Consider the following 101,512-nt stretch of genomic DNA (forward strand, 5'->3'; position numbering starts at 1 on the left):
GCTACGATTCGTGCTTTTCGAGTTCTGACGGGGGCCAAAAAGGCCCCCGCCCGATTCAGAGTCTTTCAGAGCCCGCCCGGAATACGGTTAAGCGCTTGAACGATATATGATAATACACCAAGTGTTAGGTACTCTGACCGTCATCCAGTATCCATCCATTCCTCGCAGATCCTCCCCCCCCCCCCCCTCCTGCTGCAGTCCGGCCGCCGCCGCCGCCGCCGCCGGCGCCCGAGTTTTTTTTTTGCTACCATGCAACTGGGAGACTTGTGATATGCGTATGTTTCTTACCGCGACAGCGGTAAGAATAAAGAAACATACCAGTGCGCTGGCCATATGAAAGCTGAACAAAAGTCTGCATTATGTTGTATATGTAATTATGTAGGCATGAGACCCTCTGTAGAAAGGAGGCCCCTTTAGGGAGGAGGCCCTCTGTAGAAAGGAGGCCCCCGGGATTCCTCCGCCCCTCCCTTGGCCAAATCCTAGCTACGTGCCTGCCAGTTGCAACGCCGTGGAATGCACCGTTTTCCCGGAAAAAGTCATTTTTGAGGGTTTTTTACTTTTTTAACCCACGCCCCGTAGAGCTATCGGTGGTCCCTGCCACCGGGGGAGGGGGGAGGGCGTGTTGGCCCCCCCCCCCATGACTAAGATCTCGGATATTTACTGGCTGATTTTCAAAATTCAAACGGCGGTGCGGGTTATTAAAATTAATTATTACCTATATTTATATAATTAATAATTACAAAATTTATTAAATTTTAAGATCAAATTTCGACATTTTCGACAAACTAGTGCATATCTCATGCCTAAATGATTAGAGTTACAGCGCCGCAGTAAAGCGCTTTGAGTAACGTTCTTTCTGAATGTTTCAGATTTGACCTAAGCTCAACGCTTTTATAGTCTGCGGGGGAAAACCGACAAAATATACGGAATTGCGGAAACGTTTTTTTTTTTGCATTAATTTTTACTCAAAGCTTACATGAGCTTACTTTTACCGGCATCGTGTTCCTCTGGTTGAGACACGTTGAATGAACTATAGGTAGGTACTTGAAAGAAAGGTTATCTTAAAAAAATTACCTCAGACCGGAAAAGGTTGTGTTCGATCCGTATCGTTTAGCTGAACTCCTCTATGGTGTTTTCATCGGTCTAGCGTACCTGTACCAAAAGTTATTAGCGAAAAATTGTTGGAGAAGTTTCGTGATCTGAGATGACCTCAGGGACTTAGGAGTCGGTCACGAGTGCCAACTCCTGAGTCCTGGTTCAGTGTGTCTTGCTTAGGTGCTTGTAACTCTGTGTTTTAGTGTTTAGGATGATCTTCGTCCAAAAGAGGCGTCTTTCAATTTTTATTGGTATAATTGGTGCAGTAAAATTTAATAAACGTTTCAAGTCTAAACGGTGAGCGGTTTAGAAGAAATTGCAGAAAGACGAGAATGGGGTTTGTAGAGCCCCCAACCCTAAGAAATTTATAGCTTCATGGCCTGAAAATGCAGAACTTTCAGTCTTCGCTCACGTCTCCAAAAAAGGAGCCAAAAAAGGACCCTTAGGCCATACGTCTCAAATCGACGTTGGCTGCAGTTTCCACGAGCTGTCGTTCACCGTCGAACCCCGCCGGTCAGGTGACCGCCGTCCGTCGTCGGTCGCCGCCCGCGCCGGCGCGCATCGATTCGACGGCGGCGCGTGCGCGTGTCGTCGGCGTCGGCGGGCGGCGGCGGTCGGCCGCCCAGTTCCCGGACGGGCCTGACGTCAGCCCGGGCGGCGGCGGCGGCGGGGGCGGCGGCTGTGGTGGTGATGTGTGTCGCCGGCGGCGAGTGGCCCGCAGCAGTGTGACCGGTGCCCGGCGCGCGACAGCACCATGGGGAACGTGCCCGGCTCGGAGGCCGCCGAACACGAGTTCGAGGAGGTGAGTGGGGAGCCGAGCGGCCCGCTGCGGCGGCGCTCAGGTGACGTGCCTGCCCTCCCCTCCCCCCGGTCCCCTGCCAGGTCAGTCGTCGGCGCCTCGCACACCGCCAGGAAAGGCCCCTGACTCGGCACGCCGTGGGCTGTGGGCTGATCCGATAATCAATGGCTGAAACGCCGCTGCCGTTCAAAGACAAAGAAGCAACATTTCAAACGCCTCCTGCGGGGTTTGTCCTTTCTGGGCAATCTCCAATTAGCACATGTGTGCGCGATCGTGCTAGGCTAGTACAGATCGTATTCGGAGGTAATGGCCACCGAAACCCGGGAAACTGCGCTGGAGCGGGAAAGATGACCGCATACGAAATAATGAGCTATTGGTAAGGGTTGTACAAATTTAATACACTTATTTGCGCTTCGGCAAGGGTTATTACTTGGAAAATCCACATGCTATTGCTAACTACTGTAAACATGTGACCAACACTTATAATGTGGTGGGAATGCCTATTTCGACATATACCTACGTAGGAATGACGTTTCATTCCACTTTCCGCGGTTCAGGCGCAATAACGAAAAGTTGCGATACAAGTAAATTTCAGTGCGATGACTGAACTGATGACGATGCCTATCACACTGCAAGTTTGCTAACGATGCAAATTTGTACTTCGGCATGGCAGGTTGAGTATTTATTCTTGATTGCTAAGGTGTAGGTACAAATTCAGCTTAGGTGTGCGGCCTTGTTGTTGCGTTATTTAGATGCTATGTATGTAGTGCCATTTGTGTCAACATGCTGGGTGGCTCAAATTTCGAGAAGAAAAGTTGCGAATTTCAAAGTCGTATACCTATACCCATTTCGAAAAAGTTGTCCAAGAAATTAATTATGGGCAATAGGTACAGGTCTCGCGGGTTTTAGCGGTAGGTCGCTCGGCGAGCGGGAGGGCAACCAGTTCCGCCTCTGTATCGGTGACCATTTGCTCCGCCCAGTTACTCGCGAGTGCGTACTACGACACATAGTAAAGTGGGGAGGGAAGGGTCAGAGTGGCAGCCTGCGTAGAGGCTAGAACCGGTTTCTATCGTCTGGGCCGGCGACACGGCATGCGGTCAGGGGACGGGGAAAGGTCAGAGGTCACTCACAATGTGCAGTACCGCGTTCCGTCCTCTCTGCGTGCTGACCAGCGCACGACCTCGGCCGTTGGCCAATCGGCATTGAACGGTCAAGGCCACCCGTAGCCAGCGGGCGGAGTGAGCCGGCAGCGTGCCGATCCATAGGTAGTCGTTCAAAGTTTTAGTCGCTTACCATTGAGGCCGGGAGACGACTGTAATGTTATTTCTTGGGACCAGTTCTGTCATTAACCCGCGCCCCGTTAGGGTCTTCCAAGTATCGGTCCCATTGGGGGGAGTATTTTGCCCCCCCCTTAAGATCTCGAGAACCACGCAAAATAGCGACAAGCAGCAAACGGTGTTGGATGGCCCCAACGAGGAAATACACTTTGGCTCAGTTTCATTGACCTCAGTCAAACCGATGACGTCACAGGTCAGGTCAAATGTCGAATTTTCACCGTTTACAGGCATTTCAAGAAATGTGTTGTAAAATCAAGTAAAATGTATAATGTCATTCATCGATAAGGAATTGATGAATGACAATTTTTGATGGGGAAATGTTCGTCAAACACATGTATTTTGCTATTTGGGGTCACTGATACCAGGTCAGGTCACAGAGGTCAGGTCACTGAGGGTCACAATATGAAAATAACTACATATTATGTGATGCATGTTTTCTGGTTCATTTTACATGACAAATGCGATTATGTGGGTCAGGCAGCCTTTGGGGCTGCAGTTTAGGTTATGTTCTGGTGAAGGTCAGGTAAAGGTCAGGTAAAATTTGGTCAAATTTCTAATTTGATATTTTTGCATAAAATGGGCATCGATTCGATGTAGCTCGTCACGGGAAGGCTAATGGTGGTCTTTGTCAGAGGCGGATCCAGCTCCGAGTTTTTTTTTGGGGGGGGGGGGCAAACCATAACAATTTATCGATTCTTTCCATGCATCGTCCATAGGCATAATGTTAAAATTATGCCGTTTGGGGGGGGCAAATGCCCATTTTGCCCCCCACCTGGATCCGCCACTGGTACTTGTTTTGCGCTACGTGGTCTAGAATTGCTAAAAATTGAGTTAAAAATTGACGTTATCAATTTTGAACGTTTTTTTTCGCTAAAACTTGGCCAAAAAAGGAGGTATCGATCTACAATTTGTGATGTAGATCGAAGAAAGCAGGGACTATTATAAATGTTTTCCGTTTTTTTAATTCGATTTTTTTTGCTATTTTATAACAGAACAATTTTTTTATTTGTGGGGTCAAAATCTCAAAAGTTTGAAAATCCCAGATTGCAGTTTTGTAGCGCCTTCTTTCCTCTACACGACAAGATAGAGCTTTGAAATTGCTTGTTAATTGTAGCTTTAATGAGCGTTTCAAGATTTCATGTTTTTTGCTCATTTTTGCTCGAACATGACCTCAGTTTGACCTCAATAACTCCTGACCTAAGGTAACCTAAGACTTGAGATTTTGTGTGAATGTGTCAAATTGATTTCCGGCAAGCTACTGAAAATTTGGCGGGGCTGCGCGCTGCCGTTTTCTTGCTATTCAGGAAAATACACAGGGGGGCTTTATTGCCCCCCCCCCCAACGGGGTGATCGGGTAAACCGTGACCTGCTGAGGCTGGAGGTCGTTTCACAACAAAGTTTTGTTTTCTGCTGCACTATATTTCCACAATTTTTTTTTCACAAAACTGACCAATAGATATGTTGCATGAATGAAATTGCTGTATCATTAAAAGGAAACCAGGCGTAAAAGTTTAGTAACATCACTGTATGCTGATTTTTTTGTGTTATTTTCAGAACAAAATCGAAGTGAGCCGCTAAAAAAGCAAAACATATCATTGTTTATATAGGAATATGCCATAACTCGCACCCATATCGGCGTTTTCGCAGGCGCTAACGTTTGTGCGGGGATGGATCAGACCCCACAGTTGATCGGCTTTTGATCAAAGTAGAGCTTCTTGAAAAGAAGGAGCATGTTGCACGTGACGAGAGGAAGCCGATGATACCCAATTTATAGATCATAGGTCATTCGTTGACCATAGGTCATACGTTGACCTTCCAAGTCAGTTTAATGACCCAATAGTCGGAAGGGTCTAGACCTGTCTTGAAGTTTTTGTCGTTAGCTTTTATGGAGCTTTCGGTATAAGAGAGAGAGAGAGAGAGAGAGAGAGAGAGAGAGAGAGAGAGAGAGAGAGAGAGAGAGAGAGAGAGAGAGAGAGAGAGAGAGAGAGAGAGAGAGCGAGAGAGAGCGAGAGAGAGCGAGAGAGAGCGAGAGAGAGCGAGAGAGAGCAGAGAGAGCAGAGAGAGAGCAGAGAGAGAGCAGAGAGAGAGAGCAGAGAGAGCAGAGAGAGAGCAGAGAGAGAGCAGAGAGAGAGCAGAGAGAGAGCAGAGAGAGAGCAAGAGAGAGCAAGAGAGAGCAAGAGAGAGAGAGAGAGAGAGAGAGAGAGAGAGAGAGAGAGAGAGAGAGAGAGAGAGAGAGAGAGAGAGAGAGAGAGAGAGAGAGAGAGAGAGAGAGAGAGAGAGAATTAGCCTCTTTTGAAAATGGTCGGTATAGGTATTAAACTATTAAGCGACAATGCACAGATTTAATATGAACGTGAATCCTTCTCACTAGCCTGTTCAGCGTGTTTCCATAATCCATTTCCATTGCTAGTGACCTCGCCATGTGACCGGAAACCGGCAGCTATTCTAGCAGATATTCTAGGGGCGCGGAAACCTTGAAGATTAGCTGTGCCGCAATGTCATTCCTAGTGGTTTTCAACCTGGCTAGATCGGCTCCATGCGCTCCGCAGATCGGCAAATTTGTAGTTAAGCAGCCCTGAAGGCACCGGCCAAGTTCCTGCGCTGGTCCCGGCCAGATAAGATACAAGGGACCAAACACAATTTCACATGTTGGGACGTTTCTAATCACAAGTCTAGAAACGAACGGTTAATGAGACCTGACACGCCGAATGCACATTCTGGCCTGTAATGGGCTCTCAAAACTGGTCACAGACCAAACGTCATTTTGGTCAGGGTCATGCAATTTTCAGGGTAGGTGTAAACTTTTAATTGCAGATGGCCTGAACTTATCCCGACTCCTGGCCGCATGGGTATTTATTTACTTATGGTGAGAAAAATAACTTACGGCACTGAAAGCTTCGCTGCTATCCGCCACTATTTACGCGAGTTATTCAGAAAAAAAAAAACTGAGGAGAGGGGCTCATTTTATCACCCCTAATAAGAAGTAGGGTTTCCATTAAAAGTAAATGGTAACATCGAAAAATAAAATTTCCTGTAGGTAGGGATGCTTGATGCTTCTCAATTTAATATGGTGGGTTCTTTCGTAATGTTAATAAATGCTTATAAGGTCAACAATATTGTAATTTGACCATGGCACGACATTTCCATTCTATTTTATCCCGTTCGTTCTAGCCCCTCTCGTCTGCCCCCCCCCCCACCCCCCACACCACCACCACTACCACCAAACCGGCTGAGTTGGCTGAGGCGAGCGCCTCCCCTCCCTTCATGCCAAACAGAGCCTGGCTGTCGTGACCTCTGGCCTCACCGCCCGAAGGCTCGCCCGCTGTCCAAGGACGCCCTGTGCGGGCCGCAGTGATAGCCTCTGCCGAGTCCCGCCTCTATCCACCGTTCACCACGCGCTGGATTCATTCATGCCTCTGTGTTTCAGCGTCTTACTCGTCGGGTGGCGCCACTGTAGTCATAGGCGACTGCAGGGAAGCCGCGGTCAGAATGCCCCAAACGGCGAATTTTGAGGTTTTCTTTTAATTTCTCCGAAACTAGCCGGCATACGATCAAACCTTTTTACATGATCATGAAAGGGAGTTATACGAATAAATCGGTCACATCTTCTAGCCTACAAAGCTGAAGACGAAAAAGATATAGCCGGAAAGGCAAAACCTACGCTTAAAACCCGCGAGACCTGTACCTAAATGGGCAATAAGGTAAAGCTTGAGTAAATTTACATAAAATGTAAATTTTACATAAGACACGGAAGAGCATGTTTATTTAGATATTACAGATAAAACAGGGATTTTATTATCATTGTCGCATGAACTCAGGACTGGAGCGTTCATACAGCCAGATTATGAGAGCCACCATAGAAATACCATTGGAGCAAAAAGTCTGGCGCAGTGCTTGTTTGGTATAGGAGTTTCAACACCAAAATGGAACCAACAATCAAATAGCGTGTACCGGGTGATCATTTTGGAATGATATAAAAAACAATTGCTAATATCAGCCATGTTTTAAGCTGGATAAAACCAAACACACCTATCGAACGCACACGGTGGGACATTTTACCTGGAACACACATTAATTTAGAAACCGCAACAGGTTGACCCGATCACACTGAATAGTAGCTATGGCCGAACAGCCGCGTTCTCTGACGATAAAGTGCAGAGACGACATCAAACACTTGATCAAACAGTTGTTCGTGGTCCAAGACACGCCACCCCGGTAACCCATACTCCTTGCCATACTCCCGCAATGCGCAGAGTCAGAGTGTCTGTGCCAGGTGGGAGCCGAGATACGAAGAGCGAGATGCGCTTCACAGATTGAACAGCTTTGATCACATTTGATTTTTGGAGCCCAACTACACTTTTCGCTGGCAGAGCTTTGTTTCGTGGTTTGGTAGCATTAACCCGCGCCCCACTGGGGGAGGGGGGCTATTCATAGCCCCCCTCCCGTTTTTCTGCAATAACTTCCAAACCGCTTGACGTATCGACGCCAAACTTTCAGTACCTTCGGCTGCATCAATTTGACACCCTGTGTCAAAATATGAATTGCGTAGCTACTAGCTACCATAGGTCGGCCGGAAATGACGTCAGAGTGACGTCATGTTCGGCCTATTTCGACGCAAAACATTGAACCACGGCAATCGCTCCCAAGAGCTCAGTTTTAAAGCTAGATCCAATTTCTTTGCATGAAAGGACTCAGAATAGACTGCGCTATCAAACTGCTATCTCGGATTTTCAAAATTTGGAAAAGTTGGAAAATTTTATATAATAAAATTCAAAATTTATATTTTTATATTTTTTCAAAAAGTTTTTGACTTTTCGCAAAAACCGGAATAGATGTAATAGAACGCATGCTTATGACTAACTCTAGCATTTTTTAGCTAAATATCTTCAAAAATGGCCAAATTATACGCATTATTGCAAAAAATCCACAATTATTATTTTTTTCAAATCAATTTTTCAGTACGTATTTGACATCATACACCAATATAAATAGCACCATCGTGTTCCTGAGCTCAAACTGCATCCAATAGCCACCTTTTTAATTGAAAAATTTTAACTTCAAAATTTGACCTTTTTGACCTGAAAGTGACCTGACCTAAGCTGACCCTGACCTGAAAATCGAAGTAGAAGTTTGGTACCCTCAGAGTATCTAGAGCATCTGTTCACGAGTGTGTAAACCAAAAATTAGCCTGATCTCTTGTAAGACGGCGGCCAGAGCCCAAAATGTGAACAAGCCAAAATGCTAATAATTTTTACTTTGATCTGACCTGTGACGTCACCGGTGACCTCGAGGTCAATGATATTAGGTTTATCTCGACAGTTTTTCCGGGGCTATCAGACACCGTTTGAATTTTGACGATCGGCCCAGTAGTTTCGGAGTTAGGAGGGGGGGGGGGGCTATGGAGAGCCCCCCCCCCCCAGTAGGGCGTGTTATACGCAGACCCCAGTGGGGCGCGGGTTAACTTTACCTCGCTCAGCAGGATTCATAGCCTTGTTGGCAATGTCCCAACCTTCCTCCGGTGAAAGGCACAGGTGTAGCAGCAACAGCAGCGTATGAGGCCGCCGCCGCCGGCTCCCTGCCCTCGGGATGGGCAGGATAAGGCGACTCGCCATGCTCTGGCGCAGATCCAGGCGTTCTCTGGGTGGCGGGGTGTCTTTGGGTGGCGGGGTGTTCTCCAGGATGGGTCGAAGCAGTCGATCTTTCCGCGCTGGGAGAGGTACTCTCCTGATGGTTCGGTTGCCCGGGGGCATTCAGCGGCGTCAGACTGGCACGACCAGTGCCTGTGCCGGCGCACAGCGCAGTCTCGACTCTTCGAGACGTTCAGCGCTCATCTTCAATACTTCGTCAACTGAGTGGACTTCAGCTGGGACATGTCCATCTGCTGTTTTCGCAGGAGCGCGCTCACATCGATGCAGCCAATCGATATCGGCGGCAGCTTGTCAAGGTTATTCGATAGCCTCAGCGTTGAGCAGGGAAATTCAGCTTGGATATTGCTCGATGATTTAAAATAATTGATAATTGCTCCACGGGAAATATGTTACTATATTTTCGTTCCTAAGATAGGTATACCTATACTGAAAAATGCAGTAATCTATTCCTAAGGAATAAGAGAGTTGATTTCCTTCTTTACCGTGCCTTCGTGGCCTTATGCGTCTCCCTGTTATTGTCCCCCCTCCTCCGCCCAGACCTTTGCTATTCGTGGGCGTATCGTTGGGTGCTGTGCGTTCCGTTCCTCGTTGTGCGACACACACGGACCACGAAGGCTGAGTGGGGATTTCCTGCTCTGCGCGGCAAACGAGTCGGGAGCTCGCGCCGAGCGGCGACCGACCTGCCGGCCCGAGCCCACACAGCCACAGCCTGTCCTGGCTCATAGTCACAGGCTTGTCCACACAGTCACAGCCTTTCCTGGCCCACAGTCACAGGCCTGGCCCACAGTCACAGGCCTGTCCACACAGCCACAGGCCTGTCCGGGCCCACCTCAGCGCTGCGGACGGCTGGTCGCTTATCAACTGCTTTTCATAGGTGCTAGTAGTGACACCTACGTGTCCACAATTTAAACAAGTCCAACATAATATATGGTCAAGACAGCCCATATTCAGTTCGAATTCAGCCCAGGTGAGACAATTCGGATCCACTTGAAACATGCATACAACGTAGCCCCTGAGATGCGGAATACGTGGCCCAAACCAAACCATTCGGCGTCACTTGTGGCCTTTTAACCTCAGATGCTAACAAACTCCAGCTCCACTGAGTAGGCCGCAATCTGCTGTGCAAATTTTGGGGGTCGTGACCTTTGCTGACCACTGAGGTCAAACGGCGACGGTCGTTTGCCGAGCCGAGTCGTTTGGGCCGTGTATGGCACACCTAAGGAGCTATGTTAGGACTTGGTGTATGTTTCAAATGGATTCGAGACGTCCCGAGCCTGTGGGCTGAATTTGGACTGGGTCTTAAAGTGCGTTGACATGTTGAATGTTTCACGCTACCCAGGTCAAACGAGGTCACATATTCACTAACGGCTTGTGGGACAAGTTATTACGTTCTGTTAATGGTCTACCGAATAATGTCCTTTCGATTGCAAAGATTCCTATTCATATATTCAAGAAGTGTAGTGCAAAATGCAAGTGACTTTTATCTCACCTTTAGATGACCTAAGGTCATCGCGTGACCTTTAGGGATAAAATTAATGGTGTTGTTAAGTAGCTCCAGGTCCTGGCCAGCCAGTTAGTGCCCTTTTGAGCACTCCAGCTTCACTGGATGGGTGAGCCACAAGCTCCTGCACACTGGCACACTGCACATATTTGGGGGTCGTTTTCTTTGTTGACCTCTGGGGGTCAAACGGCTTGTAGTGACACCGAATGGTTCAGGCTTCAGCTTGAACCCAAGGGTTATGTTGTGACTTGTGTACATGTTTCAAGGGGGTCCGCAGCGTCCCGAATCTGGGCTGAATCTCGGTTGAATCCGGGCTGAATATGGGCTGCCTTGACGAACATATAAGTACAATAGCTCATCTTTTGTCGAGGCTAGGCTCAATAAGAATTGCACATTAACTGGGCAAAGACCCAGAGCTGATGCTCGAGTGACGAGTGCCGCAGCTGGCGACCGGAACTGCAGCAGCTGACGCGGCCCGGACCTTTGGACCCGGCAGGCAGCTAAGTAGTGGTACTCACCGCCGGCACAGGCGAGTGGCCGGCCGGACAGATCGAGTTACGGCGGCACGAGCTTCAGCCGCTGCAGCCAAATAAACAGCCTGATATACTGATGTGCTGTCCCAACCATGAACCTGGGCAAAACGGGCCACGTCATCTCCCCGGTAACGACCAGAGAAAACACGCTGTGTCGGCATGGAAAACAGCAAGTCAGGAGGAGCGCCCTGGCCCCTGTGTACCCTGCTCGATTCCATGAGGTCCCGCTGCATCTTATCTGAGATGCGTCGTCGTGACATCCAGGCCGTCCACAATGCACATTGCACCATGCACACTGAACCTGCATTGCACCATGCTCAGCGTTCATACTCAGCTTGGCTCGCGCGTTGTACACATAAGTACTGGCGGATTAAAAAGAGATATTTGACGCTGTGGGGTGGGGTTCATATACAAAAAGCTTCAATTTCCACAAAGGACTCGGATTTCGCTTCCTTAAGGGTGCTTAATCATTTAATCAAGCTTTTGCGAATAAAATTATTAAGTTTTCTGTTTAAGCAAGAAGGACGGCGATATTTCATCAATTTTGAACTCATTGGAAAGGCAAAATGCTCAAACTACTCCTACCACTTTTGATCCGCCAGTTATACTTTTGCTTCTCACGAGGAAATTGACTTTGGGATTTGTTTTACCCAGCTCGCATGTCGGCCTCACCTGGAACGTTAACCCGCGCCCCGTAGGGCTACCGGCGGACCCTACCACCCGTAGGGGGGAGGGGGGCCGTTTCGGCCCCCCCCTAAGATCTCGGAAAGTTACCGGCCGATTTTCAAAATTCAAACGGTGTTCGATAGCCCCACCCGGGAACTACCTTGTGACCAAATTTCATTGACCTAGGTCAAACCGATGACGTCACAGGTCAGGTCAAAGGTCAGATTTTCACCGTTCACAGGCATTTCAAGAAATGTGTTGTGAAATCGAGTTAATTGGTAATTTATTGAAAACCATCGATGGTACATTGTTCGTCAAACACATACTTTGCTATCTGAGGTCACTGATACCAGGTCAGGTCACAGCGAGGTCAGGTCACCGGGGTCACAATATGAAAGTGTCGTGTGATACATGTTTTATGGTCCATTTTACATGACAAATGCGATTATGTGGGCTAGGCAGCCTTTGGGGCCAGCCTAGGTCACGTTTTGGTGAAGGTCAGGTCAAGGTCAGGTCAAATAAGGTCAAATTTCATAGTTGATATTTTTGCATAAAATGGGTATCTATTCGATGCAGCTCGTCACGGGGAGTCTAATGGTGGTCTTTGTTTTGCTCTACGAGGTCTAGAACTACCAAAAATTGAGTTTGAAAATTTGACGTCATCAATTTTGAACAGTTTTTTTTTTCGATATAACTTGGCCAAAAAACGAGGTATCGATCTGAAATTCGGTATGTAGATAGAAGACGGTAGGTACTATCACATATATTCCGATTTTTTTGAAACTCAAAAAAAACTTTTTGGAGTTTTTGGCTAATATATCCAAAAAAATGTTTTTTGATTTTTGGGGTTCAAAACTCGAAAATTTCAAAAATCCGAGATAGCAGTTTTGTAGCCCTGTCAATTCTACACCTTTTATGTCTTGATCATTTTTCTGTATCTTTAAAGCTGTAGGCCTGACAGGTCTTCTCGCGAAGGTCTTTATTCGGTCGAAAATGACAGAACATGACGTTATTCTGACGTCATTTGTGGCCAACCTATCATAGCCTCTGGAAAAATTTTTGGTCACAATGTGTAAAATTGATGCCCGGAGGGGTCCTGAAAGTTTGGTGGCGATATCTGAAGCGGTTTAGGAGATATCGACCGAAAAGGACAGGGGGGGCCGTTTCGCCCCCCCCCCTACGGGGCGCGGGTTAAGATAGGGTGAAATAAGTGAGTCATGGATATTATGTTGAAATGGTTTCGGCAGTAACTGTTTTTTTTCTTCATGCTTTGAGTTAAATATCTCTACACTGTCTCAAGATTTGCTAAAAGGGTTATGTCGAGCTGGACGGCCAGTTACAGTACTATACGTGCTGAAAGTCACCAAAACACATCGTCGCTCATAATTTTACCTATGTACGTGTAATGTATTTCTATGCCTGCGTATAGTTGTATGACTTTCTAAAGATGGGCTCAGTTCAGCTCAGCTAGGTTGCTGACCGCCGTCAGCCGCAGGATGTGAGTCTCGACGGGCTCGACCCTCAGTGGTGTCTGACCCTGCTCTCGACGCACTCAGTCGGGTCGTTGTGCACCAGTTCAATCCAGAACGTACCGAGGTTTGACACGGTATTTGTAACAGCAGCAGAATGCTGACGATTACATTAGTCATGATGTCCGTCCCGTCCCTAGAGTTCTGAGATCATGACCTCAGGCTCAATCAATAGCTGGCACGTTTGTTAGCTGCTCGTAGGTACGGCTGCACTGGTAGGTACAGGTCTCGCGGGTTTTAGCGGTAGGTTTTGCACCTAGAAAATTTAGTGTACTTCAGGCTATATCTTCGTCGTCTTAAGCATTTAAGTGTTGGAGATGCGATCGACTTCTTGGTTCAGCAAGCCGGCCATGATCGTGTAAAATGGCTACATCGTAGATCGATTAGTTTCCTAGATATAACCGGAAATGTAAAAGTGCAAAACCTACCGCTTGATCTCGCGAGAGCCGTACCTACTTACTTCCCGGTTCCTTTGCGGTAGATCCCAATAGTATATCATATCATATCATATCATATCAGTGTATCACGCGCACTGCAGGGGGGGCTGTTTTCAACCCCCCTCTGGTTTTTTCGCTGTAACTCAAAAACCAGTGAAGCTACGACTTTGAAACTTTGTATAGCTGTTCATCAAACAATTTTACATCACCTCTGAAAAAATTAGTGTTAGGTCATGCGAGGTCAGGTCACCAGGTCACGATAAGTGACCTCACCTCATAAAAAGTTTGACGCTGTGCTACATCCACACCATTTGATTGAATGCTATGAAACTTTCAGAAACATATTAGGAGACTATCAGAAACATTTTGTTTATTTCGAAATTTTTATTTCTGTGACCTTAGGTCAGGTCACTTTTTGGGGCCCGGCATGCAATTTCGGACATAACTCGAGAAGTATGGGACATAGAAACATCATTCTTTCGCCATCCCGCTTATTTTATCAAGACGCGTCGATCAAGATGCACCTTGACCTAGTTTGGTCAATGTTTGACCTAACCTGACCTCGATCTCAGGTCACCTGAGGTCACCAACGGTTTTTCTTCAATAACTTTTAATTGAATAGAAATAGAGACTCCTTTCGACGTTTGTCGTGTTTGTCTCGTCAATGCGGATCGAATGATGTGCAACATGACCTATTTCGATCAGGTCATGACTTTGACCTGAGGTCAACTTTTGAACTTGACCTTTCGAGGTCATATTATATACCATTCGATGCGCCTTGACGAGCTAAGAACGATGGTGTGTGAATTATTTCTCTATCTCTTTGGGAAGAAAAGTTATTGCAGAAAAAAGCATTTCCGGAAAATTTGCAATATTGATCTGACATTACATGAGCTCTATAGGCTGAACCGTTGACCTTAGGTCAAATCAGAGGACAGGTTAGCGAAAGAGCGTTTCAACAGCTATCGAATGCTTTTTTTCTCGCAACTTTCTAGCTCATCTAGTTCCCGAGATAAAGCGGGAAATATGGAGGGATGTCGAGATCGCTAAAAATCGCAACATTTTGAGTTTGGTGACCTCTGCTGACCTCGTTTTTGACCTGACCCAAAAATGATATCACGGTATTTCTTGTAAATCTCATCTCAACCTATCCAACGCCGTTTACCGCTTGTCGCTACGTTGCCCCGTTTTTTTTTAGATCTCAGGGGGGTTGTTTTCAACCCCCCTGCAGTTCGTGTTCGGCTCAGACCCGCTGCAGTGCGCGTGTTAAACCTTCCACAAGGTGGCTTTTACGGTTTAGCGTCAGTACAATAGGTACTGAAAGATAAGCGAGTAAGAGACAAGTAAAAACATACAATGTAAATTAAGAACGAATTAAAAGTGATTAAAAATGATAGACATACCTATATATCACAGCACACTCGATAAAATACATCAGGCACTTCTAATGATAGCTTTAAAAGCTGCCATCGACGTCGCAGTTCGCGCTGCTGGTGCGAGCCGGTTCCATGCCGCCGCCGCTCGGTATGAAAAATGATTCTGTGTCGCCGTCAATCTGCGCCGCGTTAACTGCAGGCTACGCTCCAGGTGACCCTCGGGTTTCTCGACTAGATACGGCGTCGTGTGTGACAAACATGTTTCGTACATCGGTTGGCACTCCCTCCGAATTTAACGCATTATATATAGTTTTCACTGCGTCGCGGTAGGCCACCATGGACTCTGTCTTAGGCCATCCCAGTCCCAGTGACATTATTTTAAAGTCACCTGACTGTTGGCACCCTGCTTTGTTTGGTTACCCTGTCCGCTGGCCAGCCGCAGTCGGCTCAGCTGCGGCGCGGAGCTGAAGGCGGTCCCATGCCGCGCTGGCTCGACTGGCCCCACTGCCCCGCCGTCCGGCGGCTCCAGTTGTGATGACCGCGCGCAGAAACAGCGACCAGACGCAGCTCTGTTTACAGAGTGACGGCACGCGCATCGCGCCTGTCCGCAAAGACGAGCGGCGAAAACAGGCGCTAACAAGACCGACCAGTGTGCCTCGCGCCACCAGGACGGCCCAGCTGAATTTAAGGAGGCTCCGATGAGGCATTTAAAGTGCCTTCAGCAGCGACATGCCCTCAAAGACTAAAGGACACTCTCGCGTCCGGTGAAAAATGCATTTTAGCTCAAACGCGGGCTCTAGCTAGGCCGACTTGCCCATTTCAATTGACTTGTATATTTTGTTCAAGTTCAAATTCAATTTATTAAAAGCATTCGCACGCGGTGGCTTATAGTTTGCTTTACGTCCAACATGAATACGATAGTGACAATCACTGGCGGTCCCAGGGGGGGGCCACGGGGGCCATGGCCCCCCCTTTGGTGCTGAAAGGTGGGGCCATACTGTCTTTTGGCCCCACCTTTCAGATCGAACAAAAGTCCTAGAAAAGCTTTTTGTATGTTTCATTTTCTTTCTTGCGCCATCAAAGGACGTAAATTTCACTCATGAGTGGGCTCAGTTTCGTATTCTGTCAATTTGGCGGTCAGCGTCGCTGGCACCGGTTCACGAGTATGGCCGCACCTTACATGGAATATCAGCGTGGGTTTACTTGAGGCTCTCGTAGGCCCAGCAATGGCTGGCATGAGACCTCTTCGGCAGTGGCGGGTGGGCCCTGCCAAAGGAGCGTTGCTCTAAGACACTAAAGTAAGACCTCATGGGTTGGTGCTGTGACCTCAGAAGCCCGGTGGTGACGCCGTATGCCGGCTTGGTTCCTAAGGATTAGCGTGGGATCTCCGGGGCCTGCATAGAGTTTGCATTAGCTAGTATGTAATTTCAGAGGCCTGTATGTAATGTGTACACAGTGGCGGTCGCGAGGGGCATCAGGGCCATGCCCTCCCAAGGCACATAAAGGGGGCCATCATATCATTTGCCCCCCCCTCAAGCAACCGATGGGCCCCCATAGGTGTATGGGACCCTGGCCCTGATTCGATCGTCACGAGGCTAAAAAAAAGACGCCCACACCGGTCTTTGAGCGTCCAACACTGACCTCTGAGGGAACTTCAGTGGCGGTCAAGCGCCCACGTTGACCGCTAAGAGCCCACATCGACCTCTGAGGCCCCACATCTGACCTATGAGGACCCCTTACCGGCCTCTGGGGCCCCAACCGGCGTCTGAGGATCTCACACCGGTCTCTAGTGGCCTTATTGCTGTCTCTGGTGTCCCAAGACGAACATTTAGGTGCCGATGAGGGCCCCGCATTGGCTGCTGAAGACCCGATGCTGGCCTCTAATGGCCTGCATTGGCCTCTGAGGAGGGCTCATCTTGGCCTTTGAGGGCCCTCCGCTGGCCTCTGGGTTCCAATTCCAACGACGGCTCATTCCGGTCTTTTAGGGTCCCACGCTGACCTCTGAGGGCCCCATGTTGGCCTGTAATGAGTAGGACCCACATAAGCCTCCGAGAGCCCAACTCGGTCTCTGATGGTCTCAAACTACTGGCCTTTGCAGTTTGCAGGCCCTGTACTGGTCTCTGAGGGCCCTAAACTGGCCTCTAAGTGAAAACATACATAGGTGGGCTTCTGAAGATCACAGGGCTCACGCAGACTCCTGCACAGCCGTACGTTGGTCCTGATCGAGATTACTTTACGTCCTGATGGTCCCGCGCAGATTCCCTCATATTTCGACGTCGGGACCCCATGAGCCGGTGTGGGTCCTGGGGCTGGCAGAGACTGATGAAGTCCTTAGGGCTCAGGGCCAGTCTTTTTAGCAGTAGGACTATAAGGCAGGTTGAGTGAGCCCCAATAGAGCCGTTGCGAGGCCCCGCGCGAGTCGTGCGCGGCCCTCAGATGCCAATTTTGAAAACCAGGAACCTGTGGGGCCGGGGGTCTCCAGAGGTCGGTGTACCTATTCTCTCCCGCCGCCAAACAACTATATGGGTAAATGTCATAGTCTGAAAATGATCTCTGGGTTTCACATGCTTGTTCAAAGCAAGAGGTATCCGTACTTTTCCGAATTGTTTTATTGTGGTAAGGTCATGAATCCGCGTGCCCGACCTTCCAGTATATGCTACACCGATCCGTCGCCATGGTGCAGTGGCCCGACCGGTGGAAACACCGTGGGACGGGAAATGGAACTGGTGCTTTTGCCTTAAATTGAGCTTAACGATTTCACGCAAGAATGAGGTGGATGAAGCATAAGTAATGCCAACTGCGCGGCGCCTCGTGGACGTAAAAAAATTAGCCGATCACCCCCCCCCCCCCGGTGACTGATAAATGTTATGTCCCGCGAGTGTGACTTTGGCCCCCCCTTTTGCGAGCGGCTGCGACCGCCAGTGGTGACAATGTAGGCATTATAGTAGTGCACGGTAAAGGTATACATGCAATAATAAAAGGTAAAAAAACACGCGAGTCAAAAAGTTAAAGCTCTAAAAGTCACACAAACTCCGCTCACGTGCGGGACCCAGTGGTGACAGGCGGCAGGCGATTGCAGGATGAGGCCGCTCGGTAAGAAAATGCCCGACGTGACATTGTCAATCGAATTTATATGATTTCGATTGACATCAATATGTTAATATGAATTTCACACGAAATTCATACTACACCCCAGTAAACATGCCGACGTCGGCCCGACGTCGGGCCGAGGCTCGGCCCGACGTCGGCCCAACGTCGGTTCAACCTCGGCCCGACATCGGCTGGACGTCGGATATGCCCGCATGTTCCGACGTCCAGCCGAAGTCCAGCCGACGTCGAGCCGACGTCGGGCCGAGATCGTTTGCCGAGGTTGACGAGATCGTTTGTCGTTGGACTGACGGGGCCGACGTCGGCATGTTTATTGGGACAACGCGCCAAAAATATCAACCGGCGGCGGGAATCGAGCCCCCCAGTCGCCGACGTCGGCATGTTTACTGGGACAACACGCCAAAAGCACCGGCCGGCGATGGGATTCGAACCCCGTGTCATTCGAACGCGAGGTTAGTGCGTTAACCACTACACCACGCAGCCAGCTAACGAATTTGGTTTGTTTTGTTGGGTTATGCCCTTTCGGTCCGACAAGACCATTTCAGAGCCGGAAGGATCATAGGATGGAGACATTGGTCTTCTTGGCGAGCACTCTGGGTCCAGTTCATATAGAGTCCCTGGTCCCATTGCTGTTACGTGACACTTATTGGAAAGGGCGACCCCACAATGGATTCATATAGTCACTCTTACACACCTGCACCAACGTTTCCCAAAGTGTCCCTTTGATAAGTGGCACTTTGGCAAAGTGACACTTGCCGACTGGCCTTTCTATATGAACTGGGCCCGGCCCTGGTGAGTTGCCGGGGTTGAGCCTGACCAAAGGATAGGCCGAGCAGCCCCCAAGCACTCACCGCACCCGGCTACGGGCGAGCTCGGCTTACGGGCAATCCCAAATGGGATAAAGTTTCCCGTCCAGTCCGGATCAGGGGGTTGCGGCGTGGAGGAAGATTTGAGTTTCCTGAGGATATTTTGAATACAGAAGCTCTTTATGAAACATGAAACACGTATTTTATATTATTTTAACGGTCAAAACAGCGGCCGATGTCGGTCCGACGTCGCCCCGACGTCGGCCCGACGTCGGCTGGACCTCAGCAATTGATCTCGGTCCGACGTCGGCCCGACGTCGGCTGGACCTCGGCTGGACGTCGGAACATGCGGGCATATCCGACATCCAGCCGACGTCGTGCCGAGGTTGGACCGACGTCGGGCCGACGTCGGCATGCCGATGCCGAGTTGCCGACGTCACCCCGACGTCGGCCGACGTCGGGCCGACGTCGGGCCGACGTCGGCATGTTTACCTACTGGGACACCATTGCCGAAGCGTCGAAAGCCGTTCCTGTTTCGATAACGAGTGAGTGGAACAGATGTAACGGAAGTTAGCAGGGATTCAGCAGGGGTTCAGCAGGGATTCAGCAGGGATCGACGGCCCCTACGATTTCGCTGAATTTTGGTGGAGAGGTGCAGAATGGTGTCCTCTATCGAAAATCCTAGTGCCAAAATGCGGGGAATCCATCAGGGGGGCCACAAATCCCAAAAAACAGTATGCCCTCAGGGCACAATCGACGAACTTTGAAAACCCTACTTCTAGCCGTCAAAACAGCTAAAAATGCACGTCATTCGAAAGAGGACAAAATTTTACGTACAACGGTACCAAATTTAGGGGGCTAGCGCCCCCCTGAACCGAACAAAACAGCTTCAAATATATGGGCCCGGGAGTATGCCCTCGGGGCATAAATAAAAGTTTTCAACAATTTAAGGCCTATAACATCGACAAAATCCAGCAATATGCACATCATTAGAAAGAGCGTAATTTCCCAAACAAAAAACCCAAGTAACATTTTTCGATGGGGCCCACCTGGGGCCCACGGGACCCAATTGAAATTTGGGGCCCAATGGGGCGGCCCCTACGATTTTCTTCAAAATTTGCACAGACACTCTCCTGGGCCCCCTCTTCAATCTGGCTGAAGAAACCTACCGGGGAATCCAAAGGAAGGGGCCCAAAGAGGGCCCCAAAGAGGCCCTTTCTAAGTATTGCCCCTAATTTCGCGACCAACCCCGGCAATATGCACATCATTGGATAGAGCGTAATTTCCCAAACAAAAAACCCAAGTAACATTTTTCGATGGGGCCCACCTGGGGCCCACGGGACCCAATTGAAATTTGGGGCCCAATGGGGCGGCCCCTACGATTTTCTTCAAAATTTGCACAGACACTCTCTTGGGCCCCCTCTTCAATCTGGCTGAAGAAACCTACCGGGGAATCCAAAGGAAGGGGCCCAAAGAGGGCCCCAAAGAGGCCCTTTCTAAGTATTGCCCCTAATTTCGCGACCAACCCCGACAATATGCACATCATTGGATAGAGCGTAATTTCCCAAACAAAAAACCCAAGTAACATTTTTCGATGGGGCCCACCTGGGGCCCACGGGACCCAATTGAAATTTGGGGCCCAATGGGGCGGCCCCTACGATTTTCTTCAAAATTTGCACAGACACTCTCCTGGGCCCCCTCTTCAATCTGGCTGAAGAAACCTACCGGGGAATCCAAAGGAAGGGGCCCAAAGAGGGCCCCAAAGAGGCCCTTTCTAAGTATTGCCCCTAATTTCGCGACCAACCCCGGCAATATGCACATCATTGGAAAGAGCGTAATTTCCCAAACAAAAAACCCAAGTAACATTTTTCGATGGGGCCCACCTGGGGCCCACGGGACCCAATTGAAATTTGAGGCCCAATGGGGCGGCCCCTACGATTTTCTTCAAAATTTGCACAGACACTCTCCTGGGCCCCCTCTTCAATCTGGCTGAAGAAACGTACCGGGGAATCCAAAGGAAGGGGCCCAAAGAGGGCCCCAAAGAGGCCCTTTCTAAGTATTGCCCCTAATTTCGCGACCAACCCCGTAAATATGCACATCATTGGAAAGAGCGTAATTTCCTCTTTCCAATGATGTGCATATTGCCGGGGTTGGTCGCGAAATTAGGGGCAATACTTAGAAAGGGCCTGTTTGGGCCCCTTCCTTTGGATTCACCGGTAGGTTTCTTCAGCCAGATTGAAGAGGGGGCCCAGGAGAGTGTCTGTGCAAATTTTGAAGAAAATCGTAGGGGCCGCCCCATTGGGCCCAAAATTTCAATTGGGTCCCGTGGGCCCCAGGTGGGCCCCATCGAAAAATGTTACTTGGGTTTTTTGTTTTGGAAATTAGGGTGAATAGGTCAAAAACGCCCCCAGTAAGCGCGAAACCTTCTGACACTCAACCCAACCCAGATTACTCAAACCTTTGGGCACCATCATGTAGCTCATTCTTTTTACTACGCTTTGAGACCAAGAAAAGACACTTGCGTGTGGTATTTAACCCCCAAAAAAGGTTTCCGCATACCCTTACAAAAGGGCGTTTTGCCCCACACCCTGGGTAATACGCCCACACCCATGTGCAAAGCGCCCCCACCCCATCCATCAACAGAGAAAATGATGAACATGGCACAACTTGACGTCATTCTGACGTCATTTGTAATCAACCTATCATAGCCTTTGGAATAAAATGTTGTTGCAATGTGTAAAATGGATGCCCGGAGGAGTCCTGAAAGTTTGGTGACGATATCTGCAGTCGTTTAGGATGTATCAGCAAAAAAGGACAGGGAGAGGCCTTTTCGGCCCCGACCTGCAGGGCGCTACCCTGCACTCTCACCACCGTGCAAAACGCCCCCCTTTCAGAAAACTGGGGGCGTCTTGCCCCATGCATCGAGTAGGCGTCTTTCCCCATCCACTCCATTTCCGGTCAACAAAATATTGACAAAAAACGCGCCACTAACGCCACAGCATAATAAATTCAACAGAATGACAATAAAACGCAGTTTTGAGTGATGTGCACAATAGCAAGTTTTGTGAAATAAAGAGGGCATCAAAAGCTTAGGAATCTTCTGTAAAAACAACAAAAACAACACCCAAAACCAACATCAGCACCTACCCACGCTGCTCCCCAAGACGCAGAACCGGAAATAGAGAACTACGTAAACAAGCAGTTGACTGTTCTGAAAGACAGGATAAAACACCTATCCGCCGATAAGATCTACGATTTTTTTAGGGGAGGCGTTTAACCCAGGGGTGCGTTTTCCCCACAGTTACCCTACGCTCTATCCAATGATGTGAATATTGCCGGGGTTGGTCGCGAAATTAGGGGCAATACTTAGAAAGGGCCTCTTTGGGGCCCTCTTTGGGACCCTTCCTTTGGATTCCCGGTAGGTTTCTTCAGCCAGATTGAAGAGGGGGCCCAGGAGAGTGTCTGTGCAAATTTTGAAGAAAATCGTAGGGGCCGCCCCATTGGGCCCCAAATTTCAATTGGTTCCCGTGGGCCCCAGGTGGGCCCCATAGAAAAATGTTACTTGGGTTTTTTGTTTGGGAAATTACGCTCTTTCCAATTATGTGCATTTTGCCGGGGTTGGTCGCGAAATTAGGGGCAATACTTAGAAAGGGTCTCTTTGGGGCCCTCCTTGGGCCCCTTCCTTTGGATTCCCCGGTAGGTTTCTTCAGCCAGATTGAAGAGGGGGCCCAGGAGAGTGTCTGTGCAAATTTTGAAGAAAATCGTAGGGGCCGCCCTATTGGGCCCCAAATTTCAATTGGGTCCCGTGGGCCCCAGGTGGGCCCCATCGAAAAATGTTACTTGGGGTTTTTTTGTTTGGAAAATTACGCTCTATCCAATGATGTGCATATTGCCGGGGTTGGTCGCGAAATTAGGGGCAATACTTAGAAAGGGCCTCTTTGGGGCCCTCTTTGGGCCCCTTCCTTTGGATTCCCCGGTAGGTTTCTTCAGCCAGATTGAAGAGGGGGCCCAGGAGAGTGTCTGTGCAAATTTTGAAGAAAATCGTAGGGGCCGCCCCATTGGGCCCCAAATTTCAATTGGGTCCCGTGGGCCCCAGGTGGGCCCCATCGAAAAATGTTACTTGGGTTTTTTGTTTGGGAAACTACGCTCTTTCCAATGATGTGCATATTGCCGGGGTTGGTCGCGAAATTAGGGGCAATACTTAGAAAGGGCCTCTTTGGGGCCCTCTTTGGGCCCCCTCCTTTGGATTCCCCGGTAGGTTTCTTCAGCCAGATTGAAGATGGGGCCCAGGAGAGTGTCTGTGCAAATTTTGAAGAAAATCGTAGGGGCCGCCCCATTGGGCCCCAAATTTCAATTGGGTCCCGTGGGCCCCAGGTGGGCCCCATCGAAAAATGTTACTTGGGTTTTTTGTTTGGGAAATTACGCTCTATCCAATGATGTGCATATTGCCGGGGTTGGTCGCGAAATTAGGGGCAATACTTAGAAAGGGCCTCTTTGTGGCCCTCTTTGGGCCCCTTCCTTTGGATTCCCCGGTAGGTTTCTTCAGCCAGATTGAAGAGGGGGCCCAGGAGAGTGTCTGTGCAAATTTTGAAGAAAATCGTAGGGGCCGCCCCATTGGGCCCCAAATTTCAATTGGGTCCCGTGGGCCCCAGGTGGGCCCCATCGAAAAATGTTACTTGGGTTTTTTGTTTGGGAAATTACGCTCTTTCCAATGATGTGCATATTGCCGGGGTTGGTCGCGAAATTAGGGGCAATACTTAGAAAGGGCCTCTTTGGGGCCCTCTTTGGGCCCCTTCCTTTGGATTCCCCGGTACGTTTCTTCAGCCAGATTGAAGAGGGGGCCCAGGAGAGTGTCTGTGCAAATTTTGAAGAAAATCGTAGGGGCCGCCCCATTGGGCCCCAAATTTCAATTGGGTCCCGTGGGCCCCAGGTGGGCCCCATCGAAAAATGTTACTTGGGTTTTTTGTTTGGGAAATTACGCTCTATCCAATGATGTGCATATTGCCGGGGTTGGTCGCGAAATTAGGGGCAATACTTAGAAAGGGCCTCTTTGGGGCCCTCTTTGGGCCCCTTCCTTTGGATTCCCCGGTAGGTTTCTTCAGCCAGATTGAAGAGGGGGCCCAGGAGAGTGTCTGTGCAAATTTTGAAGAAAATCGTAGGGGCCGCCCCATTGGGCCCCAAATTTCAATTGGGTCCCGTGGGCCCCAGGTGGGCCCCATCGAAAAATGTTACTTGGGTTTTTTGTTTGGGAAATTACGCTCTTTCTAATGATGTGCATATTGCTGGATTTTGTCGATGTTATAGGCCTTAAATTGTTGAAAACTTTTATTTATGCCCCGAGGGCATACTCCCGGGCCCATATATTTGAAGCTGTTTTGTTCGGTTCAGGGGGGCGCTAGCCCCCTAAATTTGGTACCGTTGTACGTAAAATTTTGTCCTCTTTCGAATGACGTGCATTTTTAGCTGTTTTGACGGCTAGAAGTAGGGTTTTCAAAGTTCGTCGATTGTGCCCTGAGGGCATACTGTTTTTTGGGATTTGTGGCCCCCCTGATGGATTCCCCGCATTTTGGCGCTAGGATTTTCGATAGAGGACACCATTCTGCACCTCTCCACCAAAATTCAGCGAAATCGTAGGGGCCGTCGATCCCTGCTGAATCCCTGCTGAACCCCTGCTGAATCCCTGCTAACTTCCGTTACATGTGGAACAGTGGGTGAAGGTTTGTGGCGGAGTGGAACAGCGGACGATTGGGCCGTCTGTCGGCGGCCGGGCCGGGCCGCCTCCGCGGAGGACCTCAAAGTGAACGGTGTGGTCCTGGTCCGGTGGCCTGGTCCCTGTCAGCGCCGTCGTCACATCTGACGGCCCGAGCCGAGACAGGCTGTTATCGCCGGCGCCTGTCCCGGGTGTGAACCGGGACGCTTAAACGGCTCGTGATAGTTTGTGACAGCACAGGGAGCCTGCCACCGCTGTTTGGTAGCCATGACAATCTGCCGTCGGTGTTTGCTGCGGCCCCACGGCGTGTCTGTAGGAGGAGGCGCCCCCGCTGGTCTAACGGTACGGACGGACTGACCGGTGACCCGTCCGGACCACCCCGGCGCCGCCGCTCGTCCCTGATCTTTGTCCCGGTGCGCCCGGCGAGCCCCCGGCACCGGACCGTTGCGCGGCCGTCGCCCGTCGGTGGGTCGGTGCCGCCTCTCTAGCAGTGGACCGTCCATCCACTCGAGGTGTCCGCCTTATCGCGTGCAACGGCAGCGGCTATCGGCGTCGCGGCGCGGGCGGCGGAGGCAGTGGAGCCGCCGCCGGGGTCCGAGCGGGAGGCACGCCGTGCTCCTGTCGCCGCCGCCGCCGCCCCCATGCAGCCGTCGTCGTCGCCGGTGGCCGTGCCGGGCGGCGCGCGTCGGGCGCGCACCACCTCCGAGAGCTCGTCGCAGGGAGGGGGCGGCACGCCGCGCGCCGGCCGACTGCGCACCATCTCCGAGCACGAGGTGGACGACCAGCCGGTGGAGCTGGAGCCGTTCCTGGCCGAGCACCGCACCCTGCAGAACGTCACCGTCACGCTGCCCTCCGTACGTAACGTCACCGTCACGCGGCCCTCCGTACGTAACGTCACCGTCACGCGGCCCTCCGTACGTAACCGAACCGTCACGCTGCCCTCCGTACGTAACGTCACCGTCACGCTGCCCTCCGTACGTAACGTCACCGTCACGCGGCCCTCCGTACGTAACCGAACCGTCACGCGTCCCTCCGTACGTAACCGAACCGTCACGCTGCCCTCCTTATGTAACGTCACCGTCACCTCTCGTAGCTCAGTCTGGGGCACCCGGTGGTCAGAGTCTGTGTTCGAGTCACCCAGGCACTCGATGTAAAAGACGGCCTCGGTGGTCTGAGATTGCTGGGATAGGATGGTCTGGGGTGGCTTAGAACGGCCTGGGGTTACTAGGATGGACTGGGATGGTTTGGGATGGCCTGAAATGGCCTATAGGATGACCTGGGATGGCCTGCCCTTGGGTAACTGGGATGATCTGGAACAATATGGAATGTTCTGGTGTTACTGGAATGGTCCCGAGTCCTGAGTCTGGAGCTAAGACGATAGGTAGGACCTGCGCCCTCCGCTCATGGTTGGACGGCACAGGGAGGGAGGGCCCTGTGCGGCAGGGTAGGGATGGCCCATGTTTCCCGGGACTTTCAAGCTGTCTTCTGAATGCGACCGGCAATGTAAGGCTGTTGTGCTGCTGCCAGGTTTGAGGTGTAAGCAGTTGGTTTTCTTTAACCGTTCCTGGCAGCCAGGCAGACACGGTATAATTATGCCTGTAACAATGTTTGATTTTTCAAATGCCGTTATTGATCAGCATACCCGCAGGTGGTGTGACAACGGCTCGCACTACCTGTTGACCGCGGCCACTCCTCATAACAGTTGCATGCGATTCGCCGTACCAGCTGACTGAATATCAGGGATACCAACGCTCCATATGGAACGCAGTACGCACCATTCCGTCATTTTCCACCCTCAGGACAATCAAATCCTTCTCCTCCACACCTCAAACCTCCTGATTTGGACTGGACGGCCATCTTCATCCGATGTGAGTACTGAGTAGCTCCTCAGGAGCAGGCCCGTCGTGCGGTGGTTGGCCGTTGGCGGGGATGGTTGAGCTGTCCGCGTGAAGGCTCAGCCTCGGCGGAGCGACAGGGAGGCCACACAGACCAACGTCTCACATCTCCTAGCATGTGGCTCTGAAAAGGTCTTGTCAGACCGAAATGGCCTAGCCTGACCCTGTAAAACGAAACCAGACAGTTTGTCCGTATGAGAGATGGCATTCGCTTGTGATAAGACGGCACACCCAATCATGCTGCTCGGTTCTCACTTCATTGCGGTGAAGCACTGGGATATTTTCTTTCTTTCTTTTTTACAAAGTTTGGTGTAAAATGCGATATAAATTGCTTTAATTGGTGTTAAATTGGTGTAAATTGCGACGGGGGCTAGCCGGACGCCCCGGCCACCGGGGGCGCCCTCACCACAGCACCGGACGACGAAGTTGTAATCGAAGTGCACTATGATCTACCGCGCCGCGGAAACATTAGCTGTCCTGGGAGGATAAGTGGCAAGTGCGTTTTTATTTCGAACAGCTACCAAACCTCGCCGATGGTGACACATGAGCTGAAGCGTCTGCATTCCGGCACACAGTGTGGTTGCCTGTAGCCGAGTTGGGCGTCCTCCGCCGGCGGGACTGCGACTGTGGCCCGGAGTGCTGGCCGCGGCGCGCCTCCTCGGCAGGCAGGCCGCGGCGGCCGGGGCTCGGAGGGACGTTCAATGGGCGGGCTTCCTGTGAACCGGTTCGTGCCGGATCGTCGGCGCTCGGTGGCCGCCGCGTGCTCTGCGGGCCGGGCGGCCCACTGACCTCGCGGGCCCTATCGGCGGCGATTGCAGGTCGGTATCGAGGGGACCGTGTCCACCGACCGGCACCGATAGCCCGGCTCCTTCACAGAGCTGCCATGGCAGCCGGGCGCACATCAACCCACTTACGCGCTATATCTACTCCGAACTGATAGCTCCGGCACACTGAGCGCCGCTGATCCGCAGTGGCGGAAACTAATCGCCGCTGATCCCCACCGGCAATTAGAGCTCAAACTGACTGATGCCCTGAAATTCCACTGACCATCTCTGATCTCCTATTGGCCGGAGGCGCGGGAGTGATCGGCGGAACAGTTGCAGTGATGTCTAGCGCCGAGCGCTATATGGGTGGAATGGTTCCATACTTATCTTTTAGTTTTTACTTTCATAATCTATCCATTAAAACTCTGACTTTTTCAACCATTGGGAGTAAAAGCAGGACAAGGGTCAACGAGTATACAGACGAAAAAGTAAGATCAGTTAAAGTGATAGCAGAAGTTCGATTCGATTTAGGCAGATACCTATAGCAATTCGATTACGCGTTGATTAAGGGTGCATTCAAATCGTGGAATTCGACGTACATACCTATGCTCGCACCTGAAATGCGCAAATGTTTAACTCTTTACTGTGTTTATGTGAGCCGAGCGTCTATAAACGGATGCAAGTAAGGCTTTCTGGCTGATGTTTAAGCCCCATGGTCTCGTTTGTTCAGCGTGTTAACCATTCTGCCTTTCGACTGTTGCAGGGCGAAAAGGGCATCGTAATCGGCATCCGACAAGATGAAAACTCCAATCCGTCCTCACCGTCATCACCCATGGCGCCAAACGCCCGCCGCAGAGGTAAGATGGCGTCAAACACCCGCCGCAGGGGTAAGATGGCGCCAAACACCCGCCGCAGGGGTAAGACAAATGCCCGCCGCAGAGGTAAGATGGCGCCAAACACCCGCCGCAGGGGTAATACAAATGCCCGCAGCAGAGGTAAGATGGCGCCAACCGCCCGCTGCAGAGGTAAGATGGCTGCTAGCGTGACCATTAGTTATGAACTTTACATATGTTTAAAGACGGACGTGGTACTTTCTTCCTGGAGAGGAAGAAAGGAGGAGGAGCTGGAGAGGAGTGGGACGGGCAGTCTGACGGACGCGCGCCAGTATTGGAGCCGGACGCAGACAAGCTGCAATGGCCCGCACCCCAGCCGAACCCAGACCAGTCGCAATGGCCCGCCGGGCCGCACCCCAGCCGGACGCAGACCAGTCGCAATGGCCCGCACCCCAGCCGGACGTGCAGACCAGTTGCAATGGCCCGCCGGGCCGCACCCCAGCCGGTTCGGACATCCGCCGCACTAAGATCACTTGCTCAGCGGGGCAGCTAGTGGTAGAGCTGCCAGTTAGACCGGGAGCGGGAGACGCGCTATAGGGAAGCGGCCGCCTCTGGTGGCGCTGGCGGGCTATTCTTGTGCGGGTCCCGCCGTGGGAGGGCCGTCTGACTGTGCACTGTACAGGGCGCGGTCGGTCGGTCGGCCGGAGCCGGTTATCACTGGTGAGCGGTCCACCGGCCCGGCCCGGGGTCGGGGTCGGGGTCGGGGTCGGGCCGCTCCCCTGGAGGTGTCCGCCAGAGTCCTCTTTAGCGGATGTTTTGGCCACAGAGATGAATGGCACAGTGGTTTCAGTGTAAACCGAGAGCGGAGACGGTGTCCAGACGCGGTGAGCGGTGCGAGAGCAAACAACGCCCGCCGCGCCGCGCCCGGCTCACTCAGGATGGGCGGCCTGGTGAGCCCAGATTCATGGCCCAACGATACGATACGATACGATACGGTGGCAACGATAAGAAAATTGAAAGGGAAGATAATTCACTGAGATTATCTATTTTTTTCATAATGGTGAAATTGTTCGAATGCCAACTGAAATCCATTAGAGCTGGATGGCATTGCATAGCAAATTAAGTAGCATAGGAATTGATATTGGCAAGACGCAATGCTACACAATTTAGGTACCTCTTACCATGAAATGTTTTTTTATAACATTATTGCAATGCACCTATGTATCAATGACGCAGCACTTAACGAGACGGCTCATGCATTGCCTCAGCGTTTTCCCCCTAACGGCTGTTGAAGACCATTGCAGTAATTGCTACATATATGTAGGAATGTAGGTATACTGAAAGAAGTTGAAATGCTATGACGTCGGACCCTTTTTTGACAATTATTTTGCAACGATAAGTTGGGGAAAATTTCCATATTTTTCGTTTAGCATGTGCTAGTTTCGGCCGCACTGGTATGGCTGCTGGTTGTCCCGGTCCCTCTGTGCGTGAGCCGGCGCCCAGTTGCCGGCTCTGTACCGTCGGAGGGCGGCCCTCCGTGTGCCTACTCGTATCAGGCCCGAGCCAGCTGGTCTATTGATCAGACGCAACCGGTGCTGTGGCGGCCACCGACCGACCCCGGCCTTCAGCGGCGCCGACGGCAGAGCGGCGCAGCGGCGGTCGACTTCCACACGGTCACCGCTGACCTGACACCGCTGACCTGACACCGCTGACCTGGTGACCGCTGACCTGACACCGCTGACCTGGTGACCGCTGACCTGGTGACCGCTGACCTGGTGACCGCTGACCTGTGACCGGTCACCCCAGCTGTCCCGGTCTCTCCTGCTGTCACGGTCACCCGGCCCTGACCTGTAGCCTATGATCTCTGGCCGGTCGCGCCTGCCGCCCCAATCACCCCTGTTGTCCATGTCACCCCGTTGCCGCTGCGTCGGTCGGGGCAGACCGTCGCCGACCGTTTCCCCGAACCGGACCGGACCCTGGACCCGCGCTAGGTGCGGCGGCGCTGGCGGGGGCGTCGCCGCCGCCGGAGGGGTGTGTGCCACCGGGTTATGAGGTACCGCGGTGCCGCCTCCGGGTCGATTCGACCCCGCATTGACCGGTATTGACCGCTGGGTGTGGCGAGACCCCGGCGGTTTCGGCCACGTCAGACATGAGAGACCCGAGGGTGCAGGTCAGGCCACACGAGACCCGGGAGTGCGGGTCAGGTCAAATGAGACCCGGGAGTCAGGGTGCCGGACAGGTCATGCGTGCAGCTTCTGTTCCCGTAAGTTTCCCTCCCGCATATTTCAGATGATCTCAACAAGTGAATAACATTTTGGCGCTGTGTTCAAGCATTCATGTGTAAACATGTATGAAATTGTGTACACAATGTCAGCCTTTCTCAGCCGAGGCAGCACATTATCTTGGTCAATTGGCCTGTTGTCCATCTGTCTGCCCGCCCAGTTTCCTGTAACTCACTGTTTCTGTGTACGGCAGTTTCAGTTGCCCTGCAGGTCACTCTCTCACTGTCTATCTGTCACACTGTCTCACTTCCTCACTGTGTCTCACTGTCCGTCACACTGTCACACTGCCTCACTGCCTCACTGTGTCTCACTGTCAGTCTCACTGTCACACTGTCTCACTGCCTCGCTGTGACTCACTGTCACGCCGTCTCACTGCCTCACTTTGTCTCACCGTCTGCTTATGCCCGGCAGCGGACAGTATTGCCGACGTGGATGTCGGCGACCTCGAGTTCACTGAGGTGCCCACGCCGCCCGACGGCGGCTACGGCTGGGTCGTCGTGGCCGCATCCTTCATCTGCAACATGATCGTCGACGGCATCGCCTACAGCTTCGGCATCTTCATGCCCGAGTTTGTCGAGTACTTCGGCGAAGGCGTCGGCAAGGTGGCCTGGGTGGGCAGTTTGCTGAACGGCGTCTACCTCAGCGCAGGTGAGAAACGCCTTACGTCCATAGTACCCCACAGTTCCCCACAGTACACCCACAGTACGCCCACAGCACGCTCACATTATTCCCACAGTACCCCCACAATACCCACTGCCATTCAGGTAGTCACCCCTGCTTTGTGCCTCAAAGCATGTCTCGCGCGCTCGAATTCACAGGGTACCCGTTCGGTGAGCAGTCTGTCTGAGATAAGCCAGGACACAGACGGTCTCACCGGCCGCGTCAAACACCATCAATTCCGACAGAACTGACAGCGACCCCTCCGGAGCTGGCGGCCGTGGCTAATGGCTCAATCAGCCGCTGAATAATACAGCCGGTGTGAGGTCACAGCAGTGGCCGCAGCGGGGCGACAACGGTGACTGATGTATGTATGTATGTATGTATGTATTGACGATCAAGAGCAATCCACAATCGGCGTGGCGATTACACTCCAGTTCACTAGTCCAATTTCGCGATGATTCAAGTCTGATGGGGGCAGTGCTGCTTCTCAGAGGTGCGCTGCACCCACAGCGACCGCAGCGGACAGGGTAACCGCAGCCGCAGCTAATTCTCAGAGTTCTGCTCTACCTACTTACATACAGCACTTACACCCACAGCACACGTACCCCGCGGTACACCCACAGTACACCCACAGTACACCCACAGTACCCCCACAGTACCCCCACAGTACACCCACAGCACACCCATAGTACACCCACGGCGGGCAGGGCTGCTGCTGAGGGAATACTGTACCGACAGCAGTACGCCTTCGGACCCGTATAGTTTATTGAAACACTCCAATTTCGCGATGATTCAAGACAGCCGCAAGCTTTTCCTCCCAGCTCTAATTACTTTTTAACCGGCAACACATTTTTAGTTCCCATTTGCTCAACTTCGGACATGAAATTAACCCGGTGTGTACATAAAACGCATTTAAAATCGAAATGCTTTAGTAGTTAGCGATTGGGTCTGAAGCAATTTGTCTTTCACATGCCTACCCAGTAAACATGACGACGTCGGCCCGACGTCGGGCCGAGGCTCGGCCCGACATCGGCCCAACGTCGGTTCAACCTCGGCCCGACATCGGCTGGACGTCGGATATGCCCGCATGTTCCGACGTCTAGCCGAAGTCCAGCCGACGTCGAGCCGACGTCGGGCCGAGATCGTTTGCCGAGGTTGACGAGATCGTTTGTCGTTGGACCGACGGGGCCGACGTCGGCATGTTTATTGGGACAACGCGCCAAAAATATCAACCGGCGGCAGGATTCGAGCCCCCCAGTCGCCGACGTCGGCATGTTTACTGGGACAACACGCCAAAAGCAACATCCGGCGATGGGATTCGAACCCAGTGCCATTCGAACGCGAGGTTAGTGCGCTAGCCACTACACCACGCAGCCAGCTGACGAATTCGGTTTGCTTTGTTGGGTTATGCCCTTTCGGTCTGACAAGACCATTTCAGAGCCGGAAGGGATCATAGGATGGAGACATTGGTCTTCTTGGCGAGCACCCTGGGTCCAGTTCATATAGAGTCCCTGGTGCCATCAGGGCCTCCTCTAACATACCCACTGGGTGGGCAAATGCCCACCCAGTCACCACAATTGCCCACCCAGTGGCGTCGATTTGCCCACCCAGAAGCAAATGCAAAAATTCTGGTCCGGCCGGACGACCGGTACTACCTTTCTGGTCTTAAGCAAACTGGATGCTGTTTGAAGGTCAAAAAAAGTTTTCTGGTTGCCCGATATTCAAGGGCGTAGTCAAAATTTCCTCAAGGAGGGGGCCAAACGCACAGGGGCCCAAAATAACCCCCTCAAAATCCAAAAAGCCATCTGGTTGGATCCAATATTTTTTGGAGGGGGCCCAAATAAATAGAAAAAATATTTATTAACAAAAAAATATTAGAACTGAGGGGGTAAGCAGTCCATGGGCCCTGTTAGATAGGCCCACGAATAGCTTCATAGAGTCGCCAGTCAGTTTTGAGGGCGGTCTGAGGGCCCGTAGGTCGGATGAGGGTTCTTCAGACCGTCACAGGCCCCTACAGCGCATGAGAGCCTCGTAAGCCGTCTGAGAGTCATATAAGCCGCCTAAGGGCCACTAAGACCGTCAAAAGCCCTCTTTGCACTTGCAGAGGCCCAGTAATGCCGACGGAGGGCTCTCTCAGACAAACTAAGGACCCGTTCAGGGCATTTGAGGGCTTCCTCAAACCGATAGGGACCCCTCAGATCGACAGTGGATCCGATCCGAGCTCCCTCAAACCGATATAGGGTCAGACCAACAGTCGGAACGCATTGATTCTGTTTACACACCGTTGGACCCAAGTTGGACCCATCCCATCCAACTGACCCCCTGGTTTCAATAGGGCCCCAAGGCTCTAAAATTGGGGCTCTCTTGGCCAAAGTATAACTACTCAGCTGTGTCAAAAGATCTGCCGCAGGGGCCTTTGCGTCGCCAAGGGCCCACTGTGTCAGCCAGGGGCTCCTATAGAATAAGGACCCCTGGCTTCCAGGGGGGGCATGGTCCCTTTGGCCCCCTCCTTGGCTATTCCACTGCAGGTGACAAGCGTTCTTCCAGGCGACCAGGGGGCAGGGGCCATGCGACCAGGCCCCCAGGCGACCAGGGGCCCCCATGCGACTAGCCCCCAAGCGACCGGGGCCCTCTAGGCGACCAGGGGCCCCAGGAAACCGGGGGTCATCGGATGAGTGCAGGGGCCCATTGGGTCATCAGAGGGCCACAGAAATGAAATTTCGATATCAATTCTTTTTCGAGTAAAAGACGTTTTATCCAGTGTTTGAAAAAAAATATCCCGGGACCTGAGGGGCTCCCCCATGGCGCGTTTTGCCCTCAAGGGAGGGGGCCATTGCCCCCGTGGCCCCTCCCCCTTGGCTACGCCCCTGCCGATATTGTTATTCATGGACAAAGCCAGCTAAATCACTAAATACGGCTGAGCTAAACAAATAAGCAAGAATCATTACCGGTTCGGGTAGCCTTTACTACAATGTATTATGTTAGTTAGTCCTCGCCCGGTGAGGGGGTTGATGCACCCCCCTAAGGTTTTTCACAAATAACGTAAAGACGGCGGCGCTCAAATTTGGCATACCTACCCTCTGGGGCAACCTTTTGGCACTTGTCCTGAAAATTTCACATCTCTAGTCTTTTCAGGTTAGGTCACCAGGTCACAAACCCCGTACAAGGTCAGGGGAAAATTGGACTAGTTTAGCGGCAACCGAATGCCAGATGTTCGTGAGAATCGTACAGTTCACCCGTTCAATACGGAAATGTTCGTGCGTGCTCGTGATCGTTCACTCGTTCTCTTTCGTCACCCGGAGGACCATAAAGTTATTGTTCATATAAGTAAAAGTCTATTCTTGAATGAAACGGAAACGATTAAAATGCACAAAATACGGCGGTCACAAATGCGGTTCACTGAATCGTTCTCGTAGGGCCACGTCGGCCGCGTCGTACGTAAGGCCACGTCGGCCACGTCGTGCACCGGGCCGTCGCGCACCGGTGGAGTCCCGTCGAAGACTGTCAGGCCCCCGTCCCGTCTCAGCCCTCGTGGTACGCACAACACGTGGGCATGAGAACCAGGACAGGGGCCAGATGACACATATGTGAGCGGCGTGGCGCGGCGGACCGACCGCCGCGCTCCGAGCGCCGGCCGTCTTTGCGAAGGTATCCAAAATGCCTATTTGCTCGCTAACATAGCCGGCCCGGTTTTTCGCGATCATCCGCGGAAAATCCAACAACTAGCGAGCAATCGTTCAAGCGTCCCGTACGCACGCACACACTCGTAACGATCCGTTCAACATGCGCGATATACATACACTCACATACGATGCACATTACGCACTACACAATGTCTGACTGAGGCAGGCATTATCCCCGCCAACAATCACCCAGTCATAAAACTGGTGACGGCGCGGTCTCGGCAGCCGGGTGCCGACACACACTGACGCATGTCGTAAACTACACACGCTGGGCCGAGAGGCATTGGCGGCAGTGACATTGCCGTCACATGGCCGACACACAACAAACATCCATCACAATGTACAACACAACACACATTACGTTACCGAAGCGGCGAAGCGAACAAACGCGGACGTACAACAGCGCTAACACGATGCGTATCATAAACTAATCTAACACTGCTATGTTACACTCTAAGGTCGTAAACTACTAGCGCGTCCAAGAACTGTCACACGGCTCACAGCTGATAGCTAATGGCTGAACAGTGAACACTCAACACAAATGACCATTCGCAGCGGACAGAATGAGCGGCTCACTCTCTCACGCACACACACACACGTTAGCACCGCGAATGGTGGGCGCAGGAAACACTAATAAACGCTCCGATCTCCACACTGCTCGCCGGCGGCACAGTGCGGTCGTAGACGACTCACTTTAGCCGTCCCACGTGCGCGCACATTATCTCTCCGAGTCCATTTACTGTCCGTCGCCGTCGCACTCAAGACGGCAGAGACGAGAGACAGGCCGCCTGTATTGGCCGGTATCAGTCGTCACGTCAACGGCGGGAATAAGACCGCCCACACCAGGGTCACACACTCCGCTCATCTCACCGACCAATGTCCCATTGTCCACGTGGTACGTTTACGTCGGTCAGTCGCACTAGTTCGCCAACCCTGACCTCGGTCGTGTCCATGATCGGCATGCAGTGTGCGGTCGGCGTGCGCGGGGAGACACTCTCGCCGCCGGCGTCGCCAGGAGCGATCCTGCGGCTGCGTGTTCTTCCGCTTCCAGCGACGGCCACCGACTCTGAGCAGGCCGCCGGAGTCCATGAGGCAGGACGAGAAGTCACTGCTGTTTACGACCGGCTCCGCTCGCTCGGTGACGCACGCTGTCACCCTCGTCTCGTCGTCGGAGAGGGCGGCCGGGCCGGACCGCGCAGCTGGGCCTCGTATCCACGGTCCGCCGGGGGCGAGGTCCGTCCCCGGGCCGCCTCTGCTGAAGATATCGGCCGGGCCCCGCGGCTCGGCTGCGTGACACCACTGGGTCGTCTCTGATGATTCCTGGGCGTGAAGGTCAGCGACTGCACTCGTTTTATCACCGACACGAACGTGATTGACAACGTGTTCACCATCGAGCACCGAGCGTTCCGACGCCCGCCCGGTCACCGTCCATCCCAACAGCGTCCTTACGGCGCACGGCGTTCCCGTCGGTCCCTCGATCACTTCCCGCGGCACAATAAGTTCGATGACGTCGGTTCCCAGGAGCACCTCCACTGGGCCGTGGGTGGCGCTGGGGAGATCCAGGTCGGCAAGGTGCGGCCATTTCTCCTTTGCTACTGTGCAGTCCATGGCCTTGTCTGACACATTTAACGTCGGCGTCGTTTGGGCGTTTCGTATACGGTGTGCCCTGCCGTCGCCGCCCACAGCCTCGACGGCGAAGGATACGCGTCGTGACGTCGTCGTTTGGGTCCCACTCAGCGTACTCAGTACCAATTTGTCGGTGGGCCCCGAGATGCCGAGTCGGTCACACAGGTCGTCGGTGATCAGTGTGATCTGACTCCCGAGATCCAGGAGCGCGTTCGTGGTGCGGCTACCTGCCGGCCCATTTACGGTGATGGGCACCACCTGCAGGAGAATATCACTGCGAGGCTCGGCCGATGCGGTGCCGACATGTTTGGCAGATGACGGCGTACTATCATCGGAGTCGCGCAGCGGAAACACTCGTCCTCCATTGTGTAACAGCGTGTGATGACGCCTGCCGCAGTGCTCCGCGTCACATCGTGCATCACTGGGACACGTGGCGCTGATGTGATCGCGACCCAGGCAGTTAAAGCACAGTCCGTTTCTGCCGACGAACTCTGCCTTCTCACTCACAGTCAGCGCGAGAAATTCGTCACAGTGCTGGAGCTCGTGTGTTTGCTGACACATGGTACACCAGTCGCTGTGTCCGTCCGCTGATGACTTTATGACAGCTGTCCTCTCCCGCTTTACAGCCGCCGGCGTGGTCCGCGCCGACGCGGTGGTAAACACGCGTCTTGGGCGGCACTCAGCGTCATTAGCCTCGACCTTCGGCAGCTGCTTGGTGGTCACGTTCAAGGCCAACCGACCAGCTGACACATGACGGCGAAGCCATTCGTCGAGATCGACGAGCGTCGGACGAGTGATGCCATTTTCCACCATGTGCTCGCCCCACCTCCAGGCGAGGGAGGCTGGTAGCTTCCCAGTCACAGTGGTGACGTTCGTGGCGGCAGCGAGGTCGTGCTCGTAGTGCAGACACTGTAGGACGCTCACCGCGGTGTGGAGCTCACGAGACAGCTCTGTGAGCGCTGACAGGTCACCGTCTTTCACTGGCCGCGCTGTGAGCAGTCTCTTCATCGTGGCGTGTATCACACGGGACGGGTCACCAAACTCTCGTTCCAGCTCACCCAGGGCGGTGCTGTAGAGACTGGCGTCGCAGAGCATGCCGCGCACAGACTCTCTCGCCGGTCCCGTCAGGTGAGTCTGCAGGTAGGTCAGCCGTTCTACGTCGGTGAGGTCGGCGCGGTCGTGCACTAGCGCCTTGAAGAGGGCTATCCACCGCGGCCACTCGATGGCAGAGCCGCCGAACTTCTCCAGCGTGATGCGCGGCAGATGTGGGACCGCTCTGGTGTCGTCACGGGACGGGTGCTGCAGCCGCACCGCAGGTGGAGGCAGGGTGCCGACAGGAGCCGTATCCACTGGCGGCACATGCAGCTGAGATTGAGCCAGCCACTGTCGGGTGCGCGTGACTGACTCGTCCGTCTGTCGAGACACGTCCACCGGTGCCGGTGGCTCAGTTGCAACCACCGGTAGTCTGGCGACGGATGGTGCAGCGGAAGAACGAGGGTGCTGCGAACCCCGCTCCTCCTGCTCCAGCAGCTCCAGCTCCAGCTGACGGTATTCAGCTTCATCCATCGCCGCCTGAGCTTGCAGCGCTGCCTGCGCCTCCGCCTGCTCCGCCTGCCGCCGGGACTGCTCTGCCTGTTGTCGGGCTTGCTCCGCCTGCGCCTCCGCCTGACGCCGGGCCAGCTCAGCCTTGGCGGCGGCGGCGCGCTGGACCTGTTCCGCCTGGAGCTTGCTTAGCGCAGCTCGGCGGCGGGCTTCACTGAGGCCAGAGGACGCCGTACTGAAGCTCGCCTCACTCCTCGTGTGATATGAGCTCCGGCGACCTTGATGCGATTTTGCATCACTGTCGTGTCGTGACCGTTTGTCAGACATTGTACTCACAGCTCACAACACCGCGTCGTCACTGTAAATCCATCACACTAGTTCACTGATATCCGGCCCGGAGGACCAGAATGTTCGTGAGAATCGTACAGTTCACCCGTTCAATACGGAAATGTTCGTGCGTGCTCGTGATCGTTCACTCGTTCTCTTTCGTCACCCGGAGGACCATAAAGTTATTGTTCATATAAGTAAAAGTCTATTCTTGAATGAAACGGAAACGATTAAAATGCACAAAATACGGCGGTCACAAATGCGGTTCACTGAATCGTTCTCGTAGGGCCACGTCGGCCGCGTCGTACGTAAGGCCACGTCGGCCACGTCGTGCACCGGGCCGTCGCGCACCGGTGGAGTCCCGTCGAAGACTGTCAGGCCCCCGTCCCGTCTCAGCCCTCGTGGTACGCACAACACGTGGGCATGAGAACCAGGACAGGGGCCAGATGACACATATGTGAGCGGCGTGGCGCGGCGGACCGACCGCCGCGCTCCGAGCGCCGGCCGTCTTTGCGAAGGTATCCAAAATGCCTATTTGCTCGCTAACACCAGAGTTTTTCGTTGATAGCGTGAGTTCTATAGCACGTAGCGCTACCAAATTTAAGACACGACTTGGAGCATCTGTTTGTCACTTGGCCTTGGAGTTTTAGGTTCCAGTGACCCGAGGCCAGGTCACAAGTCACAAAAACTGGTATATTGTCAAAATAGCAAGAATACCGAATAAGAATACCTACCACGCAGTTTGCGGAGGGCTGTACATGTAACTCTGGAACGAATCGCTCGAGCATCGCTAACCATAAAACATACGACAAACGTTAACTTTGCAAACTATCATCTTATTTCCAATAACGGCGCTGCTTATTTCGCCTCACCCCGCCCCCCCCCCCGGTAACAGGTTTTGAAATTGGTTGAACCCCAAAACAGTGGCTGGATTCGCCCTTGGGCAGGGAAGTGGCGAAAATTCTGCCCACCCAGTGAAAAATCCTTAGAGGAGGCCCTGGGTGCCATTGCTGTTACGTGACACTTATTGGAAAGGGCGACCCCACAATGGATTCATATAGCCACTCTTACACACCTGCACCAACGTTTCCCAAAGTGTCCCTTTGATAAGTCATAAGTGGCACTTTGGCAAAGTGACACTTGCCGACTGGCCTTTCTATATGAACTGGGCCCGGCCGCGTATTCGCCAATAGTATTACACGAATCGGCCCACCAACTAGCGACATCTCTAGTGCGACGTCATAGCCATCCGACGTGACAATCATGCATTGAGGCCAGATTTGAGTTGAGACTTTTTTTATTGTATATGGCAATACAGCTAACAGTGTGTCGTCGTAGCCGAGTGGTTAGAGTCTCGGTGTGGTGAGCGAAAGGACGATGGATCGATTCCTTCTTTAGCGGTTCTTTTCTAGGAAGTCGGTTTTAGACACGCATTTTTGGCCCCTAGGCCCTAAGTTCGCACGCCAATATCGTACGCCCAATAAATCTATGACAAGTATTCATCTGATTAAGGAATAAGTTGCAAAAGAACTGCAGTTGCAGTCTGTACCTGAAATACCAATTGTGTTACGGTACTGTCGATACTGTCGATCCCCTGGTGGCAGAAATGTTAAAGTTATAGTTAAGGCATAGCTCCTATAGATGACGCCTTTGACGGCTGGAAACTGATAATCTCGTCCCCTGATTACGCTAACAGCTATGCCCAACTTTTTTGTGCATGGTGATTCTTACATGAAAACTATCTAATTGCATGCTAACCAGCGTGCGATTTTTAGCTTAGTTTTCGCTACTTTTAGGTACTTTACCTTGCCAAGTGCCACCTACTTTCAAAAGGTCAGCGCCACCCCTGTCATATCCAGCAGGAGCTGCGTGCTCGGTGCTATCACCTTGGCAGTTAGAAATATTGATCAATGGTCATCGCCCAGCACCATTTGTCTTTCCATTGGCTACGTTCGCATAGTATGCACTATGCATTAGTGATGTCAATTGTCAATCACAGAAAATCAGAACACCGATACCAAACCAAATTCAAACAAAAACCATTGGAAAATACCGAAACCGAACCAATCGGTTGGACTGCAAATATTTCTTTTAGGTATGCAACATATTCATTTGAAGAATGCTTACCTCTGATTTCTTAGGTGCACGCCGTTGCAAATGTATCCAAAAAACGCACAATGACAGATAACACGAAGATTGATGTCGCCGAGTGGATTTGAACCACCTACCTCCATATCACCATTCCGATACTCTAACCACCGCGCCACGGCGGCAACACGTGCATTGGAGTTTGAATGTCATTAAGTTAAAACTTAGCTTCAATAGACTCCACCAAGGGCGAGGACCGAACGTATGACGCCACGCTGACGTCACTCAAGAGGCACGCTATTGGTCGGGCCGATTCGTGTAATACTATTGGCGAATACGCGGCCCGGCCCTGGTGAGTTGCCGGGGCTGAGCCTGACCAAAGGATAGGCCGAGCAGCCCCCAAGCACTCACCGCACCCGGCTACGGGCGAGCTCGGCTTACGGGCAATCCCAAATGGGATAAAGTTTCCCGTCCAGTCCGGATCAGGGGGTTGCGGCGTGGAGGAAGATTTGAGTTCCTGAGGATATTTTGAATACAGAAGCTCTTTGTGAAACATGAAACATGTATTTTATATTATTTTAACGGTCAAAACAGCGGCCGATGTCGGTCCGACGTCGCCCCGACGTCGGCCCGACGTCGGCTGGACCTCAGCAATTGATCTCGGTCCGACGTCGGCCCGACGTCGGCTGGACCTCGGCTGGACGTCGGAACATGCGGGCATATCCGACATCCAGCCGACGTCGTGCCGAGGTTGGACCGACGTCGGGCCGACGTCGGCATGCCGATGCCGAGTTGCCGACGTCACCCCGACGTCGGCCGACGTCGGGCCAACGTCGGCATGTTTACTGGGTAGTAGGTAACATATAATATCTAAACCTATTGAGCATATATCTATGAAAATAAATGAAGAACGATGCTTTCGCCAAAGCACTAAACCTACGAAGATAGATGATTAAAAATATTGAGCCTAGCATTACAAAAGAGATGACGTAACCATGTTAGAATAGGCCGCAGTCGTGGCATCTTTACAAGGACGTGAAGATGACATGCCTACCTACGTGTGAATAAGTTCAGGAACCGGCCGGTAGACTTCGTTGCTTGCAATCCTTTGTGACATCTTTGTTTTCTAACCCCTTCTGAGTTTGCCTGAGCAATTCTGTTAGGAGCTGCTTCACTTCGACACGCCTTTTCATTGCGCGTTTTTAGTATTGAAAGCAGTGTAGTACCTAAAATATTCACGTCATATCTTCTGCTGCTTGGAAAGCTCGAAAGACTAAAATTCCAAGCACCTAACTTGTAGGCCGATATGAGCCTGTGTAGTGCGTACTGCGGGCCTAGAGCGAGTTATGACATTTGAGATAAACACTGGACGCAACGTTAAAGCTGCTGTGCATACATGTCTCCATGCATCATTGCTAGTTCATCGCCTGCAAATCAGGGCAGCAGGGCCGGACTTCACGCTGTAACTTCCTCGCTCAACACCGAATTCCGGGAGCCTGTTCCGTTACGAAATGCCGTCACGTGGCCGGCCAAACTTCTGAAGGGGATTGCTGAGATCACGTGCCGCCGCCGGCTCGGCCTCCCTGTGTGGGAGGCGGTGGGCTTCTGTCCCGTGAGGTTGTGTCGGCTGGCACACAGCGCGGAGCGGGCGGCCCGGAACCGGCAGAGGGCGGGCTAGCCCAGACCGGCCGACTCCGCCGAGCAGACCCGCCGTCTCCGCCGAGCTTCTGTCATTGAGGGGGGGGGGGGGCTGCAGCGGTAGCCTGCCCAGCCGACAGCCGCCGCCCAGTCAATATTGGGACGTCCCTATCAGCCTGTATATTACACCGGCACCGACGTGCAGAACATGCACAGTGTAAATGTGACTCACTCTGCAGTCGAGGTTCTGCATTAAAACCGTTTTGCCGCCATTTATTGGATCCCAACTAACTTGATATTTTCTGTAGGTAATATTATAGAGGAATTCATGCATCAAGGCCAAATAAACCTCCACTGACCCGCCCCTAGGTCCTCTGACCCGCTGGCCGCCGCCCGGGCACCCTGTCTGCCCCCGCAGACCGCCCCGGGCCCCCTGTTTGACCCCGCTGACCGCCCCCCGCAGGTCCCCTATCAGACCCCGCTGACCCGCCCGGCCCCCTGTCTGACCCGCTGACCCGCCCGCAGGTCCGATCGTCAGCGGGCTGACCAACGTGTACGGCTGCCGGCCGGTGACGATCGCCGGCGGCCTGCTGGCCGGCGTGGCTTTCCTGCTCTCCACCACGGTGCCCAGCGTGGCCTGGCTGATGCTCGTGTACGGCGTGATCGGAGGTGAGCACTGAGTCTGTCGCAGCCAGACACGGGGCGCGGCGGGGCGGGTCTGCTGGCACGCGGCTCCATAGCGGCACAGCAGGCCGAGACGGACGGGGCGGGGCGGCCACCTGGTCCGCCCACCGGCTCCTACCGGTACGGTGATCGAGCTGGCCGCCACAGCCCGCAGCGGGACCGGGTCGGGATCAGCGCGGCGACCGCCCCCCCCCCGGCGGACGGGGTCGGTATAGCCTCACTGACGGCGACCCCTCCCCCGGCGGACGGGGTCGGTATATAGCCTCACTGACGGCGACCCCTCCCCCGGCGGACGGGGCCGGTACAGTCTGACGACCGGCGGACCCGGCAGTCACTCGAGACGCGCCGACAGATACCGGTCCGCTGAGAACTGCTGGATACCGGTGTAAGTACAGGTCTCGCGGGTTTTAGCGGTAGGTCGCTCGGCGGGCGGGAGGGCAACTAGTTCCGCCCCTGTATCGGCGACCCTTTGCTCCGCCCAATTACGCACGAGCGTGTACTACATCACGTAGTAGCGTGGGGGAGGGGAGGGTTAGGGTGGCAGCGTGTGTAGAGGCTAGAACCGGTTTCTACCGCCTGGGCCGGCGACCCGTCATGCGGTCAGGAGACAGGGAAAGGTCAGAGGTCGCATACAATGTGCGGTGCTGTGCCCCGTCCTCTCCACGTGCTGACCGGCGCACGACCCCGTCCGTTGGCCAATCGGTGTTGAGCGGTCAAGGTCGCCCGTAGCCAGCGGGCTGAGTGAGCCGGCAGCGTGCCGATCCAAGGTCGTGAATAGTATTAGCCGGTTACCAATGGGGCCGGCAGACGACTGTTTAGCGCTGTTATTTCTTGGGGACGTTTCTGCTAATTATCCGTGACCTGATGAGGCCGGATATCGTGTCACACTACAGTTTTATTTTCTGCCGCACTCTAGTTCCAAAACTACCAGACACAAAGCTTACCGCAGAAAATGTTTTATGGATTTTTGACATCATTTTTAAAAGATAGGCATTTGGGTTCTGGTTACACCAATGTTATTTGTTGTTATCTTTGTTATTTTTAAAACCAAATCCATATGAGTCGCTTAAAGAAGCATCAAACCATATGATAGGAGATAAATATGCCTTAGCCTTCGACTTTTAGGGGGAGAGGGGTCCGAAACGACCTTTCTCCCTTTTTCAATCCATGTCTCCCTAAGTATTAGAGATATCGTCAGTCGTCACCAAACTTTCAGGGACCCTCTGGGCATCAATTTTACACCATGCGGGGCCGTCTTTTTCCAGAGAGTATGATAGGTTGGCCAAAAATGACATCAGAATAACGTCATGGGTCTGCAATTTTCGACAAAAAAACTTTTGCGGGAATAGCTGCCACGCCTACAGTTTTGAACATAGATAACAATGTGCAACACAATAAGATGTATATCATTAAAGCATATTATTTCAGCAATCATCATATTATTTTCCAAAAATAACCGAAAGTTTTCTAAACTTCGAGAAAATCTTGATGATATAGAACCTAGCCCGCGCCCCCTAGCCCTATTCCTGGCGGGCTCCGCCGGGACAAGAAACTGGCGGGGGGGGGGGGCCGATTCGGCCCCCCCCTGAGATCTCGAGAACGAAGCAAGATAGCGACAAGCGGTAAACGGCATCGGATACGCACGGCCAAGATCTACAATTTTTACTAAGGTCATTTTCAGGTCAGGTCAAAGATGACGTCACAGGGGTCGAAAAAGTCAAAATGGCGGCACTAGATATGGAGAGAGTTTTTCTCGAATAACTTTCGAATTAGTCAAGATAGGAACAAACTAAGGGCATCATCGTGATCCTCTCGTCAATCCGCATCGAATGATATATATGTTGACCTCGAAAGGTCAAGGTCAAAGGTTGACCTCAGGTCACGTGACCTCGAGGTCATCATGTATATCATTCGATGCGTCTTGACGAGCTGAACACAATGAGACCATCCACGCGTCTGTATCTTGTTCCTGTACGGAGTTATTGGCCAAAAACCTTTGGTGACCTTTGATGACGTCACATGACCTCACAGCTGCCCAACAGCAAAACAGACCTCAAGGTAGTGAAGGTTGATCGTATATGAAGTCATGTATGGTATATGGGGCCATTCCGACCCGTTTTAGTGGTAAAAACAGGGAGTTGATTTTTCCCCCATTGACTTATAATGGGGAGGTCGCGAAATTGACCTGACCTTAGGTCACCGATATCAAAATTCCGAGATATACAAATTGCACATACTGGTACCCTAACTAAACCCTGAAGAGAAGAAATTGATCGGTAAAAAACTCTAGCTCTGGCGTGATTGCAAACTTTTCTGAGGTAGCGTCACCAAACCGCCTCTGGTGACCTGACCTGAGGTCAGATCAACTCAAAATTTTCAGACGTGTTGCGTAGAAGCCTTTTAGGAAAAGTCAGAAAATTTGAGCTTCCTAGCTCAACGCGTTTGGGAGATATAACCAAAAAACCTCAGGGGGGGGCTCCTGAGGCCCCCCCTCCGCCAGGAATAGGGCTAGGGGGATCGTCCCCTTGTCCTTTTCCGTATATATCTCCTAAACGACTGTAGATATCGTCACCAAACTTTCAGGGCCCCTCCGGTTATCAATGTTACACATTGTGGCCAAAATTTATCCAGAGGCTATGATAAGTTGGCCGCAAATCTGACGTCATGTTCTGCCATTTTCAACAAAAAAGGTTTCGCGGGAAGCGCGGTCAGGCCTTGCAGTTTTGAAGATAGAGAAAAATATTCCGAAAATACTCCGGCTTCAAAAATCGACTCCGACTCCGACTCCGACTCCAGCTCCGACTCCGGGCATTTCCCTATAAGTCCATATCATGATAGAAAAGTTCATGTCGGAGGTCTTTTTATCTTGCCTAGACAATCATTCGCGCGTTCCATGGCCTAACATCGCGCAGTTATAGATACTCTAAAAAATAACATTCAGTACCATAAGCAGTTTCTAGCACCACCGGTCTTCTGGTTTTTCGCTGAAAATGATCGTCCAAAACAGAAACCTTGCCTTAGCTTTGACAAAGTCTGGTTTGGAAACATCAACGAGCATAATATTTCCAAGCAAACATGTGTAGGGCATGACTTTGAGCTATGCCAAATTAACTCCGACCCCGGAGTCGACGTCAGTAAGATTTTGGCGACTCCGACTCCGACTCCGGTCAAAACTATAGACTCCGACCGACTCCGACTCCGACTCCGACTCCGACTCCGACTCCGACTCTGCAGCCCTGGCCGGCTATCCAACACCGTTTAAATTTTGAAAATCGGCCGGTAACTTTCCGAGATCTTGGGGGCGGGGCGAAACGTTCCCCCCTCCCCCCCCCACGGGTGGTAGGGCCCGCCAATAGCCCTACGGGACGCGGGCTAACGCGGTCCATCAATATGCCAATTATCAGATCAATAGCTCGACTTTTTGGAAAACTTACGGTGAAAAAAAATCACAATTGACATAAATTTGTCAAACTCCCATTTTCGGCCCATCTATGCTGATCTATGGCAGCTACGATTTTTTGTATAGACATACGTGGCGATCCGCCACTTATGGCGAGTTGTTCGAGAAAAATGAGAGGAGGGGTTCGTTCGACCGCCCTTTCAAGTGCAAATAATAATTGTTATAAAACGGTAACATCGGAAAAATACAATTCATTGTATCTTTCTCAATAAATTATTGTGGATTATTTCGTAATGATAGATGCATTTTAATAAGCAAAAGATATTTTTAGTTGATCTGAGGCCAGTTTTACCAACGGCAAAATCGCCGGCTGCCGGAATATTTTGCCCATAGCGGTTACTTTTTCCGATCATTAATTATTATATATTTAGGGGTTATTATTTGACCTTGAGGGAGACTTTTAAAAAAAAATACTGGCAGCCGGCCATTTTTCTGTTGGTAACACTGGCCTCAGCACGCTTCCATTCTATTCTATGCCTAAACCTATCACCCTGGTCCAGCTCCTCCCAACCCCTGCTTTCATAGACATGCCACACCGGCCGAGCTACAAGGCTGGCGGCGAGCGCCTCACCCCTCCCTACACGCCAAACAGCGCCGGGCTCTCGTGACCTCTAGCCTCACCGCCCGAGGGCTCGGCCGTTGTCCAAGGACGCCCTGCGCGCGGGCCGCAGTGATAGCCTCTGCTGAGTCCCGCTTCCATTCAACGTTTACTACGCGCTGGGTTCATTCATGCCTGTGTTTCAGCGTCCTACCCGTTGGGTGGCGCCACTGTAATCATAGGCGACTGCAGGGAAGCCGCGGTCAGAATGCCCCAAACGGCGGATTTTGAGGTTTTCTTTAAATTTCTCCGAAACTATCCGGCATACGGTTAAACCTTTTTCCATGATCATGGTAGGGAGCTATACGAATAAATCGGTCACATCTTCAAGCCTACAAAGCTGAAGACGAAAAAGATATAGCCGGAAAGGCAAAACCTACCCTTAAAACCCGCGAGACCTGTACATAGATACAGGAGTCGCCGCTGGATACCGGTGCGGATACGGGAGCTGTCGCTGGAGACGGCTGGCGGCGGGCGGCGCTCCTCAGTCCTCACTCAGCCGAAACGGGGCCGTCCCCCCTCCCCGTCCCTGTCCCCGACCTCTGGCGGTCGCGGTCCCAGCCGCTGCCCCAGCCCCAGTTTCTGTCCCCGGTCCCAGCCGCTGCCCCAGCCCCAGTTTCTGTCCCCGGTCCCAGCCGCTGCCCCAGCCCCAGTTTCTGTCCCCGGTCCGAGCCACTGCCCCAGCCCCAGTTTCTGTCCCCGCTCCCAGCCGCTGTCCCAGTCCCAGTTTCTGTCCCCGGTCCCAGCCGCTGCCCCAGCCCCAGTTTCTGTCCCCGGTCCCAGCCGCTGTCGCTGTCTCGGCCGCTGGGAGAGGGAGAGGTGGCCAGATCCCGATCCCGTGACCCGGCCGGTGAGGTGACCCGACCGATCAGTGTGATGATCTGAGCTGAAACAACTTACATCGCTGTCAGAATGTCTGATATCTAGGTAATGTCCACCTGATTAAATTGTTTCATGGACTGAAAAATGATCTACATGATCATATATAAACCTTAACAGTGATTAACTGCTAGGTGCCCATTTATCTCTGCCAAACTTAACCTGTTGCGGATCCTGATGGATATTTCCCTAGCCTGCCGTGGAGATCGTCACTCCCTGGGCTGCCGTGGAAACTGACACCCCCTGGCCTGCCGATGCCGTGAATACTGGTCCCACCCCCAGCATGTGGTTGCAGTTGCCAGTGAGTGCGCCCGGTGACGAAGTGTCCCCCGTTCCCGGTAACTGACGTGGCGGTCCGGGCCGGTGCGGGCCGGTCGGCCGCCGGCTGTGACCGCTCCCGGCCCGCTGGCCCAGTGCCCCGCTGCCCGCCGGCGCGGGTTTGTTTGTGGGCCGGGCCAGCCGAGCGGCGCTCAAAGGCCGATCGTCGGTACCGACGGCCCCACTGCGCCCGGAGCTGCGCGTCGGCAGCGCCGGGCGGTCCCACACCGCCGCGCCGGTCGGGCCGGCTCAGCCGCCGCGGCGCCGGGCCAACAACCCACTGCGCTTCAGAGCCAGGGGCGGGACAGCGGAACAGGGCTTCCTGCAGCCCAGCGTCACTTGACGTCACATGCTGGCGTCATTCGGCGAAGGGCGCGCTGCGTCATCAGTAGTCCGCGCCGCGGCGTCATCGCCGCGTCGTGGTGTGGCTCAGCGTGCGACGGAACGGTTTACGGCGGCGGCTGATGCCGCTGTCTTCTTGGGACAGCTGACCGATGGACTGGGCTGGACTGGTCTGGACTGAACTGGACTGGACTGGGCTGCGCTGGGCTGCGCTGCCGGCTGGACTGGGCTGGGCTGGGCCAGCAGACCACCGCGCTACGCTGGGCCTCCGCCGACAGGAAACTATTCATTGCTCGGGTGTCCGATAATCCGGCGGGGAAGGGCGGCTGGATTGAAACGGTGCGTAGCTCTGCCATACTGCCTACGACCAGCTCCATAAACGCCTCGTAAGGGCTTAAATGGAAATCTCGCCTCATTGAAATAGTCCAACGAGGAAAGCAAGTACCTATGTAAAAAGCAAGAAGGAAGTTTTTAGGTCACTTCCCTTTCACGTTTTACCTTTTTATAGGTATACGATACATCGATGTAACATTCAAAGGAATCCTGAACAACTTACCGAGGGATAAGAGCTATTTAGGTATCTTTCAATCCTGAAAGGATTGATCTTTTTTTAACCACTTCCGGTTTTTAATTTGTAAGCATGTGGTACCTATTAATAGCGCGCCGTGCCGTTAGCCGGCGCTTGACTGGGGTACGTACATTTCATACCGCTAGTGACGGGGGGGGGGGGGTGGCCCCCATTCACTGTCCGTTGGGGGTTTGCCCGCGGTCGCGACTGTATGTTGGCCCTCGACTGGAGGTTTGTCCTTCGCTGGCGGTGAGATGCGCAGATGACGGACTACGCCGCGTCTCATTATCGAGGTCACCGTGTCAATACGGACAGCCGAACTCGTAATTGGTGTTTACATCAGATGCCGTCAAAAGGAATTCGATGCCGCGACCTATTTCGCAGTTTCAATGAGCTAATTTTCTACCACATTTTAATTTGAAACTACAGGATCACTTAAGCTCATTCACTTTAGCTTAGCCATACCTTGCCATCCATTGGCAGAAAGAAAATAAAGCCTTCTCCATCAGAAGACAAGTTTATCTACATTCTTCATATCGATAAAGAAGAAAACGATAATTTGGCCAGCGCATGACTTTGTTGCAACTCAGATGGCTACGGTTTGCTAATAATTTTTCACTCGCACTCTTAGGATAACAATGTCTAGCATTCATTGTTTATTCGAGACTTCTGTAGCCGGCCCAATCGTAAGTAGATGCTGGTATGTATGGTGCACTATATGACCCCTTCAGCAACAGAATTGGCTTCAGTACACATGGACCAAAGGCTCTCGATTCTCGGGCCTGTCGGCTAGTCTCGGGACGGCAGATCATCAGCGCCGGCCGGGTCGGGGGGGGGGGGGGGGGCTGGGGAGGGTCTGCCTGCCGGGCAGGGAGGGTGGGGCCGGGGGAGGCAGGGTCTGCCGGCCGGGGTTGGAAGGGTGGGGCAGGGGGCAGGGTCTGCTCGTCGAGTCGTGACTGGGCCCGCTGCGGTCGGCTGGCTCGCAGCTCTGTCTTTTTCTGCGCTCCGGGCCGGCCGACGGCCCTCACCCAGTGCCTATGTCGGCCGTCTTTGTACCGCCGCGCCGGCCGGCGGCGCTCTTTGTGTCGGCGGAGACGCCCATCACCTGCGCTCGATTCAGTGTTGTCGGCGGCGCCTCTGTGTTTAGTGACGCCCCTCTGTTAGGCGTAGTTGGTTTTCGTCCAGTTGGCAGCGTTGCCGCTCAATATCAGCTCCAATGAGTTAGTTTACATTTTACGATGAGTTGTTCTCAGTTTTCCGCAAGAGATAAGATTTACGAAGATGGGTGAAATGCTTTTGAACATTAATATAAATAATACTTAAAGGGACCCTCCCACCTTAACATTAGATTTGAGTTGAGATAGCCAAAATGGGGTCCCTGGCTCACAATTACCGGTTTCGGCACTCACAACATCGAGAAATGCCTTAAATCGGAAATATTGAATTTCAAAATGGCAGCATTTTGATTCAGAGGGGCTAATGCATAGGAATACCCCTCTGAATGTGTGACGTCAGCGCAGATATCTAACGATTTTTACATGTTTGACTAAAACGTTTTGTAGCACGCGGTGGTATATGCTTCGTTGCGCGCAACAAATGCCGCACTTTTAAATAAAGTTGCTGGGAACAGCGGAGATCCCAAAAAGTAAACAAAAGTAAAAGTCAAACATCTTGAAAACCGGTGAATATTTTTCGATGAAATTTGGTAGATATTCGTTTTCGCTCTTTCTGAACCGAGCGACATCACTTTCATGCCAATTCATAAACTTTTTTGAAGGTGGGAGGGTCCCTTTAATACGATATTGTCCGAAGCTCGATATTACCAATTAATTTTTAATTGGCAGGTGTCTATATGGATTACAAATTAATTTGAAAGTGCGGCTATCAATAATTTTGCACTGTGAAGCACAGGTGGATCCAAAAAGGCGGTCTTGGACGCTGCGGGGGGATAGGTATAGCCCCCTCAAAGTTTCTCCAAGTTCAGTAGTGGCGGAACACCCTCAAGCAAGGGGGGAGGGCACTGTCGACTTTTGGTCCCATTCTTTCTATGCAACGCCCATAGGGCTAATGTTAAAATGCCAAAATCAAAGGGGGGCACGGTGCCCCGGTGCCCTCCCCGTTCCGCCGCCTATGCCCAAGTTCCAAAACCTCATCGGATTTCGATCGCTTACGCTCTGCTGTGCAGTTAAAAACAAAATTTTCCGAATAAAAGTTGCTAAGTTTTCGTTTTTTTCTCGAAAAAGCGCAAATTTTCGTTGCTTTCGGGAGCCACGGGGGGGGGACATTTTTCATAAGTGCTTTCTGGATTTACCAGTGCTGTGAAGTAAAGAAATAGAAAGTGTACCTATAGTTAGTCAACTACAGAATGATGCTCCACTCCTCAGAAGCTATCAGTTGACCGGAGCGCTAAGTTGTGCCGTTTATCACGCAATTAAGCGTGTCGATTTTGAGCATTGGGACAAAGCTATAATTTGTGAACTCAGCCCGTGTGATGCGGCACAGCCTACCACTCCAGGCAAATAATTGCCTGTGAAAAGTGGAACATCATTCTGTAGTCGACTATACATATATCTACAGTCGCAAGACCGCAAGCATATATTCCTAAAATCGCCCTCTTTCCTGGGCAGAGAGAAAAGGGCGACAGGACAGAGAGCGGCCAGAGAGAGCGGCAGACAGCGGCAGGAAGAGACAGACAGCAGCAGACAGCGGCAGACAGAGCGGCAGACAGCGGCAGGAAGAGACAGACAGCAGCAGACAGCGGCGGACAGAGCGGGGCAGACAACGGTCAGACAGAGACAGACAACGGTCAGACAGAGACAGATAGCGGTCAGACAGAGACAGATAGCGGTCAGACAGAGACAGATAGCGGCAGGAAGAGACAGATAGCGGTCAGACGGAGACAGACAGCGGTCAGACAGCGTCCAGACAGCGCCAGACAGCGCGGCAGGCAGCGGGGCAGAGCACCGAGCTCGTTATCGATTTGGACGCGCCGCCTCCATCTCTCTACCCTGTCTCACTCTCTGCATATCCCAGTCTCCAGGGAACCTTCAGTGACGCCTCCGCTCCGAGGGTGCGCTGCCTGGTTTACTAGCCACCAGCTGCATGACCTCCCACCAGCTGCTGATAGCTTATATCCACTCAACAACTGCATGGATCACCAGAACAGTCGCTCACGACCGCTGAGCGACTAATGGAATAAGATCGCCCGGGTGTAACTCAAGTCTGCCGTCAAATGTGCTGCTATTCACATAAGCACATTTGACAGGATGCGCGGTGGCTACACTACAAAACTAAAAGAAGGAAGTTCTCACGAGTTATTCAGGGGCAAATTGTTGTCTTGCTAAGATGAAGCGTCGTTGGAAGTCATTTGTCGTTGACGGAGGAATCCCGTTCATCGGCGGAGAGTATTGAGGCCGGCCGCGGACGGGCCGACAGGACTGCCGGCCCCCAGTCGGCCCGCCGCCGGCGGACGCCTCTGTGACGTCACCGATGACCTCACGGCGGCGTCACCCCGACTCGCCTGTGGTGGCCAATAACCGGCGCAGTGCGGGCGCCGCGCCAGCCGCCCCGAGCTGCGCCGCGCCGCGCGCCCGGGGGCACCTGCCGGCCGGCCGGCGGCGGGCACGTGCTGCCGTCCATCCCCCTCATCTCTGCGCCCTGCCGCGCCGAGTCGGACGGCCCGGCTGGGTTGGTCCAATGTCAGCCCTCCCGGGAAGGCAGGCGACGTGTTCGCGCAGCAGCCGCGCCGTGCTGGATGTGCTGACCCAGCTAACAATTTGCCGTTGTTACAACGTCGTTTAAACGTTGTCAAATGGTTACCACAACGTCCCGATTTATCGTTGTGACAACGTAATTTTGTAGACTCCAGACTACGGCGTGACAACGTCATCCGACCATGCATTTGAATGTCATCACAACGTTTCTGTAACGTGGCCGTGACGTCCCAAAACTGTTCTTACAACGTCCCGCCAACGTTATGAAATGTTTTCTGTAACGTACCAACAGTGTTTCTGGAACGTTGCCACCACGTTTCCGCAACGTGACTACAAGGAGTATAGAACGCTTTGGCAACGTCTCTGCGACGTTTTTATCACGTGCGCACCACGTTGTCGCTACTTCGCATTGTCGTCCCTGCGACCCTGAGTAAACGTCCTAAACATTTTCGCAACGCCCTCTCAACGTGTTCGCAACATACTCAGAATGTGTTTCCGACGCTCTCTTCCCGTTCTCTAGACTTGTAAAAAAGGCATGTAAGAAGTGTATATTTCAATACATCATACAGGTCAATTTACAACAAACAAACAAAACGACGGCGGCGGCATCGGTGATGGGGCATGGGGCCCAGGGGCGCCCCCATGGGGGCGTGGGACGGAATTGGGTTCTACCGGCTCTGACGCTAGCCGCTAGCACGCCAGAACTGGTGGAAGTTCACTTCTTTACTAACCCTCGCTGGGAGGATCACTCGGCGGACCGTTAGGCACCGGCTCATTTGCGGCCTCGATGTCCCTATAGGCAGCTGGCAGTGCCTGACTAGACGGTCTGCGCACCCCCCGTTCCGGTCGCAGCTTCCGGACAGCCACTTCGCTACCGCATTGCCGACAGTAGGCCTGCCGCAAGGCGCGCTGACGAGTTGCAGGACGTCTGCGGGAAGACATGAGGGAAAATCAGACATTCAATTCATGAAAAAATCACAAAAATACCTGCACCACTTTCCGTAACAGTGCGACAGGCTAGATCAAACTGAAACATGTCAACACCTTAGAGGCTAGAGCTACAATGAACTATAGCCTAGACCGCACGATATTACAAGGCACAATCTTGCAAATGCTACTCGTAAATGGTACTTTGACTTACCAGTCAAAACAACAATCGCATCAAACGCAAACAACTGGCGCTATCTTTCATCTTCCAGCTATCTCAGCCGCGCCCGCCGCCGGCCCTCACTGCTCGCTCGCGCCGCGTTGACTGCGGCTCGGCCGGCTGGCTCTGAACGCCGGCCGGTGACACTGACGTCACGGCCCCTCAGGCGAGGTCAGGGCGCGAGCCACCGTTCGCCTGAGTGGCGGCCCGCGTGGCTTGCTGGCAGCCGCGGATAACAGCCGCGTTTACATAGGGATAGTTGCAAGCCTCTAGCTCCGCCTGTGATGTTGCAAAACATGCCAATGACGCTTTGCAATTTACACATGTTTTATATATATATATATATATATATATATATATATATATATATATATATATATATATATATATATATATATATATATATATATATATATTAGAGAGAGAGATAGAGAGAGAAAGGTATCAGAATTTACTTGTAAAAACACCGCTAATTATTCAGTACCTATAATGTCAAGGTTGTGAAAAACCGTTTTAACAACGTGTTGGCGACCACCAACTGACAACGTGAACAGTCCAAGTGTTAAAATATGTCAAATTTAACGATGAAAACTGAATATGCGCATTGAAAGTCAAAGGAAATGCATTATATGGCCATATATGTCACCATGCATTATCAAAATATAATGCTGCAAGTGCGCGGTTGCTGCAACGTACCAATAAAACGTTGTCACGACGTTTTACCACGACTTTCCGACCAAACCATGGCTTCACAACGTTCAGAACGTTGCTACAACGTAATTAAAACGTAATTTCGCAACTTACCGAAACACGACGTTGTGACAACGTTGTAGTAACGTTTCCTGTTAGCTGGGGAGATGCCATGCTGCTCTGGAAACATTCCAGTCTCTGAGGCTCTCTTGCTAAGGTTGTTTTGATATGAAATTCCATGAAAAATACCTACAATGACTATATGGAAATAACACCGATTTAACGATTTTAGAAAATCCAGGATAAGTAGCATCGCATAACATGGTACCAAACTTAAAAAAATGCCTTTACGGTGCATTTCATGAGTAGTTTCGTGCTCACTATTCAACACTGAACGTTGATCGTTTATCGAGCGTCGGGTACCTAAGTAAGTGACCAAAGGTAGGTCTCCAAAAAAATTTTGAACTTCACTGCTAGAGTCATTTTCGGTCGCCGTAAATTTGCCCATGTCTCTGACCTGCGAAAAAAGCTCGGGTGGTTGTCCCCGCGTCATATGGCTGATTACCAAACCCTTGTTATCGCCCACAAAGCCATTCAGCGCGGCGAACCCGAGGAATTGGCAACCATGTTCGTCACAAACAGCGCTGTCCGGGAGAGACACTCCAGGCAAGACCACCTCTTTCACCTTCCGCGACCACGGCTGGAAACGGGTAGGCGGCGGTTCGGCTATCGAGCCGCAGCTCTACTCAACAGTCTCCCAACTCAGCTGTCGCAGCTGTCTCCCGCCCCCTTTGCCCGATCTGTTAAAGCCGCGATAGTGGACGGGGCATCAACTGATCGTCGCTGACCAACGGGCTGGTGGGTGGGTGAGTTGTACCTGTGGTACTACGAAAGTGTGTCTGTCCGTGCTTTGACGTGAGTGAATGTGTGAATGCTGCGAATGTTTAGATTAGTATAGTAACTGCGGATACGGATTCTGAGCAGTAATCGTCACGCACTTTCAGAATGTGGATCGCTCATGATTGTTCAATACAATACAATACAATAGGTAGGTATTGGTCGGCTGGCGGGGAGCGGCACTGGTCTATGCGGTAGAGCCGAGTGGCTCGGGTCGGTGCGGTCACGAGGCTGGTACTGGGCAGTTAGTCACCTTTGTCGTCCCCCAGCATGGTGGGGATGGGGGGTCGGTTACTGACTGCTGTAGCCTGTAACAGTGGTGGTAGTGGGGGCCGCACCGTCCCGACGGGAGCCGCAGTGGCTCACGGGCGGAGAGGCTGCCGGCGCCCGGCGGCAGGGCCGGGACTCCATAGTTTCCGTCTTCGCCGCTAGGTGTCAGCAGTAAAGGACGCCTGAAAGCAGACTGTGCCGCAGTACCTGTGCTCTCGGTTCTGGAGCGGCCGGCCAGAATCGATCGTCACTGTCAGTGCCGTCAGCTGGCTGGCAGCCTTTGATGAGTTCTGGCGGCCAGTCCTGCAGCTGACATTAACACGCCGAGACACTGGTGATACCGTGACGGCTGGTGGCATAAATCAGTCCTGTTCGGGCCCAGTCACACCTTCACCGATTTTAGAAACAACAACAAACTAATGGGCGAGACAATAGACATCCAATCTAAATCCTGAGCCAAATCACCGATAAGTATGTTATTCAGTATGAAATGAATGTCTTATTGACCGCCAATGCGGGCCAGACGTGGCAGCCTATGTATTTCGGACCGATGCCGTCCAATACCCACGGTTCGTCGGAAGGTCATCTCAGGCTCAAAAGAAACGATATATACCATTCGAAAGCTGACGGTGAGCTGAATCCAAAAATGTAGTTTTTATTAAAATCGATCGATGGCCTTTTTGAAAATTACGTTTTTGTAAAAACTTTATAATCTTTTATTCAACGGACTGTCCCGGACATTCTTGAAAATATAAACATGTATTTTTTGAGTTCCAGTGAAAGCTGAACGCCAAAATAGCAAAATTTAGCGAAGCAATATTTCCAAACATTAATATGCGTCTCCCACAGCCGACAATAAGGCGTAATCACACAGCTCAGTGTCACCATGGACCAAAGTCAGCCACACAGAAGCGTGAAATGACCCTTATCGACTCGCAGACCCGGCGCTCTCGGCCCGCCTGACCGGCCACGGAAAGAACGTTCGGCTCTCGTTCTACTAAACAAGTGTCTATTTGTCAGTTTAACTGTCCACATCGCTATTAAAGTTATTCGGGATACCTGTGAAGAAAATTCATTCCAGCTTTCAGTGGAATTAAAAAAATGTAAAAATATTATTTCAGCTCCATTTACAGCTCCTGCAGCGGACGGACGAAGTGATCTCCGGTGTTTCACCGACTGAATTTCGCCCGGACTGGCGCTGTCTGACGGTCGGCTGTCCGTTCCAGGGCTGGGTTTCGGCCTGATTTACCTGCCGGCCATCGTGGCGGTCAACTACTACTTTGAGGCGCGGCGCGCGCTGGCCACCGGTATCGCCGTGTGCGGCTCCGGCTTCGGCACGTTCGTGTTCGCGCCGTTCGCCGCTTTCCTGCTGCGCGAGTACGGCTGGAAGGGCGGCAACATGATCCTGGCCGGCATCATCCTCAACGCCGTGGTGAGTGAACGGCGCCGGACGGGCCGCGAACTGCGCTCGGTACTCGCCTGCTGGTACTGGACCTCACAGCTGAACGTGACTCGAGGTCCCGTGATCCCCATGCTTTGTCTAGTTCAGTGGGTAGTTCATTGAGAAGTAGATATCATAAATGCTTAGCATATTTTGTTAGTTGCTCACACTATAAACAGTTTCTTTCACTAGAATACGGTGCATCATAATTATAATGTGTACCTAGTGATCATTTTGCTAATCAAAATATTTTCGGAATCACTTTCTAGCTTGGAACCCAGTCACAAGTGCATGCATTTGATCGATGGAATTTAAAGTAAAATGTCAAAAAAATGCACTGAGTACAAATTCGCTCTTTCAGGCTATTCAGGCGATGCATAGGACACAAGTTATTTAGCAAAATCAGTTATCTGGGACAACTTACCCCAGGCTCCCCTATAACCACACTCTATATTAGGTGCGCCTTTTCCCGATTAGCTCACCGGACAGGCATCTGCATTCTGTACTGAAGCGCCCAGATCTGTGACCGTCTGGTGTGCCCCGCAGGTGTGCGGGGCGCTGATGCGACCGCTGGTCTACAAGAAGCCCAGCGACAAGCAGAAGCCGCTGCTACAGAAGATGGCCGAGGACAAGCAGCGGCAGCTGAAGCGCGGCTCCATCGTCTCCGACAACTACTTCTTCGTGCAGCTGCCGGACGGCTCGGTGGAGCGCCGGCCCAAGTGGAAGCTGAACGCCGACCCGGGCGTGCACTCGTCGCTGGCGCTTAACGAGTACGGCTCGCCGTCGGGCGCGCTGCCCACCATCACGGAGGCGGCGCGCACAGGCGGCTCTAGCTCCCCGGAGGACGCCCGGTCGGTGGCCGCCAGCGAGCGGGCGCCGCCCTCCCCGGCCTCCGGCCAGGCCGCCACGCTGACCACACAGAACGAAATCAGCAACGGCGACGCCAAGAAGGAGGGCGCAAACGGTGGGAGCGAACAGCCCCAAACGGAAGAAGAGGAACGTGAAACCGGAAATGGAGAGCTGAAGAAAGACAGCGATGACCCGGCGAAGGCGTCCGGCAGCTCAGTCTCGAAGAAGGGAGGGGAGGGCGACAACGACTCCGAGAAGGCCAGTGACGAGGAGAAGAACGACGTGGTGCCCGAGCTGCCCAGCGAGGAGCGCAGCGAGGTGGGCCGGCGCAACAGCAAGAAGGAGATCCGCGCGCGGGCCACCAAGCGGCGTGGCAGCGTGCCCAAGGGCGAGCAACAGGCGACGCCGCCGCAGAACGGTGCCATCATGCCCAAAAACGTGTCCACGCCGGCGTTCGACCACAAGCGGCGCGGCTCGGGCGTGCGCGCCGCCGGCCTGCGACTCAGCTCGTCCGGCAACAGCCTGAACCCGGACCTGCGCCGGCTGTCGTTCCACAACCGGCGCGGCACGGGTCCCACCAGCCAGGAGGACCTCTGGCTGTGCAGCAACACCAGCGTCAGCATGGCCAGCGGCTCGCGCACCTCGCTGCCGCGTCCCGGCGAGATGCTGCGCCCGATGAGCCGGCGCGACATCTTCTACAGCGGCAGCATCGCGCACCTGGCGCAGTACCAGAGCCAGCGCAGCCTGGCCTCCTACCGCGCCTCGGTGCTCTCGTTGCCGCACGAGGGCTACGCAGAGGACCAGCACGACCCCAGTGAGCTAATGCAGGCCAACCACGAGCACACGTGTGCGGTATGATATAGCTATAGGTTGATAAACAAAAGATCAGTAAAAACTACAGAGAGTACATATGTATATCAGTAAATGCACTTGCTTGTTCCACTTGCTTGTACTTGCTGGTTCCTTGTGTCAGCGCCCCTTTTGCGCCGGTAATTTCCCCGTTTGTGTGTGTGTCTGTGTGTTTCAGACACGTGGGCGTGCGTGCTGCCGGCGGGCTGCGGCGTACTGGCCGAAATGGTCGACATGGAGATCCTGCGCAACCCGCTCTTCATGCTCATCTGCGCCAGCAACGTGTTCGGCATGCTGGGCTTCTACGTGCCCTTCGTCTACATCGTCGACACCGCCGTCAACCGGGTAACTACTGAGCGCTGAACGTTCGACCGGGTAACTACTGAGCGCTGAACGTTCAACCGGGAGATAACTACTGGGTGCTGAACGTTCGACCGGGTAACTACTGAGTGATGCACGTTCAACCGGGTAACTAGTGAATGCTGAACGTTCGACCGGGTAACTACTGGGCGCTGAACGTTCACCTGGGTAACTGTGTATCGAGTGCTAAGCGTTCAGCCGGGTAACTATTAAGTGTTTAACGTTCGACCGGGTAACTATTGAATGATGAACGTTCAGCCAGGTAACTATTGAGTGCTGAGCGTTCGACCGGCCAGCCTGTCCCAGCATTCCACCTCGGTTCGCCGTCCAGGGCGGCGTTCACTGACTGTGTCCGCTGTCCTCCAGGGCGTGGAGCCGGACAAGGCGGCCTTTCTGCTCTCGGTGATCGGTATCACGAACACGCTGGGCCGCGTGCTCTCCGGCTTCATCACCGACTTCCCGCGCGTGGACGCGCTGTTCGTCAACAACCTGTGCATCCTGCTGAGCGGCGTGTGCGTCTTCCTGATCCCGTTCTGCAGCAGCTACGCTTCGTTTGTGGCCGTGTGCGTGGCCTTCGGCTTCTTTGTCGGTGAGTGCCGCACGGCTGGGGTCGCCGGGGGACGCTGCCCGCCGCAGGGCGTCCCTCTGAGGTGAACCCATTCCGTTACCAGTTCGCCATGATTTGAGTTTGCATCGTTCTTAATACGGGCCGACAACTTAGAACTGCCTAAATCAATGGTTTCATAAGGCATGTAATGCCCTGTGCAACTCATTACTAAGGCTATTATTATTTGCAAATAGCTGTTAATGCACGTTTTTCTGAAACGTCACGTCAGTTCTGTCTTCCTCTGACATCTAGAAAACGTTCATAGTGATGCTGCAAGTCACAGTTGGCAATGCCCGAATTATATTTTTTTCTGCTTTTCTGTACGTGTTTTAGCATTCATTGCACCCAATCATATTGCCCTAATCGAATATTATTCAGGAATTTATTGACATGCCGCTCAATTGATTCGCCCTGGACATGAGCATTTATTCGTTTTTTTCTTTTGACACTCCCCATTTTGCCCCCAGGGCTACAATATGCATGGAATGTTTCCATTTGACGTTAATGTGACTATGCCTAGTCAATGCTCCGTTAATGTTCAGTTACAGTTAATTATGTCACCCTATATTCTTGGATGCTTATTTGTATATCAATGACATTCCTAAGACCGCTTTGCATCAACCTCTAAACTACTTTTTGCTGTTCTGTTTATATAGTCGTATAGCTGCTACTGGCAGAATTTAATTGCAACAAAGCAGTTTCTTTTTGTTTTGTTAAGCCGTCCACTGCTCTGCATGAACATGTACCGTTTTCCGTCGCCACAGTGTCTGTGTCGGCACTCAGTAGTGCGTGTACGGACCGCGCGCGGCACTATATGTCGCGCCGCCCCTGTCACACCCAGTGCCGAGCCGGGGGTATGCGCGCGCTGTTGCAGCCTCGTTCATCTCGCTGACGTGTGTGATTCTGGTCGACCTGCTGGGCCTCAACAAGCTGGTGAATTCGTTCGGCCTGGTGTGCGTCAGCCGCGGCCTGTCGGCAGTGGTGGGGACGCCACTGGCAGGTGACGACACCCCGCCCATCGCCCCTCGCCCCTCGCCCGCGCACAGCCCGCTTGCCACCGTTACCAGTCAGTCAGCACAACTTCTGGCGGGCGGCGCGGCGGCGGCGGCGGCCGCGGTATGGACTCTGACAGACCTCTGTTTCAGCCGGCTACATATCGTTGACATGCATGGTGCTGGTTGACTTGCTCGGCATCGACAAGTTGTCGAACGCGTTCGGTCTTCTGATCCTGTTCCGCGGCACGGCCAGTATGGTCGGCCCGCCGGTGGCAGGTATGTGCTCTCGGCACGGGGGCGCCCGGCACCCGCACCTGTCCGTAGTGGCCGCCCGGGCTGCGGCCGTCAGACCGATCCTCACCTGTGGGACTCGCCGCCAGAACCAAAACAATGCCACGACCATCTCAGTCGGTCACACGCGCCGCTCTGGTCACAACTGAGCACCCAGCAGCGCTGTTTGTTGGTGACATTTACGAAAAAGCTGCATAAAACAGTCTGGTGTCACTGTTTCTGAGGTCCCACAGGATGAGTGCGATGTCCGATCGGCTCGCCGAACCCCTGGCTTGACTAACTCCTACATACATTCCTCAGTAGAGTCCTAGCTGCTTTCTAAAACGACGAGCCTGCTTGATCATGATCCATAACTAAATACTTTAACTTCTACATCTAATTTAAAATTGCTAAATGGCCTGGTTTTCCCTGCATTGTTATTTTTTCACGTTGTAATTATTTGAAAAGCATACTGAAAATAAAACGTTCTTAGTGTTTTGGAGCTCAGTTTTATGCAGCTGTGGAAAAATGTGAGTCAGCTTTGAACAGAACTGCAAACGTTCCATCGAAAATATATTTATTTTTCATAACAAATCGTGAAAGATCTTGTATGTTTTATGCTAGATAATTTTTTATAAGTTTCCTAGCTGGCCACTGGGACGTGCATCTGCAATTCAAGCGTTGCGGTCAGCTGTTCGTCATTCAGCAAGTGTAGGGTGCCGCGTTGTCTTAGTTGTATCCTTTAAGTGTTCAGGGTACCTTTTGCTGCAAAGTCACGGCGCACTTTCCAGTAGGTATTTATGCAGTCACATTGGGTAGAAAAGATACGCATTTTCTACCTTGCTGACGGCAAGCTTGAACTGAGATGAAGCAGACTGCCCGACCCCAATCGCTCTGTCAAGCCCACTACAACCCCTGGCGACAGATAATTATACTGAAGTCGGGAGGGCTGTGGCGCCGCCCCTTTTGAGTTGCAATTACTGGTCTGAATTGACACCGGCGACCAGGGCGCGCGCGAGGCGGCTGTCGGTGCAGTGAGTCCGTACTTTCGTGGCGCGCACCTGGGTCCGTGGCCGCCCATTTAACCCTATTAGTGGCAGACTCCTGGCTACCCCTATTAGTGGCAGGGGGGGGGGCTGTTTTCGACCCCCCTTGATATCTCGAGATCTAACGGGCCGATTTTCAAAATTCAAATGGCATTTGATTTCGCTCAACGTGATCTACATTTCTAAAAAATAAAAATTAAAGAATGTCAATAGGGGGGTAGAGGGGGGTAAAAACGGGCAAATTGCAGATACATTTTAGACTGTTTATCACAGCCAGGTTTCTGAACCAATCTTAACGCAACCTTTGCCGATCGATAGAGAATGAACCAGGAATTCACATGGATCCTAAAAATATGCATTTTCAAAAATCATAGGCGGATACAGATCATTGAGATTGGGGGTACGCAAAAAGTATAGTAAATAAGGTTTTTGTTGGTACTGTTTCTAAAAAGGGTGGTAATGGTCTTGTTATGTTACAATTTTCTTATGAGAGAAGGACTACAATTGTATTGGTCATGCATAGGCGGTGTCAGGGCACCTATGTTGGGAGGTAAAACATAACCCCCCCTTTTTGGACGCCTGGATCCGCCTATTATAGCAAAAACGTGTCAAAAGAGGATGCACAATAACTTTGTATATGTTATCACATGATACCTTTCATTCACTGTTCGTAAAACTGGTGCATACAGTTATAATACATCAGCATCGTGATCTTCGCCCAAATGACTGGCTTCACGAATAGGACCCCCGAATTCCCAGTGCTCTGGAGCCGCCCCTGGTAAAGTTATGAACTTGAAATTTTCAGGGAATGTGCCCAATTTAGTTTTAGGAAAAGTCGGAAAAATTTCAGCATCGTAGCTTCAGCGGTTTCGGAGATATTCCCGAAAAACCTGAGGGGTGGATGAAAACAACCCCCCCCCTGCCACTAATAGGGTTAACCATCCCGACCAAAGGTTTATTGACAACATAGCGAGGAATGATTGCTAGTGATTGTATCCCGACAAACCTGTCTTCGTTTGATGATCTAAAATTCGATTGCCGTCTAATTTTTGATTGAAAGGATTCTCAAGCTGAATTATAATGTGCGAGTGTTACTTGGTTGCAAGCTTAGATAGCATATGTGCCAACATGGCTGCAAATTTAACATTTGGTTTGTAGCCTAAAATACAGCTGCTTCAAAATTACTACACCTTTTGCTGGTCAGTAAAGCTCGCTAAAGACTGATTCACGTCAAAACAACTTTCGACAACGGCATTCTTTTCTAACCAGTACACCTCTTCCTGAGTAACGCCGGCATCCTGCATTTGAGCCGTCCCCCACCCCTGCATTGGTGTGTCAGTGTCGCATGCGCCGCTGTGTTTGTTCGGGGCACAGAGGGAGGGGGGAGGGAGGAGCGCGAGCAGCAGCAGGTGAGTCGAGTGGCAGTCAGCCCCAGTGACGAGCAGTGACTGACTGGCCAGTGTTTCAGTCCGGCTGGCCGGCCCGGGCGGCGGTGGCCCAGAACGGTAAGAGGTCCGTGCACAGCGGCACGTCCCGTCGCACAGGTACCGCACACTGACCAGAACGGTACCGCAGACCGTCCGTACATACAGCTCGTACCTACACTGGTCACTGGGAGGCGCCACGCACATAGTCCGCAAACCACGCCAACGGTAACAGCCGTCCACAGCGTCCTCACTGTTTGCCAATGTGTCGCACAATCTGCACACGCTTTTTGTTGAAGTTGGAGTAATATCGAAATAATGGCTGAATCAGATTGGACACACGTCCTTTGATGTGTGTACAATGCTCCGGGACCATCATCATAAAATATTGTCAAGCCCTCCTTATTTGTATTAAAAGCCCGTTGGTTTCATCCACAAGTTGTTTTCTAAGCCTACTCACCTACTTTGATATAAATATAATCAAAGCTAGTGAGAGAGGGACGAAAACGTAGTGAAATATACCTAGGTAAAAATATGCCGGGTGCGTCCAAAAAAGCCTCTAACTCTGGAGGCCTATATCTTGAATTTCAACAGAAACAGCAAAAGTTTGGTCACTCATAAATTCGTTTGGTAATGTGCTTCGCTATGCCAAAGTTGTAAGTTTCAAATTGTACCATTATTTGCGCTCCAGCGTTCTAACTTCTAATTTTGAATTATGGTCGAAAAACGTAAGTCCTTTTTGTTGTTTTTGACATTACGAACTCCTGTTTCGAGCACAATGATTAGCACAGCGCACAGCTAGCACAAATGCACAGTATTACTAGCATATATGTATGTATCCTAGATAATTTTATGCCCACCTGTGCCACACAACGGCGAATCTGTTATCACAGTTGATCGCTGAAACAAAGCAATTCCAAATTGTAGCACCTGTTTCTTTGATAGAACAATGCATCATTTGCTGTAACATTGCAGTTTTTCCTTATCACCTTATAACTCTTTAAAGTGTAAAATAAATAACTCTGAATAATTGGATTTGGATGCCTTAGGATTCCGTAAGGAAATTGTGAGATTATCTTCTACCTATAGTACAAACGGTAGGTACAGACTACCTGCTTATTTGTTAGTAGTCTATGCCTATTGCCTATATTTATTATTATTTAAACACATGTCTGCTATTTACTATTTAAATACGCATTACTTGATAAAGTATGCCTCATTTGCCGTAACATTGCATGTTTTCCTTTTCATCGTTTAACTCAATATGTAAAATAGATAATGTTCATTTCTTTTAAACTTTACTTGTGGCACAGTTTTAGTCACGCCGCCTGCGTGTCCTTTTGCCTATCGGTAAGTCCAAGATTACTTTACTAATGGCTAAGTCTACGAGTATGCCGTCAGTCGTTCAAAATATTCCTTTAGTTTTCTGCTAGTTTTATCATATACTTTTTTACGAAAAAGATTCATCGCGAGATTCAAACACCGGCTGGTAAATCCGAGTACCTACGTTACGGTAGAGTGTACTGTAGATATGGTGCCCTGTCCCACTGACCTGCATGGTGCATGCTGCCATAGTGGCACAGTACCCACTCGTAGCATAGAAATGCTAACAGGCAATCGATAGGTAGTTGTACTATACTCCAAAGCACTCCGCTGGTGCCCTTCTTATGGACATTTGCCTTTATGTTAGCAAGGGCGTTTTTAGGCTCATTGTAGGTACAGGGACCCGCAGTTGCTTCTGTACACACTAGTATTTCAGCGTATTCTTTGCCTGTGACACCGTTGGAGGCGAATTGGGAAATGATTGTGTGCTTATTAAAACCACCATCTGAAGGGCTTTAAACTGATGTGCTGCTCTCCTAATCCAGTGAACTTTTTTATGACTATATCAGCAAAACATTGTTTTCAGCGCTTTTTCCTGCCCCATTCCTTCTGAAACCTGGAACCGCTTATTCCATTTACTCCTGCCATCTGACGATGGTCGTGCTGACTACTAGTTCCGGCGCTAGTTACTGCTCCAGTTTTGCACCCGGCACAAACCCAGGCGGCACCGGGCCGTGGCTCGACCATGGGGAGGGTCGGACCGAGCCGACTGCCTGGGGCGCGGTTAGATCGGACGCCCTGCTGGGGAAGGGGACGGGAGTGAGGGGGAGTGGAGGAGGTGGTCACGTGGTCCTTCCAAGCTCGCAGACGACCTGTCCTGCGCCCAGCCATGTTCCGTGATCCAAAATGGCACGAGAGCTGTGGAATGCCTGGAGGAGACGCTCCGAAAGCGAACTTCAGCATGGCACTAATTTACCATATTCTGCGGAGCTAAATTAATATTATCTTAATGCAGAAAAAAATTGTATGCCCAAGCTGTATAAGCTGTATCTGTTTAAAAGTTGTAAATATAATTATTTTTAGCCTTTAGGGACTTAGTACAGGTTTCGTATACACAGTGAATTGTGTTACAATAAGCCGTTTCGCTGTTATGGTTACTAACTGAAGAGTTATCTTTTTTTTCTCACAGGGAATGACAATACAATAACAATACGAATAAAACCAGACGTTTCGTACAAAAAAGTGCCTCCGTCAGTAGCAAGAAATAAGTAATTAGGCATACATGTTTTCTTTCGATAAAATCGATGAAGTAGTTATCTTTATTTTTTAAAAGATATATTTTCAGCAGTTTTTAAAGCTTATAATGGAAGCTTATAATCATGGAAGCTTATAAACATTTGTGTATTTTATCGGCAACCCGGCTGGCCAGACCGAGACGGTGCCGCATTTAGTTCTCATCGATGTTAACCCTCGCATGTGTAGGGGGGGTCGGATGGACCCCCCCCCATGGTTTTTCGCGAATAACTCGCGTAAAAAGCGGCCGATTGCGACGAAACTTTCAGTACCCTCGCATTGATCAATTTTACACCTACCCTGAAAATTTCATGACCCTGACCCAAATGACCTTTGACCTGTGACCTCTTTTCCGAGACCATGTTTGGCCGGAATCGCGATTTCCCGTATGTCGGCTCGCACTAGCCGCTTGTTTGCAAGCTTTTCGTGGTTTCAAACGTTCAAACATGTGATTTGATGTTACTCCCGTCTGTGTCAAGGTCACCTGAAGGTCAGGTCAGGTCATTGACCTTTGGTGACCTCGGGTGACCTCGGGTCACTTTTTCGAGTTTTACATGTTTCTAGGCTAGTTTTTGGAGCTGAATTCGAATTTAGCAACCATTTGAACATTTACGAAGTAGTTTTGGTGACTTCGTAACATGTTACGAAGCTGTCAGAGGCGGTTGACACGTACTACGAATACCCGTCACGACGCCTACTGGTTGACCTGACCTGACCTGACCCGACCTGGTCTAAATGCTTCAAGACATCATCTGTGATCAAAACTAACACGATATTCGTGATCAGCACCCCGAAAAACCCCTTAGCGGCCACACTTTACGACTTTCTAACAGGTCCCGATTTTCCCGACTTTGGGTCATTGACCTGACCTGGAAGGTCAACCAATGACCTAGGACCTTAAAATTGGGTATCATCGGCTTCCTCTCGTCACGGGCAACACGCTCGTTTTTTCCGCGAAGCTCTAGCTCGATCAGGGGCCAAACGGCAAGGAGGGGGGTCCAACCGACCCCCCCCTACACATTAGAAGCTGGCAAACGCCGCACACATGCGAGGGTTAAACCTATACACTTCTTTTTATCCACTGACGAAGGCACGTTGTTGTCCGAAACGTTTGATTTTATTCGTATTGTTTTTATATTGTCATTGTCCGTGAGAAAAACATACTCGTATGGACTAATCTCAGTTCATATAGAAATTGTTCCACATTCATCAACACAGATAAAATGAATATTAGCCCTCACCACACATATAAGTAGAGGCAAGTAGACCGCGCCCCCTGTTTTTCACCAATAAATCGCGGCAAAGCGAAGGATTGTGACGATTCTTTGGTGCCCTGGAGTTAATCAAATTTACAACTTCCCGGAAAATTAAATAGCCCTTATCAATTTTGCATCTTGTCTGAGAATTTTAAATCCCTGAACCAAATCACCTTTAACCTGTGATTATTTTTCTCAAGATCGTGTCAGGCCAGAATAGCAATTGAAAGTCAGCGCACATCTTCTGTGCGTTTCCATAGTCGTTTCTTGATTAGCAACGTGACAGCATGTGAAATATACCATCTAATGTTTGTCTCATTGGTTGTTGTGGGTGCCAAGGTCACGTGAAACTCAGGTGTAGGTCATTTACTTGAAATGATCTCGATTAACTTCCTTAAATTCACACCTTTTTACTGTGGTTTTTAGGAAGTGTTGGTTTGAAATTTAGCACCCATTTTAGCATTTGAAAACTAGGCATACTTAGGTATCAGTTATAGTGCCTATGCAATATGTTACAAGGCTGTAAGTGCTGGTTAACATTCTATGGATAGCCGGCAGAACGACTAATGGGTGATCTGGCGTGACCCGTCCTACCCCAAATGCTTTGATACATCATCTTTGATCAAAGCAAGTGCAAATTCGGAGTCAGAAGCAAGCCAAGTCCCAGCAAACTTCACTTGTAGAAATTCTAGCAGGACCCAATTTTCCGTGCTTTTGGGTTATTAACCTGATCTGGGAGGTCAACCAGTGACCTAGGATCTCAGCATTGACCAGGACATAAAAATCATTGGCTTTTTCTCGTCAGCGATGACCAGGACTCTCAAATCATCGGATTTCTCTCGTCACGAGCAGCTCGCTCTTTTTTAATTTTCAGCGAAGCTCTGGCTCTTTTTATCAAGGGCCGAATGGCTGAGGGTTTCTACGCCCCTCCGCTACATGCAAGACGCTGAAAAGAAATGCCTCAATAGGTGAGGGTTAAATATCGATTGGTTTTTAAGTGCCCAAGCCCGAAGCACTTTAATTTACTTCGATAGCAGTTTTTAAGACCAACGAGCTCGAATACTATGTATAACTTCTTGAACAATGTATAAGCACCACATAAAATGAATCGTGAGAGAAGCGTCTCAAGATTAAGGAGCTATGAGACACTTAATAAAAAAACGGGATAGATTAGAAACTGCACCTAACTTGCACTGGTTTTTAAACCTTTTCATTGCAGACTGGTAGATTAAATTTTAGGATTGATTTCAGCTGATGCTCAAATGGAGCTATTCATTCGTTCATTCATGCGACCATCCAATTCCATTAAAAAAGAAGCCAGTGACAAAATTGTTCATTTTAGATAAGTGTGAAATACAAACTCAATAAAAGTTTAATGATACGGCAAATTTGACAGATCTTTATAATGAACAGACGAATAACTTTAACAAATCAAGGCTGAGAGCCCCAAATAGGGGAGAGTGAGGTAAGATGAGCCAAGGGGCAAGTTTAGCCACCCCATGTTTCTCAGCTCCTATGGCGCTAATTGACTTGAGCTTCCATGTGCCGTTCGCTTACGATGCTGCAGTCTTTCACGTTGAGACGGCAACGTTCTCACGCTCAGCACCCGGTAACATGTGGTATCGTCCCTGATAACTAAGACATGTTTTGCCTTTAAAATGAGATGGTTGTTATCTGCGGTGCATGATTATTTTCCTTAGCGGGTGTCATTAATCGAAAATGGCCACGGGTGGGGCAAGATGAGCCATTTTCACCTAGGAGAAGATGAGCCGGATAAGCCATTGTTGTCTCCGCTGGCGAAAACCAAACTGAGCTGCGCTTGTTTCTGCTGAATAAAAATGGTAGGAAATTGTTTTTCTTTGTTGATTACACAAGTTGTAAGTGATTTGCAGATTATCTGAAGGATAAAATGATTTCTTCCGTGATAGAAAACTTGACGAGTTATTGGAAGGCTTAAAACAGTCACTTTTTGATGGAGGAAAAAAACTTTGCCATAAGTATGTATGCCATGGAGTAAATAAAAGAGCCCACTCTTCGCCGCGCCCGGGAAAAGAAGACGTTCGCTTTTTCTATCCATGCTCAACTTTCCCCACGACGTGTCTCAACTTACTCCGCCCATGGGGTAAGATGAGCAACGTGCAAGATGATTTTTGACGTAGCCTTTTAGTACAAAAATAAGCGGTATGAAACATTTCTGGCCACCATTACATGCGCAATGACCACTCTGTCCGTCCAACCCGTAAACGCAGAAAAATGATCAGTAAGTTAGCAACAAAAAGCGGCTCAACTTACCTCATTCTTCCCTACGTTACACAATTGAGGGCATTTTTTAGGCCATCACAGTATTTGTCAACAATTGTTGTTTGGGGGACTGGGGAGGGTGGTTACTGGCTCATAAACTGTCCCCCCCCCCCAAAAAGAAAAGAAAAGAAAACGAAACCGATCATCCACGAAAAGAACTAATGAGCTCGAACCAAGGTGACGAATCGATTTATAGGTATGCAGGATGACTAACGATGACACTTTTTGACTTCTTGTGTCAAATAAATTCCATCATCTGGATAGCATGTCAATATTCTATTTGACATTTTACAACAAACGTATACTATTTGGCGCGACTAGCCTCATAAATGTCCTGAAACTAAAACCGTTTCTTCGCAATTAACTTGGACCACGTCATCCCAGCTTATGCACGACAAAAATAAAATAATGCTTCAGGATCACTGGCCTGAATTCCAATGCTTAAAGTTCCGGTGTGGCACTCTTCGCTACATCTCGTGACGGCCACCATTGTGTTGCATTTTTTCGGTAAGCTATAAGTTAATAAGGAAATGATTGGTGAGTGGGTGAAAATAGCCCTCATCCTCCACCCTCCCCCTCCTTTTTCTGGAAACATAAGTAACCGAAAGATCTGGCGATGGTTTATCCACCTCCTCTGCCGCCGCGCTGCGAGGCCTCGATTCGTTCGGTATGTGGCTCCTGAGCGGTCCTCCCCGGAGGCAAGGTGAAAGGTCATGGCCTGTATCAGAAATTTATACGTTGCTGAATATGGTTTATAGTTCTTCCAAGGCCTTGGACACCGTTTTATTATATCGGATAAGCATTGCACTTTCTTGTCAATCAATACATTTAAAGAAAACTTGATCATAATCTTATACTGCGGCAATTGTAGTTCTGCTTACGGTTGCCTCTTTATGATACGGGCCACCACTACCTCCACTGCGCTGGAGCTCTGGCGTTCTACCCCTCCCCGCTACGGACCGGCCCTCGGGCTAGGTGTGTTAGTACTGAGCGCAAACCTGTAGTAGTCACGTGACTTTCATTCACGTAGCGGGAACGGAGGCTATAGGCGATACCAAGGACGGGCTCTGGGGAGGCAACCGGCGCGGAAAAATAGCACGATTGTAGTTTTGGAAGAATATCTGGTGCGGTAAGAGGAATTATACAAAACATAAGTGCTAGGAGCAAACATGTGTTATTCCTCCATACTTTGCGCTACATTTTCTTTCTCCAATGGCCAGCACTTAGCAAATAATAGCGCAATTCTAAATTGGTAATATATGTGTACAGTAGCAACTGCGGGTCCCTGTACCTAAATAATATGATGATGAAAAACGTACTTAAGTTTACTGAACTTCTTTTTTACTAACCTTTACTTTAGTCAACTTCACTTAACCTTTGTTTCACTTAATTATATTCGGCAATATATTTACCTTAGTATGAGGCTACGGTTTTTGATCATCATATTTCACTTGTCCTTTATTAATATATTTAATGGAATAACCTTCTGTTCAAAATTCTAAAAATTGCCAAAAGTTACCAAAAACACTTGAATATATTTCGGAGACGTTCCTTCATCGGTTCAAGTGATAAACATTTATAGCGCCACATTTGCCGTTAACATATCTGATCCATGTTTTTTAAATATAAATCTCGCGTCTAGGTTGAGATGTGTCTTCTAATTTACATCGACAGAATTACCTTTACAGCGTACGAACAAAATTAGCTCCTACACTTAACAGGTTATAGGTCATAATGTTGATTCACACTTACAATGTTAATAGGTTACAATATAGGGGGAGAGAAAGCGGGCAGGGATGAGGGGGGGGGGAGAATTCTAGGCAGGTCACATCAGTACTATGCCTACCAAAAGTAAACACCGGTGCCTGACAGGATAATTAAGTATGCAAACGAATGAATGACTTGAATGAATGCACGAATGAATGAAGTATGAAAGAGAGGGGCATAAGCATATTATAGGTGAGCAGTCGAATAAGAGAGAGAGAGAGAGAGAAATACACACAATAATAATCATCGCTTCACATAAGAAGTGTGTCTGTGTGGGAGGGGGGGGGGGGGTCGTACAACAAATCGAAACACGTCATATACCAGAGCCTATGATCAATAACCGTGTGGTATTCTAGCTCCTACCGGGGACCCGTAACGGACACCACTACTTGACGGTTTACACGATCGTCCATGATGCCACGTTTGTGTTGAGTGCTGGTCGCTCGTCTCTAATATGAAGAGATTCAGCAATCTTTCTCTCGCGCTCAGTCTTGCACACTTGTATTATTGCAGCTGTCACGTGTGATGGGCTCGGTTGTATGCCACGGTGATCTTCCCGGAAATGGTCCCCGAGAGGTGAATCTCTGCGTTGGTTTTTCGCGTCTCGTAAATGTTCATTGTACCGGAGTCGCACCATTCTGCCGGTTTCCCCGATGTATGTCTTCTGGCAGAGGGTACACGTCAGTTGGTAGATGACTCCGGATGTGTGACATCGTCCTCGAAGACCCGCCGCGCACGCATGACAGCGAGCTCCTCCCGGGCAGGGTGGGGGTTTGAGGGCTGACCGTACCAGATGTTGTTTGATGGTGTTATCGTTCGTCCAGGCCACTCCCAGATCCTGCTGGCCGCTGCCCCTCACCACCGCCTGTACGGATCTTGTCAGCTGGTCGTCGATGAAGGGGAGAACTAGTCGGGTGATTGATGTTCTGTTCCTTTTCCTTTGGTCTGTGGATTTCATACAGTCCTCAATGGCTCTGTTGATTGTCTTGAGCTTGTATCCATTGTCGGTGAAAAGGTGTGTGATCCGTGCGACGACCAGCTGACAAGATCCGTACAGGCGGTGGTGAGGGGCAGCGGCCAGCAGGATCTGGGAGTGGCCTGGACGAACGATAACACCATCAAACAACATCTGGTACGGTCAGCCCTCAAACCCCCACCCTGCCCGGGAGGAGCTCGCTGTCATGCGTGCGCGGCGGGTCTTCGAGGACGATGTCACACATCCGGAGTCATCTACCAACTGACGTGTACCCTCTGCCAGAAGACATACATCGGGGAAACCGGCAGAATGGTGCGACTCCGGTACAATGAACATTTACGAGACGCGAAAAACCAACGCAGAGATTCACCTCTCGGGGACCATTTCCGGGAAGATCACCGTGGCATACAACCGAGCCCATCACACGTGACAGCTGCAATAATACAAGTGTGCAAGACTGAGCGCGAGAGAAAGATTGCTGAATCTCTTCATATTAGAGACGAGCGACCAGCACTCAACACAAACGTGGCATCATGGACGATCGTGTAAACCGTCAAGTAGTGGTGTCCGTTACGGGTCCCCGGTAGGAGCTAGAATACCACACGGTTATTGATCATAGGCTCTGGTATATGACGTGTTTCGATTTGTTGTACGACCCCCCCCCCTCCCACACAGACACACTTCTTATGTGAAGCGATGATTATTATTGTGTGTATTTCTCTCTCTCTCTCTCTCTTATTCGACTGCTCACCTATAATATGCTTATGCCCCTCTCTTTCATACTTCATTCATTCGTGCATTCATTCAAGTCATTCATTCGTTTGCATACTTAATTATCCTGTCAGGCACCGGTGTTTACTTTTGGTAGGCATAGTACTGATGTGACCTGCCTAGAATTCTCCCCCCCCCCTCATCCCTGCCCGCTTTCTCTCCCCCTATATTGTAACCTATTAACATTGTAAGTGTGAATCAACATTATGACCTATAACCTGTTAAGTGTAGGAGCTAATTTTGTTCGTACGCTGTAAAGGTAATTCTGTCGATGTAAATTAGAAGACACATCTCAACCTAGACGCGAGATTTATATTTAAAAAACATGGATCAGATATGTTAACGGCAAATGTGGCGCTATAAATGTTTATCACTTGAACCGATGAAGGAACGTCTCCGAAATATATTCAAGTGTTTTTGGTAACTTTTGGCAATTTTTAGAATTTTGAACAGAAGGTTATTCCATTAAATATATTACATATAATGCTGTTCACCAGAGTGCTTCGTCATTTGATTGTCCTTTATTAAGTTGTTTCGCCTGTCATCTGGGCATCAGGCATGGATTCTATCGGCAGTGTAGTCAACTAAACATTAGATATTACCATCCATGCAGCCCTCAGTCGATCCGCGGGGTAGGGTGCTGGCTGTGTGGGTCGGGATCCGCCGCAGTGGCTCCAATCCACCCTGACCCGTGCAGGCCATACCCATACCCATACCCATACCCATACCCAGGGCTGACGGCGAGTGCCAACACGGCCGGGCCGGAGGGCAGGCACACTCGGCACAACTTCCGACTCTCAGCTGGCCGTTACTGGATTTAGCACAATCGAACCCAGTGACATGACAGCCAGCCTTTGATAGATCGTGTGCGATTTGCACGTATACACCTATAACCTAAAGTAAATACCTAAAACTGCTGTCGCGCCGTTCGAGACGTTGTCATTCTCCGATTGTCTGTGATTAGAGTCCGTACGAACTCCGACCCAACGGCACGTGTTCTCTGAGACTGGGGTGTGAGGGCGCAGACAGGCGGGCCTCTGTCACCATTTTGTGCCTCCTGTGGCCCTTACACCCTGTTAACTCCGGTCGCTGACAACGGCACAATATTCAACTAAAGATACCTACCCACGACGCCGCAAACGGAACATCCACGCTTCCATGGATGGCTTGAGCTGTGTCCTGTTTCGACATTACTCCAACTTTCCATACACGTGTGTTTGTGTTGTTGCCTTTGTGTTTTGCATGCCTTCAATGTGGTTGTTTTAGTTGTTTTGTTTTATTTTGTGCTTCCTATTGCCTTAGTTTTCATTAGTTTTAACTTGTACCTACTTTAGAAGTAGTTTAATAACAGTTGAGTTTCCTTGTAGTTGCTTCGTATGCTTCTTTTTATAAAACTAACCGTTTTCAAATACTACATTGTTTGCAAGTCTAACAAGGGATACTGATTTTGTGTTGCATTGTTTGTATGGTCGTTGTTTTCAGTCTTTTTAAAGTTAATTTGAGTTTTCTTTTCTTTTTACTCTATTTCTTTTTAACAACAAGTTTCGTTGACTTAACATGCTACATATCAAAACAGTAACCACTTGTGACATCGGTAAGAATTAATGTTATACAGCTTTGCCAAAGCTTCCGAGTGTTGAGTAAAATGTTGTTATTGACGCTCATTATACGTTAATTTGTACCAAGGCTAGCAAGTCAATTTCTAAGCTTTTACCGGCCAATCGCATACCAAGCATCTATGGTGTGCTTGCTATTTCGAGCGTTCAGTGCACACAAAGAATCACTCTGTTCTGCAGTGCTTTCTCAAACGCTCATTGACTGCCACATGTTCCATTGTCCCGCCACCCTCACTGCCGACCAGTGTTTGTTCTTATACCCAATGTACCCCTCATGTGATCGCTGACCGCTGATCCTGGTCCCTGACCCTGGCCTCAATCCTGTCTTATCACTTGGCCCTGGTCCTCAAAACCTTGTCCCTGACTCTGACCCCAGTCACTTGTCGCTGACCCATGAATTTTCCGGTCCGTGGTCTCGTGTCCCAGTCCTTCATCCATAACCTCGGTCCCTGACCCCCGACATCGGTCCCTTACCCAGCCTGACCTCGTGATCTGACCCTGACCTCATCCCCTGGCCCTGACCTCGGCCCCTGATCCCTGCCCTGGCTCCTTGCTCATGACCTCTGCCCTGACCCATGACCCGGCCACTTGCCCATGACCCCTGTCCCTGCCCCTGGTCGTCGGTCTTCGGTCTTCGGTCCCCTGTTACCTGTCCCCTGTCTCCTTTCCCTGTACCCTGTCCCCTGACCCCGGTCCTTGTCGGCCCGCTCCCTGCCCCCGCCCCCCCCCCCGCTCCCTGCCCCCCCCCCCCGCTCCCTGCCCCCGCCTCCCCCGCCCCCGGTCCCTGACGGGCTGTCCGGTCGGCCGCTGACGGCGCCGCTCCGACATGTCCCCAGGCGCCCTCTACGACTACACGGGCGACTACAACGTGTCGTTTTACGCGGCCGGCGGCCTGCTGGTGCTCTCCAGCGTGACCAGCTTCCTGGTGCCGCTGGTGCGCCGCCGACTGGAGGCCGCCGCCGGCACAGCCGCCAGCACGCCCGGCTCACAGCACGTGCCAGAGCTGATCGTCAGCGACGAGAACGACGGCTCGCCCGAGGACGCCGTCTGAGCAGAGCCCGCAGGACGGCCAGACCACCTCTGCGGACGGCAGGGCGCGGACCGACGCCGGAGCCCCGGTCGGACAGGGAGGGGACCCCCGCGCGGCGCTGGGCTGCGGGCGCCGCGCGGCCGCCAGGCAGTCAGTCTCGGCCCGCCCCTCCGTCCGCTCCCGGACGCTCGCTGTGTGTGGGAATGGGAAAGGTGGCGAGCTGTTGACCGACCAATGCACCTCGCCGCGTGAGCGACTGACGCGCCGGCCAGCCGAAATCATCTTCATCATGGGGCATGTGTGATTCATTGTGAGTAGGAGGCGCTGTGAGCTAGGGGTGGCCGCGGTGGGACCCCGTCAGTGAGTGGTGCGCGCCGGGGCGCCGGCATGGGGCCGACCTCTCCGAAGGACCGGCCAGCCTCGCCAACAGTATGCTGTCTGCACATCGGCGCGCGGGCGCTGCGGACGGTGGTTGTGTGAGGTGCGGAGGCCTGTAATGTATGTACCGAGAGTCGGAGACCTCAGTGGCGCCACCTGTCGGCGACCGAGCCAGGCCAGCCGCGCCTGCCTCGCTGTGATACTGGCTTCATTCCGGGACCGGGCGAGCCGAGTCGTGATCGGGGTGCTGCCGCCCGCCGCCGGTGGCACCCGGGCCGCGGGGCGCCCCTCCCCCCCCCCCTCTGAAGGCGGCACGCGCTCGGCCGCGGACCGGGAGAGTGCGGCGCCTCGGGTCAGTGACGCTGTGCGGCGTCAGTGTCTCAGTGACCGTTTGACACCCGGGTCAGCGGGCCGGGGAGGGTGGCGAGCCGGGTCAGCTGCTGAGGAGGGTGGCCGGCGGCCGGGCTGTGCTGCCTGTGCCGGCCGACTGTCAGTGGCCGGCGGCCGGGCCGTGCTGCCTGTGCCGGCCGACTGTCAGTGGCCGGCGGCCGGGCCGTGCTGCCTGTGCCGGCCGACTGTCAGTGACCGGCCGAGCTGACCGCAGCTGGAGGGCGGCACCCCGGACTGACTGCTCGGGGGAGGGCGGCACCCCGGACTGACTGCTCGGGGGAGGGGGCGCAGCCGCTCGGAAGGCTGATCCTCAGTTGAAGGGGGTGGCACCCCCCGGGCCGAGCTCGCCCGGCCGGCCGAGGCTAGTGATGGGGCACCGCCGCACATAAATCGCTTTTAATAAAACTGTTTTGAATATGGAAACATGTCTTCCACTTTGTGCTGCCGTTGACATTCTGTTTTGCCCTATCGATAGCCGTTCACGGGAGTGCACCCCGTGCATGGAACTAAGATAAATCTCGGAGGGCCTCCTGAGAGCACTCGGCACGTACCCTGAAAGACTACGATAGGTGATTTAGACCATGTGCTGTCAACAGCTAGCGGCGATAATCAGGTCTATAGCCCTATTATTGAGGTGAAATAATACGGCTCAGGGTAAATATATTTATTTACAGTCTAGAACATCAATACAGGAGCGTATACACTCTGCGTAATTTGATACGCATTGGCACATGATAATGATTGCACACTTGCGATAATTCGTGTGATAAACCAGGAGAGAGAGAGAGAGAGAGAGAGAGAGAGAGAGAGAGAGAGAGAGAGAGAGAGAGAGAGAGAGGGAGAGAGAAAGAGAGAGAGAGAGAGAGAGAGAGAGAGAGAGAGAGAGAGAGAGAGAGAGAGAGAGAGAGAGAGAGAGAGAGAGAGAGAGAGAGAGAGAGAGAGAGAGAGAGAGAGAGAGAGAGAGAGAGAGAGAGAGACAGACAGAGAGACAGAGACAGAGACAGAGAGGCGGAGACAGAGCAGGCGATCAGCTGTGCGACGCTCCTGCAGTCGTCACGCGCGGGAGCTGTGCGTCTCGGGCCGTCAGCGGGCCCACGTCTGATACGGGCAGCAGGGAGTGTGCGCGCAATGCGTCTTCCCGTGCTCCGATCCGGCGCGGTGTCGGTGACAACAGTCCGTGTCACTGCCTTCCGCGACCTCAAACCTCCACGTGTCACATCAATGGCACATTATCTCTGATTACTTATGCCTACTTATACCTTATAAGTCGGCTTCAATAACATTCTCATCATTTTCCAAATATGAGCCTTAGATCACCAAAGCATCAAAATCCTTCTCATGCACGTTGGGATCACGGGGATCACAGGCAAAGGCCATTGGATAAACAGTTGCCATGGTTTGTGTGTCATGAATCGAAACAGAACTCGACATGCGTTAGTGTGAGGAATATCGAAAGATGCTCGTAAGATCCCCTATTGCCACACTATCGTAGGATCAAACTGAACCCCAAACATACTCGTAGGTACCTAGCCTGGAAATTCCTCAGCAGGTAGCAGGACATGCCTATTCCTTGGTAATTTAGGCTGAGGAAAGAAGGCCATTTGAAGAGTTGCTGGACGGGCATTTGACTTGCCTTCGAATGTGGATCACCATAGCTCCTATCACTTACCTTTCAGTTTTAAGAACATCCGTGGGGTAGTGCTTCGCAACCTGGCGAGTGGCGAGGAATGTTCTTTTGAACTAGAAGCCCTTCCTTCGCAGTCCTTCATTAAGGAAGGGATTATAGGTAACCGCTTTATGTTTCTATCTGTGGCCGGCCTTGGAGTGGGTAGGTACTTACCTACTTGGTCGGCCCTAACACCTATCGGCAAGCAGCTAAACATTATTCTAATCACGGTCCCCGGAGTGATGCCGTGTAAAGCGGTCACTTTGAAGTACTCGTAAATGAATAACTATGCCTCTGAAGGGTGGTGTGTACATAGAGTACGGCGCTCGCCCGCTCAGTCATCTCAGCCGGCCAGCAGCAGTGCCCGCTCAGCCGGCCAGCCGGTCAGCAGCAGGATCAGCTCAGCAGCAGCAGCAGCAGCCCCCGCTCAGCCGGCCAGCCGGAGCAGCAGCAGTGCCCGCTCAGCCGGCCAGCAGCGCGGCCCGCTCAGCTGGTCAGCTGGTCAGCAGCAGAGCCCGCTCAGTCCGCTCAGCCGGTCAGCCGGAGCAGCAGCAGCCCCCGCTCAGCCGGTCAGCAGCAGAGCCCGCTCAGCCGGAGCAGAGCCCGCTCAGCTGGCCAGCAGCAGGGGCGCCGGCTCAGCCGGCCAGCAGCAGTGCCCGCTCAGCCTGCCAGCCGGAGCAGCAGCAGCCCCCGCTCAGCCGGTCAGCAGCAGAGCCCGCTCAGCCGGCTCAGCCGGCCAGCCGGAGCAGCAGCAGCAGCAGCGCCCCGGCGGCGCACACAGCCGCCGGCAGCGCGCCGGCCCGCTGCGACACAGCCCCATTGCAGCCGTCGTAGTTACAGGTCAGCACACAGCCGTGCAGCATCTCGTCCTCGAAGCGGAACGCGCCGCACTGCGACTCCATGTTCTTGAGGACGCAGTTGCGGATGACGAGTACCTCGCCCGTGGTGGCTGTAACAAAAACACAGGGCTGTAACAGACACACAGGGCTGTAACAGATACAGGGCTGTAACAGACACACAGGGTTGTAATAGACACACAGGGCTGTAACAGACACACAGGGCTGTAACAGACACAGGGCTGTAACAGACACACAGGGATGTAACAGACACACAGGGCTGTAACAGACACACATGGATGTAACAGACACACAGGGCTGTAACAGACACACAGGGTTGTAACAGACACACAGGGCTGTAACAGACACACAGGGCTGTAACAGACACACAGGGCTGTAACAGACACACGGTTGTAACAGACACACAGGGCTGTAACAGACACACAGGTTGTAACAGACACACAGGGTTGTAACAGACACACAGGGCTGTAACAGACACACAGGACTGTAACAGACACACAGGGTTGTAACAGACACACAGGGCTGTAACAGACACACAGGGCTGTAACAGACACACAGGGTTGTAACAGACACACAGGGCTGTAACAGACACATAGGTTGTAACAGACACACAGGGCTGTAACAGACACACAGGGTTGTAACAGACACACAGGGATGTAACAGACACACAGGGCTGTAACAGACACACAGGGTTGTAACAGACACACAGGGCTGTAACAGACGGACACGGCTGTAACAGACACACAGGGCTGTAACAGACACACATGGTTGTAACAGACACACAGGGCTGTAACAGACACACAGGGCTGTAACAGACACACAGGGATGTAACAGACACACAGGGATTTAACAGACACACAGGGATGTAACAGACACACAGGGCTGTAACAGACACACAGGGTTGTAACAGACACACAGGACTGTAACAGACACACAGGGCTGTAACAGACACACAGGGCTGTAACAGACACACAGGGTTGTAACAGACACACAGGGCTGTAACAGACACACAGGTTGTAACAGACACACAGGGCTGTAACAGACACACAGGGTTGTAACAGACACACAGGGCTGTAACAGACACACAGGGCTGTAACAGACACACAGGGTTGTAACAGACACACAGGGCTGTAACAGACACACAGGGTTGTAACAGACACACAGGGCTGTAACAGACACACAGGGCTGTAACAGACACACAGGGCTGTAACAGACACAGGGCTGTAACAGACACACAGGGATGTAACAGACACACAGGGTTGTAACAGGCACACAGGGTTGTAACAGACACACAGGGTTGTAACAGACACACAGGGCTGTAACAGACACACAGGGCTGTAACAGACACACAGGGTTGTAACAGACACACAGGGCTGTAACAGACACACAGGGTTGTAACAGACACACAGGGCTGTAACAGACACACAGGGTTGTAACAGACACACAGGGCTGTAACAGACACACAGATGACAGCTGTAACAGACACACAGGGATGTAACAGACACACATGGATGTAACAGACACACAGGGCTGTAACAGACACACAGGGCTGTAACAGACACACAGGGCTGTAACAGACACACAGGGCTGTAACAGATACACAGGGCTGGGCCGTAACAGACACACATGGCTGTAACAGACACACAGGGCTGTAACAGACACAGGGTTGTAACAACTAACAGACACAGGACACAGGGGGTATAAACAGACACAAATGGCTGTAACAGACACACAAGGCTGTAACAGACATACAGGGCCGAACAAACACAGGGCTGTAACAGACAGACAGGGGTAACAGACGGACACACGGCTGTAACAGATACGAATAAATTTATGTTGAAGGAGAGGCTCAGAATGGGTGCGGAAAACCGTAATTTACGACCGGTGTAGCTCATACCTAATATGTTCGCCAGTGTATTAATGTACCTGCAGTTCGTTCACATTTGCGGGAATCGGCAGCGGAGAGTAACTACTTACTGGACGTGCCGGTGACCTTGACGCAGAAGTTGGCCGGGAACTCGCCGACGTGTTTCGGCTTGGGCACTTTGCAGGCCTTGACGTAGTTGGAGGAGAGCGGCGCGAACGGGTCCTCGCAGCCCGGGTTGGTGCCGTTACGCGACGAGCACTGGTAGCAGTTGATCTCCGCCCACACTGCCACAGCCCAGAGCGGACAACGGTCATCGGACGGAGCTGCGGGTCCTCACTGTACCGAAAGTGTAAAGTTTTGATACCTATCTCCGGCAGGGCTGCGGAGTCGGAGTCGGAGTCGGAGTCGGAGTCGGTCGGAGTCGACAGTTGTGACCGGAGTCGGAGTCAGAGTCGGAGTCGATTTAAGAAACCCGAGCTGGAGTCGGAGTCGGAGTCACCGAAAATCTGTCGACTCCGCAGCCCTGCTAGGTCTGCGGAGTCGGAGTCGGGAGTTGGAGTCGGTCGGAGTCGACAATTCTGCCCGGAGTCGGAGTCGGAGCTGGTTTTTGAAAGCCGGAGTCGGAGTCGGAGTCGGAGTCGCCGAAAATTCATCGACTCCGCAGCCCTCACTGAAAATAAATTAACACTCGCGTGCCGGTGACACGAAAAAAAGCACAAATGAGAGGCGTTTTGGTAGGGTGTAACACAACTCAACTGTGTAACTGTGGGGTGTGACGCCGAAGAATGGTGCAATTACTCGGTGTTCAAAATCAACACCGACAATTAACACCAATGCCACCTAAGACCAACCGACGCTACGGATAAATAACACCACCATTTGGTGTCAACACCCCGTGACAGAGACGTTATATCGCATACGCCACACAATGGTGTAGCTCCCAGTTCATTGATCTCTAAACGGTGTTACTAGCACCGTTACCATGGATCGGATATGGCCTTGGATTCAAGGTCAGCCGGCCGCCGGCCAGCGCGAGCGGCTGCGCGTGCACATGCGTAAATTCAAATGAACGGCGGTGTGTTGATTCGCGCTTCAGTTTGAGTCGAGTGATGCGGGGCTGTGTGGGGAATGGAGGTGGTGTGAGAATCAGGGTTGCGGAGTCGGAGTCGGAGTCGGAGTCGGAGTCGGAGTCGGTCGGAGTCGACAGTTGTGACCGGAGTCGGAGTCGGAGTCGGAGTCGCTTTTAGAAACCCGATCCGGAGTCGGAGTCGGAGTCACCGAAAATCTGTCGACTCCGCAGCCCTGCTAGGTCTGCGGAGTCGGAGTCGGGAGTTGGGAGTCAGTCGGAGTCGACAATTCTGCCCGGAGTCGGAGTCGGAGTCGGAGCTGGTTTTTGAAAGCCGGAGTCGGAGTCGGAGTCGGAGTCGCCGAAAATCCATCGACTCCGCAGCCCTGTGTGAGATAAATAAGTGATAAATAAGTGTGATAAATAAGTGTGATAAATAAGTGTGATAAATAAGTGTGATAAATAAGTGTGATAAATAAGTGTGAGATAAATGTCTGGTCTGGTATGTTGTCAGCAGAGTCCGGTGACCACCCGTGCACTTGAGAAAGCGCCACTCACAGTTGCCGCAATTTTTGTTAATAACATTTGTTTATTGCTCGTCTCGGACGTTACAAAATAAATTGTCTTTATTTAAGGAATGCTTTGCTTTGTATGGGGTCTAGGCAAGCCACAGTATACCCATATGGACTTGTCACATATGTTCACACAGACCCATGCACACGTATATATATATATATATATATATATATATATATATATATATATATATATATATATATATATATATATATATATATATATATATATATATATATATATATATATATATATATATATTAACTCCTCGAGCTGCAGCTACACCAAACACCGGTGTATCTCCTTCACAACACCGGAAGAGGGTGTACCCAATTGGCTACTAACACCACACATTGGTGTAAGGGTATTTGTTTTGTACCCGTAAAGAAGGTGCAAATTAATGGTGTAGCACCTTTTTATGGTGTAAAGACGTCGTGTAGCACCACAAACTGGTGTACTTACAGTGATTTAACGCCATACGCCAGTGTATGTGCCTGGTGTTACACCAGGATTCAGTGTATGCTTACACCAAAGCTTGGTGTTGAAACTACACCGGTGCAGGTGCTAAAAAACGGTGGGGTGTAAACATTTCCTAAAAAGGTGTAAACACCAGGAGCGGGTGTGAATTTATTTTCAGTGCTGTATCTGACTAATTTCAGGTTCAGATCTAATGCTCACACCTTTAGACCGACCTGCAGCGATTATTGCAAACCCTGCTCGCATCCCTGCTTGAGTTCATTACGTAACAGTAAATGCCGATTTAGCTGAGCAATCGTTAACAGCTGGCGTTGACGTCCGCGGGTGTGCGACTCCGAGCCAGGTGGGGTGGGCTCCTCACCGTGTGGGACGGCCGCCACCAGAGCGACCAGCAGCAGCCGGCCAGCCATCCGTCCGGCGGGCCTGGCAGCAGGGCGACCGGGCCGCTCCGGCGCTGCAGCAGCTCACAGCTGGCTGCTCAGCGGGCGCCGCCGCCTGTCAGCATCTGACCAACACGCCTGTCAGCATCTGAGGCCCCGCCCCGCCATCTGAGCCTTAAGGCTCTGAGGCCCCTGTTCGCCGGCACAGGGGGGGGGGGGGGTGATGCAACCCCCCCCAAGGTTTTTCGCGAATAACTCGCGTAAAAAGCGGCCGATCGCAACGAAACTTTCAGTACCCTCGCATTAATCAATTTTACACCTACCCTGAAAATTTCATGACCCTGACCCAAATGACTTTTGACCTGTGACCTCTTTTCCGAGACCATGTTTGGCCGGAATCGCGATTCGGCGTATGTCGGCTCGCATTAGCCGCGCGTTTGCAAGCTTTTCGTGGTTTCAAACGTTCAAACATGTGATTTGATGTTGCTCCCATACATTAGGGTGGATGTCAAGGTCACCTGAAGGTCAGGTCAGGTCATTGACCTTTGGTGACCTCGGGTGACCTCGGTTCACTTTTTCGAGTTTTACATGTTTCTAGGCTAGTTTTTGGAGCTGAATTCGAATTTAGCAACCATTTGAACATTTGCGAAGTAGTTTTGGTGCCTTCGTAACATGTTACGAAGCTGTCAGAGGCGGTTGACACGTATTACGAATATTCGTCACAACCCCTACCGGTTGGACCTGACCCGACCTGGTCTAAATGCTTGAAGACATCATCTCTGATCAAAACTAGCCACACTTTACGACTTTCTAACAGGTCCCGATTTTCCCGGTTTTCGGGTCATTGACCTGACCTGGAAGGTCACCCGATGACCTAGGACCTTACAATTGGGTATCATCGGCTTCCTCTCGTGACGGGCAACACGCTCGCTTTTTTCCGCGAAGCTCTAGCTCGATCAGGGGCCAAACGCGAGGGGGGTCGTACCCCCCCCCCCCATGTGCCGTCGAAGGACGCAAAATGGCCTGTGCCGGCGAGGGTTAACCTCTGAAATCTGCCAACACCTGGGTCCCCACGAACTGTCAATATTTGAGGCCCCCCACTGACAATACCTCCCTCTCTCCGCCTGTCAACGTCTGAGCCTCGCCAAAGGGCAACAGCTGAAGGTCAATACCTACCTATTGCGGCGCCCCAAACTGTCAATACCTATGGCACCAACTGTCAATATATGAGGCCCCGTCTGTCAATGCCTGAGGCTCCAACTGGCACATCTGGGTCCTCAAACTACCAATATCTGAAGCCATTGGATGCATTTCTTATGCTATTATGAGCTGAATTGCATCTGAATGCCCTTATATTCTGGCCCGACATGGTCTGGTGAAGCAGGTCACAGATCAGTCAAAGGTCGTTTGGGTCAACGCCATGAAATATTCAGGGTAGATGTAACATTGATTGACTCAAGGGCCTGAAAATTTTGTTGCGATCGGCCGCTTTTTACGCAAGTTATTTGCGAAAGACCGGAGAGGGATCCATCTGACCCATGCCCTTATAAGTGCGAGGGTTAAACACTGCATGTGCTATTCAATTACATATTAGTCCCGCCATCAAACTGCCAGCCGTCTGAATCGTCTGTCTCCTGCCGGTCAGCGTACATGCATACCACTACTGCAGTGTATATATACTGTGGCAGTGTGGTACTGCAGGCCTGTATACTGTGGCAGTGTGGCACTGCTGACTGCAGGCCAGTAATTACTGTGGCAGTGTGGCACTGAAGGCCTGTAGGTATACTGTGGCAGTGTGGCACTGCAGGCCTGTAGGTATACTGTGGCAGTGTGGCACTGCAGGCCAGTATACTGTGGCGGTGTGGCACTACAGACCAGTATACTGTGGCAGTGTGGCACTGCACGCCAGTATACTGTGGCACTCACCTCCGTCTGCAGCCGCGCCGACAGTGGCGCCTCTTTAACGCGCGCCGCCTCGCTGCGGTCTCCTCCCTGGAGCCTCCCCTCACGAAACAGTCACTGAGGACTTCCGACTCGTCCTGCGCCACTCCGCTCCCGCTCCGACGGCTACAGACGCTTCCCTGCACACTCCGCTCTCACTGAGGACTGTGGTCACTGTTCGGGCCGCTCCGCTCCCGTTCGCCGCCGCTCTGCTCTCCTCGTCTCCACCGGCGCGCCGGTCTCGCGGCCGTCGGCTGGCGGCATCGATCGACGCCGCTCTGCCGGCCGGCCGGTGCTGCGTGCTCGGCCGGCGGATAGCCTGTGCTATCCCGGGGCGGGGCGCTCTGTGCTAAGGCGATGCTCTGTGTTCTATGCTCGGCTGCTGAGCTCCACGCCTCTGGCGGGGGTTCTTGGTCCACTGCAACGCCAATCATGTAAATGTCGTAGTTAACCTACTGCAGGGCGGTGGAGTCGGAGTTGGTAGGAGTCGACAGTTCTGCCCGGGGATGGAGTCGAAGTTGGAGTCTCCAAAATCTTATCGACTCCGACTTCAGAGTCGGAGGAAGCATTGCATTGCTCAACGTTATGTATGTATGTATGTATGTATGTATGTATGTATGTATGTATTTGTTTGAACGCCCACAGGTATGACACCCATTTACAGACGCAGTCCGATACTAAAACCTATAAATACATGTGCTCATGGGTTGTCAAATATAGGTACGTATAGTCATGTCAGAGAGATTAAGAAGGCTCTAAGAGACTTCATAAAAGTTCCTCGACTGGCGAATAGGTCCGCAGATGCCACATGTTCGTACATGCCGTTCACTTGTCTCGGTAAGCGACAAAACATTCTGGCCCTTATCGTTTCCACCCTTGCGGTGGGTTCGTGCAGTATCGCCCGTCCTCGAGTCCGCCTACATGGAATGCTCCACGTCTGCTGGAGAATATTACATTTGTCGAATATTACGAGACAGATTATGGATGTTGTTCTTGAGCTTGGAAGGATTCATTTAGTGTAAGATTATTCAGACACCAGCTTAAAGTTTTTTTTTTTGCATTGCGAGATTTCGAAGGAATTTCAGCTTCCTTCGTCAGCCTAGGGTTTTTTTTTTCTCGATAATATACATTTATTACACTCAGATCATCTCATCACATTCACAGTCATCCGACATCATCCACTCCAATGATGCGCCACCAGTGGCTCATCAGTCGTTTCATCAGCTGCCTCAGCTGGCACGACGCGCAACGACAACTCCCCCCAACAGCTCACACGCGTCCCACTATCACTGCACCGCTGCAATGGTTGCACTACACAGGTCAAGGCACACATGGCACCACCGCGGGACCGGTCTTTGCGGCACTGCAAGTCAGAGTGAGCAAAACAGCGAGGCAAGGTCCGGGTGAAACGTTCAACACAAGATAAGGATAACAACACTGCAAAAAATACAAATTATTTAACAAAGCCCAGAGGTTTACATTTATCAATACAGAACAGTTTTTATATCAACTTTTAACAGCTATCAATGACTATCAACCATCAATGACACCGGCGATGCAGCGAGCGACGCCGGCGGAAGACGCGCCGGCGGCGACTCGGCCAGCCCGGTCACCGGGGCGATCGAGGCGGCGGCGGCGTGACTGGAATCTCTACTATTTTCTACTTTGTTTTACTCCTTTCACACATCACATGCAAGACAAAACAGCCGCTAGTCCCTTCCCGCGACCGGCGAGCTCGTGACCTTGGGGATCATCCGGGTGTTTGTGGCATGTTTGTTTTATAAATATGATGTGTATATTTATGTATACTGTATACTATGTATTTATTGTATGCATTTTATGTATGTATTTTTAAGTGTTTTTACGTATTTCTATTCCTCATGCAGATCAGCCTACATCATGCAATGATGCAAACTGATCTCACATGAGATGCAAATTGCATGAAGATACAATTTACATGCCCACAAATGCATGCAAATGCATGCATTTGCAGGCAAGAGTGCTGCAAGTGTGCAACTGTGTTATGGATTGACGTACAAAGATTTGTGTAAAAAAAATATACGGCAGTTAATGTGCATCGTTTTGTACGACGATGCTTTTTAGTCTTCCCCACTTTTTCTCGAATTCTATTTGTTTGTTTATGCGATTAGCTGCTTGTTGTTCTATTTCTACAACAATTTTCAGTTTGTTTATTAGGTGTGTCACCTCTGGTGTGATATTTCGTAACCTTGCTTCATATATGACCATTTTTGCTAAAGCCAATATATGTGTCTGTTGTGGATTTGCATCGATTAGGAAGAACCAAGTTTTGCTGTTTATAGGGAGGCGTATTTCGTACGGATCTAAAATTCTGCGTTTGATATCTGCTATAAAGGACTTTACTTTATTACAATGCCAGAACATATGAACCAGTGTTTCCGGTTCTACTTTACAGAACGTGCAAGTATCTTCGTCTTTAATGTGTATAGTCTTAAGGTAGGTATTCGTTGCTACTATGCGATTTATGAGTTTATATTGAAACATTATCAGTTTTGCTGACTTTGTGACCTTTTTTAAGATTGCAAGGCTATTTTCCTCAAAACCCCCAATATCTCTGATCCACTTTGCTTTTTGGCGTTCATTAGCATTCCGTATTTCTAACTGCTTATGTTTTACATTTGCTTCGTACGCTTGACGTGAAAATTTTTCATTGTTTAACACCACGCACATTCTATGTGGCATTATCGGCCCAAGTGTTTTATCTATTTGTTGGTTTTTTATGTAATCAGGTAAGCTCCTGATTAAGCTCGAATAACATAAAAATGTCATCTTCACGTCGTAAGCATTTTCGAGGCTCTCTTTGGTATGTAAGGTCCCTGTATTTTCGTTAAACAAATCATTTATGAGCCGAATTCCTTTTTTGTACCAGCTACGTATTATTGAACATTGGAATTTCGTGTAATCTGAAAACCATATGCTTTCGAAAAGTACGTTAGCCTCATCAGGTACGTATACTCTGCTAAAGTTTGCAAAACTTTTTAGTACGTCGCTCCAAAACTTGTTTTCAACCTTCTTCATCAATTTCTCTAGTTGTTTACTGCCAAATTGAAGCACGTTTTCAATTGGTGGTAGTTCAATTTCGACTATACGTGACCATGATGCGTTTGATGCCATTATTCTTTTGAGCCATGTCAGCTTCATGCTGGCGCAGAAGGATTGGACATCTATCATGCGAAGACCACCTGCGGTAAAGTTTTGTATCAGTTTCGCGCGTTTTATTGGATCTCGTTTACCACCCCAAACAAATTCGAATAAGATTCTCTCAAGACTTTTAAATTCTTTTCTAGAGGGGTCAGGTAGGGCCATAAATAGATGAACTAATTTTGACATCAACAGGGACTTGACGACTGTTATTCGCCCTAACGTTGTAATGTTTCTTCTACGCCAATGTTGAATTTCTGTTTGAATCTGAGTGATTTTCGGTTCGAAATTGACCTGAGTAATGTTTTTGTTATTCTCATTGAACGTTATTCCTAATATTTTCAATTGGTCAACAAACTTGATTTGGCTGCAACCAACGTTGTTGAACTGCCTTGCGCAGCCAATCCGCAGACAACATGTTTTGTCAATGTTTAAGTTAAGTCCTGATGCTTCTGAGAATCTTTGCAATTCTTGTATAGCTCCTTTAACGCATTCTGTTTCATTCTTTAGGAATAAGATGGTATCGTCGGCATATTGAGAAATTCTTGCTTCCGCACTGTCTGAAATTTTGATGCCGGTTACTTTTCTTGATTTCTTGATTTGTTGCGTAAGCAGGTTCACTGCGAGGTTGAAAAGGTAGCCTGAAGTCGGGTCTCCTTGTCGGATTCCGCAATTCAGGTATATTTTATCCCCCAAATGCCCGTTTACTATTATTCGGGAGAAGTTATCGTTGTTTAAATATAGAAGTTTAATGATTTCTATGAAATTTGGTCCAAAGTTGTACTGTTTTAACACTTCCAGTATCATCTCCCACGAGAGCGAATCAAATGCAGCTTCAAAGTCAGCAGACATAACTAACCCTGATTCTTTTCTGTTTGAAAGGAGATTTATCACGTCATATTATATTAAGCGTGTATTTTCACCTATGTATCGTCCTTTGATGTAGGCTGTTTGACATGGGTCTACTAGCTTTCCTATTACTTTTTGTATTCGTGCCGAGATAGCTGACGAAATTATTTTGAAATCAACATTCAACAACGTTATTGGGCGCCAACCTTTTAAAGTGTTGAGTTGTTTTCCGGCCTTGGGGATCATTGTTATGATCCCCTCTCGATGAGAAAGAAGGGTTTTGCCAAGTTTGGTACAATATATAAATGCTCTGTAAAGGAAGGGCCCCAATTTCTGCCAAAATTTTCTAAAGAAACATGCCGTATACCCATTTGAGCCTGGGGATTTTCCTTTGTTCATTTTTTGCATTGCCTGTGTTAATTCTTGATAAGAGATCGTGTTCTCAAGGAGTGCTCGTTCATGTGTGTTTATTTTTTCATTGATGTTCTCAAGTGCGAGTTTTTCAACTACTTCTTTGGGAGCACTGTTTATTTTGTTAAATTTATGGGTTAAGTCGTTGGTGAAGGCCTTAAGGATTTCTGACGCTTCTGTAATTTTATGATTGTCAGAGATAAGCTCTGCTGGGCTTTTCCTCATTGCATTTCTTTTCTCTAAACCGAGGAAATATTTAGATGACCTTTCGCCTTCTTCGTGCCATCTTATTCTGGATCTTACAATTAAACCGTGAACAATAGGCTCCCTAAACTTCTCTAGCTCCTCCTTACAACTCTTAAGCTGTGAGCTATTTTCTTCCGATCTGTTGATTGTAAAAGCTGAGCTTGCTTGAGCTACCTTCGTAATTAATTCTTTTTCTTTTAGCTTGAATTCTCTTGCTTTAATTTTTGAGTATTTAACAGTTTCTCCTCTGATGAGCATCAGAAGTGTTTCATAAAATAGGTCATCACCTATTTTGAATTCTATTTTGTTGAAGTTTTCTGCATTTGAAAGAAATTCTTTAGTGTACAGAGGTACAGCGTACTCCTCAATCGTTCTCTGGATGCATTCATTTACGATTTGTATGTATTTTTCATCATGTAATAAAGATTCATTAAATTTCCACAGGCCAGGTCCTCTTTGTTTTTCATTGGTTTGTACCCGCATTGAAATGATATTATGATCCGTTTTATATCCAGGGAGTATTTGCAAATCGGAGCAGCTGGCGACCAGGTGGTTGCTAACGAAAAACATATCCAATCTTGCTCCCTTGTTTAAATTGGATGTGAACCACGTGTACTGTTGTTGCGTTGGGTTTTTATGTCGCCATATATCAATTAAGTTATTTTCATTGCATATTGACATGAATTTCTTCCTCGCATTAACATTATTCTCACGAATATATCCATAACTATCATCTTCTGCATTTGCCACGAAATTAAAGTCCCCACCGAGGATGATATTATCATAGTTTGCATTTTCTATTATTTGACCTAATTTTTCGTAGAACTGCGGCTCATCTCGATTCGGGCCATATATACTGCTTACCAAGTAGTTGACAGAATTTATTTTACATTCAAGTATGAGATAATTGCCTTTATTGTCTACGTATTTGTTTATTATTTCGTGTTGGCTATTTTTATTGATGAGTATAGACACACCTCTACTATTACTTGTATGGCAAGAGTGGTATGCCTTTCCTTCCCAAAGATTATTAAACGATGGTATTTTATCCTGCGTCAAGTGAGTGTCTTGAAGAAGGATTATGTTACTGTTTAGATTTTTTATATAATGCATTACGTCTCTTCGCTTGTGTTGAGATCCTAGGCCTCTGACATTAATTGATATGATTTTAATGGAACCCATATTCTTGCAAATATTGAAAAATGTGCTCACGTGTCTTCATTTCGTTGCATGCATTTGGCGTTGGGTACTTGACGGTGTCGGCACGTTTGCGGATTTGTGGCATGGTGCTGGATTGCGCAAGTGTAGCGTTTGTATCTGTGTAATTGGAAGTGTTAACGCTCACCAGGGCTCCAGCTTGTGAGAAGAGGAAACAGGTACGAGCGTCGCCGGTCGCAAGGAGGGCAGTCGGCTGTTGTCCTCGGGTTCTATAGAAGACCGCTCGCGCTCCCAGTCTCGCCGCCGCCACCCCAGCCACCCACCGAGGACGGGCCGAGCTGAGCGCCGCCGCCGATCCCCCCGCCGACGCCGCACTGCTCCGGGACATGATGCCTAATCTGCGGAAAATCAAAACAGACGGACGAACAGAGAGTCTCTTGGGGGAAACGAAAACCAGTGTTGGCGCAATAAACAGTGACAATGATAGTATGGATGACAACAGTATTAAGTAATGCAATAAGGGGTGTGACAAGGAAAACATAAAGAGTGAAAAACAACTAAGTAAACAGAACGCGGAGCCCGCGACAAAAAGTTAGCAAGGTAATCAGTGAAACGACTATCAAGAAGTCGACCTACAAGTACTATAGACAAAGATTAACTGCACTGTTGCAAGTTGATACAATTGCTTGAAATTGAACTTTAACTTTAACTTATGTCTTAGGTACACAATTCCGGTAAACAACGATTATTATTAGACGTTGGACTGATGAACCCGTTCGAACGACATCACCTGATTGATGAAGTTGGCACCGGTAAGTTAGCAGACGTCGCCGAACACGGCCCGGAGTGCAGGCGGTCGCGCAGTTCGCCGTACAGGCGAGCCGGTACTCAGCGCTCGAGTACTGTGTAGCCGAGCCGGCGCACCTGCTCCAAAGAGTCTACTCGCTTTCCGGTGCCGTACTGCTCTTGCTTGAAGAATACTTGGCCGCCCCGTGAGTAGACTGTGTAAACCTTCTTCTCGCGTTTGGCGGCCAGTAGAGATCTGAAGATCAGTCCTCTCATCTTCGTCAGCGACTCGTTGACGTAGAGGTCTTTGCCCTTCAACTCCATGCGCCGGGTCATGATCCTGTCTCGTAGGCTGCCTTCTCCAGAGCGCACGAAGCGGACGATGATCCGGTGGTTCGCGCCTGGCAGCCGATGAGCCCGATCTATGTCCGCTGACGACAGGTTGAGACCGGGCATACACTGGTTGAGGGTGTCCACGACGAGTGTGTTCACATCCTCCCGCTCCTCTCGGTCACCGACCCGCGCGCCTGACCGCGCCCGCCCGCCGTCCGCCGCCGACTGGCCCGGGCCGGCCGTGACCTGGCGGTCAGCTGACTGTGACGTCCCGGGCGCGCGTCCTCGACCGGAGCCGGGCGGCACGGTCGCAGCGGCGGCGTCAGCCGCCCCCGGCGATGTCTGGTTGATCAAGGGCGCGCCCAGGCGGGCCGAGCGGCGGGGCGCCATGGCTGTACCGGAGAAGATGAGGCATGGCAGGCGGGGATGGAAGATTGGAAGATTGGAAGATTGGAAGATGAAGATGGAAGATTTCTGCATCTTCAACTCTGGTTTGAAGGGCCGTGATGTCAGCTCTGGACTGGCGGAGATCGTCGGTTAGCTGATCGATGACCCCGTCTCGCACCTCGACGTGCCGCTCCAGGTCTCTGACACGCTCGTTGAGCTTGTCGATTTCGGCTGTTAGCGACTCGCGGAACTCGTGGAGCTCACGTGAGAAGGAGGCGACGAGCCGACTCTCCAGGCCGTCGATCGCGTCTTCCAGCCGCTCTCTGAAGCCGCGGCCGCCGAGAGCCGACGGACTGGGCGTGGGCTCACCGCCCAACTCCCTTGCGCCACGCTTGCCGGCAGGTGCAGGATCGCCGGACTCGGATCTGTCTCTTTTCTGTCCTTCGGGCGGGTCACTGTAGTTCCTTACTAGCTCGCTCACCGATTGTCGCTCGCTAGTAGTGTCACTGTGCACTAGTGCGGATGTGTCTCTGGCACCACCATCCCGAGACGAGGCCTGCCTCGGCCTGGCCTCCGCGCGGTCACTCATCACGGGCGTACGGTAGCACTTGTGCAAGAAAAAACGACGCTGCCGTCGCAGGCTCCGCGTTCACTGGAGGACTCACACGTTCATAAAGCTAGTGTGAGCCCCAAAAAAGTCACCAGTTTCGCGCGCGGTCACTCGTTATGGTCGGACACGCACTCACTCGCCACGCGGGTGGTGCGGGCTGGAGCGGAGCGTAGCACGACCGACGGCGGCAACCAGCTGACTGATGCAACCAGTCGTCAGCCTAGGGTAGACATCTTAACCCGCGATGGATTTTGGCGCACTATAGGTATTATACATCTTTTCCGCACATGCTATAAAACAAAATCAGGTCAAGGTCGCTCATGGTCAGGTCACCCGGTCACGTCAAGTGACCTCACATAAAATAGTTCAATGCCTGCCATAGCTACACCAAGTGACCGATCGCTTTGAAACTTTCAGTAATTGATAGACAACATGTATAAAATATATATCTCTGAGTTTTGATATCGGTGACCTAAGGTCAGGTCAATTTTGCGGCGTTTTCATTATAATTCAAGGGGAGAAAATTGAAGGCCACCTGTTTTGGTCGAACGTCCTTCTAAACACTTTCAAATACCGAATTACAGATAAACAGGACACACTGAACCGGAAAATGGCACCCGTGCCCCTCGTTATGCCCCACCTGTGCCCCTCGTTATGCCCCACCCGTGCCCCTCGTTATGCCCCACCCGTGCCCCTCGTTATGCCCCACCCGTGTCCCTCGTTATGCCCCACCCGTGCCCCTCGTTATGCCCCACCCGTGCCCCTCGTTATGCCCCACCCGTGCCCCTCGTTATGCCCCACCCGTGCCCCTCGTTATGCCCCACCCGTGCCCCTCGTTATGCCCCACCTGTGCCCCTCGTTATGCCCCACCTGTGCCCCTCGTTATGCCCCACCTGTGTCCCTCGTTATGCCCCACCTGTGTCCCTCGTTATGCCCCACCCGTGCCGCTGGTTATGCCCCACCCGTGCCCCTAGTTATGCCCCACCCGTGCCCCTCGTTATGCCCCACCCGTGCCCCTCGTTATGCCCCACCTGTGCCCCTCGTTATGCCAACCTGTGCCCCTCGTTATGCCCCACCTGTGTCCCTCGTTATGCCCCACCTGTGCCTCTCGTTGTGCCCCACCTGTGTCCCTCGTTATGCCCCACCTGTGCCCCTCGTTTCCGAGATCCTGAGGTCACATACCTCAGCTACAAATGGTATCTAATAGTTTTTCGCTAATAACCTTTAACACGCGCACCGACGGGGGGGGGGCGGATATCCGCCCCCCCCTGAGGTTTTTCGCGGATAGCGGGAAAACCGCGGCGCGAAATTTGGTACGACTATTCTCTCATCAATTTTACACATGGTGTGCAAGTTTGAACCTCCTAACTTTTAAGGTCAGGTCACCAGGTCACTTTGAATGACTCAACCTCAAGTCACTTTTTTGCAACTTTGTCACCGTGCCAGAGCTACAGTAGATGCAGAGGTGAAAAAAGGTGCCAACTCTCCAACCGGTGTTGGAGACAGAGTCAATCCATAAAGGAAGGTCGTCGGAGACACAACCGCTTTAAGATATCTAATAATCTCTTTTCATTGTTGCCGCCAAATTCTTCTCGTTTGTCTTTCACGCACGCAAACAAATTCATCATATTGAGTCTTATTCATTTCGAGAACTCCATACTTCATAGCACTATACGTACAGTATACATATGCTGCTCCGGAGACACCGGAGACAGAAGGTGACGAGAAGGTGATGACTCCTAGAGCCGGCCGGAATCCATAAAGACGATTCTCTTTGACACTTGCCGCGAAACTAGACCTTACGGCTGTCTCCGGAGACACGAAAAAATTTCAGTAGCGAAAACACTAGCACAAACCCTGCGCACTCGTGACAACGCGGCGCAGCTTCTGAAAATGCCGTTGGGATAAGTAGCGAGAGTAAAGTGTGTTTGAAGCGACGGAAGAACGCAGTTGGATCTTGGTTGGATCTACCTAGGTAAGACTTGAAGGTTGAGGTTGGGGAATAATTATCAAAGTTGAGGAATCAATAGGTACTGAGCAGTGGCGGCGGATTCGATTTTGGCGTTGGGGGGGGGGGGCAAGATCCCAGTCGAGATGATGTCATACCCCCCCAAAAAAAGTGTCCAAAATCCAAAAACTCCTCGGATTTTGATTCCTTACGGACCTTACTGCTGAGCAGTATACAAAAAAAAATCCTGATAAAAGTGTTATTAGGAAACATAAGATACGTTTTCTCTATTTCGGGCGATACAGGGGCCAGGAGGAGGGGGGAGTAAATATTTGCTTTAAATGCTCGCTCCCTGGATCCGCCAGTGGACGATGTAACGCTTTTCGAATTGCTGTATTAGACAAAAAGCTCCAATGGGAAAAATTGTGCCATAACCCGACCGCATATCAGATGTTAAACGGTGCCAAACCTTATGAAGTAGGCGAGCGCTATTCTTCAATGGGGTAACTCGTTACCATTTCCTCTGTTCATTTTACGTTCGATTTCCGTTTAACCTTCTTTTAAAAAGTATTTCTGAGACAGATATCAAATGAAACTAGCTCACAGCGGGAGGAGACCGCTCAAACATTCAGAGACAGTCGGTCGCATCTAAACCTATTGGGACAGCGATCCGCCAGAAACCCTCCCCAAGGCAGTAGTTCGCCAACTAAGCTCATCGAGACGGGCTGTCTCGATGGGTTTATACATACAGTAAGCCTACAGCAAGGCTTAACTAAGGCCCAAACGCTCGTCAAGCTAGGAACGGAAGGCTGAGGTGAGGGAGCGCGGCGGCGGGCTGGGAAGGAACGGTGGACTGGAACGAGAATCCAGAAGCTCTGGGTGGGGCGTTTCTTTATTAGGGCTTTAGGGTGCGCTGACTGCGGTAAGGTCCAAATTATCACACCAAATTTTGCCACGACATCTACCGGTTCAGGCACTCGAAAATCAGCGGCCAGTGATATCTGCAAAGACGAAGCATTTCCAACCCAGCTTCAGCCTGGTGTCAGGGCGCCTCAGGTGGCTTTAATTACAGTTGCACATACCAAACGACCTCAGTGAAGCCAGTCTGTGGCCGAAACCATTCGGAACAGATTTCAACGAAAAGTGAGACAAGGTTAGTGCTATCGTTAAGTGACATTATAGACTTGGGTCCCGTTGGCTTGACCCACTGGAAGGTGGTAGTTATCGGACGCTGCGAGGCATACTCATTTTTCCAAAATGCCTTAGATTTTGCTTTCGTGTTCATAGGCGGCGGAACGGGGAGGGCACCGGGGCACCGTGCACCCCTTTGATTTTGGCATTTTAACGTTAGCCCTATGGGCGTTGCAAGGAAAGAATGGAACAAAGAGTCGGCAGTGCCCCCCCCCCCCTTAATTGAAGGTGTTCCGCCGCTACTGTTCGTGTTTGATGCTCTTTATTCTATAGCCAGCCTTTAGACAGAGGGGGCCCACTAATAATCAGTGCCCTAACCCTCAAAAGTTTCTAACATTAATTTTTACTTTTTTAATAGTGAAAACTGAAATAAAGCGAATACTGAACTGTGAACATCCAGTTTTTACACTGGCCCCACACAAGCCTCCGAATGCCCAAAGCAGATCTCTGATGACTGGACTTTGGGTGTCATACCATACCGTGCATTGGTCAGTGTGGTCAATGTGTACGACCTCGGCGTTTACCATTTTATGCGCTGGAAACTGTTGCGCTCGAAAAAAAATCAGGGGAGTGGCTTATTATGAGCGCTCATCAGTCCTAACTACCCGCAAGCGAATGGCTAGCCCTTCCGTCTCCGCTCGCTTGCGATTTGGCATTGATGTAGGCATAAAATAGCGGCAAACGACCACTGAAGGTATGAGTTGCGTCTCTCGCACACTTCAAATATATCTAAATCGAATCTAAAAAGACAAAAAATGATATAAAGCGGAAATGGTTAGCATTTACACATATTCAAAAGGCACCGTTGGACAAACTGTAGGAGCGCATTGCTGCAATATCAGCCTATCAGGTTATGAAAATTTTCCTCATGTTTAGGGCACAAATTATGGAGGGGCAAGAAAATACGTTTGCCCCTCCTCCAAAAGTTTCTTAGGGGACGGTGCCTCCTCTGCCACCCCGTATCCGTCGCCCCTGTAAGCGGTCACTGAAAGCCTGGGCTGCCGCTGCGTCACGTTGACGCTTATAATGCCTCCAAAACTAGGTTGAAGAGAGGAAAACTTCAGTTGAACGCGAACGCTTGCCATTTAAGAAAGGCAACGTATGATAAACTATATGGGCATCTGGTTACATCTTCAGATGATCGAACAGAATAATCAGGTATATGGTTTCTTGTCTAAGCTTTGTCACAAATTATGGGGGGGGCAAAAAGATACTTTTGCCCCCCCCACGAGTTTGCCAGGGGGGCAGCTGCCCCCCCTGCCCCCCCGAATCCGCCGCCCCTGGTACTGAGGAAATACTGAACTTTTCAAACAAAAGTATATCATATATTGTAGGTACAAAATATCTTGTGAATGATTCTTATTAGTTGATGCAGAAACAGTCGTTTTCGTTTCATTTATTTTATATTTTAGTTCAAAATTCAGTTCTGATTGACTGATTTAGGAATGCATGTGAAGGTGGTACAATACATTGATTGCATTCTTATTCTACAAATACTTCAAAAGGAAATAGACAAATCTGAAGAGATTTCTGTTGCTGATGCACTTCTCTTTGAATTTCAAGACTTTTAAATTAAGTATTCATCAGAAGTTTTTTTAAGCTTGATGTTGAAATTAAGATATTGTTCATTGTCTTGCATCAGCCCATGATGTTTCTATGTACCCATTATACAAACCACATGGTTTGATATTTGCAGATTGAGGTGCAGAGCCTCAATGCAAGCATTTACAAGCATTTACCTATATCATTGAGCCATTTCTGGCCTTTCTGTTGGAGGTGAAGAGCAAATGCTCCAAAGTCATCATTTTGATTTTTACAAATATTCAATCTTGGTGGTCTATGTCAAAGCACCCATCTTGCTGACACTTTTCAGGTAAGGTCAGAGAGCAGTCTAAATATGTGCATGCATCTCAATGATTTAAAACAATCCAAGTCTTCATTGGTGCTTATATCAATGTAAATCTGCTATTTTCATTGGCTTACCTATTCCCATGCCTGCGATTTCTTCATGGCAGAGGAAGCATTTATTCAAAGGTAATTATAGCTTTAAAATAGTAGGGATATGCGAGATGACGTTTTCATTATCAATGCATAGCTTCATTCCAGTAGCCAAATCAGTCCCTTGCATTTCTGCATTTATCGACCTGCCAACGGTGGCAATGGCGGGCGGTCCGGCAGTTGGCAGTAGCGCCACCTACACTGAAGGTCGGCGGATCCCGGGGCCACGGGCCGGCCTGGCCCGGCCGTGACGGACGGGCCGGGGAGCGGGCGGCAGGGGTGGGGAGGGTTTTCCGGGTACAACGGGCAGCATTGCACTTTATAAACAAGGTTCGTATAAAACACTTTGCCTCGAGTATCCGCGAGTCATTTTTAGGCAGGCGCGACGTTACTCAAATATAACTTGCGTTTAATTGGAGAGTCTGTAGGCAAAAGGCATTTGCACGTTGCTCATTGACTAGCCGTCTGTTTTGGAATAACGCCTGGTAATGATGCCCACAAGTGCAGTGCTAGCCTGCTTTTTTTATCTGTTTTTTTAGGTATTCATAAAAATGTTTGAAGGCCTTGCTTACCTAAATTTGTTCGTAATTCTTACGATTTGTTTGAAATGCCGATCTCCGAAGGAATAGTCCTTTCGAAAGCTGATACTTGCGTCCGGCTTTTAGTTTAAAAAATAACACCCATTATATTCATAAGTATTGCTGATTTAACAGCAAAGTAAGTTGAAAATTTCAATTACCTTGCCTTTGTGTAGATGAAAGAGAGCAGCCACCAGTCCAGCACACACGTCTAGCCGATCCCCTCACAGCCTCCACACTGCTGCCCATTGCCCAAGGACCGACCCGACTGACCGTAACATCTGTGTGCCATAAAATGGTACAACGGCGTCGTTCATCAGGCGGACCCCAATGCGAACGCCACGCGGACCGTCCGTAATCGAACGGTTGGTCCAGGACGACTGACGCAGGGCTTAGCTGATTTTGTCTGGTCTGACACAAGCTCTATAAGCATTGGTAAACCATCAGTTCAATCGTTTTGAGCTGACCTCTCGATTAAAGTATAAAGGCTAGCCATTAGTCTATCCCAGATGCAGAAATAACAAATACACCCTTCGCATTTGTTCGCGGCACACGTGATAACTGCGGTTCAGAAGCATGGGAACACAACATAAACACAACCAGTCTTCCAATGGGTATTGTTGGGTTCAGATGGCAGAAAGATGGCAGAAAGTTTTTTAAAGGCATAAAGGAACATTCCCTAAAAGCAACTCCAGAATCTAAAAAATTATGTCTCACACTTTTTGATCTTTTTTGAGCTTTTGAAAATGTTTCACCCCTATGTACCAAAACTTGATTGAGTGTCTTTCAAAGCCAGAAAACTAAAGATGTATAAATAAGGGCTTCGTCTACTGCTCAGCCAATAAAAGTTTACAATTTGCCCGGAGACAGAGCCAGTATGCCAGCTTTTACAGTTGGAGACAGCGTAGACATTTTTTCACCTCTGAGTAGATGTCGGAGGCCTTTGAAAGTCGCAGGATGTTATTAGATCATTAGTAGCTACAATTTGTATATCTCGGAATTTTGATGTCGGTGACCTAAGGTCACGTCAATTTCGCGACCTCCCCATTATAAGTCAATGCATTGACTTATAATGGGGAGGTCCCCATTGCAATGGGGGAAAAATCAACTCACTGTTTTTACCACTAAAACGGGTCGGAATGGCCCCATATACCATACATGACTTCATATACGATCAACCTTCACTACCTTGAGGTCTGTTTTGCTGTTGGGCAGCTGTAAGGTCATGTGACGTCATCAAAGGTCACCAAAGGGTTTTTGCCAATAACTCCGTACAGGAACAAGATACAGCCGCGCGGATGGTCTCATTGTGTTCAGCTCGTCAAGACGCATCGAATGATGCGTCATGATGACCTCGAGGTCACGTGACCTGAGGTCAACATATATATCATTCGATGCGGGTTGACGAGAGGATCACGATGATGCCCTTAGTTTGTTCCTATCTTGACTAATTCGAAAGTTATTCGAGAAAAACTCTCCATATCTAGCGCCGCCATTTTGACTTTTTCGACCCCTATGACGTCATCTTTGACCTGACCTGAAAATGACCTTTGTAAAAATTGTAGACCTTGTCCGTGCGTATCCGATGCCGTTTGCCGCTTGTCGCTATCTTGCTTCGTTCTCGAGATCTCAGGGGGGGGGTGGTCATCCGCCCCCCCCGTCGGTGCGAAGTTGGCGCAGACCCCCGTCGGTGCGCGGGTTAATAGAGGCATGCTAGAGCGATGAAAATGCTTAGATGTGTTCGCGTCGACGATACGCATCGAGTGATATACAACGTGACATTTTCTGGTCAGGCCATGACCTTGACTTGAGGTCAAATTTTCAAGTTGACCTTCAAGATTAAATTATAGTTCTTTCGATGAGTCTTGATGAGAAGAGCACGATGCTTTGAGTCAAATGTTATTGCAAAAAAAAAACTTCCGCAGAAAGGTCTATTTTTGCAGTTTTGACCCCTTCAGGCTAAATTGTTGAACTTAGGTCATATATGAGGAAATTACACAGAAAGTGCATTGAAAGAGCTATCGAATGCGCTTTTGCCGGTGCTGTAGCTATATTCATTCCTGAGCTACGCGCCGCTTTATCGAAAATTTTTGACCTAGCAGGTGTCGAAATTTTATCTTAGATGACCTCTGTTGACCTGAACTTAAAAGTGACCGAAGTGATTTCTTCATAATGTTGGAAGCTCTTCCGAACGACACCTACAGCGTGTCACTACTTGGCCCAGGAGCCGAGTTGGAAAGGGGGTCCAACACCCCCAGCAGGGCGTGGAAATCCAGGACCTCCAGGGGGCGCAGCTGGTTATAAAAGGAGGCTAACACGTATAAGTACAAAACAGTTCTGTTTGTAGGTACTTGTAAACTGTTTGTATATAAACAGTTCTGTTCGTACCTTTAGATAACCCAATTAGTGGCAGGCTCCCCTATTGGTGGCAGGGGGCTGTTTAGGACCTCCCTTGATATCTCAAGTTCTAACCCTCCGATTTTCCAAATTCAAACGGCATTCGATTCCACTCAACGTGATTTACATTTTGAAAAAAAAAAATCAAGTCCCAAAAAAACAAATAGGGGGGGGGGGCAGCAGAGGGGCAAAAGCTGCAAATTTCGGATGCATTTTTCA

At 50.8% G+C, this 101,512-nt stretch overlaps 2 protein-coding genes across 6 annotated transcripts; one reads left to right on the forward strand and one right to left on the reverse strand.

The window, feature by feature from the left end:
- The first annotated feature begins 1,736 nt into the window (after window positions 1-1,736).
- Window positions 1,737-76,814, forward strand: LOC122365772. 5 transcript variants are annotated; one of them, XM_043337298.1, is made up of 11 exons: window positions 1,737-1,897; window positions 27,968-28,061; window positions 30,731-30,967; window positions 42,409-42,552; window positions 56,676-56,881; window positions 57,437-58,553; window positions 58,767-58,933; window positions 59,315-59,537; window positions 60,430-60,555; window positions 60,701-60,826; window positions 75,430-76,814. In XM_043337298.1, exons 1-11 carry the CDS (start codon window positions 1,850-1,852, stop codon window positions 75,642-75,644), a joined length of 2,703 nt encoding a protein of 900 aa, XP_043193233.1. In that variant the 5' UTR covers window positions 1,737-1,849; the 3' UTR covers window positions 75,645-76,814. The 5 variants fall into 5 exon arrangements, with proteins under 5 accessions (XP_043193233.1, XP_043193229.1, XP_043193231.1 ...); XM_043337294.1 differs by lacking the exon at window positions 1,737-1,897 and adding an exon at window positions 25,135-25,399; XM_043337299.1 differs by lacking the exon at window positions 1,737-1,897 and adding an exon at window positions 25,501-25,519.
- Window positions 76,815-78,552: 1,738 nt separating this feature from the next.
- Window positions 78,553-85,490, reverse strand: LOC122365764. The gene is made up of 4 exons (XM_043337254.1): window positions 85,207-85,490; window positions 83,262-83,405; window positions 80,892-81,065; window positions 78,553-79,006 (listed from the first exon to the last, which is right to left on the reverse strand). Exons 2-4 carry the CDS (start codon window positions 83,308-83,310, stop codon window positions 78,786-78,788), a joined length of 444 nt encoding a protein of 147 aa, XP_043193189.1. The 5' UTR covers window positions 83,311-83,405; window positions 85,207-85,490; the 3' UTR covers window positions 78,553-78,785.
- Between the last annotated feature and the right edge of the window lie 16,022 nt (window positions 85,491-101,512).

Source organism: Amphibalanus amphitrite, unplaced genomic scaffold (genome assembly GCF_019059575.1).
Source record: "Amphibalanus amphitrite isolate SeventyFive unplaced genomic scaffold, NRLGWU_Aamphi_draft 000762F_arrow, whole genome shotgun sequence".
NCBI classification, from domain to species: domain Eukaryota; kingdom Metazoa; phylum Arthropoda; class Thecostraca; order Balanomorpha; family Balanidae; genus Amphibalanus; species Amphibalanus amphitrite.

Bases quoted from the DNA above. Each gene is read 5' to 3' on its own strand.
- LOC122365764 (XM_043337254.1), bottom strand. From the start codon at position 83,310: ATGGCTGGCCGGCTGCTGCTGGTCGCTCTGGTGGCGGCCGTCCCACAC. The intron at 81,066-83,261 runs GTGAGGAGCCCA...GGGCTGTGGCAG, and splicing joins GGTGGCGGCCGTCCCACACG to TGTGGGCGGAGATCAACTGC. The intron at 79,007-80,891 runs GTAAGTAGTTAC...TTTTTGTTACAG, and splicing joins CAAGGTCACCGGCACGTCCA to CCACCACGGGCGAGGTACTC.
- LOC122365772 (XM_043337294.1), top strand. From the start codon at position 25,187: ATGCAGCCGTCGTCGTCGCCGGTGGCCGTGCCGGGCGGCGCGCGTCGG. The intron at 56,882-57,436 runs GTGAGTGAACGG...TGTGCCCCGCAG, and splicing joins GCATCATCCTCAACGCCGTG to GTGTGCGGGGCGCTGATGCG. The intron at 59,538-60,429 runs GTGAGTGCCGCA...GCGCTGTTGCAG, and splicing joins GGCCTTCGGCTTCTTTGTCG to CCTCGTTCATCTCGCTGACG.